The following is a 144,179-nucleotide window of genomic DNA, read 5'->3' on the forward strand; positions in this document are numbered from 1 at the left end:
TTCACATCATCACATGCCCTGAAACTCGATCTTCCACAGTCCAGTGAGCAGACTTCACAGTTTTTAGAGGCATTGGTTGATTGATCAATGGTGGGTAGATTGCACATAATTTGATTTTACACTCACGTGCCACCATTATAAAGCCTGTTGGCTATTTTCATGGCATTGTGCACTTTATTTAAGCCTTCTAAAGCCTCTTGGCTATTCCCATCATCATTTGCCACATAAGCCTTGTAATAGATTTGGTTATATATTGTAGTTCTATATTCACCGTCGGTTCAAATTTCAGTTGACACAAACAGTGTTTTGCAATTGATTCAAATAGTATTTTTCACAAGCACTTTGAGTACTATCTTGCACATTTCCATTTCTAGAATTCAACGTGCAAGTTGTGTGCATGTCATGAGTGGTGATCAACATCTTTAGATATGGAGACCTTGTCACAAATTTTGCTGGGAATATTCACCATGAGGAGATTGGGTAAATCTCCCTTATGCCATCAACTTCTCTTCAAGCTAACTTAGGGTTCGCATGCAGCCTAATAACATTTGTTATGAAATTTGTAGGCTTCTTTCTATAGCTTCTTGCCCTAGGCAAATCAATCTTACTTAGTTTCCAGCACTGGCATTCAAAATTCAATGTGCAGGTTGTATGCATGTCCTGTGTGGTGATCAGCCTCAGGACAGTCAGACATTGTCATAGATTTAAATGCGATTGCTTGCACTCTGATAAGCTCTTTGGACACATGACCTGGAGACTTTGAAGCTTCCATTGACAGACAAGAGATTACAAGATTATCTCCTTACTTGTACCTAGCTGGTAAGCAGGATAATGATGGACCTCAGGTCCATGGAAATTTTCAACCTGATGAGGACCTACGACAAGCTGCTCAAGAAAACAATCGCCCTCAAGAAAAGCAGCACGGCCAAGCCGAAGGTCAAGAAGAAGGCGGGATCTACTCCAGCTCTATATGTCACAGACTTGGGGGGAGAATCGGTTCCTGACCACGCTCCAATTCTATTATGCACAATTCCTGAGTGTATCTGGGATCTGAGTGTCAGACCCTAGACTTGGAGGACAGACGAGTCACATGCATTGAGGATATCAACATGGAAACGCCTACTTTGGCACTTTCCTGATTGTAACTTTGTAATTAAGAGATGGCAGTGTACTTTACCACAATAAAAAGACTCTTGTGTACGCTCACATAAAGGCCATAAGACTTAGTTGCAGTAAAAAGTAAAGAAACCGCATGAGCTCATGGGCTTGCACAATTCCTGAGTGTATCCAGGATCGGAGTGTCAGACCCTACTTGGAGGACAGATGAGTCACATGCATTGAGGATATAAACATGGAAATGCCTACTTTGGCACTTTCCTGATTGTAACTTTGTAATTGAGAGCTGCATTGTAGTTTACCAAAATAAAGAGACTCTTGTGTACGCTCACATAAAGGCCATAAGACTTAATTGCAGTAAAAAGTAAAGAAACCACATGAGCTCATGGGCTTGCATCTATGTTTTGTAATGTGATGTTGTAGAAAAAATTTTAACTAGCCTTATAGAATCAGTCCATGAAGTGTGAAAGGGACTTTACTATACAAGCTTCTTTGAACTATCAACATATGAGGCAAAGACAAAGCACAAAACTACAGCATAAAAACTTGAGAGAGAGGTTTCAAGTGAGATAGATTACTTTATTGCCACATTTAAACATCAATAAGTTACATGTAATCTCGGTCATGTGAGTCCTAGAATATACACATTTAATGTAAAAATGGGAACAATGATAACTCATGCTGTGAAACCTTTGCATTCAGTCAAACATTGCTTTTTGAAACAGACCCCAAAAAACGAACTCATATAGATACTGCAGAAGAAGGCCAATAAGGTGGATTCCTTTGAGCAAGGTACAAATAAAGCTGTCGTCGTACAAATAAAGCTGCTGACGACAGGTCACAATTTTATTTATTCTCAGAGGTAAACCCTGGGTTCAATTATATAAGTTCCGTGAGCCATAACACCAATGATATTAATAATGATACACGAGCATATTCCCTATGGTTTTTATGGTTGATCATCACAAAAAAACTTTCTCACCATATTTTAACATTATAAGGTCTGCTGGAAAGTAGAGTAATGTTTCGTTGGTGACTCTGATGCTCCTCAAAATCATGGATCAACTTCTACACCTCGAAACGGCAGGGGAACTGTTTTGACAGCTCTAAATTTTCCCACATTATTGAGATGTTCGTTCTCCAACCTGAACCAGTACTCAATAGATTTAAAAGATGATAATGTTACGAATATGAAGTTACACATTAACACGGAGGTGAACGTTTCATAATCCACAAGACTAACAACATTCTTGTGAAATTTCATTAACATTATACATTCTCCACTAAGTAAAATGAATAACAATTCCAAGAGAATTTATCGTTTAGAGGAACTATAGGAGACATATGATAAAGCATTGAAGAACAGATGGGGAGAACTTGCTTTGCAATGAGACTATAAATAATAGAAGTATAGTAAATCAGTAAAGCAGAGACAGGTTCAGGCATTGGAAGAACGGCTTTGCAATGGGTCAGATTGTTAGAAAGTGGACATTTCCAGCAACATGCAAATTGGTGGGTAGTACAACAATAAGACAAGTGGGCTTAATAGCAGGCCTTGCGGGCTGATCAATTTGGTGACATTGAGCTGGCATGCCAAGAAGCCAATAAACAGAAGGATTATCATTATGGAATAAGCACACAATGCCTTGTTTAGGGTCAAAGCATGAGAACCCAAACACCCTAAGAGGGCAAAACCATGTCATGTAAGAGAGCTAGAAAACTTTCAAGGTTGAGGCTGAAAGTTCCACTGGGAAGCTACTCCAATCCCCAAGCAAACAGTCCGGGAAGAACCCTGCAAGCTCCACCCAAATGCCATTGAGGTGGGCACAATATCTGTCCAAATATTGATCAATGTGTGTGAAGGGTGGACCTAGGAACCATCCGAATCGTTTGTACATCTGGGTGAGTGGGGTTCGTGGGGTGGCAGAGGTGATATGGAGAAGCAGCGAGGAACTACAACCGCAAGCCCTTAGATGGAGATAGGCTCTACAAGGGGGGTTGGGAGGGAGATGAAGGCACATGGTGGAGAAGAGAGAGAGAGAGGGCAGGCTAGGGAGAGAGATAATGACACTCAAACAAAGACATAATGAAATGGAAATGAAATGACTAAGCAATGAACAAATGAAAGTACTCACATGTAGACCAAAGAGCTTGTAGCTTGATACTCCATTGATTTGACACTAGATAAGTACAACTCTTATTAGAGCACACACACACATATGAACACCAATGCATATGGGATAACTCCTAATGTGGCACGTGGCATCCATAGGGCACACTAGGCTAGAACTCACACTAGAATACACCAAACTGACTCATCTTGACTCCATTTCCTAACCCCCCCCCATGGAGGAAAGGTGAGTGACTAGGAAATGGAACCAAGAACATGACAATGGCGGTCATCGAACTATGCAATGACTGTCTAGAACTAGACATGGCTCCCATGCTAACTTAGAGACAAGTGAACATGGCTCAGAGGCTAGTGAGCGTGGTATAGACTCAGAGGCTCAACTAGCATGGCTCATCATGCATGGATGTATGACCAACTCAGAGGTCTAGGAGACCAATGCACCAACATCATGAAACTCACATGCTAGGCCTGATAAATAGACCTATCAAAGCCAATACATGGCTCCCACAGTACATCCCCCTCTTGGCTCCAGGGACTAATTAGGGACATGGAGGCAAACACCATAAATATAAAAGCAATACATCATTTTAGGAGGATTATCCAAGGCAGAGAACCTTATTGACTCAACACACATCATTTATTCCATTCATTTTTGGAAACAACATAGGGTAGAGTACCCACAATAAAACATGCTTAGAAAATATATGGATCATCATCTCCATCGTCTTGTGGAGGGAAAGAGAGATGTCGGATTTCAGTAGTTAGAGCATGAACTTGTGTCGGGGGGTCGTCATCTTCATTGTCACTTGTGGCGGCTGCAACCCAACTGGCATGGTCCTTAGTTTGTTGTTTGGCAAGCTTCTGGTAGCATCTGTCCTCCATATGACCAAGCTTGTTACAAAAGGTGCACTTGAGAGGCTTGAATGGCTTTGACTTTCCATGAACTGGTGTAGGCCTGGGTTTAGGCCTGGGTTTCCATCTGCTAGTGGAGGCAAGAGTCTCTGTAAAGAAGAGATCCGAGAATCTTTGTTCTGGCGATCTTTTTCGAGAAGAAGAGTCACCATAGCATCAAAGGTAGTTGTGGCAAGCCTAAGTATTTCAAGAGTATGCTCAAACCGAGTAACTCCTTCCATACTTTTCATGAGGACAGCCATTTTGTCCTCATCGTCTAGGGGACACTTCAAGTTGGAAAGTTGTTGCACAAGAGATTGCATTTTTTATAAATGTGCACTCAAGGTATCACTATCCACCATTTTCAAATTATAAAATTGCAACTTCAAGAAAACCTTGGAGTTTGTGATTTTGTTACCGAAAAGATTCTCGAGATGCACCCATATCTCCTTGGCCGTTGATTTGAAGTCGATGTGATGAATCAAAGTATCATCGAGGAAAAGTCTGATGATAGTAATAGCTTTTGCGTTGTGTTGCTTCCATATCTTGAGTTGTTGAGGATCCGTTGTGGAAGCATCATCCTCAATAGCATCCCATACATTTTCTTTCATGAGGAGCAACTGAACCTTATTTTGCCAAGTAGGGAATCCTTCCCCCTTGATCTCCACGAGCAATGAGTTGGAGGAAAGAGACATCATCATGAGAGAGACGGAGAGGGAGATGGAGCAGCAAAAAATTGAGGATAGTTCAGCTCATTTGGAGGGGAGAGACAAAGAGCAGAAATGGCACGCATCCCGTAGGCAATGAGCAGCAATGGTAGGTTGTATGGGCTGGTACCGCGCAGCAAGCGAGGGCAGCAATTGTGAGAGCATTACAGAGGATTGGTGGGCAGATTGTACGGGCTGGAATAGTCCGTAAGGACTGTACGGACTGTGTACATCAGGCTATACGGCCTGATTTGCAGCTGACGGCAAGGCGAAGAAGCAGCTCTTGGCGAGGCATTTGGAGCTGAAGGGGTAGTTGATGGCGAGGAACCATGATGAGGCTAAAGGAACAACTGATGTAGCTCCAACAACTCTTGAAGGTGAGGCTAAGGCAAGGGAGACTCTACCTTGGAGGAGAGGGGAGCTTCCATTTGTGGGCTTCTCTCATCTTCTGGGTAGAGCAAGAAGAAGGGGAAAGTGAAAAGGAGGCTCTGATACCACATGAAGGCACATGGTGGAGAAGGGAGAGAGAGAGAGAGGGTAGGCTAGGGAGTGCACATTGGCCTACACTCTGCAACAAATTGGACTTGCAGGGCGCAAGAATAGAATAGAAACGGAAATGGGAAGGTGCATGCTTAAGGGAAAGTCTTTGCCCAATGAATTCTGGTTGGATGCCATTATGTGCGCCAACTATGTGCTCAGCCCAACACCCACTCGGGCATTGAAGGCCATGACTCCCTATGAATCATGAACAGGTCGTAAGCCTATCATTTCTTACATGCGGGTGTTTGGTCTCTTGGGTATGTGCATGTACCCTCTCAGTTGAGGCATAAACTTGATGATAAGGTTGTCAAATGCATCTTCATTGGCTACATCTCACAAAGAAAAGGTTACAAGTTGTTTCAGCCTAGCACAGGCAAGGTGATTGTTAGTAGGGACGTGGTTTTCGCTGAGCATGCCCCTTTATCTTGGCTGGACTATAAAACACAGCCTTTAGTGGAAGCCTCTGATGTGTTTGATTCTATTCCGCCTTTCACAAATACAAATGACATAGTGTAGAGCACCATGCCACATGCTAGCAGCTCCAATCCTCCTCCCTTTGCTCCTGATCAGCCTGATTTTCCACCGCCAGATCACCATGCTATCGAGCAAGCAATTCAAGAGGAGAGGGCTGTCATGAGACAGCAAAAATCAGTCCCTCGTTGGCTTTTTAATACCCTCAGGGACAGCAAGCATGCTGAGCCTTTGCCTACCCGCACTAGAGGTGCGCACAAACAGATGCAGGGCAATTTTTTGGCTGTAGCTTTGATTGCCACTGCCTGTAATGAGGAGCCTCTATGTCACAAAGATGCATTTGAAAGTCATGAATGGATGCAGGCCATGAGAGCTGAACTTGATTCCATTCAAGCAAATGGCACATGGGACTTGTGTGATTTGCCTGTAGGCAAGTGTGCCATTGGCACAAAGTGGGTTACAAATTGAAGCGCAAAGCTGATGGCAGTGTTGATCACTACAAAGCTTGCCTTGTTGCGAAAGGTTATGCCCAACAGCATGGTATTGACTTTGAAGAGACATTTGCTCCCACTTCATGCATCACGACCCTTCGTTGTGTCATTGCTCTTGCATCTCACAGGCATTGGGAGGTCCATCAGTTGCACATCAAGACTGCCTTCCGTCACCGAGATGAGTGGAAGAGGTCTATATTACTCAGCCTCCAGGATTTGAACTTCCAGGGTCTGAAACTAAGGTATGCCGGCTTAAAAAGGCTCTTTATGGATTGAAGCAGGCACCACAGGCATGGTATGCCAAGATACATTCCTTTTTGCTGTGCCTTGGGTTTCAGAACAGCCCTACAGAGGCTACTCTTTATCGGAAGAGTGAATCAGAATTTCTGATTTTGATTCTATATGTGGATGACATGCTTATCACTGGGCTAGACTTAAAGAAAATTGCAGATTTCAAGGCAGCTTTGCAAAAATCTTTTGCCATGACAGATTTGGGCCGGTTGCACTATTAGTTGGGCATCCAGTCTGCTTATGTTGAAGGGGGTATAATGATGAGTCAGTCCAAGTACATTGGACAGCTCTTAGACCGCTTCCAGTTTGAAGATTGCAAGCCAGTTTCTACTTGGATCCTGGCTTTCGTTTCTCCTCTAAGGATGGGAATGCACCATTTGATGCCACCCTTTATTGGTAGGCTGTAGGCTGCCTTATTTATTTATGTCATACCCGGCCTGATCTTCAGTATGCCGTGTCTTAATTGAGCAAATACATGCACATGCCTAGCACACAACAATTGGCAAGCAATGAAGTGGGTCTTCCGTTACTTGGAGGCCACACAAAGTTTGGGATTGTTCTATGGTGACAAGTCTCCCCTAGTCTTGCATGCTTTCATGGAAAGTGACCAGGTAGGTTGTTATGACATGAGAGTCCCCCACAGTGGCAACTGTGTCATGCTTGGAACTTCATGCATTTCATGGTTCAGCAAGAAGCAGCCTCCGGTTGCTACTTCCAGTTGTGAAGCTGAATACAGGGCAGCCTTCACAGCTACAGTAGTGTGTCTCTGGCTCCATAAGCTACTTGCAGATCTTGACATTATCCAGCTACCTTCTACTACCATCTACACTGACAACCAGAGTACTTTGGCTATTGCGAGAAACCCAGTGTTTCATGTGAGCACAAAGCACATTGAGGTTCATTATCATTATGTTCGAGAGCGACTGTCAGCTGGAGACATACAGTTGTCCTATGTTTCCACGGAGGACAACTTAGCAGATCTCTTCACCAAGGCTCTACCACGGCCCAAGTTTGAGGCTTTTCAACATGCCTTACACTTGGCACCATTTGTTATGTGATGTTGATTTTCTTGTACTGTCATAGGTTGCTATATCCATCTTGGACGAATATGTGCAACCATGATATAGTTTCCAGGTATACCTGAGATGTATCTAGGATACTTCAGCCATACCATGGAGGGGGGTTAGTTAGCACTTAGCCCTGGTATGGCCTTGTAGGCTAGTCTTAGGACTAAGAGACCCTTAGGTTAACTTCACTAGTAGTCGACCATATGGTTGACTTTGGGGCCATATAGGCCATCTCTTTGTACTCATTGTCCATTTGCAAGTACTTTGTGTTCCTTTAGCTTGTTGTTTTCTCCCTTGCACTCCACTCTCATTCCATTGCTTCCCACACCCAACAAGCATCCCTATGAGGAAAGAGTAAAAATGGCCATTTTATGTATTTCTCCTTATTTTTATGCCTCCCTTCTTTTAATAGATCCAAAACAAGCCTATCCAAGATGATGCCAGAAATAGTAATGACACTCGGCCTTCCATATGAGAGACCCAAATCTACAAAGCCACCTTTGTGAGGAGCTCCTTTGCATACAAAGCATTTGGAATCTTGATACTGGCAGAATGGGGTCTCCAGTGAGGCTTAGAAATTATCAAAACCACAAAAAATGCTCCAAGGTGAAAACCCCTAGTGAAATACAAACAGAGCCACCTTTAACTAATACCCAATCATCAACATACAATCTGTCAATCTGCACATGGGTGGGCATCAACCGTCTCTTGTTTGACCACAAGGACAGGAGCGAGCAGGGTAGAGTGTGAAAAGAGTCATTTGTCCAAGAATCTCTGATGTTGCTGAACTGGAAAGGAAAGCATCCCAAGGCTCTCTCAAGAGAATGAATACCACCTTGCCTTCCCCTATCTGCAAGCAAATCCACCATGTTGAAGTCACCTCCAGTAATCCATGAATTTTACATCAGCCATAATCACAGAAGGATCATGACATGGTTATGGCGAGGCAGGGAACTGACAACACTTGCTTTTGGCATGGCTACAAAGGCTTGGGTCTAGGCTTACACCTAAGCTTAAGCATTAATGAGGGGTGCAAAGGGGAACCAAATGTAGAGGGCACAAACTCTGCATCTCCAAAATCAGCTTGAGGTGCGAAAGAGTTCCTTTGGACCAAACACGGCGCCGAAGTTCATAAAATCCTTGCTTGCAAGAGAGCTACAGAGCCAAGGGCCACATCCTTTCCTCAAGAGGTGCTTGCTATGAAGAGGAAGGGGAATGCTATAAAGGAAAAGGAGGACCAGAATCCGAGCAAGGAGCTAAAGGAAAGCCATCATTGGGAGCAACCAAAACAAGGTCAAGAACAAGAGAAGGGGCATCTTGACCTGCAGATGGTGGAGAAGCCCCAACTCTAACTACAACCCAATAAGGGGCAGCAGGTGTAGGACGTGCATCTTGGCCATTTCTTTCATACTAAATAGAATTCTATTTCACAAGGGACCCCCTCCCCCCCCAAAAAAACAACAGCAGGTAGAGCACACTATGTAGGATCTTCAAGATTGGGCAGTGGTGGAATGCATTGTGGGCTTCACACCCATATGTCTCCAAGTCTGCGATTGAATCTAGGCAAGTTTGGCAATACAAAGGAAACACGTAGGCAGGAAAAGAGTGTAAGGTATGTGGCAGAAGGTCAGCATACGTACTTCGTAAACCCCCTCTAGGTGGTTATGCCTGCCAAGGAAGTCTTCTAGAGATTTTAAACCACCTCCTACGTTTTATTAAGGACAGTTAGGACCAAGGCTCTATTAGGATTACTCAACACCTTCTCTGTAAAAAGAATCTGATCTTTTACACCATAGACCCTTTTTGTTATAGCTGCAACTATGCCCTCAATTTGAGTAGGCAAATGGAAGTGGCAAGACCTGTAAAAATTCCAGTGACCTCTCCGGACAACCTCAAGAGAAGCGAAAATAAAGTCATTGATGCGGCGATCAACGTTGAACATCTTGAACTGTGTCACTGCTGACTGCAGCCATGCAAATCTGAGAACCAGATTCAGTACCTGCCACATGATCCCAGCTTCTTCAGAGAGAGGTAAACATCACTCGCTAAAAATTACTGTTACAAACTAAAACAAGATAGATTTCTTTGGCAGTTTATTCTCATTACATACAAACAAAACCTAGAATAATCCATAAATACTTCAATACATCAGCACAGTCCCCATAGGTCCTGTTTCTCACAGCCAGTATAATTTTCAAGTATTATTTCTTTTCCTGAGAAAATAAAATGTCATTAATGAGAGCACCCTAGCTATATGGAGACACCAAGGTTTAAAATACGGCTCCCCTAAGAAGGCTCAGAAACAAGAGAAGAGGTTTTCCCAGCTGCCGCCGGCTCTATGGGGTGGTTGGATTTACATCGTACCACACATTATCATTAGAGCATCTAAGTCTCTCCTTCTGTGGCAGGTATGATTTAGTGGTAAAAGCGTGATTCGCTTCATTTTCGAACAAGGTAGCTGAGAAATCTTTCAAATTGATTTCATTTCATATATGGTCGTGCACCTTTTTTGTTTCCTGAAGTCACTCTTAGAATTTCCTTTATTTTTCTGTCTCTTGAGTTTCAATATCTTTCACAGCATTTTGGATACTCCATGATTTCAAGAAAATAACTTAAACGGAAACTCATGATTTGAAAGAAATGTGAAGACTCCGATGCAAACATGTTTTTCACATAGCAGCATATACCTTGAAATTTTGGTGTACTAGACACTTCGACTTCCTATACATGGGGTGTATCAGTATGACATATTTCACCAATCTGGTATCATAGGCATTTCTAGCCTTTTGTGGACAGAAGTGGTCAAGAAGGGAACATCAGCCCCAAAAGAAGGAATTTATTTTTTATGCCTTGGAGGAGGAGAAAAGAAGAAATCATAAAGCATTGAATGTCCTTGTCAAAGGTGTAATAGTGGGCGACACTCCGATGGTAGATGCCAAGGCATTGATCACAAAGATGGGTGTCAACCTCACCTTTGAAGGTGTGAGATTCTGGACAGCAGGAGATAGGTTCACTTTCATGAGCATGAGGACAGCGTTGAAGGGTAAAAGGACATATCTAGATGATGATCTTTTGCTTTTGCAGCAAGAACATCGCAGAGAGAGGATGGTTCGAGTTATGGTAGCAAGGAAGGAAGGGAAATGGGCTGTATACAGAGATGGCGCCATACAACTGCAAAACTGAAATAAAACTGGCTCATGGCTGTACAACTCCAAAACTGAAATAAAACTGGCTCACAGCCATACAACTCCAAAATTCATTTATTTACATGAGAACTGTAGAATCCAAATGCACAGAGCTCGGAAAAAGAAATGCCGAAATGAAAGATCCAGGAGCTACTGCTTGCTGGATGAAGGTCAGGGAGCGGGAGGGGGAGGGGGTGGTGGGTGTGCTTATGTTCCGGGGGTGGTCTTTGGCTCCTCAACTATGTCCATGAGGTTGCGGATGTCCTCGTACTTGGATTTATATATGTGGTACCCAGACCTGTAATGATCACATCTAGATTTGAGTTCAGAATTATTTTTTTTTCCCAAAAAAGAGACTTCTATTAAGTAAGAAAGAAACCCGCTAGAGCAAGCTCTATGCGGAAATACACCATGCTAGGCATGTAATAAAAACACCTCAGAGGAATGAGGTAGAAAGAAATCAAGGCTGAGGCTGAAAATGCCATCTCAACCCTGTAGAAGTCTCAGCAAAGAAGGGAGAGTCTCTCCAATCTCTGAGAAAAGTAACTCTCCTGGAGGAGGCTGCTCGAGATGATCCCTGCATGGTCACCCAAATGGCCATCAGAGTATGTATCGTATCTGTCCAAGTACTGGCCAAGATCTGAGAAGGGTGAACCTGAGAACCCTCCAAAGCCTCAGTGCATCTGGCTCTCCAAATGTGCCATGCTCCAATGCTAGCTAGGATCTCCATGGAGAGTTGGAGTGAGCAGCCCTAAAAAGAGTGGCCGGAACATCCTCTAGAGAGCACGACTCCACAAGGTGTCGTTGGATGTGAAGAGCCCAAGAGGAGTCAAGTATCTCAAAAAATACCTGGGGCCCTGAAAGTGTAAGCCAAGCCACTGATCCACTGGTCATATAGAAAGGTAGGCGAACAAAAGTGCTGAAAAGTCTTGCAATCCCCTTCCATATGATTCTCGCCTGTCTGCAATCCCATAGGCAGTGCTGTATTGTCTCCAAAGCAGAAAGGCAGCGAGGGCAAGAGGGGTCAGCTCCGAACTTGGATCTCCAATGGTTCACTGCTATCCCACCATGAATAGAAAGCCAAAAGAAGAGAGTGATTTTTCTATTCCGGTGGGATTTCCAGAGCCTCTGCCAAAAAATTCTTTGCAAGTCAGCAGAAATCTGAAAGTTCTCCCAATGAGGAGCTCTGGTAGGCTTCCAACCCCTAGAGCTGAGCTGGAATTTCCTAGCATTACTGACCGTGTAATGAAAGAAGGGGATGCCCTTCTCTCGGTGCCCTTCATCTATCCATTCCCATTCCCCAGGGTCCCACTGCAAAAACTTAATTGGGACACCTCCATAGAACCACAGCCTCCATGAGCCAAGGGCGAGGAGAAGCGGGTTAGGATCCAAGTACCACTGTGAAAGAGAGCCATGCTCCATGTAGCCCACTATCCTGACTGGCTGAAACGGTACCTCCAACAAGATATCGTCTGTGGATCTGGACAGCCTGCCCCTCGAAAATACTAAGGCATCCTCATGTGGGTCAAGAAAAGCAATCACCTGTAAAGGAACTCCCAATCAATGCCCCCATCCAGGTGGAGCAAGTAATAGGCATGTCATCTGTGTCCACCCAATCCAAGGGCAAGTGCAGAATTTTCAGTTTGCAGCCCATGGAAGTCGTCCTGCAACTTGGAATATGAAACTTGGAGACGGTCCTTCTCCTCGAGAATCTGCTTCATCTGACTCTGCACCACCTCCACCTGTTGATCCACAGTATGCTTGTCCTCTGCCAGTGAGGTGTATTTGTCTTGTAGGGCTGCAAGCTCCCTCTGGATCTCAGCCTGCTAGGCTGAATGACTGTCCTCCAAAACTTTCTTGCTAGCTGCCCACTCTGCCTCCTTCGCTCCAAGACACTGCTGAAGCTCTCGTCCTGCTGAGCTTTCCACGCAGTCTCCCTTGCTTGTAGAGTTGTTCCCCACTCCGCTTCTTTCACCTGTAATGTTGTATCCCATTCTTTATGCATGGTTGCTACCTGCTTCTCATGTTCCAAGCGGAGGTGTTGCTTCTGTGATAGAAGCTTGTAAACTTGACCCGTAGTATTAAAGAGGGAGGCACCAATCTGAATGAAGTTGTCATCTATAATGCGCTGAGCCATATGAAGCGATCTTTTAGCCCATGCATACCTGTCCTGATAGGTCATTCGGTCAGCCATGTCAATGAGTTCGCCATATTCCTCGAAGGATGCTTTCATCCCTTCTTGCTTTGGGTCCTTGAGAGGTGCCACCGGAGCGAGTGTGTCGATGTCTAGGTAGCACCTCGGAGCTCGGGATGCTTTCTTGTTGGAAGCGAGCGTCTCTTGCAAGGGAAGTGTGAAAATTTGGTCCAAGTCCTCCTCCTCCATGCAAACAGGAGATTGCTTTCGCTTTATTGCATACAGAAGCCATTTGTGATCCTGGCTCTGTTCCTCTATCTGGGCCTCATGGGTGAATAGATCTCCTGAGTAGGATGCGAAGTATATATCCAACATATCATTCTGAGGCAGTGGAGGACAATCAGCTTGAAATGGTATCTTACCCCCAGCAAAAATAACCTCGCCAGGTCAAGTTTCCAGCGGGTCCTATTCAGCAGCCTCCATACTCGGATCAGGGGTCAGTCGTCGAGACACCTGGGGTGGTGTCTTTGCATCACCAGTGGCCCCCAAAGTAAGATTTAAGTTCAATAACCTGTGTCGCTTCGATGCCTCTCCACCATGAGATCCCAAGGCAAAGGTCCCTGCTGCCATAACTACTGTCGATGGACCATCCTGAGCTGTGGGGGCAATGTATGTATCTATGCACCCTACTGACACTAATGTGATGATCGGAGCGGGGATGGTCATGACTGCAGGGGAGGTAAGTGGTAATCTCATGCCATGGTGGATGAGACCTGAGGAGGGCAGAGGAGTGACCGGAAGAACATCATCAGAGAAATCAAAATCTGCCTCGAAGGGAATGGATGGAGAGGCAACTCCTGCATGAGCAACGGATGACAAAGCTCCAAAGGCTGGTCCAAGAGGGGATGGCTCAGAAACATGTCCTGCAAATGTGGGTGTAGCAAGAGTGGGAGTGGAGACGGAGGCGACAGAGACAAATGCAATAGAGACCGAAGATGATGGGGCTGAAGTAAGAGCTAGTGAAGCTGATCTCAAGTGGGGAACCATAGGGGCGGAAGGTGGACGGTGAGGAGAAGAGGAAGTATGTGAAGGTGGAGGGAAAAGTGCAGATGTTGCAGCCCGCCACTGGTGCAAGAGGTAGGTGAGGTGAGGTCCACAAATACATGTGTGTGTGCCTCTGCGTGTGCGATTTCGTACAGTGGCCCGGAATGTTGCATAAAAGAGGGATGCAAAATCATACTGAGTGATTGTGAAGAGAGCATTCAAAGCAGGACGAATACCTTTCGTGATGTAGTAATGCCCTAGTGCTGAATAGAATCGAGTGAAGAAGTAGTGAGTCATTCCAAAACTTTTGTGCAATCATATCCCCTTCGATTGGGTTTGCATTGTGAAAGGAATGAAAAGAGATGTGGTGAATCGTCAGAAAGAGGCTGAATAGGTAGAGCAGGGAGCTCATGTACTGTGAGACCAAATTGGGTGTGAGAAGCTGCCTAGAACCCATGAACTCAAAAGTGTCGGTGACGGAGTCATAAGACTTGATGAAGTCTGTACATAGTTCCACATCCACAGGAGGGAAGATGACCTTGTCGAATTCAGTTAGACAGAGGGTCTAGATCTCTGAAGATGTTAACACCGAGGATAGTTTGAGGTTTGGATCCAGAAGAGGTTTAAACATAACCCAAATGTGGGAGAGAGGAGGGGTGGTTTTCGAAGGGCTCTGTATCTCTGTTGGCCCACCCGACCCCTCTGAATGTGGTCTCTGTGCAGAGGGGGTGTAATCTAAGCCCCCATGGTCGGAAGAAAAGGCCCTGGAGCTATGAGAGTGGGAAAGAACCTCCCACTGCTGTCTTGATTGTGGTGGCTCTCCATCCAAGATGATAGTGATGTCCGGGCCAAGATGGGGATGCTGGGTTGCTGAAGGCATCACTGATGAAGTCGGCATTGATGATGGAGTGGGCAATGCTGATGAAGTGAGCCCTGCTGATGAAGAAGTCGGCACTGATGAAGGAGTCGGCACTGATGAAGGAGTCGGCATTGCTGATGAAGTCGGCCTTGCTGATGAAGTGGGAACTGTTGATGAAGTGGGCCCTGCTGGCTGATGAAGTGGGCCCTGCTGATGAAGTGGGTCCTGCTGTAGAGGCTATAGGCATGGATGAAGTCATCTGCACTACAGAGGCTGCCTGGGACGTCATGGCAGTATAGAAAGGGGTGAAGAGCTTATCTCTGGGCAACCGTGGCTGATGCTTGCGCTTCTTCTCGCGCATGAAGAAGGGACAAGCTGTGAAGTAGAAGCTGATGACGAAGCAGGAAGGTGAGTTGATGACGAAGTAGGAAAGGAAGGGGAGCTACAGGAAGGTGAGCTGATGATGAAGCAGGAAAGGAAGGGGAGCCAATGACGAAGCAAGAAGGTGAGTTGATGATGAAGCAGGAAGGTGAGCTGATGACGAAGCAGGAAAGGAAGGGGAGTTGATGACAAAGAAGGAAGGTGAGCTGAAGCAGGAAGGGGACTTGATGACAGAGCAAGAAGGGGAGCTATTGACGAAGCAAGAAGGGGACTTGACGAGGTGATAGCAAAAGGGGAAGCTGATGGCGAAGTTTGTTGACGGAGATTGGCAACCAGGTACAAGGAGACCTTGAATGCAGGAGAAGGGAGATGGAGTGGTGTAGGGGTGGCGCAGGCAACGGAGATGTGCAAGGAGGAGGTGAGCAGAGATGGCACAGGGTGGCGTAGATATTAGAAGGAGCAAGAATCAAAACTGGAGATAGCCAAGATGGCTACCTGGAACAGGACTAGAGATGGGGCAAGGATTTTGTGGAGAAGGAATTGAAGATGGCGCAGGGATTGCAAGGGATTGCTCCCACAGGGACTGCAGGGATTGTCTGAGGCCCAAGGCATAGTGAGTGGCACAGGGAGAGAAGGTAGCGCAGGAACTGGACGCAGGAGCCAGGTAGAGAAAGAAGATGGCGTAGATATTAGAAGGCGCACGGAGAGAAGGTAGCGCAGGGTGGCGTAGATATTAGAAGGAGCAAGAATCGGAACTGGAGATAGCCGAGATGGCTACCCGGAACAGGACTAGAGATGGGGCAAGGATTTCGTGGAGAAGGAACTGAAGATGGTGCAGGGATTGCTTCCACAGGGACTGCAGGGATTGTCTGAGGCCCAAGGCATAGTGAGTGACACAGGGAGAGAAGGTAGCGCAAGAACTGGACGCAGGAGTGGGGTAGAGAAAGAAGATGGCGCACGGTGTGGAGGTAGAGGAAGAAGATGGTGCAAGGTGTGGCAGGGTGTGGAGGTAGAGGAAGAAGATGGCGCAGGGTGTGGCGCAGTGAGGGGCTAGAGGGAGATGGCACAATCCGAAGGCTTGGAGAAAGATGGGAGAAAGATGGCGCAACCCCAGATGGCGTAGATCGTTGGGAGCAGATGGCAAGTGCAGAGAGAGTGTTGGCGCTAGGAGAAGATGGCAAGTTGTGGAGAGTTCAATGCAGCAAGCTGTTGTAGAGATTTCAATGAAGCAAGAAAGGAAACTTTATTGGAGAGATGCCTAAGAATAGCAGTTAAGCTATAAATAGTCTTTTGGAAGAAGAGCTATAAGTTCCACGTAGGTGCTACATGCATGCGAGATGGATGCTTGGAGTAGGGTGGCCAAGAGCTGCCAAAAATAGCCATGCCCTCACCAAAAATAGCTAGGTGGCAGGAAGCATGATGTCATGAGTTTTCAAAATCCAGCCAAGTTTAAATATATAAATGTGGGCAACTGCTGCTGCTCCCCGCTCCTCCTGCTCCCCTCCTCTCCCTGCTCGACTGCTGCTCTCCTCTCCCCGCCCTGCTGCTCCTGCTCCCCTCCTCGCTGCCCCCTCCCTTCCCTCCTGCTGCTCCTCCTCCCTGCTGCTACTCCTCTCCCCGCTCCTCCTGCTGCCTCTCTCCCCGCTCCCTGCTGCTCCTCCTGCTCCCTCCTCGCTGCCCCCTCCCTTCCCTCCTCGCTGCCCCCTCCTACCTGCCCTCTCCGCTCTGCCCCCTTCCCCCGCTCTGCCCCCTTCCCCCGCGCTGCAGCCTCCCCCCCCTGCGCTGCAGCCTGCTCCCTCCCCCCGTGCTGCAGCCTGCTGCTCCCCCCCCGCACCTGCTGCTGCTCCCCCCCCGCACCTGCTGCTGCTACCTCCCCGCTGCAGCCTGCTGCTCCCCCCCCCCCCGCTGCAACCTTTTCCCTCCTCTCCCCCCTGCTCTTCCTTGCTTCTCCCCCCTCTCCTCCCCTCCTCTCTCCTTCCCCTCTCCTCTACTCCTCTTCTCCCCCTCTCCTCCACTCCTCTCCTCTATCCTCCCCTGTTTCTTCTTCTCTCTCCCTTCTTCTTCACCCACTCCTTCATCTGCAATACCCCTATTCTCTTATAGGGGTCTCCTGGGTTTCAGGAAAGCGGACAGAGTTTTATTTTTTGTGTTTGAATCGGCCAACACACCTCAATTGACGAAGGGGTTCCCATTCAGTCAATCCTTCTCCGCTCACACTGGCCGCGAGAACTGTCACTTTTTCAAAAGACGAGCTACAGCAGTTGCAAAAGGATTTGGAGCATGAGTGTTTTACGACTCTCTTCGCACGCATTCATGGCTCACATCCCTCCAGGTCACAAGCTAGAGATTGGATGCTGTCGGCGCTTCCTTAGGACCTCGCCCCCCACCTCAAGGATGTTCGTTTGTTGGGACGGGGTTTCTTTCAGGTGTGCCTAGATTCCCCAGATGTCACGAGAGACCTGCTACAGGCCAGGTTTCTACTTCTAGGCTACAGGAGGATCTTTTTGTTTCCTTTTCAACTGGGATTTGACCCAGTTGAAGAGGACAAGTAGGGAGTTTTTGTTTTCATCAGATTCCCTGGTCTTCCCTCAGTTTATCACCGGCTTCTTTCAGTTATTGGCGAGAGATTTGGTGTGGTGGCAGAGATCCCCCCTCTCCCTGGCGAGCCCTCTTCGGCTGCTGAGGCGGTCAGGATGGACGGGGTACCCAGGGTTAGGGTCATTGTCCAGGACCCCAACATTTCAGATGACCACATCATGCTACAGCGACCCGACGGGTCTTTCTTCCGCCAGAGGTTTGAGGTTGCAGGTCGGCAGGACCAGTGCAGGATTTGCAGATCCTCGGGGCACTTCGCCAGAGATTGCCCAAAGAAGAAAAAGAGGCCCACAAAGCAACCAGCTCGTACTAGCTTACGACAGAGAGCTGGAGCAAGATCTACCGCTTCACAGACACGGCCTCAGACACGAGCTCCCCCCTCTCCTAGGGCTACTCGAGTCCCTTCGGCACCCCACGCCACCTCTGGCCCACGGTGGGTTCCGGTCGTGGCTAGGCCCTCTACTTTAGTTCACTCCTCCACCTCTTCGGAGGCTACCCCCTTAAAGCCTCAGGAGGAGACTACTGTTCAGGAGCCTTGTTCGACTCCACCCTTGGATCAGGCTCTGTACCTTCCTCAGCAACGCAGGTTGTTGGCACCTCGTCTGCACCACCTTTTGATCAGGATCCAGTACAGGTGCCTCCCTCTTTGGACAGAGGGAAGGGGGTTTTACATTCTCTTCCTGCTTCGGTAGGAATCCCTCGTACCCCCTCCACAGGACTGGCTCAGCGGAACTCATTTTTCGCTTTGGAGGACCTCTCTAGCCTCCCAGATGATGATCTTGTACCCTCTACTTTTGGAGAGCCAGTTATCGGCATCCCTATTGAGAGATCCTTCTCTCTCTCACCTGTGGATTTTCCTCCCCTTGGACCTCGTGTATATGGCAGGAGGTCGAGTAAGAGGTTTCTGTTTCTGCCACCAGGTCGAGTAAGGTATTCCAACCCACTTCCTCCCGCTGATGAGGATAGCCAGTTGGAATATACAGGGATTGGGCGGCATCCCTCATCGCCGTCGCAGACAGCTGATCAGGAATCAGCTCCATCTAGGTGTTTCCCTAGACATTCTTTTTCTTCAGGAACACAAATTGGATATCAGAGATTGCTCCAAGTCAGGTAAGCTGCTATCAGGCCGGACTTTTTGGCTTCCTGCCTTGGGAACCAGAGGAGGTACTTGCATTTCAGTTTCAGACTCTATTCTCCCTCTGGTCATTGGACACGGTACCATAACCCCCTCCAGGGCCCAGTGGGTTTTACTTCTGATTGACGGACGTAAGGTTGGTTTCCTCAACCTTTATGCTCCCAACAACAGAGGGGACCGTGTTTTGTTCTGGAAAGAGTTGCTCTCGTGGGCTGACATTGCGGATTGGTGGATTATTGGAGGTGATAAGAAAGGGGGCAGAGAAGGTGGTATCCACTCCCTTGAGAGAGCAGCCTGGGATGCCTTCTTGTTAAGGTTCAGTGGCAGAGATGTTTGGTCAGATGATGCATTTCTTGTTCAGCCTTAGTCACTTTTGTTTTCATGGTCGAACCATAGGGTGCAGATGCCTATCCATGCTTGGATTGACAAATTCTATGTGGGTGATTGGGCTCTTGATAGAGGGGGGACAGTTTGCATTGCACCCGGTGTTTCCACTTCAGACCATTTTCCGGTAATTTTGTCCATTTCAGAGCCTCATCTGGGAGGACTGTCTCACAGTATCAAGATCCCAGACGCCCTATACACGGATGAGACTCTCACAGAGGCAGTGTTGGAGATCTGGGTTTCTCATATGCAGGGGGGGTGGCCAGTCCTTCACATGTGGCCACAGCACTTGCCAGTATCAGCGACTTCTATCACTCCGTCGGTAGTGCTCGGCGAGGTGAGGTACTCAAGCGAGAGATCGGTATCCGCCGGCAGTTGGCAGCCCTACAGAGGGAGGAGCAAAAACGACCATCAGATGCTTGGATACAGGAGCGCCTTGCTGCGGCAAGGGCTCACTTGCAGACATTGCTTGATTAGAGAGCAAAGTATGCCTTCCATGCACGGGAGTCCTTTTGGATACAGATAGGAGGGAGAGTCAATAAACACTTTTTCTCTACACTTGGTCCCAGACATAGTAGAGAGAGTGTCAGGCAGCTTTTTGACTCTGACGGCGTTTTGCAGTCCCATCCGAAAATCGTAATGCATTTAGCGACAGCCTTGTATACCTCCCTACTTTCCGCAAATCCGAACTCACAGGCCACAGAGGTGGCTAGAGATGAAGTTTGGCAGAGTTTACCTGTGTTGGTCACCCCAGAGATGTTATGCTCACTTGATGCACGCTTTACCAACACAGAATTCAAGACTGCTCTCTCTGCCCTTCATAAGGGCAAATGCCCTGGTTCCGATGGTCTTACTCCTTTTTTTATAGCCTTTTGGGATATGATAGGTGATCATATTACTTCAGCCCTGCAGGGCATTTGGGACTCGGGTGAGATGCCTGACTCACTCACCAAGGGACTCATTCACCTTATCCCGAAAGGTGGCAACAGGAATTTTGTATGCCATTGGAGACCCATCACTCTTTTGGGCACTCTTTACAAAATCCTTGCCAAGGCGATCAGCATCCGACTACAGCCCCTTCTTCCAGACCTCATCCATGATACTCAGACAGGCTTTGTGCATGGCAGGAGCATTTTTTATAATATCTTTTCCTTTTGGGAAGCCACAGAGTGGGCTATGCAGAGTGGGCAGAGGCTAGCAGTTTTACTCTTGGACTTTGAGAAAGCCTATGACAGAGTAGATTGGGGTTTTCTTGAGGGCACTCTTCTACGGTTTGGATTTTCAGATGCTTGGATCAGAGGGGTGGCGTCCCTTTACAGGTCAGCCCACAGCCAGGTTTTGATTCGAGGGGTAAGGGGTGACAGGTTTCAGATTTCCAGATCAGTTCGTCAGGGATGCCCTTTAGCCCCCTTCCTCTTTCTTTTTGTGGCAGAAGCTATGAGTATCTTCCTTAGATCTTAGGCTGAGCTTTTTGGGCTGTGATTGCCCTTGAGACTTGAGCAGGAGCTTTTTGACTATGAGTTGGCTGATGACACTGCTATTTTTATTGAGGCCTCCTTGTAGCAGATGTTGCAGCAAGGGTGGCCTGGGAGACCATTATTCTCCCTACATGTGAAGGGGGCCTTAATGTCATTGACCCGGACTTGCAGTGTAGGGCATTGCTTTGTAAGGTGGTGGTGAGGGGACTCATGCCTGGGCAGGAAGCTTGGAAGGATTTCTTTTTTGGACGCATTTAGGCTTGCACACCAACCTTGGGAGATGATTGGGTGGACAGCCCTCGCTGGATTTTCACATCAGCCCCTCTCAGATCTCCTGCCTCTCCTCTTATGACTGCCATCCTGAAAGCTTGGGGGAGCTTCAGGAACACTCTTCAAAGGATTCCACCTTCTACCGTCGAAGAGATTGATAGGCAGCCGATCATTTGGAATGATATTATTCTTGACGAGCATGCCAGACCACTGGGCACTTCCCATTACATGCAGTGGTCTAAATGGGAGAGAGGCCCCGCCTACACAGTAGGCACTTGGAAATCTTTTATCAGGCTACCTGAGGATCAGAGACTGCAGTCCGTGAGTCACCTCAGAGGGGTAGCACGCAGGATTCAGTAGATAGATGCAGCCATCCCGGTGGAATGGACAGTTGAGTTGCCTATTACTTCCACCACTTGGATGGGGGCTTCTTCGAGGACATCAATTCCTTTACAGGTGATCGCTCTCCGAGGTCTCGGGGAAGACGCACTGGTCTTTGATGTTGGGGATGGAGGTTTACTTTCTACATCCAAGGATGGCATTCTTCTTGAGGTTGCCTTTCAGCCTGTCAGGATTGCTTGTTTTGTGGACCATGGAGCGGTCTTGCAGTGGTACTTAGACCCCGACCCTCTGCTTTTGGCCTTGGGATCCTGGAGGTTGTGGTTATATGGAGGTGCACCTATCAGGTGCTTGCAGTGGGACCCAGGAGAGTGGGAGTGGATAGATCATGGGCACCGAGAGAGGGGGATTCCCTTCTTTCGTTTCACGGTTGGTAATGCCAGGAGGTTTCAGCTGAACAGTAGTGGTTGGATTCCCTCCAGAGCCCCCCATTGGGAAAGCTTCTTCATCACCGCAGATTTGCGTAGAAATTTCTGGAGGAGGCTCTGGAAATCCCTCAGAAATAGACAGATCACTCTTTTCTTTTGGCTTTCTATTCATGGAGGGATTGCAGTAAACCTGTAGAGATCAAGGTTTGGGGCTGATCCCACTTGTCCTCGATGTCATTCTGCAGAGGAGTCAGTGCGACATTGCCTTTGGGATTGCAGTCAGGCGAGGACTGTGTTTGGAAAGGGGTTGCTCGGATACTCAGCATCTTTCACACTTTCCCTTTCTTCATGACTTGGGGCTCGGTCGCATGGTTATCTCTTACCGGGCCCCAGGTGTTTTATGAGGGTGAGCCTTCTTCTTGGGCACTCTCGGTCCGCCGGCAGGTGATAGAGCCTTGCTCTCTGCAGGATGTGCCACTTACTCCCTTCAGAGCTTCTCATGTTTCAGTGGACACCTCTTGGGAGATTTTGGCTAGCATTTCCTCTTAGCACATTTGGAGAGCCAGATGTACTGAGGCCTTGGATGGCACCCAGATACACCCATCACAGGTGTTCACGGGTATTTGGACTGACACGGTTCATATTTTGATAGCCATATGGGCTAGCATGCAGGGCCCCTCACGGGCAGCCTCTTCTAAAAGGACTATATTTCTTCAATTTTGGAGGGGTTCTCCCTTTTTTTGGAGGTTTCTACCGGATTGAGATGGCACTATCAGCCTCAATCCTTTCTTTTTGGCTCTTGAGCTTTTCGTGCATTGCATGATGTATCCCGTATGGAGCTTGCTCTAACGGTTTTTCTTTAATACTTATTAGAAGTTTCTTTTTGCAATATATATATATATATATATAAATGTACATGGCCCCACTCCAAAAGACAGAGAAAAGATGGAAGGATGGCATGGGGTGACAAGTGGTAACAGGGTGAACAAAGGGTGAATATGGGGTGACATAGGTATGAACTAGGGTGACAAGAGAGGGAACCAGGGTGACAGGGAGGTGAACATGGGTGAACAAAAGGGGTGACATAGAGGGTGAACATGGATGAACAAGGAGCGACATGGGAGTGAACATGGGTGGACTAGGAGTGATCATGAGGTGAACATGGGGATGAGCATGAGTGTACATAAGTGAACTAGGGGTGAACAAGGGGGAACCATGGGTGAACAGGGGCGACAGAGAGGTGAACAGGGGTGACAAAGAGGTGAACATGGGAGGGTGACATAGGAGTGAACATAGGTGAACTAGGGGTGAAAAGGGGTGAACTAGGGATGAACATATGGGTGAGCATAGGGGTGGAATAGAGGTGACAGAGAGGTGAACAGGGGTGACAAAGAGGTGAACATGGGAGGGTGACAAAGAGGTGAGGGAGGGTGACATAGGAGTGCACACAGGTGTACTAGGGGTGAACAGGGGTGAACAAGGTGACAGAGAGGTGAACATGGGAGGGTGACATAGGAGTGAACATAGGTGAACTAGGGGTGAACATGGGTGACCTAGAGGTGAACATGGGTGACAGAGAGGTGAACATGGAAAGGTGACATAGAAGTGAACATAGGTGAACTAGGGGTGAACAGGGGTGACCTAGAGGTGAACATGGGTGACAGAGAGGTGAACATGGGCAGGTGACATAGGAGTGAACATAGGTGAACTAGGGTGAACAAGGGTGACCTAGAGGTGAACATGGGTGACAAAGAGGTGAACATGGGAAGGTGACATAGGAGTGAACATAAGTGAACTAAGGGTGAACAGGGGTGACCTAGAGGTGAACATGGGTGACAGAGAGGTGAACATGGGTGATAGAGAGGTGAACATGGGAAGGTGACATAGGAGTGAACATAGGTGAACTAGAGGTGAACAGGGGTGACAGAGAGGTGAACATGGGTGACAGAGACGTGAACATGGGAAGGTGACATAGGAGTGAACATAGGTGAACTAGGGGTGAACAGGGGTGACCTAGAGGTGAACATAGGTGAACTAGGGGTGAACAGGGGTGAGCTAGAGGTGAACATGGGTGACAGAGAGGTGAACATGGGAAGGTGACATAGGAGTGAACATAGGTGAACTAGGGGTGACCTAGAGGTGAACATGGGTGACAGAGACGTGAACATGGCTGACAGAGAGGTAAACATGGGAAGGTGACATAGGAGTGAACATAGGTGAACTAGGGGTGAACAGGGTTGACCTAGAGGTGAACATGGGTGACAGAGAGGTGAACATGGAAAGGTGACATAGGAGTGAACATAGGTGAACGAGGGGTGAACAGGGGTGAGCTAGAGGTGAACATGGGTGACAACGAGGTGAACATGGAAAGGTGACATAGGAGTGAACATAGGTGAACTAGGGGTGAACAGGGGTGACAGAGAGGTGAACATGGGTGACAGAGAGATGAACATGGGAAGGTGACATAGGAGTGAACATAGGTGAACTAGGGGTGACCAGGGGTGACCTAGAGAGATGAACATGGGAAGGTGACATAGGAGTGAACATAGGTGAACTAGGGGTGAACAACGGTGACCTAGAGGTGAACATGGGTGACAGAGAGGTGAACATGGGAAGGTGACATAGGAGTGAACATAGGTAAACAGGGGTGACAGAGAGGTGAACATGGGTGACAGAGAGGTGAACATGGGAAGGTGACATAGGAGTAAACATAGGTGCACTAGGGGTGAACAGGGGTGACAGAGAGGTGAACATGGGAAGATGTCATAGGAGTGAACATAGGTGCACTAGGGGTGAACAGGGGTGACCTAGAGGTGAACATAGGTGACAGAGAGGTGAACATGGGGGGTGAACAGGGGTGACCTAGAGGTGAACATGGGTGACAGAGAGGTGAACATGGAAAGGTGACATAGGAGTGAACATAGGTGAACTAAGGGTGAACAAGGGTGGCAAAGAGGTGAACATGGGTGACAGAGAGATGAACATGGGAAGGTGACATAGGAGTGAACATAGGTGAAGTAGAGGTGACCTAGAGGTGAACATGGGTGACAGAGAGGTGAACATGGGAAGGTGACATAGAAGTCATAGGAGTGAACATAGGTGAACTAGGGGTGAAGAGGGGTGACCTAGAGGTGAACATGGGTGACAGAGAGGTGAACATGGGAAGGTGACATAGGAGTGAACACAGGTGAACTAGGGGTGAACAGGGGCGACAGAGAGGTGAACATGGGAAGGTGACATAGGAGTCATAGGAGTGAACATAGGTGAACTAGGGGTGAATAGGGGTGAACTAGAGGTGAACATGGGTGACAGAGAGGTGAACATGGGAAGATGACATAGGAGTGAACACAGGTGAACTAGGGGTGAACATGGGTGAACTAGGGGTGGACATTGGTGACAGAGAGGTGAACATGGGGTGAACATGGGTGAACAAGGGGGTGAACATGGGTGACCTAGAGGTGAACATGGTAGGGATGAACATGAGTGAACTGGAGGTGAATATGAGGTGAACATGGGTGAACAGGGGATGAACATGGGTGACAGAGGGGTGAAGAGGGATTAAGCAGAAGTGTGTTCCAGAGAAGGCAAGGGCTGTTTCCATCTTTCCAGAGAAGGAGAAAAAAAAGCTTAGTACTTATTGATCTCCCACCAAAAGAGCACAACTTGGCAGAGATTTGCCACCAAAGAGCACAACTCGGTAGAGAGTAGAACCTTGACAGTGTTAGGTTAAGAAATACATTTTTTTATTTTTCTTGAATGAAATAATAGGAATGTCAATCCTTATCCATAGAGAGAGAGTCAATGAGGATGATACTTCTTTACTCGTGAGCCATTTACGGGTGCTGGTAACTTCTTGCCCTCCAAGGTGGCCAAATAAACCCCTCCAGTGGGAATAATCCTTGTGATAAAGAAGGGCCCTGTCCAGCCACTGACAAATTTGGGTTTATGCTTCAGGAACTTACTGGAATATAACAAGACCAAGTTGCCAACTTGGAATTCCCTCTTCCTGAGATTTCTGTCATGCCATGCTTTCTGCCTCCGTTGCCATACTTCCTGAGCAAGGATTGCTTCACGGCGATGTTCATCCAAGGCTTCAAGATCCCATAATCGCTCAAGTGTGCATGCCTCCAAGTTATCATCCATCTCTGCCATGACCCTAGTAGTCTTCACATGGAACTCATAGGGCATAACCGCCTCTAGGCCGTAAACTAGTTGGAATGGTGAAAATCCAATGCTAGCCTTGTATGCTGTTCTGTAAGCAAAAAGAGTGGCTGGTAGTAGAATATCCCAATCTGCCAAGGAATGAAGGCATAACCGAGCCACAATATAAGACATGGTCCGATTGGAGCTCTCGGCCAAGCTCTCGGCCAAACCATTGGCTCGAGGGTAGTATGAACTAGAGGTCTTGTGAACAATTTGCAGTTGGGTGATGAGGTCAGTAATGACATCATTGAGAAAGTGGGTACCTCTGTCACTCATCAATTCTACAGGACATCCAAACCTAGAAATGATTTGATCATATAAGAATGAGGCCACAACTTGAGCAGTGCATGTCTTCGTGGCCTTCGCCTCCACCCATTTAGTGCCATAATTAGTAGCAATCAGAGCATACTTGTTCCCTCTTCAAGTTGCAGGAGAGATGGGTCCAACAAAATCCAATCCCCATCTATAGAAGGGTGGTAAAGGGCTGGATGGCTGAAGGGGAAGGTACTCGTGTCGGGTAGGCTTTGACCCACCTCTTTGACATGAGTTGTAGCAGCGCACATGAGCATAGTAGTCTTGGAATAGCTTTGGCCACCACAACCCAGAGTGCATTATCTTTCTAGCAGTGGCCTCTGGTGCCATATGACCTCCCCCCATTCCTGAGTGAGCCTCCTGAAGGATGGCTTGTGTTTCATGAGGGAGAACGCACCTCCTTAAAATGTGGTCCTTCCCTAGCTTGTACAATTGACCCGTGATCAGTTTGAAAGGAGCAGCCTGAACAATCTACCTCCGCTTTTGTGCTGGAGTTAGCCCTTTGGGGAACTCACCTGTAGACAACAAGTGTACAATGTTTGCATACCATGGTGGAAAGTAGTCTACAGCAAACAGGCAGTCATCTTTTGGTATTGTGACATCGACACAAAAGAGACCCGCATCTGGAAGGTCATCATCAACTCCTATTGCTGCTTCACCTGAAGAGATCCTTGACAAGTGGTCTGAAGGTTGATGCAATCGTCCTGCTCTCACTAGGATGTCAAAGTCATACTTTTGAAATAGAAGTATCCACCTGCTCAGTCTCCCCCCAAGCGTTGGTTTGTTCAGTAAGTATTTGAGAGCTTGATGATCAGTAATGATGACAAACTTACTACCTAAGAGATAGCACCGATACTTTGTCATGGCATAGACCATGCCCAAGCCCTCGTGCTATAGTTTCTTTCTGCTCCGTTGAGTTGTCTGCTCGCAAAGTTCACAGATAGGTCGAGTTTGTGCTCTTCATCTGGTTGGGCCAATATCGCGCCCATTGCCAGCCCACTTGCATCTACATGCACATGAAAAACGACATCCCATTGAGGTTGCCGCAAGATGGGTGCCTTTACTAGACGGTCCTTGAGGTTGTCAAACACCAATTGTTGAGGTGCCGACCAGTTGAAGGATTGCTCCTGGCGAAGGAGTTCCGTCAGTGCCATCGCTATGTCGGCATAGAACCTGATGAATCTTCTATAATAACCCACTTGTCCCAAAAAGGACTTGACTTCTCTGGGTGTGCGAGGAATAGGCAAGGTCAATATCACTTCCACCTTTGTTGGGTCCGTGGTCATTCCATCAACCGAGACAATGTGGCCAAGGAGAACCCCTCGCAAGGTGAGGAAGAAGCATTTGTCAGGATTCAAGCACAACCTAGCTTCTTTGCACTTATCAAAAACCCACCTCAACTTACTCATGTGATCAGTTTGAACAGCAGGTAAGAGGTGAGAAGCATTCTTACCATTGAACACAGAGAAGTCATACAAGAATACCTCAAGAAACTTTCTGATGTTCTCCTGGAAGAGTTTGGTGACAAGACGTTGAAACATTGCCGGTGCATTGCACAGACCAAAAGGCATCATCCGGTAAGCATAAGTTCCCCATTGGGTGACAAAGGTAGTCTTTGACTGATCTTGCTCTCGCACCCGAACCTGGTTGTACCCACTATATCCATCCATGAAGGAGTAGAGAGCATGACCAGCTACGGTTTCTAGCACCTTGTCAGTGAAGGGGAGAGGAAACCTATCCCGACGTGTGGCGGTATTCAAACTCCTATAGTCGACACAAACTCGGAGTTTGCCAGTCTCTCTTTTGGGCACCACTACAATGCAACTAAGCCATTCGGAGTAGTCGACAGGGTAGATCAACCCTGCTTGCTCCATCTTTTGAATATCAGCATGTACAGCCTTGCCATAGTTAGGATTCATGCAACATGGTCCCCTGATCACCGGGTCTACTTCCGGATACAGATCGATGCGATGTTCCATGAACTCAGCGGGTACTCCCTTTAAATCCTTATATGACCAGGAAAAGACATCGGTATACTCTTGAAAAAAATCAGACAACGCAGCAAGGAGATAATCGTGCTCCCAGACCCAACTGGCTACCTTGAGATGTCGTGGTTGGTCCTCTCTTCCAATATTAAGATACCTCCTGGCATGGTAACCTGAGGTATGCTTTCTGATGTGGAGTTGTTCGGTTCTTCTGCTCCCACTGCTGGGTGCGCAGGAGTATCATCCAGAGAAAAATTCCCCACTACTTCCATCCAAGACCTCGAAAAGGACGGGTGGGTGTCCTCTGGAAATGGTTGAGATGTAGAGGCAGCATTTGGGCCCATTCTCTTTTTGCTTTTTTGTGCTTGCTTGAGCATTCCTCTGTATGGTAGTCCATCCACCTCGTATGTAGTTTCAAGAACCTCCTGTGTCGTTGGGAGCTCAGATTCTGACAGGTATAAGTCGAGTAGAGCAAGGTCTGCGACATCTTCTTCTCCCTGTATGTTGTGGGCTTGCCTTGCATGTCTGAAGTTCCATACTCCAGTGCGAATGTGGATGGTTCCTTCAAGTTGTCCAGTCTCTTGGCCCCTCCTGGGTTGGTCAGGATGCACAATGGATTCAATAACCCTTCCAAGAGTCATTTTCGGCACCACCTGCTTTCGAGTGACATCGGTAAGTAGGTGGTCATCCTCTTCTTGTACAGATCCATGAGTGTCTTCTCCAATACCATCATTGTGCTCAGCCAGTACATCATCTATGTGGTCATCCTCTTCAGTACCATCATTGTGCTCAGCCATCTCATCATCTTCTTGTATAGCATCCTCTTCCTCTGTTGTGACCCCATGTTCTTTTTCATGGTATGAGGCATCCATGTCGTGTGCCTCCATTGCTTCCATTGATGCTTCATGGTCTTGTCTTTGAGTCACCCTGTTGACCTCTCCACCACTTTGTCTGGTACTTGTGGTCATCATCCGCTGATACATGTGGGGATTATTACAAAGACCAAAAGGCATCCGTTCATACATTAGGTCAGCCAAACCAAGTGGTGCAAAGGCTTCCTGGCTCACTTCTTGCGCATTCCGTGAAGTACCAAGATGGGCTTCAGGATCCTCTTCTGGACACAACTCCACCATATTGATGGGTAAGGATCCCAGGGCCCCCATCCAATCAAAGATGACAGCTTCTTCCTCATCTGGTCCAGCATGTTCCAACAAGTACGTCAAGCTCTCACCATCATCTCGTGCTGCTGTTGCATAGGTTTCATCTTGGAAGGGTGAGTCCTCCACATAGGCCAGCTCTTCTTTCCGTAGGGGCCAATCCCCAAGTCATCACTCCTCCTCCACCCCTTCTTCTTCTTCATAATCCTCTTCCCCAAGTTCCACAGATCGGTGACAAGCCCTTCCAAAAAACCATGTCTATTTCTAGGGATCTGGATCCCAAAGGCAATCGAACTTCATCACTTGACCAATCTTGAGTGGCCCTTGCTGAGCATAACCATGGTCTACCGAGAAGTAGAGGATAAGTATGCTCACCCTCCGTCATATCAAGTACGATAAAATTGGACATGAATGTAACTCCCCCAATCTTCATGTGAACACCTTTGACAGCCCCCATAGGCTTCACCTTGCGTTGATCCGCCATGCGCACTTGAAAATGTACGTCAGTTGTCAATTTCAAACCCAGTTGTTGTAGAGTACCTCTCGGCATGATGTTCACTGCTGCCCCACCATCCAAGAAAACATCTTTCAGCTCCACCCCATTGATTTCCACTGTGAGCTTGGGACTTTGTTCACACGTGAGGGCAGCATAGGCTGAGTAATTGTCTAGTTTTACTCCGTCTTGAATTGTTACCGTCTCTGGTGTGGGCCCGCCCTGAACAGATCCCCTTTGGCGACCTCCCGGCATGTGATTCAAGAATGCAATAGTCTGATGCTTGATATGTGGAGACAATTGATAGAGTTGTCGTAGGGTGATGTTGGGCCTAAAATCCATCAAGTCTTCCATCAAAGAATAAGGCTGGATAGTAGCAATAGCCTTTTGTGCCTTCATCCGCCGAGCTTCTGGCCGAGGGTCGAAGCTCACGTGAGGGAGAGAAGGTGCCTCTGGATTCTCGATCAATGTTTCCTGTGGCGACTCCCCCATCACCCATTTCCCCTTTTCTTGGGCACTACTGGGCTTCACCCCCATCTCCTTCTCTTTGTTCATTGTGCTTCCTGAGTGGAAAGTGGATGGGCTTGCTTGTGACTCCTCATGTTTTTGCCCTAAAGTTGTCACTTCGGTTGCAAACCTCACTATTCTGGACTTGCTGGAAGGAAACTGAGGTGTGATGCCTTCATATTCAGAACTAGATTGAAGATCTTTGGTGACACTTCTGACCACCTCCTGGTACCTTGAAGGCATAGATTGCTCAATTGGAGTTGAGGTGGTTTTAGAGCTATTGCCTTGTCACAGCTCCCAACACTGCACGAATCAAATGGGGTTTGTCACCCTCCCCCGCCACTACTACATCAACCATGTTGACTTGCGATGTTGATTCCCCTCTGCCATTGGAACAATCTCTGGTGTAGTGGTCATTTGTGTTGCATTGTGTACAAGAAGGTCCCCCGAACGGTTGTGTACAGTCATCTTGGTAGTGGCCGTACTCGCCACATCTATAGCACATGATGGGCCTACGGAAGTTGGTACCTTTGCCTCCACCTCCACGTCCGCCTTGGAACCCACCCCGTCGACCGCAGTTATAAGGGGATCCCCTGACATAGGTGGTTGATAATGTGCATAGTAGGGCAGAGGATAGAAGTATGTAGCCCCAATCTCACTGGGAGTAGGAGCTTGGAGCAAAGGAGAATTAGGAAGTAGTGGAGGTGGAATGGTAGGATGGGTAGGTGGTTCAGGTGCCTTCACAGGGGCTGAAGCTAGGGGTACTGGTGGGCCCGAAGTGATCGGTGCAGCTGACTGTAGCCACCAGTGGTTCCCCAGTTGGATACTCTGGTAGAAGCTTCCTCAACCCCTTAAGATACCTACACTCGGAGGCATCATGTCCATGAATTTCACAGAATGTGCAAAAGGAGGTCGGGGTGGGTACCTTACGCTTCGATGGACATTCCCAGTAGCCATGGTCAGAACCCTTGCAGTCGGTGCACTAGAGACCACTTCTTATCTAAGCTTCAAAGGGTGAAGGTCCATCCACCCTTGTTCTGTCTTTCAGACCTTCTTTGATTTCTTCTAACTCCTTCTTGAGTTGCTACCATGCTTGTGAGCCGTCTTCTCTGGGAAGTTGGGTGGGTGTTGAGGCGAAACTTAACTGGAACCGTTCCATCTTCACCGCTTCCCTCAGGATGTCTTGTAGTGAGGCATGCTCGGGGAGTTTGTCAACCAGCTTTATAGCAATGGTGGAGGGTAAAGCCTTCAAAAACCACCCCTTCATGATGGTGTCATTGGGTGGCACACGCATCTTCACGACCAAGACCCTCATCCTTGTGTACATCTCCGAGATTCTTTCGCTAGGCTTCATGGTATCAGTGGAAAACTCTTGGACAATCATGTGTTCAAATTTTTCCAACTTGAAAGTGCGTAAGAATTCCTCCCTTAGGTCTGTCCACGTCTGGAAGTGGTCAGGGGGAAATTGACTGTACCATACATCCGCGGCATCCTCCAATGACGAGGGGAAGATGTGAAGGAACGCATGCTCATTCTCCACACCTTTAGCTCTACATGTTGTGAGGAATTTCCTCACATGAGCTTCCGCATCCTTATGGAGGTGGCCTTTGAACTTTTGAGTCTTCACGTGGACCTTGTTGAGTAGCCCGAGAAGTCTAGCTCTGTCTGCAGGACTGAGAACGGCCATCCCACCCGAGAGGCTGAAGCAGATGCAAGAGTTGGAGGGAGTCCCGATGGAGCGGTAATGAGTGTGGGTGCTCTAGAGGAGGAGACTACACCGACAACACCTCCTATGGAGGACCACAATGGGAAACACTACTGATGTAGCCATAGAGGAAGTGTACACAGATGGTACTGCATACGCGGAGGGTCTCGGTGTTGCAGAGCGAAAGGGTGAGAACATAGAAGATGTGGGGGTTAAAGAGGATCGGAGAGCATTTGGGAAAGAGAGGGACGGAGTTGAAGTCATGGATGAGTAGGTAGTAGGAAAGGAAGGAGGTGGTGGAAAAGGCAGAACCGGTGTGGATTGAAAGGGGGATGAAACCATCATGGCAGGTAAAGGCATGGCCGGAGCAAAAGTACCCCCGAGTGGGATAGATGTGGAAGAAAGATTAGCTAGGATCCCGGAGCTATGCATAACAGATGAGGTGGCAGCTTGTCCAGCAAAGGTCAAGGCGAGAGCACATGGAGTCACCACTCCGGCAGAAGAGGTGGTTGATGAAGACATCATTGCAAGAGAAGGAGAGGGGCTGCCTTGACCTTGATGAGTCCCTGAGGAGCCCCCGTCCTTTGTACCCTCTTCTTTCACCTATTCTCCGCTTCTCTGGAGTCCGGATCTCTGACCACTAGGGTTCCTGTTGATCCAAGTCAATAAGAGTGTTGATGAAGTTACTTGCTCTGGCTACTACTCCAATGGGCTCACTTTGTGCTTGAGTTGAGGACTTCGCAAACTTACATCGCACGTAATGCTTCTTGTACCGAGTTTGGTCTGCCAGAAGTCTTTTCTCCACTCTCCTCAAGTACCTCCTAGTTCTCTCACTAGCTTGTTCGAATGTTTCAAAACTATTCGGCATAAGACCTCTCTCTAGGACCCTAGATCACCACTTCACTTATGCTATTCAACACCAGCAGTGTCCCACCGTGATCGCCATAAACTATCGGGGGGGGGGGGGGGCTTCCTAACACTTCCGGAAGGATTACCAGAGGCCTAGGGCCACTGGTGCAAGAAGCAAGTAAGACATGCCATAGGTGTCACTGATTGTGCATAGATGAGTACTAGTCGATGGTGTCAACTATGTGCAAGCAGTACAAGTGCAAAAGTGATGTGAGCAAGAAGAAGACTAAAATGGAACAACATCATAAAAGCCAACCCTCGACATGAACGGAGCAGAAATCCAGCCACATGACACAGGGTCCGTTGTACCAGGTGAAGGGAGAGGAGGGGAGGAGAATACAACGGGAAGAGATCTTAGAGAAGCGAGCAGAGATAGTGGGAAGTAGCATAGTTCATTAGAAATCTAGATGATTGATACACTAGGAGATGATACACTAGGAGAAGATACACACGAGGCGAGCTCTTGACTCTAGCCGCTCACTCCCTCACTCACCCCTCTCGCCTCTGCTACAATATCCCCCCTTTCCTCCGTTTCCCCCTCTTCACCTTCTCTCCTTTCCTCCTTCCTATTGGATGTCTTCCTGCATTCTTAGCTGTTCCACCGTTTATCAGCCACTTCGTCCTTGATGGCTTCTGTTGCTCCATGTGTACTCCTGTCTATTCCATGGGCTTCTGACACTAGTTGGTTGCGAGGGTTGGTGCACCACCTATACCTCTTAACTGTTGGACTACTTCCCATGTGCACCAACAAGTACCACCTGTGCACCTGTGCACTCTGCTGGACTGCTTCCCATGTGCACCAACAGGTGTACCCCTGTGCACTGTTGCGCCAATACTTCACTCTGATCAACTTTGACCATGGTCGGTTGAGGTTGAGGTTTGGTACTCTTCAGTCATGTATTGCTCCCATCATATCCAAGTCATGTCCAGTCATGTCTAAGTCAAGTCAAGTCAAGTCAAGTCCATGTCAAGTCATGTCCAAGTGATGTCAAGTGATGTCCAAGTGATGTCAAGTCATGTCTAAGTCAAGTCATGTCCAAGTCAAGTCATGTCCTGTTTGCTCCAGAGTGACCAAGATGTGAACACATGTGAACATGATGCGACTAGGTATGACCAAGGTCTAACAACCTTGGCATGTTGCTGAGGTGACCATGTGACCCAGGTGTGACTCTTGGTGGGAGTCCCTGACCGGAGACTCAGAGTACAACAAGGCCTCACGGGCCTATGGAACAAAGTACACAGAAAAGCGAACTCATACAAGCCTCAGTGGGCTGAAGCAAAGGGTACACTAGGACCCTTGCTGAGTATTAATCTATGCTAACAGAATCATAATCATAGAAAAAAGTCAACTACAACTGGAGATACAACTGGAGAGTGGGCCATATCAATCAATCTATCTAGGCGCTGGGATGAAACCGAAGCCTGGTACTGTGGTGGCTCTCTGGTTGGCTGAGAAGATAACACGTATCTGCGTCTATCGAGTTGTCTCACGCTGCAATGGAGGCGGTCTCCTCGCTCTCTGGACTCTCTCAGCTATGTCTAGAGTGACCCCTCGTCTCTGTCAGTGTTCCCTGAGGAAAGTTGTGATAGGTTGGACCTCAATAGAGTGTACTCTGGGGTCTCTCTGTCGCACATGTGGCCCCTACGCCCCTCTCTCAGTGGTACTGTGCCAGCTGCTCATCCAGACTGCTCTCATATCGGCTAGCTCCTCCTCCTCCACTGCACTGTGTTCGGGGGCTGACTCAAATGTATGGAAGTTTGTGCTGTGTCGCTGTGTCCGGTCACCCTCTATGTCCTGTAGTGGTCTGTGTGACCATCCCCTGCTGCTCTCTGATCTGTCGTAGAAGTATCTCCCTGTGTCGCCGCATCTCCATCAGAAAAATCCCAATACAAACATAGTCATGGAAATGGATTAGTCATGACAGAGAGTCAGTGAGAGAGGGCAGCCCTGCTTCACCCCAATGGTGCTCTCAACCCAATCCGATAGACCGCTTGGGGCACGGACCCTGCCTTTGACTGACTCATATAAGCTCTATTACACCCCAAATCAGCATCTCTGGGATTTGCATCTCCTGTAGTCTCCTGATTATGCAGGATCGTGGAACAGTGTCGAAGGCCTTTCGAAAGTCTACGAAGCATGTGTAGACTCTCTGATGTTTGGACCTCGCCTGCTCAATGATAGTCCTCAGAGTGAAAATGTGGTCTAGAGTAGAGTGCTGCCTCCTGAATCTTGCCTGCCCTAGTGCTCGTTGCCCCCGTGCCTCTGTATGACTATTGATTTCTCTCTCTAGTACCGATCCATAGATCTTGGCCAGTGTATGGCCAATCATGAGGGTGCCATGGTTCCCGGTGTCCATGGGGTCTCCTGCTTTGTGTATTAGTACGATAGTAGTGGTGCTCCATGCTGGTGGGAAGCCATGACACACTGCAAGGTTAAACATATGTGCAAGGATCGGAGGACCTCCTGCCCATGTGCGAAGTGCTTTGTCCGAAGGCCTTCGTGATCGTGTGCTTTCCGGTTGTGGAGCCGGCAAAGTGCAACCCGCACATTCTACGTAGTAAATAGATGACAAATAGTGGGCCTGGGCATGAGCACATGTCTGGTGGTGTCTGCCTTGGGACATCATATAAGGAGCATGCATAATTGTGCCACATGCCCGGATCAGTGATGGGGATGGGTGGCTTCCCCTTCGAGAGGAATCCCCACCCAATGGTTGGGTCACCTCCGCAAAAAATCTGATGATCTCATCCATCCCATGTGTGAGGAAGGCTCGTCTCTTGCGGCGTGTCAACCGCTGAAAGATCCTGTGTGCCTCATGTGATGTCAACTGACCCAAGGCTCGCTCCCATGTGAGGTGGGCTCGCATCTCTCTGCGCTCATCATCAAACCAAGGGTTTTGAGGCATCTTCCCATCTCGTACCCGTCAAGATCGGGTCATAGGAAAGGATCTGGTGGCAGCATCCTGTATCACTGTCACAAGGGTGGATGAGGCGTGGGCGAGGTCTAAATCAGCCTCCAATAAGGCCGGAATCTCTTTGGCTAAGTGACACACATACACTGGATCAAGGGCACAGTCAAAGTGTATCTGGGTACGGGTAGCGGTAGGAACTCTCCCTATGCCTGGTGTAGTAGCAAGAACATCGAAGGCTAGATATGAGTGGTCGGCTCCAAGTGGGAGGGGGGGCGGGTATGGTGAGGTCATGTATCCGTGAGACAAAAGCCAATGGGCCCAGTAGTTAGTCCACTGTGCTAGTGTGGGAAGCATGTGAATCCCTCATATGATGGCCATCTCTGAAGGCCATTGTAGATGATGAGGTCGTGGACAGCTCCCAATTCAAGCAGGTGTCGCCCGTATGCTGTCACATGTAAAGTATCTGCAGAAAGTCTTCGAATCCCAAGTTCTGCTGCATCTAACTCTGGCATCATGTGGGGGTCTCTCTCATATGTGAAGCCAACTCTTGCCTATCCCTCGTCCTTTGCATTGAAATCCCCCAGAAAGAGGGTGTCTCCCTGTCTGGAGAACTCTAAGATATCATCATGTATCGTCTCATAGGGACTGTGCCCCTCTGTAGTGACATCATGGGCATATGATGACGTGTGTGGAGGGAAATAGCATACTGCAATGAAGATCGGTCAGGCATCTAGTAGCTGCACTCGTATCCACATGTGACGTGCATGTTCCTCTCTCCGTACCACAAATATGAGTGGTCTTAAGCGTGTTTTGAAAAGGACAGCTACACCTCCAGAGCCTCGTACTCCACTATCTCTCCTCATTTCTCTCCTATGAGCAGACTCCCAAATGTACCCTATCATTGTGGGCAACCCTCTCTCTGGGCTCTCATGTGTCTCAGTGTAGAAGATGATGTCTCTACCTGTGTATGTCTCCGAGAAGCCACCTGGGTTGGACCAAAGTGTACCATTACAGTTCCATAGAAGCTTGGGCATTTCTCCGATCAAACTTCTTTACGAAAGCTACATAAGCTAGGTCAACAAGTATTGGCTACATAGCAAGTCTTTAGTATCTTCTTTCACCAGATGTACAAGAATATCATATCATCTCTCTCTCTCTCTCTCTCTCTCTCTCTCTCTCACTCACACACACACACACACTTTTTTAGTAAAATCTTATATTTTTGTGTGGGAAACCTCAAAAGAGGTAAAAACCCACAATAAGTACAAGAAAAAAATTTACAAGTAAAGCCTCAGAGAAAAAGTCATGAGGCAGCCAAGTAAAAAGTTACATATCAAGCTGGAGGAGAATCAAACACAGCATCCTCTAGCTTCAAATTATTGCTCTGTAAAAAATGATGTAGTGATGAAACTAAAAACCAGCTGTTTTTTGCCCTTGTGATTCTTCTTGATATAGGCTGGTACCCGAAATTTTTGAATCATAGGGTTAAAAACCTGTTGTCACACACACACACATCAATCCTAGCCAAGCTGTTTGATGAAACCTTTTCCACAGGCTTTCCCACTTCCTGAACCATGAACACCATCACAAAGTAGGGGATCCTAGTACAAGCGCAAGTTGCTGTGAAGCATAGCCAATGAACTGCATCCAAACTCCCCATCGTGCTCCCTCTCCCTCTCCTGCTCCTCTAGCTCCCCCTTCTCAGCCCTCTCCCCACCCAGGAGATCCTAGTACAAGAGCAAGTTGCTGTGAAGCATCGCCAACAAGCTACAGCCAAGCATGCAGTCATGCTCCCTCTCTCTCCCTCTCTCTCCCTCTCCTGCTCCTCTAGCTCCCCCTCTCGGCCCTCTCCCAGCCCCTAAGCCCCCTAACCTCCCTCCCTTCCTCAGCCCCTCACCCTGCCTCACCTTCCCACCTGCAATTCGTGGATGCTAATTTGAGACACCTGCTGCTCCCAAATGCGACTATCTTCAGCTAAAAATTGGGTAATATTTGCTGGTTTCCAAAGACTGAAAAATGTGTCAACAAGCTGCTTCTAAAGTCGCCTCTCTTTCCTTCATTTCACTTGCTACTTATCAAATGTTTGCTGCTCAAGTTCCAAGTTCAGGAAATCTGGAAATAGGTTCAAATTCCTCTTCAAACCTGCTCCATGAAAAATCTTGTCCAGGACCTACTGTTTAAAATCGTGATCCCCCCGCCCCCCCCCAAGACCCTGCACCTTAAATCTTCTTCGTTTTGCTGTTATTTTGTGCCAGGGAATCTGCAAGTCAACAAAGTCAAGGCACATGGTGGAGAAGGAGAGAGAGAGAGAGAATAGGCTAGGGAGAGGGATAATGATACTCAAAGAAAGACATAATGAAATGGAAATGAAATGACTAAGCAATGAACAAATGAAAGTACTCACATGTAGACCAAAGAGCTTGTAGCTTGATACTTGATTCATTTGACACTAGACAAGTACAGCTCTTATATAAGAGCACACACACACCTATGACCACCAATGCATATGGGATAACTCCCAATGTGACACGTGGCATCCATAGGACATACTAGACTAGAACTCACACTAGAACACACTAGAACACACCAAACTGACTCAACTTGGGTTCATACTCTAACACCCCCCCATGAAGGCAATCTGAGAGACTACTGGAATGGAACCAAGGATAGAACATGACAATGCCGTTATCTACTACTCTGTGCAATGTCTGAACTAGACATGGCTCTCATGCTAACTCAGAGCTTGAAGTTTGAGCATGGTTCAGAGGTCGAACTGAGCACTCACATGGCTTTACATCCCAAACTTGACTCAGAGGCTTATGTCTCAGCATGGATGCATGACCAACTCAGGGGTCTAGAAAAGCAATGCACCAACATCCAATAACTCATATACCAGGCCTGATATCTAGACCCTATCAATGCCAATACATGGTTCCCATGGTACATCCCCCTCTTGACTCCAGGGACTAACTAGGAGCATGGAGCCACACACCATAAATATAAAAGAAATACATCATTTTAGGAGGACTATCCAAGGCAGAGGACCTTTATTGACTCTTCAAACATTCATTTTAGAGTGACTACTCAAGGCAAAGAACCTTTATTACATAAGAGAAATACGAATACATATGGGTTGTCATCCTCAATGAGGGTGACATGGCCAATGAGTGCGTGGTTGAGATTTGAAATCTCCTCTGGTGTATCAGCAGAAACAAGACTAGCATGGTGTCGTTCTTGTTCTTTCTCCTCCTTGAAGCAGTATGCTTCAATATGACCCTTTCATTTGCAATATCTGCATATGATATTCTTATTGGCTTGCCATTTGCTCATAGAAATAAGAGCTTCTTCAGTGCCGAATGTAGGAGTAGATTCCTGTTCTCGCGGTCTTTCTCAATAAGAAGAGCAACCAAATCCTCAAATGTGGTAGCTACAAGTCGTAGAACCTCAATGGTTTGCTCAAATCGAGAAATACCTTGCATACTTTTGATTAGGTCAGCCATCTTGTCCTCATCATCTGGAGGGCACTTCAAACTTGACAATTGTTGAACAAGAGAGTGAAAGTTGGAGAGATGACCACCTAGCTCTTCATTTTCTTGCATTTTCAGCTCATAAAACTTTAATTTCAGAAAAACTTTGAAGTTATTAACCTTGTTACCAAATAGGCTCTCCAATCGGTGCTAGATCTCCTTAGCTTTGGATTTAAAGTCGATGTGATGAATGAGAGAATCTGCCAAGCATAGCCCAAGGAGAGCAATAGCTTTGCCATTTTGTTGCTTCCAAAATTAGAGTTGTTGATAATCCATTAGAATGGCATCAATTGCAATGACGTCCCATATTCCTTCCTTCATGAGAAGCAACCGCACCTTCGTTTGCCAAGTAGGAAAGCCTTGTCCCTTGAACTTCTCCACAAGCAAAGAGGTGGAGGAAAGAGACTTCATCATGAGAGAGATGGAGCAACAAAAAGTGAGGATAGTTCTGCTCATTTGGACGAGAAGAGGCAGAGAGCAGCAATGGCACACATCCCAAAGGCAACGAGCAGCAATGGCGGGCGTACGGGTAGGTTGTTCGGGCTGGCTGTACAACAGACTGTACGGCCTGATTTGCAGCTGCTGGTGAGGCTAAAGAAGCAGCTCTTGGCAAGGCATTTGGAGCTGAAGGGGTAGTGATGGCGAGGAACCATGGCGAGGCTAACGGAACAACTGATGTAGCTCCAACAGCTCCTGAAGGTGAGGCTAAGGGAAGGGAGGCTCTACCTTGGAGGAGAGGGAAGCTTCCATTTGCGGGCTTCTCTCATCTTCTAATTAGAGCAAGAAGAAGGGGAAAGTGGAAAGGAGCCTCTGATACCACATGAAGGCACATGGTGGAGAAGGAGAGAGAGAAAATACGCTAGGGAGAGAGATGATAATACTCAAAGAAAGACATAATGAAATGGAAATGAAATGACTAAGCAATGAACAAATGAAAGTACTCACATGTAGACCAAAGAGCTTGTAGCTTGATACTTGATTCATTTGACACTAGACAAGTATAGCTCTTATATTGAGCACACCACATATATGAACACCAATGCATATGGGATAACTCCCAATATGACACGTGGCATCCATAGGACACACTAGACTAGAACTCACACTGGAACACACTAGAACACACTAAACTGACTCAGCTTGGCTTCATATTCTAACAGTTTTTCCATCCTTGGTGAGGGCCATCTTTCCCTCCTACTTTGTGTTAGAATATGAAGCCAAGTTGAGTATGTTTGGTGTGTTCTAGTGTGTTCTAGTGTGAGTTCTAGTCTAGTGTGTCCTATGGATGCCACGTGTCATATTGGGAGCTATCCCATATGCATATGTGTTCATATGTGTGTGTGTACTCTTATATAAGAGCTGTACTTGTTTAGTGTCAAATTGATCAAGTATTAAGGTACAAGCTCTTTGGTCTACATGTGAGTACTCTCATTTTCGTTCATTGCTCTAGTCATTTAATTTCCATTTCATTATGTCTCCTTTTGAGTATCACTTACTCTCTCCCTAGCCTACCCTCGCTCTCTCCCTCTCTCCACCATGTGCCTTCATGTGGTATCAGAGCCTCCCTTCCTACCTTCCCCTTCTTCTTGCTCTACCTAGAGGATGAGAGAAGCCCACAAATGGAAGGTCCTATCTCCTCCATGATTGAGCTCCCTTCCACTCCTTAGCCTCATCTTTTGAGCTGACTTGGAGCTGATCAACCTCGCCATCAACTACCCCTTCTTCAGCCTGAAATGCCTCGCCAACGGCCTCTTCTTTGCCTCACCATTAACCGCCTTAGTAGCCTCGCTTCCAACTACTCCGGCCCACTGCAAACAGGCGGTACAGTCCGTACGGACTGATCCGTACTGCCTTGGGACTGCTATCTGCTCCTGCTGCGCCGCACCAAACTGCCGTACAGGCTATATGGACTGTTCCATACAGTAAAGATAGTTCCGGCATGCCCGTACTGATGTGACACACCCGCCATTGCTGGTTGCCCTTGGGACTGCCACCACCTCGATTGCAGTGCCACTTGCAGCCGCCCCTGCCCTCAATTTTTGAGCCATTTGCAGCTGCTTATAGCCTCGATTGCTACGTCATCTGATTCCGTCTTCATTCAGGCTCCCGTTGGTGGTCACGAAATTAATTTGAGCTGCCCACAATTTGCTTCTCCAACTAGGCATCTTTCTTGAGCGTCATTGAAACTTCCAACATGTAAATTTATTTGGGACTTTCTTCAAATTCATGTAAACTCATTCTAATTTTGTACACTCATTTAGGCATTTTGCCTTCTTTGGGCATAATTGCTCGAATTTGAGCCTCTCCTTGAACATTTGGTGACTCACCGATTGGCACATTGAGAGTCATAACGTGATCTCCCTTGGTAGCTGCTCCTATGGCCGTTATTGACACATCATTCGAGGGCATCCTCATCTAGTTCTTCACCGACATACCTCTTTACATCAGGATGTGCACACTCTTGTGCGGTAGCTACTTTGGGCTCATGGGTTCTTTGCCCTTGCTATGCATAAAATGAATTAAATCTTTTATATTTTTTTATATGTTTGAGTTAAAGGTTCTCTGCCTTGAGTAGTCCCTCTAAAATGAATGTTTGACGAGTCAATAAAGGTCCTCTGCCTTGTATTGTCCTCCTAAAATGATGTATTTCTTTTAGGGTGTGTGACTCCATGTTTCTAGTTAGTCCCTGGAGTCAAGAGGGGGATGTACTGTGTGAGCCATGTATTGGCATTGATAGGGACTAGTTATCACGTCTTCTAGACCTCTCAGTTGTTCATACATCCATGCTGAGACATGAGCCTTTGAGTCATGTTTGGGACGTAAAGCCATGTGAGTGCTCAGTCTGACCTTTGAACCATGCTCATACTTCAGCCTCTGAGTTAGCATGAGAGCCATGTCTAGTTCAGACATTGCACAGTTTAGTAGTCCTATCACTGTCATGTTCTGTCCTTGGTTCCATTCCAGTAGTCTGTCACCTTCATATGAAGCCAAGTTGAGTCAATTTGGTGTGTTCTAGTGTGAGTTTTAGTCTAGTGTGTCCTATGGATGCCACGTGTCATATTGGGAGTTATCCCATATGCATAGGTGTTCATATGTGTGTGTGTGCTCTTATATAAGAGCTGTACTTGTCTATGTCAAATCGATCAAGTATCAAGGTACAAGCTCTTTGGTCTACATGTGAGTACTCTCATTTTTGTTCATTGCTCTAGTCATTTTCATTATGTCTCCTTTTGAGTATCACTTCCTCTCTCCCTAGCCTACCCTCTCTCTCCCCTCTCTCCACCATGTGCCTTAAAAAACAATGGTGTAGACCAAGAATAAAAGGCTGCTGGAACACAAATCAGAGGGACAAATACCCTCAAGATCAGGATATGGAATGTGTATTGTCTATCTCTAAAAAGGACATTGACTTTGGACAACATGTTGCATGTGTCTCTAGCATTGAAAATATGAAAACATGAGGCTATTGAGGTCCTAGGTGTATGTGGTTCATAAAAACCTCAGTGTGGAACCAAAAGAAGTAAGGGAAAGGTGTTCATGACCTTGCACCTCCTCTACAAGAACAAAGGGAATGTCTCTAGGCAGATCCGTCTTTCCATTTGGGGATGACAATCAAGAGTACTTCAGACAACAGTTTGTGTTGCGGACGATGCTAAAATAGGTTCTAAACAAGATATTATAATTGGAAGGAAAGAATCTAAGCTCCTTACCATGGACATGGTGTACAATATGTTTGGAGGTACATCAAGTTCGGTGTTATTAGGGCTTGGCATTCCTGTCCTCTTGTTTTTCCACTCTTGGAAATCCCTCACATGGCTTATCCTTATCTTATCCTTATGACAAACGGTCCCTCTCTTGGTACTTCCCCTCGTGTATATTTGTAATTTAGAGTTGTGATGCATCAATTTTTTCCAAGAATTTGGCATTTGTCAAACTTGAAGCTATTTATGCAAGGAATGCTTTGAATAAGGAGAATACCTTAACCTGCAGGGACGGTCTGAAAGTACAACCATAATGCATGTTTTTTGTTTTGAAAAAAGAACTAACGCCTTCTAATCATTGCCATAAGGAGAATTTTTCATACCATAGAGACAAAGTACACTTTTTTATTTTCCAAAACAAGTTGGTCACGCAGCAGGAAATTCTTGGATTTGATGTGCAAAAGTCCCCAGTCAACAACTATATCCCAGTATAACTGATAGCATGTTGCTAGAGTCGAGGATATAACAAACATTGCCATCCACCATTTTGTCCTGTTGTTCTTGTAGCTTAAGCTCATCCCAGCAGCAATCATTGCCGAAAGGTATTTTGCACCATTTGCCAGGTGTACTTTGTCACGTTCATCAATCCACCTCCTAAGGCACTATTTCCAATGCAATTTGTTATAATAATAGAAAAACACAATGTGAAGGCAAGATGAAATATGCAACATGGTCCCTTATTTTACAGAATAACACTAATCTCATAACACATGAAATTAAATAAAATCAAAGGTTTTTTATCAAAGACACGAGATTTTAATACCTGCATCAGACGCCACCAATATGGAAGAAAGGAGAATAAGTATGAAAAGGCCTCAAAATTATGGTTATTACTGTTGCAAGAAACATCACTATGAATCTTTAAGTGACCCATAATGTAGTAGCACATGACATATTCTGCATTCCTGAACAAATACACCTGCAAAGAGGGATTTGGATGTATGTCAAATATTTATTTTTTACAAAATGCTTTATTCAGAGTGCAAAATTACATATAAAGAGAGATTATAGGATATGCTATGTTTCATACAAGGACATTTTCCTTTTGGGAGGGAAATGGGAGAAAAGAACATAGGGATATCAAACCTGGCTTGTGAGTTGATCTGCAAGAAAAAAATCAGCCATGACAACCTACAAGATCACAGCATGAGTACAATTATATCAGTCAGTGTTTGACACGATGATGTCACTATGCATGATAATTTCCCCAGTGTCTTATAAAAGCCCATTGGAACAAGCAAAGCATAAGTATACCTTGTACAAGGGTGAAAGAATGATGTGTTTCATTGAGCACAAGAAGAAATGGCGGCTTGATCGGTAGCATACATTGATAGGACACAAAAGAAGAAGTGCAAACACCTGTCCTTGCTCTCATACCACAAAAGATAACCATTTAGGCATATGATGTTATTAAAATTTCTGCTGTGTAAAGGCATGCAATATCCTATAATCATATTTCTTCTAATGTGACAACAAGCACAATATCTAGTGAAAAGGCCTGAGCATTAACGTTAATATGTGTATGTATGTTTTTGCGCTGGTAAACAAAACAAATTGTTTACACGTGCATCTTTGTTTGGGGATAAATTCTGAAAGATTACATGAAACTTGACTGGATAACTGAGCTTCTGGTTCTAATTGTATCTAAGTTTCCACAAATTTTGTTTCTCTAAAGTAAGAAATCATAGAAAGAACATCAAATTAGAACGCCACACCAAATTGACTACTTTGGTCCAACATCCGAATGCAATTTGTTCAACCATTAACAGGAAAAGTTGGGGTCAGTGTATACAAGGAATCAGGCATAATTCATTCTGACATTAAACCAGGATACTATAATCACATATTGAATCTATTCAGACCTCTTCAACATTTGTAACCTCCATCCCCCATTCCAAGCTAAGAAAAATTCAATTTTGCTGTTGGACTCGTGAATATGGCCATTAAAGAAAGAATGTATTTCCTTTAAGGTGTCTACCTTAATTGAACAGCTGCAAGTTTCCGTTCCTCAAGAAAGAGAAAGAAGAGTCATCTGAAGGTGTGAATCTATCACATCTTCACTTAGCCACATCAACAAAATCTGTTCTCCTCATTGGTGATGCAACCATTTCGTAGAGGCTGTAGAACATATGTTGGTGCTCCATCTAAAATGTAGTGAGATAGGATTTTCATCAACACATGGCAGAGAAATACTGTTCAAATATAGAAACAAATAGGGTTAGAGTTCTGGTTTAGAGAGGGATTATGGAGTGTATAAAAAAGGATGCCTTGGGGTGAAATGAATAAAAGAATTCCCTCAGCTTTAATCTTGCAATTATCTTTCCCGTTCCATCACCTAACCTCTACATTTGCTTATCCTCAGCTGGGGAGGGGCTCCCCCTCTCACCTTAACAAGAATCCAATCTCGAGTTGTTAAGTTAGCGAATCACCCTCCTTTCTCTTTAGGTTGCCATCTCCCTTCAAAGTATCTAGCTCCCTCATGCTGCACCTCCTGTCTGGTTGTGGCTGTTCTCTTTAAAAAAAGAAAGCTCTTTGCTTTAAGGTGACTTCTATATGTGGAGGCTTGTCTCTTCTTCATGGTCCCTTCGCTTCTTCTTCATCTACTTGCCTTTACTTTTACTTTGTATTGGTCCTATCCTACTATCAGGCTAAACTGTATGGCACTAATTTGAGGAGAAAATAAGTGATTGGGAAGAGGCTAGCAGCATAAGAACCCCATATCAAGACTATTTCAGACCATAGCATTCGTGGTAGGCAAAAGCACTCATTGTAGACCATTCTGGTAGGAATTTTTGTAGATTGCAGTAGAAAAGGCCTACATGGGGATTGAGGAGGAGAGACCCATGCGGCATGGAAGAAGATACCTTGCATATGATGGGTTGTGGAGAGGCCTCAGAGGAGTGGCCATGCATTGCATTTAAAGGAGCTTCATTTAGAGAATAAAGATCTTGACTTGGTCTTTACTCCTTGAGTTTATCCCATATTATTTTCCACGATTAATCCTTAGCTCTCGGCTTAGACATTGTTTAAGACCCTACATTGGGGATGGATTGCCCTCCTTCCCCAAGGCCTTACCCACTCTGGTAGTAGCTTAACACGACTACACTATAATAGGTTAGATTAGTTAGATTCTGCCCTATCCTCATCTTCCTCTACAATTCACTCACAATTGACCATTAGCTTCTCTCAAGCCCCCCTCTCTTGCACTGTCTACCTTATTTTCCTCCTCCACGCTTCCCCACATCCCAAGAAGACCCCCTCCTGCATTATGGGAAAAACTCACGCTATACAACATGGGGAGGAGAGAAGACAAAGAAATGCTTACCAAGGTTATGAATATGACTCTAGACGACGGGTTCCCCTCAGAATGGTAGCTTAGTAGGATTGTACCGATCCATGAAGGGGGAGATAGTAAGATGGCAAAGAATTATTGGACAATCACAGTGAGCAGTCTAATGGCAATGCTCTATGGCACTATACTTCAGCAAAAAATCAGCAAAAGGGCAGAGGAATAGGGATTCAGGGCACCATCCCAAGCATTTGATGGGTGATCACTTGGTCTCCATAAGGGCTGCAAGAGAAGGATCCAAACCTAAGAACGAAGTGGTCTACTGTTGCTTTGTAGATTTCAAGAAAGCCTTCGATACAGTACCACGTGAGAAGAAGCTACAAGTTCCTCAAGAACTCCAAGAGGCCACATACCAACTATATGAGAGAGTTCTAGAAGAGTTAGCACAGCCCTTAGTGGATGGATCAAGCGAAAAGTGAACAGCTGTCATAAGCCGTGATATAGGGGTTCAGCAAGGCTGTCCCCTCTCACCAGCCCCTTTCGGCCTCTTTATTGATGAGTTGGAAGAGTGGATGAGAGTACACAGCAAGGAGGGTGTACAAATTGTAGGATGCAAAGAGCAAGGAGAACCTACAAGCACACGAACGACGAAGGCTTGTCAGGAGCTCATCAAGGTCAAGACAGCCCCCTTATCCTCTTGCAACGATGTCTTCATCAACAACCACTTCTATGGGTGTGGTGACTCCTCCTGCATCGGACTCGACATCTGTTGTTCAAGCTAGACAAGCCGCTAGCTCATCTGTTATGCAGAACTCATGGTTCCTGTCAAGTCTTGCTTATACAGCCATCCCACCTGTGGGCACTCATTTTGGCCCAGTCATGTCCTTACCTTCTGTGAATGTTCTACCTCCTCTCTCATCTACTTCTATGCCGCCTTTTCCAATATCTCTCTCCTTCCCTACTACCTACCCATCCTTCGACTCCATCCCTCTCTCTTCCAACAGCTCTTGCATCTTCTCTAATCCCCACATCTTCTATGTTCTCATTGTTAGCTTCTGCCACACCGGGGCCTTCCGCATATGCAGTACCATTTGTATACACTCCTTCTATAGTAGTCACTTCACCATTGTGGTCCTTTACAGGAGGCGTTGTCTCATCAGCCTCACCACCGTATGTCACCGTGGCACCCACACTTTTGGTTCAATCCCTGGAATGGGTAGGGGTATCACATCTGCCAAGGTGGTTCTCAATCCTGCATATGCACTTGCTACTGCTGTAGAACAATATAAATCCAAGGCTACCCTGAAAGAAGTGAGATTCTGAGGAATGGCAGCCAAAATGCTAGTAGTGTCATCAGCAACAAGCTCACTATGCAAGAGCTCCTCATCCTGCAAAGGGAAGAGCACAAATGGCCTACAAATGCTTGAATTCTCATCTTGCAGAGGGAAGAGCACAAATGGCCTACAGATGCTTGGATTCAGGAGAACCTTGCTGCAGCAAGGGCTCATCAGTAGGTTTTGTTAGATCAAAGAGCTGAGTATGCCTTTCAGGCATGGGAATCATTTTGGATTCCAATGGGAGGAAGAGTCAATAAATTCTCTAGTCTTGGCCCGAGAGCCCGAGATATGGTGGAGAAATTGTTTCTCAGCTTCTTAACTTAGACGGGGTTTTGTAGTCAATTCTTGATGGAGAAATTGTTTCTCATCTTATTAACTTAGACAGGGTTTTGTAGTTAGTTCTTACACATAGCTACAGATTTTTATGCCTCCTTTCAAACATATCATGACCAATTTGCCAGATATAGAGTTTGGCAAGGGTATTCCAGAAACCAGACATGAGAGTATCACTTGATGCACCTTTCACCAATCTAGAATTTAGGATTGTACTTTTTGCCCTCCACAAGGGCAAGTGCCAGGGCTCAGATGGGTTCACACCCTCTTGGGGACCATGTTACCTCAGCCCTGCAGGGCATTTGGGACTCGGGTACTATGCTTGATTCACGTATAGAGGGTCTCATTCATCTTATCCCAAAGGGGGTTGTAGAAATTTGATCTCTCAATGGAGTCTAAACACTCTTTTGGGCACTTTTTATAAGATATTGGCCAAAGCTATCAGTCTGCATTTGCAGCCCTTTCTTGCAAATGTCATCCATGATATCCAAACGGGCTTTGTGCATGGCCTAAGCATTTTTGGCTGCTAACTACTATCTGAGGCAAATCTCCCGTCTGAGAATCTCATGTCTTTTGGTACTAGCGATAGTATGATAAAGATCACTAATACTCGAGAGGGTTGCTGGCACATGTGAAGAAGATTGCACTCCACCCTGCAAATGAGACACCCAAATGTGTTAAACATTCTCTGAGGCCCTCCTTTGCATACAAGGCATCGGGAATCCTAATACTGGCAGAGCGGTGCCTCAAATGATACTCAAAAATCATCATAACCACCAGAGAGAGATCTGAGGTTGAAACCATTGGTGTGAAGCATACCAAGCCACCTCTGTCTAGTGCTCAATCATCAACATAAAGTCTATCTATACATGCATGGGTGGGCACCTCCAATCTCCTGTTCAAGCACGCGAATAGAAGCGAATGAGGCAAAGTGTGAAAGGCATCATCAGTCCAAGCATCTCTAACACTAAATTGGAAAAGAAGCATCCCAAGCTGCTCTCTCCAGTGATTGAATGCCACCTTGTCTTCCTCCCTTTTAATTGAGGGCATATTGAAGTCACCTCCAATGATCCATGAGTCTGCAATAGGGGCCCAAGAGAGAAGTTCCTTCCACAAAAGGACACAATCCCCCCATTTATTGGGGGCATAAGGGTTGAAAAGACCAACCAGTCAACAATATGATCCAATGTGCTCTAGAGGGTGTAATTGTTGGTAAACTGAAAAGAAAGAGTAGAGTGGACACAAATTCAATGTAGGCACCTCTTACATGCTCACTAACATCACTGATGACTTTAGAGCTCCACAATCATCTCCTCAATCTGCTCCTAGATTCTCTCAATCATCCTATGTGGCTTACCACCACCTAACTGTGCCTCTAGCACTCACACATAGAAACCAAGGTGTGCCTGAGGCATACACCTTGATATATCCCAACAAACCCCCCCTCAAGGGAATGCCTCAGGCTATGTCAAGGATACAGCTAGCACAAGGTGTCTCATGCCATCTCATGGTGGTCATGGATCTATCAATGGCTAGGATCTCAAGCTAGCAAGGGTTCCCATGGGTGTAAGGTAAACAAAAGGGATACAAAAGACCTTCCAATGGTTATCTCCCCTGCATGTACATGCACACAATGTCTGCAGGAGGTACCATGGAGCAAAACACATACACATGGCCTACATCATAAGGTGACTAGAGGTGTTTACATGAGATGATTTAAAATGCATAATCTTCAAAGGATGCCTCATCTTGTGGAGGCACATCAACTGAAAGTAGATTGGCATTTTTTGTCTTTGAAGTTGCTTCCTTTTTGGCAACCATTATCTTGGCAATCTTTAACAAGGAAGCCATGTTGGCATTTTCTTCCTTTGTAGCATAACAAGACATTGCTTTATGTTTAGGCTTTTCACATATTTTGCATAAGCAAGCCATGAGAGGGTCTAACCCAGGTATTGGTCAGTGTCTTCTCTCTTACAAGGCTTAGAATAACAACTGAAATGCTTCAAAATATAAGCATTTAATGTAGCAAAGTCTTGTGACCAAATTTCAATAAATGATGCTTTTTCTTATATGCTTCACAGAGGTGGCTAAGATGAAAGCTTTCCAATCAAAACCAGGTATAGCAACTCGAAGCAAAGCTGAAGCCACAGTTGTACTGATGTTATTGAAAACTTCAAAAACTCAGAAATGCTAGAGTAGCATCTTATGTAGCATCACTTTCAAAAACTTGTCAAAATTGTCAAAAATCAAAGGACTGAACTTGGAGGGCTTGTATCTCACTCTTCAGAGCAAAGGAAAAGGGGGTTTCTGAGGCAAAAGAAAGCTTATATACCACAGAAGGTCCACTGAGGAGAAGGGGCGCAAAATCGCGTCAAGGCGCCATAGCTTGTCTCTCCATTTTCGACTGGTTTTTCTCTGTTTTCAGCTTGAATATGCAGCCATTGCTGCTCAGATTTCAGCACAGGATAGCTCTAGGTATGGAGAAGCTTTTTCAGAGGAATTAGAGAAGCATGGAGCATTCTCAGAGAAAACGCAGGAAGAAGGGTCGACGATCTGCGTGAAATGGTGACGAGTAGAGGCAGTGATTCTTCAATTCCTTGCAGCCAGGGGTTCGCCCCTTCGAGGTGTATCTCCAGCAGGAAGGGCGTGGAGAATGGCAGAGAAACGGGGGAGAACAGGCTTAAGCAAGTTTTGGGAAGAAGAGGAAGAGATGGTGAAGAAGAAGGTGGAGAAGAAGATGATGATGTGGCAGAAATGGGATCAAGGGGGATCAAATGGCTCTGATACCATGTTGGTAAACTGAAAAGAAAGAGTAGAGTGGACAAAAATTCAGAATACTTGCATATAGAATGAAGAAGAGTGAGGTCCTTATGTAGGCACCTCTTACATGCTCACTGACATCACTGATGACTTCAGAGCTCCACAATCATCTCCTCAATCTGCTCCTAGATTCTCTCAATCATCCTATGTGGCTTACCACCACCTAACTGTGCTTATGGGCACCTAACTGTGCCTCTAGCACTCACACATAGAAACCAAGGTGTGCCTGAGGCATACACCTTGATATATCCCAACAGTAATAATACCATGGTTGACCACAAGGGGAAGAAAGGAATTTGAAACCGATATGTAATTTGCTCCCCTAGTTCCAAAGCAAGTGACTAGAAGGTATGACCAAGAAGCATTTTACTTGACTTTGCACAATCTCTAGCATCCTGCTTGTGTTCCTAAATAAAAAGAATGTCAATAGATCCCCTAGTGACATCAAGATGAAGTTGATTATGAATAGGCTGCCTTCGGTAGCAATGTGGTACACCAGCAAGGCCCTGAATCTTCCAGCTAACAATCCTCATTAGCGGGAGAAATTAGGCTGGAAAACCTTACTAGATCTAGTGTTGGAAACAACTTCCTCTTGAGTAGAAGATCTTCTAGAGTAGTGGAGAGGAGGAAAACCCACAAAGGAAAGATCCTTCATACCTATGGAATATGTCGCCCTATCAATAGGAAAACCAAGAACTATGTCACCAATGGTAGAGGATACAAACTCTACCTCTCTAAAATCAGCCAAAGGAGAGGAGTTTCTCCAAGCTAAGCATGGTGCAGAAGTGTGCAAAATCCCTGCGTATTAAAAAACTTAAGAGGCAAGAGCCACATCCTTTCCTCATCAATGAAGGAAGGCTAAAGAGCTGAAGTGGAGGGGGGCTGCTTGGACGGAAGGCCAGGGCCTAAAGAGGATCTAAAGAAACATCAAGGATGAGCTCATCCAAGGCTAGGTCTAGGGCATTGTTGGCCGTGATCTAAATAGGTTGGTGGGCATCACTAGCCGTGACTAGAACTAGAAACCACTAGACCCGATTGAGCAAGGTCCAAGGCCCTCCTGAACTATAGGTGGTATAGGAACAACAACTCTAACTACAAATAAATGGGGGGCGGCACATGCAGGATGCACAGCAGGTACCGGATAGGTAGAAGGTACCAAAAGGTAACACTTTGTCAAGGACCAGGATGGGCTGCACCAAAAGATTTATTGGGCCTTTTCTTCTTATTTGGGAAATCTCTAGCAAATGTCCAAAGGTCTTGCATATCCGGCATTGATCCTATCTGCCCGCGATCTTGACTATCTTCCTAAAAAGAGATCCATCAGGATTTTGGAGTATGATATGGTCATAAAAAATATTAGGGTCTAGAACAATGACTCTAACTCTAGGAAACCCATCCAATCTAATTACCTCTAATGCAAAAGGGAGGGGAGAGATCTTAGTGACCAGCCCAAAGATAGCTCCAATCCTGGCTAGGAGTTGATGGTACACCTAAGGAGAACCTGAAAATCTGATGAAGAGTGAAGTCGTTTGTCTATCCTCCTCTATAAGATCGAATCTTAAATAGAAGGGCTTGAAGAAGATCTTCCTGGAACCAAGCACTAAAGGGCAAGCCTTGAGCACTATGCTCGCGGCTCCAGGAGAGTCAAAGGCCACCTGAAGTCCGAAGCTAATGGTACAAGCATCCCGTCCCTAGCGTGTGATTTGGAAGGGTGACACCCATGAATGCATGTGAATGGTGGTAGATCTCCCAAAATCCACATCCTTTTTTTACAAAATGTGGTAATTTATTCCATTAAAAACAAATAATACAAGAGGTGAGAGAATAAGAACTCTATCCTTGACCTTTACAATATGACATCGCAACTAGGCCGAGGACACGAGAAGAACAACGTCAAGTAGGAGAGGCACTAGTGAGAAGTAACAAGAGACAGTGGTGGGTGAAGGCAGTGTGTGCAAGAAAACAAGGCGAGAGGCTTGAAATCATGCCTTGAAATGTAGGCCATTGAAGGTACAACAGTGAAGCAATGCACGAGCACCTTTCATGCCCAAATCTTGCTCTGATACAAGTGTGGGCGCATTCCTAGGGAGGCTGAAAGGTGGCTGCCATGATTGAGAAAGAAAGAAAGAAAGAAAGATCTTAATGTCTTCAAGAGGCCTCAAGGACCAACGAGACAAAGTATATATAAAAAAGAGTAGCTACTATATCTTATCAGAGAGTTGAGATGTGCACATGGCATCTCAGCTTGAAGTTATTATAGCACTTGCCCATATCGATTTGAAAACCCTTATTGATGCTTGCCCATATCGATAGACAGCCCACTTGCCCACTTTACATGCCTCCTTCACTTTAGTGAGTTCAGTGTTCCTTTGCTTGAGCTATGTCGGAGTGAGCTTCTCCGACATCCAGATCCTTGTACCCTTCAGCTTGTGTTTATATGAGAATCTTAACTCTTGCTGCCCTCTCTCCGAAATTAAACTGCACTTGTGTTACTTTTGAGTGGTACAACCTATATCATTTTCATCTTATTCAGCCTGTGGTATTCCCTTTCTGAGGCATGTGATTTTTCCTTCTTCTATGTATCCCTCCTAGTAACCAAGGCAGCCACCTTTTAGTCCCCCAATGCGTAAGATCCTCTTATTTTGTAATATGGCTTCCTAGTCTTTTACTTCCACATAAAGATCCGCTCTATTTACTTTGTTGTTGGCATCAACATCCATCTCTTACTTGACTGATCTCACTTGATTGGTGATAATCTCCTTGACCGTAGGGACAAGCATTGGCACTGGTCGAGATGTACTGCATTTGTGTATAACCTCTACAATGATTTCATGCTTTCCATTACTTTCCATATTATGCAGCTTTCTTCCAACGGCTGCAAGCTGAAGCTTGAGCTCTCTTACTTCTTGCTGCAAATAGTAAATTCCCTCCTGTGGGTCTGAGATGATCCTCAGTTTGTATATCTTTGCATACGGGGTGGGTGTGGACAGGGCTGCAATGGCTGAGTACGAGGGCTTGCTTATTGGGGTCAAAGTGGCAAATGTCTTCATATTGGGAAACTCCATAGTGGCCTACGTAAATCTAAATGCCTCTCTATTGAAACTAGCCCCCCAAGTTGAGCGAGGGGTTTAGCCCAAGCTGGGATGGGGTGCTAATGCGACCTGTGAACTGTGAACTGAACTGAACGAACTAACTGTCTATGAAATGGATTGGGACCTGTAAACTAAACTAAGCAGAAGCTAAGCCAAAACTCCTTAGAACCTGAAAGCCTAGAGGAGAAAAAAGTTGACTGTGCGACGATTGCTAGAGTGAAGTCTACTAGAGGTGTGGAGACCTAGGACATGCTAGAGTGGAGCTTGCCTGCCTGCGATGCAAAACCTTCAAACTTTTTCTTCTTTGTCCTTTGCCTAACTGTCAGGGTTGAATTTAGATTGGATGCTGCAAAGCTTTAAACAGATCAGGTAGCTATCTGCATGAATCAAGCAATCAGAATGGAAATCCGTCAAGCAAGTCATTGAAGAGTAGCATTGACTTTCCTTTGCCCCAAAGTGAAGCTGCCCCATGGGCTTCTCCTGCCCACCCGCGGGCCTGCCTGCCCCCCTTGCGGTCTCCTACTCTGCTGCCTCATCCCGCTGCAGCCCCCCCTCCCGTGCTGCTCTCTTCCTCCTGCTGGCTGACTCTTCTCCTGCAGCAAGCCCCTCCCTTCCTCCTCCACTCCCGCCTCCTCCTCCTCTTCTCCTCCCCTCCTATACCTCTCCTCCATCCTCTCCTCCTATCCTCCTCTTCTACTCCCCTAATCCACCTCTCCTCCTCCTCTCCTCCACCTATCCTCCTCCTCTCCTCCTCCAAAAAAGAAAAAAAGGTTAAAAAAAGAGAGGAGGAATTTTGTCCTCTGCTTCAGCTTTCCCGTGCAGTAGGGATCTTTTGAATGGAGCTTTCAAGTGTGTGAATTGGCCCTTCCATTCTTGATTGGCGAATGGATCACCACTAACCCACTCTTCACCCACTCCCATTGGCCACAAGAACAGTCACATTCTCAAAAGACGAGTTGAGCAGCTCACGAAAGATGTAGAGCTCGAGAGCTCTACCACGCTTTATGCAAGCATCTATGGATCTTCTTCCACCAAGTTGCAAGCCAGAGATTGTATGCTTGCAGCTCACCCCTCAACTTAAAGATGTTCGCTTGTTGGGGAGAGGCTTTTTCTAGGTAGTCTTCGACATTCCAGAGATTGTGAGCACTTTGCTCAGAAAGGGGCCTCTACCATCACCAGATCAGACGACCGCTGTTCCGGAGGCCACTCCCTTGTAGACCACGAAGGGAATTCAATCTTGGGTAAAGTTGTGGAACAAAGAACTCTTCAGATGGAAGACATGGCATGAAATCAGAAGGGAATTTTCCCTCACTAACCAACATCAGGGACTGGTAATGGGGAGATTGACTTATGGAAGGGAGAAATTAGTTGGAAAGGAGGTTCTGTCCTTTGCTTACATAAAGAATTCAGTTGGGTAGGGTGCTCCTCATTACTGCCAATACCAACACCTACTACTGACATGGATGATTTATTTAGAATCCTCAATGCCAGATGGAATCTGAAAGATGATAGAGCTAAATGCTGTGCCAGGTCCCACAGAATTTGGGTTGGGAATGTGCCTGAGAAAATGTCTTGCCTTACTTGGCTTATTCTTCACAAAGTAGTGTGGTCTGATTTTAGAGGACTCGGAATTGGTAAGGGAGATAGCAAATGTATGAGATGCCTATACTCTATGGAGGATGTGTTTCACTTATTTGTTGCTTGCCCTCATGTCAGAAGAGTATGGAAGTGCATTCAGATTGAGTGTGGAGAACCTGTGAATTGGAAAGCTATCTTACTAGGTGATGTATGCAAAGTAAGGCATGAGCCTTGGTTCCAAAAAAGGGCTCATGCTCTTTGGTTCATATGGATCTCTATAAATAAATTTCAATTTAATCATAAAGATTTATGTACTGATGCTCTGTTTGCTTCATGGTGGGACAGGAGAAAAGACGACCTCACTTCTTCATTCATGCCTACAACCTTGAACACCAAAGGTTAAATGCAGACATTTCAAGACACAAACGACATTGTTTTATCTCAGATGAACATTCCAAGTTGCCTAATTTCTTGCAAAGGAGAACAACAACATTGGTCCTCCATCCAGACTCCCTCTTCTCCTCCTGGCCCTTCTTCACAATCTTTTGATGGCCCCCTCCAGGTTCTTTCTGATTTGGCTGGCTCCTCAGCCCAGGTTCCTTCTACTGCTGCTGCTATAGGTGCACAGAGCCCCTTTGCTCCCTTATCAACCTCTGTTGCTGCTACTTATACACAGTTCCCCTGAAATCCTGTTGGCCCCTCTCTTCATTCTCATGTGGTTAGCCTCTCCAGCCAATGCCCCTCTATGGATGTGGACACCTCAACTCAGCTACCTTTTGCCTCTTCTGGATCCTGTACTCAAGTTCCTTGTGCTGGATTCTCCACTCAGCTACTCTCTGCCCTTTCCCACCAGAATCAAGAGGCCTTGCGGGCCTATGAAACAAAGTACAAAACCAAACTAACTCATACAAGCCGCTATGGGCTGAAGCAAAGGGCTCACTAAGGCCTTGCTGAAAGCTCAAGTGGAAAACTAGTGAGCAAAATAGAAGAGTAGCAAAATACCCAAATCCGTGCCCAAATAAACAGTGAAATCTGCCACGGATCTCATAATATAAAGGGCATCTGCAAACAAAGTGCTCCTCAGTCTCCACCTCCCCCATAGTGCAACAAGGGCATATCCTAGTCTCTCGCCTGGGTCTATGTCCGGTAGCTGTACGACGCATCCTGCCGGCCTCAACGTCTAATCTGTGGGAAGATACCCTAAGCTGGCCCAAGGCAATCCTGAGTGAGTGCGACATATGAACGCCGATATATCTTGGGGATATGATGAAGCCATCCTTTGAAATCCTAAGAAAATGGTCACGATATGTGGCCATCTTCGTAGGAAGCTCCGTGGGATGAACCCAAGTGCGAAACGTGTGTAGCTGCAACAAATCTGCCCTGATAACCTAACTGAGCTCATGTCGAGTGAGAGGGAGGCGAGGGGCATCTATGCTGTATCGAAATGGTGGCAGCCTATCCATATCCAAGCCCAGCGAGGTGAGCCATGTGGAGAGTGTGTGGTACCAACAAAAAGTATGACCTCTCTCCGCTAACATCTGCGAGGATGTCAGTGCTAGCCACGGTAATCGTGCTCTGCCTGCTGCTGAGTCTCCGAGCGCCCTGATCCTATGCAAGTATGTAGCTGACTGAAATGCTGCATCTAGCACTAGGGGTGTAGCTCCGAACTTTGCGAACGTAATCTGATGCGGTACCGTGGGCTTCGCTCTGATCAATCTGGAGAACATGATGATCTGTAACCTCTCTACTCGTCTCCAATCTGCAACACTGAGATCTCCTGCCCAAAAGGGGCTAGCATACATGGTTGCAGGTCTCACCAGCGTATCAAAAAGTAAGGACTTCGTGTCGGGATGCTGAAAATGTGACTGTGCACACTGCCTCTCGAGAAGAGCCAAGGCGGCATACCCTCTACTGATCCTATCTCGTGCTGCATGCGTCATGGTGAAGACTGGACCTCTAAATGTGGCACCCAAATATGTATACTCCCTGACTAGCTCCACCTCCTGCCTATCAAATGTGAAAGAGAACTCGCCTCTCCTATAAACCTGGTATGACGTGTTGACGACCATGACTTTGGTCTTCTCAAGGTTTACAGAGAGAGAGATGCTCAATGATGGGCACAATGAGCTTATGGTTGGATGTATTTTCAGCAACTACAGTGGTGCCTCATTTTATAGGCAGAGGATCTCAGTGAAGAGAATCTCACTGACATCATAGAAGATGTCACACACAAATCAAACCTAATCCCAAAGGTCAAGTGACCCTTCATAACTCACACAAGACAAACCATAACCCTTTTCACGCTAACACTAAAACTAGAACCCTGTTCACACTTAAGACTCTATACTCTAAAATATCCCAATAGTTCTATATCTTTCGTGCCTAGCACTAGGCTAGTGTATTCTTGTTTCAGGTACTTGCAATCATTCGCACGTAGATCTTCTCTTAGGCTTTATTCATCTTTCTTTATGTTTTTCTTGAACAACTGCACCATAATTATGTGAAGTAACATGTTGTGTCACGTCAGCACACGTAGTTGTGAGTTCCACACACTCGTTACATCTCGCACCAATGGCCTTTGGCCTCAGGTAATACCTTCGAAAGACACCAGGCCCCTCCTCAAGTAGACTCCTAGGATCCACTGGTAATGATCTATTGGGTGAGAAGAAGACCTTATCACATATTTGGATGGAGATCATATATGCTCTCTGCAATTAGTAGGGCTGGTGATCTAGTGATTCACTGGCTGCAAGAGATGGCACTAAGAAGTTTCTCAAGGAGAATGATTATGTATCTTCTTCTCTCTGACGAGTATGGCACAAGATGATATATTCCTCCCTTGTTCCTGTGGATATACTTAGATCCAGGACAAGGATCCACCTTTTTTTGCCTTTATCAAGTTACATAAACATGTTGGTCCTGCTATAATTTTCTAACAGAAATAACCGGATATCTATACGGCGGAAAGTTATATTTGAAAATTAAAAATTTCATACTAGGGATGATAACTTATCCTTGTGGTACATTTCTTTAAGAATACACACAAAAGTGTTCTTGTTTTTTATAGTACACAGATTGTCCATGAAAAAATAAAAAACAAATGTCTAGCATTATTAGCACTTCTATATTATCATATCTCATACATGGCAAGATTTGGCTGCGTTTGAATTTGTGATGGTTACTCCCAAAAAGAAAGTTTGAGTAGAATTCCAACATACCAATACAATAAAAAGAGGTATGAGAGCAGTGTTGAAAGATGTGCTCAGAGCAGTATGTGCCATAAAGTGACCAAGTAGGCCCCCGGCAACAACTGTAGTTAAAGAAGTGGCTAATAGAAGTACTTCTCGATACTTAATCTCAGTATTTGTTGCAAATTCAAATATAAAGGCATAATTGATTCTCTTTTCTCGCCACATGAATACATTCCATCCATACATGTACAAATGCAATACTAACAAGGCCAACATGCTGCACCAACCAATCAGCAAAGAATCAAGGATTAGAAACGAACGGCATTACAAAGAACCAGTATTTCTTTTTGTAAATGCAACAACTCCTTTGGACCCAATCACATGCACAGGACTCGTTCCAACATTGCACAAACCATACATGCGGAACAAATCAATCCTATAATTGTTTGCATCCATCTCATATGCAAGCTGATTCAATGATGAGCATGCATATGTGTTAGCATCCATCCTATGTGTAAAACTGATGCACATTTCGCACTTCTAAAGAACAGATTCATGCCTGAATATTGGATAAATTGCATTTATGTACAACCTCCTCCCAGTGTCAATTCCATCATGGGTCTTATTAAAGCCATCCAAGTGGAGCAACACAAGAAAGGCTGCCAAGAAGGCAAAGGAGCATCCTGTAAACAGCCCTGTCAAAAACAAGTAATTAAGTCTCACTGTCAAAAACAAGTAATTAAGTCTCAATACTTCTGTCTAGAATCTATCCCAAATGTCAAAACATGTATCCAAACCTTTTAAATGCCTACCTAGTCTAGAGAAAACTTTAGACATTCATAAGCCATACACTGATAGGAGAGGAAAATCATCTTTGTATTACGGTCTCTCGATAAAGCATGTACAACTAACAAACCTCTCTTTCATATATAGTTTTAAGCCTTTCTAAGCAAGCTAAACCTCTAATTCTTCCACCCCTAAGTGTGCTCTAGACTTCCACCTCCCCCCCCAAAAAAAACTACCCATGCCGGAGAACTGCTACTGCTCCCCTCCTCTCCCTGCTCGACTGCTGCTCTCCTCTCTCCACCCTGCTGCTCCTCCTGCTCCCCTCCTCGCTGCCCCCTCCCTTCCCTCCTGCTGCTCCTCCTCCCTGCTGCTGCTCCTCTCCCCGCTCCTCCTGCTGCCTCTCTCCCCGCTCCCTGCTGCTCCTCCTGCTCCCTCCTCGCTGCCCCCTCTCTTCCCTCCTCGCTGCCCCCTCCTACCTGCCCTCTCCGCTCTGCCCCCTTCCCCCGCGCTGCAGCCTCCCCCCCGTGCTGCAGCCTGCTCCCCCCCCCGCGCCTGCTGCTGCAACCCCCGCGCTGCAGCCTGCTGCTCCCCCCCCGCACCTGCTGCTGCTCCCCCCCCGCTGCAGCCTGCTGCTCCCCCCCCGCACCTGCTGCTGCTACAACCCGGCTCCAGCCTTCTGCTCCCCCCGCCCGTCCCCCCCCGCTGCAACCTTTCCCCTCCTCTCCCCCTGCTCTTCCTTGCTTCTCCCCCCTCTCCTCCCCTCCTCTCTCCTTCCCCTCTCCTCTACTCCTCTTCTCCCCCTCTCCTCCACTCCTCCTCTCCTCTATCCTCCCCTCCTCCCCTGGTTTCTTCTTCTCTCTCCCTTCTTCTTCACCCACTCCTTCATCTGGAATACCCCTATTCTCTTATAGGGGTCTCCTGGGTTTCAGGAAAGCGGACGGAGTTTTTATTTTTTGTGTTTGAATCGGCCAACACACCTCGATTGACGAATGGGTTCCCATTCAGTCAATCCGTCTCCGCTCACACCGGCCGCAAGAACTGTCACTTTTTCAAAAGACGAGCTACAACAGTTGCAAAAGGATTTGGAGCATGAGTGTTCCACGACTCTCTTCGCACGCATTCATGGCTCACACCCCTCCAGGTCACAAGCTAGCGATTGGATGCTGTCGGCGCTTCCTCAAGACCTCGTCCCCCACCTCAAGGATGTTCGTTTGTTGGGACGGGGTTTCTTTCAAGTGTGCCTAGATTCCCCGGACGTCACGAGAGACCGGCTACAGGCCGGGTTTCTACTTCTAGGCTACAGGAGGATCTTTTTGTTTCCTTTTCAACTGGGATTTGACCCAGTTGAAGAGGACAAGCAGGGAGTTTCTGTTTTCATCAGATTCCCTGTCTTCCCTCAGTTTATCACCGGCTTCTTTCAGTTATTGGCGAGAGGTTTGGTGTGGTGGCAGAGATCCCCCCTCTCCCTGGTTAGCCCTCTTCGGCTCCTGAGGCGGTCAGGATGGACGGGGTACCCAGGGTTAGGGTCATTGTCCAGGACCCCAATATTTCAGATGACCACATCATGCTATAGTGACCCGACGGGTCTTTCTTCCACTAGAGATTTGAGGTTGCAGGACAGTAGGACCAGTGCAGGATTTGTAGATCCTCGGGGCACTTCGCCAGAGATTGCCCAAAGAAGAAAAAGAGGCCCACAAAGCAACCAGCTCATACTAGCTTACGACAGAGAGCTGGAGCAGGACCTACCGCTCCACAGACACGGCCTCAAACACGGGCTCCCCCCTCTCCTAGGGCTACTCGAGTCCCTTCGGCACCCCACGCCACCTCTGGCCCACGGTGGGTTCCAGTCGCGGCTAGGCGCTCTACTTTAGTTCACTCCTCCACCTCTTCGGAGGCTACCCCCTTGGAGCCTCAGGAGGAGACTATTGTTCAGGAGCCTTGTTTGACTCCACCCTTGGATCAGGCTGTACCTTCCTCAGCAGCGCAGGTTGTTGGCACCTCGTCTGCACCACCTTTTGATCAGGATCTAGTACAGGTGCCTCCCTCTTTGGACAAAGGGAAGGGGGTTTTACATTCTCTTCCTGCTTCGGTAGGAATCCTTTGTACCCCCTCCCCAGGATTGGCTCAGCGGAACTCATTTTTCGCTTTGGAGGACCTCTCTAGCCTCCCAGATGATGATTTTGTACCCTCTACTTTTGGAGAGCCAGTTATCGGCATCCCTATTGAGAGATCCTTCTCTCTCTCACCTGTGGATTTTCCTCCCCTTGGACCTCGTGTATATGGCAGGAGGTTTGCTCTGGTAGAGGTTTCTGTTTCCGCCACCAGGTCGGGTAAGGTATTCCAACCCACTTCCTACCGCCGATGACGATAGCCAGTTGGAATATACAGGGATTGGGCGGCATCCCTCATCGCCGTCGCAGACAACTAATCAGGAATCAGCTCCATCCAGGTGTTTCCCTAGACATTCTTTTTCTTCAGGAACACAAACTGGATATCAGAGATTGCTCCAAGTCAGGTAAGCTCCTATCAGGCTGGACTTTTTGGCTTCCTGCCTTGGGAACCAGAGGAGGTACTTGCATTTCAGTTTCAGACTCTATTCTCCCTCTGGTCATTGGACACGGTACCATAACCCCCTCCAGGGCCCAGTGGGTTTTACTTCTGATTGACGGACGTAAGGTTGGTTTCCTCAACCTTTATGCTCTGAACAACAGAGGGGACCGTGTTTCGTTCTGGAAAGAGTTGCTCTCGTGGGCTGACATTGCGGATTGGTGGATTATTGGAGGTGACTTCAACATGGTTGAGGCACCTTCTGATAAGAAAGGGGGCAGAGAAGGTGGTATCCACTCCCTTGAGAGAGCAGCCTGGGATGCCTTCTTGTTAAGGTTCAGTGGCAGAGATGTTTGGTCAGATGATGCATTTCTTGTTCAGTCTCAGTCACTTTTGTTTTCATAGTCGAACCATAGGGTGCAGATGCCTATCCATGCTCGGATTGACAGGTTCTATGTGGGTGATTGGGCTCTTGATAGAGGGGGGACAGTTTGCATTGCACCCGGTGTTTCCACTTTAGACCATTTTCCGGTAATTTTGTCCATTTCAGAGCCTCATCTGAGAGGACGGTCTCATAGTATCAAGATCCCAGACGCCTTATACACGGATGAGACTCTCACAGAGGCAGTGTTGGAGATTTGGGTTTCTCATATGCAGGGGGGGTGGCCGGTCCTTCACATGTGGCCACAGCACTTGCGAGTATCAGCGACTTCTGTCACTCCGTTGCTAGTGCTCGGCGAGGTGAGGTACTCAGGTGAGAGATCGGTATCCACCGGCAGTTGGCAGCCCTACAGAGGGAGGAGCAGAAACGACCATCAGATGCTTGGATACAGGAGCGCCTTGTTGCGGCAGGGCTCACTTGTAGACCTTGCTTGATCAGAGAGCAGAGTATGCCTTCCATGCATGGGAGTCCTTTTGGATACAGATGGGAGGGAGAGTCAATAAACACTTTTTCTCTACACTTGGTCCCAGACATGGTAGAGAGAGTGTCAGGCAGCTTTTTGACTCTGACGGCGTTTTTGCAGTCCCATTCGGAAATCGTCATGCATTTAGCGACAGCCTTGTATACCTCCCTACTTTCCGCAGATCCGAACTCACAGGCCAGAGAGGTGGCTAGAGATAAAGTTTGGCAGAGTTTACCTGTGTTGGTCATGTTGAGATATCAAGCTCTACCCCCGATACATCTCCTGGATGACTATCATTTATGTCACCGCCTATGTTAGTTGTACTCGTGGTGTAGTTAGACTACCACGTATGTTTTTGGTTTGGGTTCACATATGAACCACGTATTCTAGGTTTTGACATATAGGGTATTTCCCTCTTCTATTGTATTGTTGTTGTGTGCAAAAGTGAAGAAAGGCTTCACCCTCCAACCTTGTGTCCTCTCTCTTTTGTGTGTTGTGAAGAAAGCTGAACTTGAGTCTCCTATCTCTCTCCCTTATTCTTTACATGGTATCAGAGCCTTGTTCGTGGTAAGGAGCTCAAGAAAGCAAGCCAAGTTTGTGGTGTCCTGGTAAGAGGACCAGTGTAGCTTTCCTATTTCGAGTTTGGGAGCAAATCTCTGCAGGTAGCACAGCCAGAAGTGCAGGAGTGCACTGTTTCAGATTGAGAGGCCCTTCGCGGTGTGGCGAGAGCGCAGTATATGCTGCGGGACAGGGCGAAGCCCTTGGTGACGTTATTTTTTTGATTTGAGGCCGTTTCGGGGCCCATTTTGAAGGCGGAAGTTCTTCGCAGGGATTCAGAAAAAGGCCCTGTTTTTCGCTGTGCGACCACTGCGCGGCTAGTCGGTGGAAAGGTGCCACAGAAATTGCATCGTATGCCAGTGTGCAGAGATATTGGGAGTTGCAGATTCATGCCTGTTGCCTGTTGATGCAAAATCGTCACTAGGAAGTGACTGTGTGGTGAAATACCACTTTCGTCAGTGTTGCAGATCTGCCCCTGTGAGGCTTTTTGCAGAAGTTTTGCTATTTGCCCTTGTGAGGCATTTGCTGTGTTTACAGGTTGCTGTTGCAATTCGTGATCTGTAAAATGTCTGAGAATCTGTCTACCATTGTCAGTGAGAAGCTTGACAAGAACAACTTCCAAGCATGGAAGTTCAGGATGACAAACTTCCTTATGGGAAAGGGAGTTTGGGAGTACATCAGTGGTGAAACTGCAGAACCAGTGTTGGGTGCTGCTCCCACTCCTGCTGAATTGAAGGCCTTTAAAGAATGGCATGAAAAAGCCAGAAAATGCTTGTATTGGCTGTCTGTCAGCATTTCAGATTCTATGATTGTGCATATACAGGATGTAGAGACACCTAAGGAGGCATGGGATACATTGGTGAAGCTGTATAGCACAAATACCAAAGCACGAAAGATGCAGCTAAAGCAAGAGTTGCACAATGTGCAAAGGAAAAATATGAATATAAATGAGTATTCCTTGAAGGTGAAAGGCCTTGCAGATTCTCTTGCCTCCATTGGAGCACCTGTTGATGATGAGGACTTAGTGTCCGTGACCTTGAATGGTCTTGGGAAAGATTATGCACAGTTTCGGACATCCATTGGAGTACGTGAAACATTTCCTGATTTTCAGGAACTTATTGCTCTCTTGCCGAGTGAAGAGCAAAGGAATGGTGGTTCAGCCACCTCAACTTCTCAAGAGACTGCTTTCTACTCGAATACAGGTAGAGGCAGGGGTAGAGGAAGAGGCCGTTTTGGTGGCCGTGCAGGAAATCAGAACCAACAGCAACAAAAGAAAAACCAGTCCTATGGAGGAGGACGTGGTAGTTCTAGAGGCAGGGGGAGCCAAAGAGGCCGTGGTTCATGGCAAAGGAACCAGCAAGTAAATAGCAGCACAGAATGCTATTATTGTGGAAAGCCTGGACACAAGGAGAATACATGCTATAAAAAACAGAATGACATCAAAAGTGGGAAGTTGCAGCAAAGCAACTATGCATCATCAAGTGGGCATGGTGACGACAGAAATGAGCACCTTTTTGTGATGCAGCATATGGTTAACTCCATGTCAGGAGATGCTGCAGCTTGCAATGATGTTTGGTATGTTGATTCAGGTGCCTCTAACCACATGACCAGTCATGGTGAGTGGTTTCATGATGTTAGAAATTTGGATAAGCCAGGTTATGTTGAAACAGGTGATGATACTGCGCACCCAATTACGCAGGTTGGTAAAGTGCCATTGGCTATGCAGGATGGCAAAACAAAGTACTTGGCAGATGTACTTCATGTTCCAAAAATCACTAAGAACCTGGTTTCAGTTGGCCAGATGGTTGAGCAAGGTCTGCAGGTTAGATTTAATCCTGATGGATGCTTTGTTGAGGACTTGAAAAATAAGTGCCGCTTGGTTGCGAAAGGCAACAAAAATGGCAGAATGTTCACCTTGGATGCTGATATGCCTGAGGTGAAAGCTGCTATGTTTGCGCATGGGAGAGGTGTCATTGCAGATATTGAGATATGGCACAAGCGCATTGGGCACGTGAATATACAAAGGCTGAAATCTATGCAAACGAAAAACATTGTTGCAGGTTTGCCTAAATTCAGAGTTGAGGGAATGCAAAAGGTATGTGAAGCATGCCAAATGGGTAAGCAGGCCAGACATGCATTTCCCAAAAATGCTAAGGTGAGCAGAAGACCTTTGGAAGTGATCCATTCAGATGTTTGGACAACCAAAACTGCTTCTATTGGTGGATGCCATTATTATGTGACGTTTATTGATGACTACACTAGGAAGGTGTGGATTTATTTTATGAAGCACAAAAGTGAAGTGTTCAGCCATTTCAAGGCTTTTAAGGCCATGGTTGAAAAAGAGAAAGGTGTGCATATTAAAGTGCTAAGATCTGATGGAGGGGGAGAGTACTTTTCAGAAGAATTTTGTGAATATCTGAAAGAACAGGGAATTCAAAGGAAGTACTCATGCAGGTCTACCCCTCAGCAGAATGGGGTTGCAGAAAGGAAGAACAGGCATATTGCACAAGTAGGACGGGCGATCCTAAATGAGAAAAACATGCCTGATTATTTTTGGGCTGAAGCAGTAGCAACTGCAGTTTATATTATGAACAGAACCCCCACTGCAGCTGTCCATGGCATGACGCCTGAAGAAATGTATACAGGCCAAAAACCAGATATTTCTCACTTGAAGGTATTTGGTTGCATAGCTTATGTTCATGTTCCTGATGAGAAGAGAACAAAGCTGGATCCAAAGGCAGAAAAATGCATCTTTATTGGATATGCTCTGCACCAGAAAGGGTATCGCTGTTATAACCCTTCCACCCGCAAAATGCAAGTGAGCAGAGATGTTGTTTTTGATGAAATGAGCAGCTGGTATGCACCAACTGTTATGGTAGGAGATGCAGATGCAGGAAATGGGAATGCTGCAATAAATGCAGAGCAGCAATCTCAAGCCTTGAGTGGACCCAGAGAGTCCTCTACTAGTGGATCTAATGCATGGACAGGGAGATTGAGATCTAGTGAATCGTCACATGGCAGTCCTGATAGTGTTGTGCAGGTATCACATAAGGGAAAAGAAAAAGTGGACCATGCTCCAGTGTTTGATGTGTCTGCTGGTAGCTCTCATGTTGATGGAGAGTCAAGCGGCTCTGAAATGAGCCTTGATGAGGAACTTGGGATTCCTTCTGTTGTTACACCTGGTGCAAGGAAAAGCAGGCATGATTTAAAGACTCCTACAACTGATCCAGTTGTACGGAGGTCCACTCGTATTAAGTATCCAGTTGACAGGCTGAGATATGATGGGTATACAGCACATCACTATGCTGAAGAGATGGCTGCCTTGGATGCAAACCACACTTGGGATTTGATGCCTTTGCCTCATGATAAGAAGGCTATTGGCTGCAAGTGGGTTTACAAAGTAAAGCACAATGCTGATGGGTCTGTTAGCAGGTACAAGGCAAGATTGGTTGCCAAAGGTTTTGCGCAGACATATGGAATTGACTATGAGGAAACTTTCAGCCCAGTTGCAAGGATGGCAACCGTGAGAGCAGTAATTGCTATGGCTGCTGCAAAGGGATGGTCTTTGCATCAGATGGATGTGAAAAATGCCTTCTTGCATGGTGATTTGCAGGAAGAGGTTTATATGATGCAGCCAGAAGGTTATGAGGATAATTCACACCCCGATTTTGTATGCAGGTTGCGCAAAGCCTTGTATGGCTTAAAACAGGCGCCGAGGGCATGGTCAGACAAGATAGGGCAATATCTTGTCACTATTGGATTTCAGATTTCCAATTCAGATTTTTCACTTTATGTGAAAAGGACAAACAGAGGGATTGTGCTTATAGTCATCTATGTTGATGACTTGATTATTACAGGTGATAGTGATGCAGACATTAATGAAGTGAAGCTGCTGTTGAAGCAGAAATTTGAGATGAAGGATTTGGGAGAGCTGCGTTACTTCTTGGGCTTACTTCTTGGGCATTGAGGTTATTAGATCCCCGAGTGGGATATGGCTGTTGCAAAGGCAATACGGTTTGGACATGCTGTCCAAATATGGGATGACAGGCTGTAAGCCTATCTCTGTTCCATTGGAGCAGAATGTGAAGCTCAATGCAGAGACAGGTGAGCTTCTTGAAGATATTACTATGTACAGGCGCATAGTAGGTAGCTTGATTTACATGACTATAACCAGACCAGATTTAAGCTATGCTGTGGGGCTGGTAAGTCAGTTTATGCAGGCACCGAGGAAGCCACATTTGGATGCGGCTAGGCGCATACTGCGGTATGTGAAGTCCACATTGCATTATGGACTGTTTTATGAAGCTGGGTGTGCATTACAGGTACATGGATACACAGATGCTGACTGGGCTGGTAGTGTCTCAGACAGGAGATCTACTAGTGGTTTTACGTTTTCCCTTGGGAGTGGTGCCATCAGTTGGAGCAGTAAGAAGCAGCCAACAGTTGCCTTGTCGAGCACAGAGGCTGAGTACAGGGGTGCAGCAATGGCTGCATGTGAGGTAGCTTGGTTACGGAAGCTACTTGCAGATATGGGACAGTCAGTTCATGCAGCAGTTGTCATTCATTGTGACAACATTAGCAGCATCATGCTTGCTAATAACCCAGTTTATCATGCTAGAACGAAGCACATTGAGGTGCATTATCACTTTGTGAGAGAGAAGGTTCTAGCTGGTGAGATTGATCTTGTCTATGTCAGCACTGAGGAGCAGGTGGCTGATATCTTTACGAAGGCATTGGGTACCGAGAAGCTTCGCAGATTTAGGAGCTTGCTTGGTGTACGTGAGATGGATTTGAGCTTGAGGGGGAGTGTTGAGATATCAAGCTCTACCCCCGATACATCTCCTGGATGACTATCATTTATGTCACCGCCTATGTTAGTTGTACTCGTGGTGTAGTTAGACTACCACGTATGTTTTTGGTTTGGGTTCACATATGAACCACGTATTCTAGGTTTTGACATATAGGGTATTTCCCTCTTCTATTGTATTGTTGTTGTGTGCAAAAGTGAAGAAAGGCTTCACCCTCCAACCTTGTGTCCTCTCTCTTTTGTGTGTTGTGAAGAAAGCTGAACTTGAGTCTCCTATCTCTCTCCCTTATTCTTTACAGGTCACCCCAGAGATGTTATGCTCACTTGATGCACGCTTTACCAACACAAAATTCAAGACTGCTCTCTCTGCCCTTCATAAGGGCAAATGCCCTGGTTCTGATGGTCTTACTCCTTTTTTTATAGCCTTTTGGGATATGATAGGTGATCATATTACTTCAGCCCTGCAGGGCATTTGGGACTCGGGTGAGATGCTTGACTCACTCACCGAGGGACTCATTCACCTTATCCCGAAAGGTGGCAATAGGAATTTTGTATCCCATTGGAGACCCATCACTCTTTTGGGCACTCTTTACAAAATCCTTGCCAAGGCGATCAGCATCCGACTACAGCCCCTTCTTCCAGACCTCATCCATGATACTCAGACAGGCTTTGTGCATGGCAGGAGCATTTTTGATAATATCTTTTCCTTTTGGGAAGCCACAGAGTGGGCTATGCAGAGTGGGCAGAGGCTAGCAGTTTTACTCTTGGACTTCGAGAAAGCCTATGACAGAGTAGATTGGGGTTTTCTTGAGGGCACTCTTCTACGGTTTGAATTTTCAGATGCTTGGATCAGAGGGGTGGCGTCCCTTTACAGGTCAGCCCACAGCCAGGATTTGATTGGAGGGGTAAGGGGTGACAGGTTTCAGATTTCCAGATCAGTTCGTCAAGGATGCCCTTTAGCCCCCTTCCTCTTTCTTTTTGTGGCAGAAGCTATGAGTATCTTCCTTAGATCTTAGGCTGAGCTTTTTGGGCTGAGATTGCCCTTGAGACAGGAGCAGGAGCTTTTTGACTGTGAGTTGGCTGATCACACTGCTATTTTTATTGAGGCCTCCTTGGATCAGTGATGAGGACACTCCAGGCTGGGGAGTTGACATTGGTTTTTCCTGGATTCAGAGGGGTGTTCCTATTAGGTATTTGGGATGCCAGGTAGGATTGGACATCTCTCCAGCACAGCAGTTTGCCCCAGTACTAGAAAGTATGAGGAAAAAGCTCCTTTTCTGAAACTCGACCTTGCATCTAGAGTTGTGGTAGTGAACCAGGTTCTCTTGGCCACCTCCTGGTTTGTGTGTTCTTGCTGGTGCCGGATTGCATCACTCAGCTCATCAGACCAGTCATGAATTTTTTATGGAGTGGACTTGATGGCAGAGCAGATGTTGCAGCAAGGGTGGCCTGGGAGACCATTATTCTCCCTACATGTGAAGGGGGCCTTAATGTCATTGACCCGGACTTGCAGTGTAGGGCATTGCTTTGTAAGGTGGTGGTGAGGGGACTCATGCCTGGGCAGGAACCTTGGAAGGATTTTTTTTTTGGACGCATTCAGGCTTGCACACCAACCTTGGGAGATGATTGGGTGGACAGCCCTCGCTGGATTTTTTTTTTCCCCAAAAAAGAGACTTCTATTAAGTAAGAAAGAAACCCGCTAGAGCAAGCTCTGTGCGGAAATACACCATGCTAAGCATGTAATAAAAACACCTCAAAGGAACGAGGTAGAAAGAAACCAAGGCTGAGGCTGAAAATGCCATCTCAACCCTGTAGAAGTCTCAGCAAAGAAGGGAGAGTCTCTCCAATCTCTGAGAAAAGTAACTCTCCTGGAGGAGGCTGCTCGAGATGATCCTTGCATGGTCTCCCAAATGGGCATCAGAGTGTGTATCGTATCTGTCCAAGTATTGGCCAAGATCTGAGAAGGGTGAACCTGAGAACCCTCCAAAGCCTCAGTGCACCTGGCTCTCCAAATGTGCCATGCTGCAATGCCAGCTAGGATCTCCCATGGAGAGTCGACCGAGGAGTGAGCAGCCTTGAAAAGAGTGGCCGGAACATCCTCTAGAGAGCACGACTCCACAAGGTGTCGTCGGATGTGAAAAGCCCAAGAGGAGTCAAGTCTCTCAAAAAATACCTGGGGCCCTGAAAGGGTAAGCCAAGCCACTGATCCCCAGGTCATATAGAAAGGTAGGCGAACAAAAGTGCTGAAAAGTCTTGCAATCCCCTTCCATATGATTCTCGCCTGTCTGCAATCCCATAGGCAGTGCTGTATTGTCTCCAAAATAGAAAGGCAGCGAGGGCAAGAAGGGTCAGCTCCGAACTTGGACCTCCAATGGTTCACTGCTATCCCACCATGAATAAAAAGCCAAAAGAAGAGAGTGATTTTTCTATTCCGGTGGGATTTCCAGAGCCTCTGCCGAAAAATTCTCTGCAAGTCAGCAGAAATCTGAAAGTTTTCCCAATGAGGAGCTCTAGTAGGCTTCCAACCCTTAGAGCTGAGCTGGAATTTCCTAGCATTACTGACCGTGTAACAAAAGAAGGGGATGCCCTTCTCTCGGTGCCCTTCATCTATCCATTCCCATTCCCCAGGGTCCCACTGCAAAAACTTAATTGGGACACCTCCATAGAGCCACAACTTCCATGAGCCAAGGGCGAGGAGAAGCGGGTCAGGATCCAAGTACCACTGTGAAAGAGAGCCATGCTCCATGAAGCCCACTATCCTGACTGGCTGAAACAGTACCTCCAACAAGATATCGTCTGTGGATCTGGACAGCCTGCCCCCCGAAGAAACATCAAATACTAAGGCATCCTCATGTGGGTCAAGAAAAGCAATCACCTGTAAAGGAACTCCCAATCTGGAAAATGCCCCCATCCAGGTGGAGCAAGTAATAGGCATGTCATCTGTGTCCACCCAATCCAAGGGCAAGGCTGCATCAATCTGCTGGACTCTCCCTGCACTCCCTCTGAGATTAAGAACCATCTGGGCCTGTTGGTCTGCAGGAAGCTTCCTGAAGGCTTTCCATGCTCCCACTGTAGATGCAGGGCCTCTCTCCCATCTTGGCCACTGCATGTAAGGAGAAGCTCCAAGTGGTATGCCAAGCTCATCCAAAATCCTATCATTCCACATGATAGGCTGCCTTTCAATCTCGTCACGGGTGGATAGGGGAATCCTGCGAAGAGTACTCCTGAAGCTGGCCCATGCTTTCAGGATAGCAACCATAAGAGGGGAAGAGGGAGACCTGAGGTGGGCTGTGGTGAAAACCGATCTAGTACTGTGTGTCCAATCCTCTCCTGAAGTGGGCGTGCGAGACTGTATGCATCTGATAAAAAAATCCTTCCAAGGCTCTTGTCCTGGCATAAGCCCTTTCACAACGAACTTGCAGAGTAAAGCTCTGCACTGTGATCTAGGTCGATGATATTCAAACCCCCTTCTCTTGTAGGAAGAATCAAGGTCTCCCAAGCCACCCTGGCTGTAACATCAGTTGTGCCATCTAGACCACTCCATAAAAAGTTTCGTACAGGCCTCTTAAGCTGAGTGATACAATCCCTCGAGTGGCACCAACAAGAGCATACAAACCATGCTATGGCTAGAAGAACTTGGTTAACCACCACCACCCTGGAGGCCAAGTCAAGTTTGGCTAAGCTCCAGAAAAGGAGCTTTCTTCTGATGCTTTTCCAACACTGGAGCAAACTCTTGTGAGGGAGAGATGCCCACCCCAACCTGGCAGCCCAAATATCTGACGGAGAAGCCCCTCTATACCCAAGTGAAGCCAATATCATTACCCCAATCTGGGGTGTCATCCTCGCAAATCCAAAAACCACTGGATTTATGCCAATTAATGTGTGCACCTGCAGCCGTGCAAAACAAATCCAAGGCTGTCCGGAAGGAAGTGAGTGTCCTGAGGGAGGCATCCAAAAAAACAGCCGTGTCATCTGCCAACTCACTATCCAGGAGCTCTTCTTCCCTGCGGATAGGAAGCCTCAGCCCATAAATATCAGCTTGAGATCTAATGTAGATACTCATAGCTTCCGCCACAAACAGAAAAGAAACGGGGCAAGAGGACATCCCTGGCGGACGGATCTGGAAATCTGAAACCTGTCCCCTCTTACCCCCCCAATGAGCAACTGGCTATGGGCTGATCTGTAGAGAGAGGATACTCCTCTAATCCATGCATCTGAAAAACCAAATCGAGATAGAGTACCCTCTAAGAAATCCCAGTCTACTCTGTCGTAAGCTTTCTCAAAGTCCAAGAGTAGAATGGCCAATCTCTGGCGGCTCTGCATGGCCCATTCTGAGGCCTCCCAAAATGAGAAAATATTATAAAAAATACTTCTACCATGCACAAACCCTGTCTACGTGTCATGAATCAAATCTGGAAGAAAAACCTATAGCCGCAGACTGATGGCTTTCACCAGAATCTTGTAAAAAGTGCCCAAAAGAGTGATGGGTCTCCATTGAGACACAAGATTCCTATTACCCCCCTTTGGGATGAGATGAATGAGACCATCTGTGAGTGAGTCCGGCATCTCACCAGAGTCCCACACGCCCTACAGGGCTGATGTAATGTGATCACCAATCTGCTCCCAAAAAGTAATAAAAAAGGAGGGGGTAAGTCCATCTGAACCTGGGCACTTGCCCTTGTGAAGGGCAAGTAATGCAGTCTTGAATTCTGCATTGGTGAAAGGTGCATCCAGAGAAACATTCATCTCATCCTTCACCAATACAGGGATACACTGCCAAATAACCTCTCTGGCATCATCAATGGCCTGTGTGCCTGGATCTGCAGTAAGAAGGGATGCAAAAAAATCTGAAGCTACACGCATGACAGCATCAGGATTTGACTGTAACACCCCGTCTGAGTCAACAAGCTGCGAAACACTATCTCTACTATGTCTGGACCCATGAGTAGAGAAAAAGTGTTTGTTGACCCTGCCACCCATCTGAATCCAAAAGGATTCCCGTGCATGAAAGACATACTCTGCTCTCTGATCCAACAATGTCTGCAAATGAGCCCTTGCTGCAGCAAGGCGCTCCTGAATCCAAGCATCTGTGGGCCTCTTCTGCTCTTCCCTCTGAAGGGACGCTAACTGCTGGTGTATACCAATCTCACATCTGAGAATCTCACGTCTCCTAGAATCAGCGACTGAATGATAATAGTCACTAATTCCGGATAATACTGCAGCTACCTGAGATGGATGGACAGCTCCACCCTGTATGTGAGAAACCCAAATCTGTAAAATATCCTCCGTGAGGCTCTCCTCTGCATAAAAAGCATCCGGAATCCTGACACTGGCAGAGCGTCCTCTCCGATGAGGCTCAAGAATCTGCAACACCACTGGAAAGTGATCTGAGGTGGAAACCCCAAAAGAAATGCATACAGATCCTCCTTTGTCAAGTGCCCAATCGTCTACATAAAATCTGTCAATCCGTGCATAAATGGGCATGTGTATTCTCCTGTTCGACCAAGAGTACAGGAGTGACTATGGCATAATATGAAAGGCATCATCCAACCAAGTGTCTCTGCCACTGAACTGAAAGAGAAAGGCATCCCAGGCTGCCCTCTCCAAAGAATGAATTCCACCCTGTCTGCCTCCCTTTTTGTCTGAAGGCAACTCAACCATGTTGAAGTCGCCACCAATGATCCAAGAATCTGCAATGGGAGCCCAAGAGAGTAACTCCTTCCAAAAGGAGATCCACTACCCTCTGTTATTGGGAGCATAAAGATTGAGAAGACCAATCTTACGCCCTCCAATCAAAATAATGATCCATTGAGCTCTAGAAGGGGAGATAATACCATGAACAGCAATCAAGGGGAGAATAGAAAGAGAGACCGAAATGCAAGTACCTCCCCTTGTGCCCATAGCAGGCGACTAGAAGGTATGTCCTGAAAGCAGTTTGCCAGACTTAGAGCAATCACTGGCATCCAGCTTGTGTTCCTGGATAAAAAGGATATCAATAGCACCTCCAGTGACACCTGGATGAAGCTGGTTTCGGATCAGCTACCTACGGTGACGGTGTGGAACTCTGCCTAGGCCCTGTATGTTCCAGCTGACTATCCTCATCGACAAAAGGATGCTGGATGGAAAGGCTTACCCGACCTAGTAGAGGAGACCAGCTTCCCCTGGGCCGAAACACTCTTGCTGAGGGCAGGAAACTCAACAGATGAAAGGATCCCCACACCTTCTGAAAGGGAGGCTCTGTCAAAAGGAATCCCAATGACCGGGACCCCTAAGGTGGAGGGCACAAACTCCTCATCATCCATGAAAGTCGCCGAATCTGCCAGTGCCGAAAAAGAATTCCTGATAAGCAAGTTTGGCCGAGGAGTGCGAAGAAGACCTGCACTCGTGGAAGATGGAGGAGAAGGACCTGCCAGGCTTCTATCAGCAGAACTGGAGCTGGGGGTTGAGGCCTGCGGCTGGGGTGAAGAGGAATCAGGAGCCCTCATCTGCGCCTGCACTTTCTCGGTTGTCCTGACAGTGGCAGGAATAGCCTGCGGGGAAGAAGTACCTGTAGTCCCCTCGTGATCAGAAACCAAGGGGTCAGAGACCAAAGTGACTGGGGCTAGTGGATCTAAAGGCCCCTCCTGATGTGGAGCTGTAGTGTCTGGGACTACAGCAACATCCACCTCTGGAGTCTGGAAGGCGTCTGTCTGAACAGGATCAAAAGTCTCCTCCTGAGGTAAGGGAGCCTGATAGCTCTCCATCGTGGTACCGGGTGTGTTGCTGGCAATGGGCGCCCTGCTACCCCTGGTGGTCCTGGGGTGCACGAAGCAGGGCGCCCTGTTGCTCTTGGTGGTCCTGGAGTGCGTGGTACAGGGTGTTGGGGAGGTGCAGTCGTGGTAGTACGTGAAGGAGCCACACCAAAAGACTTCTTGGGTCTTTTTCTCTTCCTTGGGCAGTCTCTAGCAAAGTGCCCAAGGGTCCTGCAAATCCTGGCCTGGTCGTGTCTACCTGAAATCTCGACTCTCTGTCGAAAGAGAGAGCCGTCTGGACGCTGAAGCATAATGTGGTCATCTGAGATGTTAGGGTCAGAGACAATGACCCTAACACGAGGCACCCCGTCTGCACTGACTGCCTCTGCCAAGGAAGAAGGCATGCCAGGAAGGGAGGGGATCTCCGTGACCACTCTGAATGTGGCTCCGATAGTGGCAAGCAGTCGATGGTAGACCTGAGGAAGACCAGGAAACCTAATGAACAGTGATGTGACCTGCCTGTCCTCCTCGACCGGATCGAAGCCCAAGGTGTAGGGCAAAAGAAAGATCCTCCTCGAACCCAAAGCCAGTGGATTAGCTTTGAGAACAAGGGCTGTGGACTCGTGGGAGTCGAAAACCACTTGGAAGAATCCACGTCCCAAAAGTCGAATATCCCTAAGGTGAGGGGCGAGGTCTCCTGGTAACATCGCCAGCATCCAGTCTCTAGCCTGTGATCTGGAAGGGTGTGACCCAAAGATGCGGGCGAAAAGTGATGTGGAGCCCTCTAATTCCACATCTTTCTTGAGCTGCTGCAGCTCATCTTCTGAAAAAATGACGGTTCTCGCGGCTGGTGGAGGTGGACGGAGATTGGCTGAATGGGGATCCATTCGCCAATCGATGTGAAAAGGCCGATTCCAACACTAAAAAAGCTCCATCCGTGAAACTACTGCCCAGGACGCCCTGAACGCGGGCGCAGGAAGAAGGAGAAAGAGAGGGTAGGAGAGAGGGGAAGGGAAGGGAAAGAGAGGGGCAGGAAGAAGGAGAAAGAGAGGGGAGACGGAGGTAGGCTGTGGGGGAGGCGTGGGGAGCTGAGATAGGGAGGAAGGGGGTGGGGAAGGAGAGGGAGGAGGTTTTTTTTTTTTTTTAAACTCTTTTTTTTTTGGGTTTTTTTCCAGGGGGGGGGGGGGGGTCACCTTGGGCGGGAGAGCAGCGGAGGGGGGGGGGAGAGCGTGGGGGAGGGAGGGGGGCGGGTGAGGAGAAGGGGGCGGGGGGGCTGGCGGGGGAGAGGGAGGGTGGAGGAGAAGGGGGCAGCGGGGAGGGGGAGAGCAGTGGGGGGGAGAGGGAGGGCGAGGGGGGGGGCGGGGGGGGAGAAGGGGACGGGGGGGCTGGCGGGGAAGAAGGGGGCAGTGGGGAGGGGGGCAGCGGGAGAGGGGAGAGGAGAAAGGGGCAGCGGGGAGGGGGGAAGCGGGGGGGGGGGCTGGCGAGGGAGAGGGATGACAGGGGAGGGGACGGGGGAGGAGAAGGGGGGCGGGGGGGCTGACGGGTGGGGGAGAGGTTGGGCAGGGAGGGAGAGGTAGGGGGTAGCGGGGGGGGGGAGAGGGAGGGCGGAGAGGAGGAAGGGGAGAGGGAGGGTGAGGGAGGAGGGAGAGGGGGCTGGCGAGAGGGGAGGGAGAGGAGGAGCAGCGAGGGGGGGAGAGGGGGGGGCAGCGAGGGAGAGGGAGAGGGAGAGGGGGCTGGCTGAGAGAGGGAGAGGGAGAGGGAGAGGGGGCTGGCTGAGAGAGGGAGAGGGGAGGGCAGTAGCTCACGGGGAGGAGCAGCAGCTCAGGAGAGGGCTCAAAATGTTGCCCTCGCTGGATTTTCACATCAGCCCCTCTCAGATCTCCTGCCTCTCCTCTTATGACTGCCATCCTAAAAGCTTGGGGGAGCTTCAGGAACACTCTTCGAAGGATTCCACCTTCTACCGTCGAAGAGATTGATAGGCAGCCGATCATTTGGAATGATAGTATTCTTGAGGAGCATGCCAGACCACTGGGCACTTCCCATTACATGCAGTGGTCTAAATGGGAGAGAGGCCCCGCCTACACAGTAGGCACTTGGAAATCTTTTATCAGGCTACCTGAGGATCAGAGACTGCAGTCCGTGAATCACCTCAAAGGGGTAGCACGCAGGATTCAGCAGATAGATGCAGCCATCCCGGTGGAATGGACAGTTGAGTTGCCTATTACTTCCACCACTTGGATGGGGGCTTTTTTGAGGACATCAGTTCCTTTACAAGTGATCGCTCTCCGAGGTCTCGGGGAAGACGCACTGGTCTTTGATGTTGGGGATGGAGGTTTACTTTCTACATCCAAGGATGGCATTCTTCTTGAGGTTGCCTTTCAGCCTGTTAGGATTGCTGGTTTTGTGGACCATGGCGCGGGCTTGCAGTGGTACTTAGATCCCGGCCCTCTGCTTTTGGCCTTGGGATCCTGGAGGTTGTGGTTATATGGAGGTGCACCTATCAGGTGCTTGCAGTGGGACCCAGGAGAGTGGGAGTGGATAGATCATGGGCACCGAGAGAGGGGGATTCCCTTCTTTCGTTTCACGGTTGGTAATGCCAGGAGGTTTCAGCTGAAAAGTAGGGATTGGATTCCCTCCAGAGCCCCCCATTGGGAAAGCTTCTTCATCACCGCAGATTTGCGTAGAAATTTCTGGAGGAGGCTCTGGAAATCCCTCAGAAATAGAAAGATCACTCTTTTCTTTTGGCTTTCTATTCATGGAGGGATTGCAGTGAACCTGTGGAGATCAAGGTTTGGGGCTGATCCCACTTGTCCTCGATGTCATTCTGCAGAGGAGTCAGTGCGACATTGCCTTTGGGACTGCAGTCAAGCGAGGACTGTTTGGAAAGGGGTTGCTCGGATACTCAGCATCTTTCACACTTCCCCTTTCTTCATGACTTGGGGCTTGGTCGCATGGTTCTCTCTTACCGGGCCCCAGGTGTTTTATGAGGGTGAGCCTTCTTCTTGGGCACTCTCGGTCTGCCGGCAGGTGATAGAGCTCTGCTCTCCGCAGGATGTGCCACTTACTCCCTTCATAGCTTCTCATGTTTCAGTGGACACCTCTTGGGAGATTTTGGCTAGCATTTCCTCTTGGCACATTTGGAGAGCCAGATGTACTGAGGCCATGGATGGCACCCTGATACACCCATCACAGGTGTTCACAGGTATTTGTACTGACATGGTTCATACTTTGATAGCCATATGGGCTAGCATGCAGGGCCCCTCATGGGCAGCCTCTTCTAGAAGGACTATATTTCTTCGAGTTTGGAGGGGTTCTCCCTTTTTCTCGGAGGTTTCTACCGGATTGAGATGGCACTATCAGCCTCAATCCTTTCTTTTTGGCTCTTGAGCTTTTCGTGCATTGCATGATGTATCCCGTATGGAGCTTGCTCTAACGGTTTTTCTTTAATACTTAATAGAAGTCTCTTTTTGCAAAAAAAAAAAAAACTACCCATGCCAGCAGAGTGGATAGATACAGATGATACATAGGCAGCCATATCAGCAGAGTGGATAGATACAGATGATATGCTGATCATAGAGTCCACTTGGTTGGGAGCTTTCACGAGGACGGGTATTCCTTTACAGGTCATAGCCTTGCGGGATGCACTTGAGGAGACCCTGGTCTTTGATGTTCAATCGGGAGGCAAACTTCTCATATCTTCAAGTGATATTCTTTTGGGGGTTGCCTTCTAGCCTGTTAGGATTGCAGGTTACATGGAGTGGGGCACAGATTCATAGTGGTATCTTGATCTCGACCCTCTTCTCTTGGCACTTGGGTCTTGGAGACTCTAGTTGTATGGTGGTTCCCCCATTAGGTTCTTGCAGTGGGACCCTAGGGAATGCGAATGGATAGACTAAGGGCACCGAGAGAAGAGCATCCCCTTCTTTCGTTTTACAGTAAAAAATGCCAGGAGACTCCACCTTAGCAATAGAGGTTGGCGGCCTTCCAGAGCTCCACATTGGGATTCTTTTCGGATTCCTGCAGAGATGCAGAGGAACTTTTGGAGGAGGCTCTGAAAATCCCTCAAGAATAGAAAGATCAAGATCACTCTTTTCTTTTGGCTTTCTATTCATGGAGGGATTCCAGGAAACCTGTGGAGATCCACCAGGTTCGGGCTGACCCTACTTGTCCTTGATGCCACGTAGCAGTTGAGTCAGTTCAGTATTGCCTTTGGGAGTGCAGATAGGCGAGGATGATCTGGAAAGGTGTTGCTAGGATTCTTTGAATATTTCATAGAGCACCCTTCTTCATGACCTGGGGATCAATGGCATGGCTATCTCTCACTAGCCCTCAGGTGTTTTTCGAGGGACATGACTTAGATTCAGCCTTCATTATATACGATGACAATTTGTGGACTCATGTTCCCTTCAGGATGTTCCTTTCACTCCTTTCAGAGCTGCTCATGCCTCGATAGACACATCATGGGATATTTTAGCTAGCATTACAGCATGGCATATATGGAGGGCCAAATGTACGGAGGCGATGGAGGGTTCACAAGCTCATCCCTTCCAGTATATGGTCAATATATGGACTGATACTATACATACTCTGATGGCCATCTGGTCGAGTATGCAGGGATCCTCCAGAGCAGCTAGAGGGCTACCCTCTTCAGAGTTTGGAGAGGATCTCCCTTCTTCTCTGAGCCTTCTTCAAGGTTGAGGTGGCATTTTCAGCCTCCACCTTCGATTTTTGTTAGCTCTTTTTGAGCTGTTTATTTTCTTTTCATGCATGGCATGTTGTACTCGCACATTAGAGCTTGCTCTTGCAGTTTTCAATCATACTTAATGAAGTGATCTTTTTGGAAAAAAAAAAATTGCCCATGCTGGGTACAAAAATGAAATATAGCCTAAATGGCTCAACCTAGGGTGAAACAAAATCTATCCTTGCCAAAAATTACAACTGGACTAGGGCCTATCCTAAAAAGATGATCCAACAAGGAAGTAATTGGAACGACCAGTAATGCTAGCGGTGTCATACATGATACCCTACGACACAAGTACCTTTTAATCAGCTCAAGATGCCCTGTTCAGTGAGGAGGTACTGGGACATTTTGTCTTGTTCCTTGGATTCACAAAACATCTAAGAAAAGGAACAGAGGATAAAGCTCTCCATCACTTTCTTTCACAGATCCGATCTCCACTTCCTCATAAGCAAGTGGAAAAGAGCTCTTGGGAAAAGCAATGTGCTCCCATTGACAAACCAATGTCTTCTGATGGACATGCCAAACAAAGCGACAGGATGTCATCGCCTAAGACAGACTATATATAGAGGGAAAGGTCCCATGTGTGATGTGCCATCACGAATCTCTTATGCAGATGCAATCTAGAGAGGAAGCCTAACCCTCAAGGGACTCGTGAGTCAAAAAATGAGGCCAAGAGATTCCCTTCTTGCGAGTGCTAGATGGTGGTTCACCAAATGCTCTAGTGATGTCGATAGCAAGGGAAAAGTTCTTATGGAGGACTCGAACCCACAATGCACATACAAAACATGCTACGTCAACTGATCTGTTATTTGGAAAGATGAACCCTTACGGGATCTTTCTATCAAGGATACCTATTTTTCAAAGAAAAGACTTCTATTAAGTAAGAAAGAAACTCCAAGAACAAGGCTCACGGGAGGAATACATCATGCAAGGCATGATGCAATCCAAGAGCAAGGCTCAAGGGAGGAGTACATCATGAAGGCATGAGAAATAAGGCAAAATCAAGCTCCGGTGATGAGAGAGCTAGCAAAAATCTAAGGGTGAGGCTGGAAGTTCCACCTCAACACTGTGGAGGACTTTGAGAAGAACAGAGAGCCATTTAGCTACCTGAGGGAAACAGTCCTCCTAGTAGAGGTTTCCAGGGAAGACCCCTGCATGCTCCCCCCAAAGGCTTCCAAGGTGTGTACAATATTCGTCCAAATAATAGCCAATGTGCATTATGGGTCCCATTCTTCTAGTAATAGGCTAGGGACTGGATGCTTGCTGCCTTACCTTTAGACCATACCCCATGGATTTCTGATATACGATTACTAGGACGAGGTTTCTTCTAGGTGGCCTTTGACTCTCCTAGAGCCGCAACAATAGTACTCAATGCTAGCCCTTTAGTGCTTGATTCTAGGAAGATATTCTTCATGCAAAAAGAAAGAAAGAAAGTTTATGAAAGTCTTTGGAAGGCCGATGGGTCTATGAGACTGTGAAAATCCTGATACAACTCCCCAAGTGTGATCTGTGTATCGACCCTCTGTCTGAGCTGTCGGGTCACAGGCTCCAGGTCACGGTCATTTCGAGGCCTTGTCTCGTGGGGGTCCATGTGATCTAGCTGAAAGAACTCCGTGATAGAGCTCTGAGAGGGATCAGCCAAGGAAGAAGTCTGCTCCTGTCTCCGTGCTTAGAGTATCCTCTCGCAGTAGGGAGCAAAGAAGCCAAGGAGGAAGTATAAGACTCTATTGGTAGGGAGCAAGGAGAGTATGACTTGGTGGGGGATCTTTCAAGAAGGAATCCAGATATTACTTTTGGGCAGATGATTGGTCTATGTTCCAAGCTGAAGAGGTGGTGGCGTGTAGTGAATCCCGGTAAAAAGAATGCTCAAAAGGAAGCTAGAAAGGTAATGTCTATTTCTGAACTTCCTGACCTTTTCCCCTTGTGGAAGCATGGCACAAAGATCTCAGGCTTGGAGAGGCATATAATGATGGTGGTATTCAAATTTGTGTCATCACTCATTCTTGTGTTGAGAAGTTAGGCTTAATCAGAAGATGAGTTGCAATAGCTCAAGAAGAATGTACAGCTTGAAAGCTCTACCACTTTGATCGCACGCATCTATGGGTCTCACCCTTCCAGATCACAATGCTCATGGTGCTACCCCTAGACCTCACCACCCGACTCAAAGATGTTCGCTTTTACTAGGGCGAGATTTCTTCCAGGTTGTTTTTGATTCACCGGAAGCTGCGAGCGCTATGCTCAAAGCTGGGTACTTACACATGGGACATAGAAAGATTTTCTTTGACCCTTTCATGCTGGGCTTTGACCCTGTGGAGGAGGCCAAGCAAGGGCTTTCATTTTTTGTCCGATTTCCCGGTCTCCCCCATGTTTATCATCGTTTACTCCTGGTAATTGGGGAGTATTTTGGTATTGTCACTAAGATCCCCCCCCTCCCTAGTTTGCCCTTGATAGTTGCAGAGGCGATCAGGTCTAACAGGGTTTCTAGAGTTAGGGTACTTACGTTGGACCCTAATTTAATAGATGATTGTATCATGCGTCAGTATGGTTCTTTCTTTCGACAAAGAGTGGAGATCGGGGGAGACAGGACCAATACAGGATCTGCAAGACCATTGGGCATTTTGCCAGGGAGTGCCCTAAAAAGATGAAGAGGAGGCCCAAAAAGCTTTTTGGTACAACTCCTCCCCCTAGACCTCGATAGGGGGGTGATACAGTTCCAACACCCCCTCCTTGACCTTGACAGGGTGTTGGTACAGTTCTAGCACCTCCTCCATGACCTCGATAGTGTGTTGGTACAGCTCCTCCACTTCATAGCACTCTTCCTCGATAGAGTGCTTCCTCGGTACCGCCTCCACCCACTTCCATGGCACCTGTTGCCCCTCGATGGTTTCCGGTTCGTGTGCGGCCTAAACCCCCTCTAGATCAGGAGGTCGCCGTCCAAGATGCCATCCCCTCAGGAGCTTTGGATATTCCCGTTCTAGTTGCTCCCACTGATGTTGCACCTCATGCAACCCAGGACATTAGTGCTCCAGTTGCAGCCCTGGCTGCAGCTTCTCCCCTGACTCTGCAGTAACTCCTCTCCTTAGCCAGGCACTTGATGATATTTCTCCGGCTAGAGCGGCCCCCGCCGCAGTTTTCTAGGATCATGGCATTTCAGAGCAGCCCCTTCCTTCAGCTCCCCTCTTAGATAGAGGGAAAGGGGTTGTGTACACTGTTGATCCGCTTCCCTCTGTAGGGATACTTCGCACCCCTATGTCACATTTGGTTCACAGGAACTCTTTTGCAGCCCTGGCATATCTCACGGACTTCCCGGAGAAGGACTTTGTGCCATCTATTTTTTGTGAGACAATGGTTGGGGTTCTTGTTGACAGGGTGTCTTCCTCCTCAGGTGGACGAGTACTTTCCTCGGTGGATTTTTCGCCACTTGGCTCTCTTCCTTGCTCGTTGAGCAGGAGGTCTTTCCCCATTGAGGGGTTTGTTTCCCCCACTAGGTCAAGTAAGATGTTCCATGCTACATCCTCCTGTCGATGAGGATTGTTAGTTGGAATGTACAGAGCCTTGGTGGAGTCCCTCATTGCCGTTGTGGAGAGCTGATCCGCATCTTCATCCAGGTGTTACTGCTGGCTCCGTTGATGTCGTATTCATTCAGGAGCACAAGCTGGATGCCAGAGATTGCACAAAGTCAGGTAAATTACTTTCAAGTCACACATTTTGGTCACCTGCTTTGGGCACTAGCGGAGGTACATGCATCTTAGTTTCGGAATCTTTTTTTCCCTTCGTAGTTGGACATGGAGTTATCCTTCCCTCTAGAGCTCAATGGATTCTTCTTTTGATTGGGGGATGTAAGTTTGGATTCCTCAATCTCTACGACCCCAATAATAGAGGGGATCGTGTCCTGTTCTGGAAGAAGTTACTCTCGTGGGCCCCCATAATAGATTCTTGGGTCATTGGAGGGGACTTCAACATGGTGGAGTTACCCTTAGATTAAAAAGGAGGCAGAGAGGGCGGCATCCACTCTTCAGAGAGGGAAGCTTGGGATGCCTTTCTTTCTTTTCAGTTTCAGTGGTGGCAGAGATGTTTGGTTTGATGATGCCTTTCGCACCCAGCCACAGGCACTCCATTTTTTTTGGTCAAACAGGAGGCTACACATGCCTATCCATGTATGGATTGACCGGTTTTATGTTGATGATTGAGCCTTGGATAGAGGAGGATCAGTATGCATTGCCCCTTAGGTTTTCACTTTGGATCAGTTTCCGATGGTGTTGATGGTTTCCAAGCCGAACTTGAGAGGACGATCTGCCAGTATTAGGATTCCCGATGCCCTTTATGCAGAGGAGGACCTCACAGAGGTAGTTTTGCAGATCTGGGTTTCTCATATGCAGGGTGGAGTGCCCTCCCCTTCACATATGGTAGCAGCCCTCTATGATATTAGTGACTTTTACCATCTGGTTGATGGTACCAGGACGTGAGATTCTTAGACGAGAGATTGGTGTTTGCCAGCAGTTGGCAGCCTTGTAGAGGGAAGAGCAAAAGAGGCCCCATGATGCTTGGATTCATGAGCGCCTTGCTGTAGCAAGGGCTCATCAGCAGATTTTGTTGGATCAGAGAGCAGAGTATGCCTTTCATGCACGAGAGTCCTTATGGATCTAGATGGGAGGTAGAATCAATAAGCATTTCTTCTCTACTCATGGCCTCAAGCATAGTAGAGAGAGTGTTTCTCAGCTTATTGACTCAGATGGAGTTTTGCAGCCAAATCCAAATGCCATCATGCGCATAGCTACATATTTTTATGTCTCCCTTCTCTCAATAGATCTTGGTAGTAGCGAGGCCCCACATGATACCAAATAGGCCATATCGCAGTGTATTCCTATGTTGGTGAAACCAGATATGAAAGTCTCTCTTGATGCACCTTTCACCAACATAGAGTTCAAGTCTGCGCTTCTTACCCTCCATAAGGGAAAGTACCCGGGTTCAAACAGGCTTACACCCTCTTTTTTCCTGACCTTTTGGGATATGATTAAGGATCACATAACCTCAACCTTGTAGGGTGTTTGGGACTCTGGTGAGATGTTGACTCATTTACAAAGGGCTTCATACCTCTAATCCTAAAAGGGGGGTGCACAAATTTAGTGTCACAGTGGAGACCTATCACTTTATTGGGCACTTGCTATAAAATCCAAGCTAAAGCAATCAGCTTGTGTTTGCATCCCATACTTCCAAATCTTATCCATAATATGCAGATGGGATTTATTCATCGAAGAATCGTTTTGATAATATATTCTCATTTTGGGAAGCTTCTGAGTGGGCCATGTAGAGCAGACAAAAACTAGCCATTCTTCTCTTGGACTTTGAAAAAGCCTACGACAGGGTAGATTGGCATTTCTTAGAGGGCACCCTTCATCATTTTGGATTTTCAGATGCATGGATCAGAGGGGTTTCAGCCTTGTGCAAATCAGCCAACAGCCAAGTGCTTATTGGAGGGGTCAGGGGAGACAAATTTCAGATTTCCAGATCAGTCCATCAGGGATGCCCTCTTGCCCTGTTTCTTTTCCTTCTTGTGGTTGAGGCTATGAGCATTTTTCTAAGATCTCAAGCTACATTATTGGGCTCAGACTACCGCTTAAACAGGAGGAGGACCTCGTTGATTGTGAGCTAGCAGATGACACTACTATTTTCTTGGAGGCCTCCTCTCAGACTCTCACTTCTTTGAATTGTAGTAGGTGCTCACATTAATTAGCATAAATCCAATGGCTTTTGGATCAGTGATGATGACATTCCAAACTGGGAGCCTGATTTGGGCTCTACTGGGATGAGCCAAGGGAAAAAAAATTTATTCATTGCATCCAGACTCGCAGCCCCTCCTCACGTGGAGACTGGATGGACAGCATTAGACGGATTTTCACTTCAGCCCGTCTCAGATCTCCTTCCTCCCTGTTGATGGTCGCTATTGTGAAAGCTTGGGCCACCTTCAGAAATCCTTCAGAGAGTTCCTCCCTCCTCTCTCGAAGAGATTGACAGGTAGCCTATCATGTGGAATGACAATATGAGCATGGTCTTCAGCTTGGTTTGTCTGATTATATGCAGTGGTCCAGGTGGGAGAGAGGCCATGCCGCCTTGTTAGGTTCTTGGAAAGTCTTCAAGACGCTTCCAGAAGATCGTCAACAACAATTGGTCAGTCACCTCATAGAAACTGCAGGGAGGATTCTTCATATAGATGCAGCCTTACCCCATGATTAGGTGGATACTGATGACAGGCCTGTAGTTTGTTCACAGTGGATGGGGGCTTTTTCAACAAGGACAGGTATTCCTCTTCAGGTCATTGCTTTTTTGGGAGCACAGGAGAATGCCTTGGTCTTTGATGTACAATCAAGTGGTTGATGTACAATCAAGTGGCATGCTGTCTATTTCTTCAGATGAGATTCTATTTCATAGGCTATGTGGAACAAGGCAAGGACTTTGCCTGACATATAGATCTGAGCCCTCGTCTTTCTATCTCGGGTTCATGGAGCTTGTGCCTCATGAGATAATACCAATTAGGCTGTTGTAGCTCATCGACAGAAAATTTGTCAAATTTGCGAAGTCTTGGCGTACTCCAAAAGAACACATCTTCAGCCAAATAGAAACATATACAGCAGATTCGAATAGTATTTCCAGAAAACAAATGCACCTGAAGGAATCGATGAAGTATACAATAAATGTAGTCACGTTGAGTGTCTGCTTTGGGGGCTGGACAGAAACGCAGCAGTGGTCGCCTCAAGGAAGATGTAGACAAAGACAACAACAGGGAACTGCAGATCTGAACCGGTTTGCTAGTGCATCTCCAAGAACATGTAGCGCAGAAGATAGCGAGAATGATCTCCAAAAGTGCAGGGTATGAATGACAAGCGGATATTTCCTCCAGCACGTCGACAATATTTCCCAACTTCACGCAAGCGGACTCATTTCAACAGGAACTGTAGTTGTGGATGAAGATAGCGAGAGACATCGTGCGCAACTCTGAAGCACAACAGTCAGGTCTCCTTGTAGATAAACAAATGGTGGGGCAACTAGCATCGATCTCATTATACAGCTTTAAAGACACCTAAGAAATCGCCGCTCAGCCCCAAAATAATCAGCAACAATTAGAAATACGACCATAGCGGGCAGAGCTGGAAGGAAAATGGCGGGCATATGGTGCGCAGATCTGGAATAATATGGTGAGGGAAAAAATAGGGCAGAATCATGGGCAGATTTGGGCGCATATCTGGAGAGGAGATGGTGGGCAGAGTCTGAAGAAGTCGTGGGCAGAAATCCGGAAGGAATGAGAACACGAAGAGGAGACAAGCCATGACTAGCTTTGATACCAATTGTTGGAACCAGGACACTACAGCTAAGCTAGGAAGCAAGAACAGCTAAACTAAGACAAAGCTATGGAGGAAAGAACACAAAGACAAACATGATGAAAGAGCTAACTACTCAGCATAGACTCAAGTTCAGTTAGGTTACAAGATTGAGACTTAAACTCATGAAATGACTTGAGAGCTTGGTGGATTACTTTCCACATATACAGTGAAGTACAAGAGATACAAAGTCACCCAACTATATGGGATAATAGAAAGTCATCCAACTATATGGGATAATAGAAAAGTGCCACATGGCAACACACACACAAACTACTACAAAAGTGCCACATGGCAGTTCCTTGATATTCCCAACACATAGCATTGCTCCTTGCATAAAAGCTACAATATTCTAATGCCTACAAAACTGACAAAGGTGTTAATGTTGTCTAGAAACACTTTCGAATATTACCAAAGATTCCGGGAAAACTTTTCTAAACAATGTTGTTTAACCAGTTCTAAATTATTAATCAGAATTTACAGCTATTAAATTAAACAGTACCTAGAAACATGTTGTTCGACCAGCGCTATATCATTTATCAGAATTTACAGCTATTAAATGAAACAGTACCTAGAAAGAAAGTAACTTTGTGAGAGGCTTTTTGCTTCATTGGCCTTAAATATGTCATCGCCTTCTTGTGATCACCATTTGTGAAATGTTCAGTGAACTTGCTTTCAACTTCGTCCATCATCCTAATGACCTATTGAATTATATTTTGGAATCAATGAAAGCAATTGAATCCTTGAAAAGAGTTTATCATTCAAATATTGAATTTACTGCAAAATTTACCTCATTGCATCTAATTTAGAAGATGACATTAAAAATGGTCTTGGATTTAATCAAGTTGTTAACATGAAAGGGGTATGATGATTCCAAGAAGCTTACTTTATCAGATATGTGAAAGTAAGCTCTCTCCACAACTTTAATATATGTAAGAGAAGCATCCCTTCCAGTAACCTGCCAGTTTTAATGTGTAAAACAATGCACATTGTTGAAATTTTCCACCTCAAGTCTACAACTTTTAAACATTAAAGGTTGGAAGGTCCAGACGTAAGCTTAATTCAGCATATAAATATAGCTAAAATTATGAAACTTAACCTGCAAAATCACAGTAACCTACCCCTCACGGTCCAGACATGTAAGATATGACAAGAAAGGATCATAAATCCTTCTTTTAGAATAAGAAAAGGAGGCAAAAAAAAACATAACCTGCACGTGAAGAACATTCAATCTATCACTCATACAATGATCTAGGAAACCCGAGACCATATAGAGGCTGCTGAGAGGCAGGGACGCGTCAGAACAACAAGGGGGGGGAAAGGGTGGGACTGACTGCACTAGTGTCAATTGAAAGGGTGTAGGTATATCCATACAGTGCAATGCTGTGGAGATTTAATGCAAGAAGAGGAATGAAAGAGGGGTCCCTGGAGTTAGTGTTAGAAGCCCCATGGGGTCAGAGGCAGTAGGCATACAGAGGAAAGGGACCACCAAGGGGAAAGAAGCTGCATGAAAGGGGGGGATTGTACTGTGTGAGGGAGGTAACGAGTGCATGAGTGGAGGGTGTGGTGATGGGCTGCAAATGAACTGCTTTAGAAAGGGGCTGTTGAAGACGGTGATCATGCCACAGAAAGGGGCAAAGACTGCATGCAAGGGAGGGACTCATTGGGATGGCTACAAGGGCTGCATTCTAGTGAAGTTTCGTGAAAGTGCATCATGAGACTGCAGGAGGGGGAGGTTGAGTGTGTGTGAGAGCAAATTTTTCAATGGCTTTCTGCATAGGGATAATGCCAAGTAGATTGGCCTGTGAGGGGTGAGGGAAGAAGGTGAGGGCTATATAAGAGAGGGAGTACTCTTGTGATACAATTCAGGTGATTAGGAGGCCATCAGAAGGTTCCAATGAGAGGGTTAGGATGTCAAAGATTTTAACACAAAAGCCATCACTCTCCTTTTGAGATTGTGTTTTCCCATCTGAAAAGCTATAATACCAGAAAAACAATTCTCTTCCACATGTTCAATCTCTACCTCTCCCTGTCCATTCCAACTAGACCAGAAAAACAAGCTTCTTGGCTACTCAAAGTCTGCGGTCACCTCACGTGATGCCAGGAAAAGTCACATCAGCTCAAGTATGCTTTATGCCCATCACAGTAAGTCTGTCACAACCTCTCACAGCCTGATACCATTTTCTTCTTTTGTCGTTTTAGCATAATAATAATAATCAATTAATGCTTGAGAAAAACCAACAATACAAACCAGCTATCTGTGTGGCGCTGATTGTGGAAGAAAAATGAGAACGTGCTGGCAGTCTGGCATGGATTGGGGACTATACAACCAGCAGATGCCTCACTCCGTGGATGTGTAGTAAGCATCTGTAGGCCTAGCCTTGCAAAAATGCACCCCCTTTTGGCAGTCATCTGAGAACCCATCGTCCCTTGGTGCAACTGCTTACTGCTCATCACCAAACCGCAATGGGCAACCCAGATGTTCCAAGCAGGAATGTTGGACATCATCTCCCAAACACTATCCTCGGGTGAGGGTAAGGCCACTGGTGGGAAGGAGAAATCCAGAAGACCCTCTGTTCAAAAATCTAGTAGGCTGGCGAAACCATCTCAATTAAAAAGGCATGATCCTCCTTTGTCAGCCTGGCTGCCTAGTCCCAGGTGAAATCCCACCACATCCTCTGCGTCCGAGCAAAGATCTAGAGGGCTCCTTGCGAAATAATCTATGATGTGGGGCAGCTCCACAGGCAGCATGAAATTGTATCGAGGTCCCTATCTGTACATTGGTGGCACCTCCCATCCACTTGTATTTGCTCCGACCACGGGCTAATGGGCAATCCTCCATGGGGCACCATCCAGAAGAAATATGTAATCTTCCGTGGTGGAGGCTGGTCCAAAAATAGGACTAGAATTTGATAATGACCTAATGGGGCACCTACTAGTCTACCCAATGTCACTCTCTTGCAGACTCCATGCTCCAAAGGAACTAGCCGGGCCATTGTCCCACTACGCCCATCCAATGTGCATCCACTACCTTAACATACATCCGTCCAAATCACAGACCTCTGGATGCTAGAGAAGGGACCGGTACTCAAACTTCTCATGACAGCGGGGCTGGCTCGAATGACTCCACTCCTTCCATGTAAGGGGGACCTCAGAGAAGATCCACTGATGAGATTGTTGCCACTAAACTCCCACGCGGGGGTGTGTTCTTGAGACGACCTCGCCAAAGCAAGAGCTCCTAGTGCTCCAAACCTAGGGTGAGATCACACACTACAATCTTGCCTAGCAAGGGATTTGCTATGCTATGATTGGAACTAGCAGAAGTAAAAGCTCGACTTCACATATAGGAAGGGCCTGGTAAGCAGGCAGTAATTGATGAAGCTGTAAAATCTTGTAAGGACTCCTCCCCTACCCCACAGCTAGTCTCTACAGTCAAAGATCTTCTTCACATTGAAGTACAAACTGCTAAGAAGGAAGTGATTGTGGAAGTGGATACCAAAGCAAGTAAGTTTGATATTCAAGCAGAGATTAAAGAACACGAAGCTAGATGTGATAATGTGCTGAAGATTAGATAGGGGGACTTCCAAAAGATTGGTACAAAGAGGAGGACACTTATAGTGAAATATTGACAAAGATCAAAGCAAGCTTGCCCAACAATGAATGGACGGAGGCCCGCTTCTATTATGCACTACAAAGGTCAGGCAATCCTTACACTGAAGTCAAAAGATATGCGAATCAAGCTTCTTCGACAATCTTACAAGCTGAAGGGTACCAAAGTATGGATAGTTGAGGAGCTTACACAAGCTCAACTAAAAAATAAGGCAACTGAATTAACTAAAGTCAGGGCTGCCAGAAAGGATGGAAAATGGGCAGTTTACCGTGAAGGCGTAGCCCTAAGTTTAAATCAAAACCAAAAGACTCTTAGTCTTAAACTGATGTATGGCTGATTACACTTTCAGACTATTATGTAGGTACTCTAAATAAATGGAGGTTGCTTTTGTACTCCTTGGGAGCTGTCATGCGCCCTCCCTAAAGTAGTTGTACTAGAGGGTTTCTTGCTGTCCCATAGAACTTTTGGTCTCCAGTGGACGTTAATAGACTTTCTTTCTTTTTTTCTTTCTTGTTCAATGATGACAGGCCCTCCCTCCACCTACTATTCTAGGTACCATCTGACCCTACCCCAAGAAATTGTGCACCAAGCACCTGAGCAGCTTATGGCTATGGGGACTTGGTTGGCCATGAGGGCCCACTGTGCTAAAGAGAGTTTGGCCGATCTCCAATACAATAGCTTGTGCCGTACACTCTCTGGCATTGGGGCTATCTATTGCTGAGCTAAAATGTCGACACCCACCTATCAGCCTAAGTACCACACTGTCTGACCCCGCAAGATCTAGCGGACACCACGAGAGGCCTCAATCCAAGATCTCCTAGAGTCCTTGGTCGTCGATCCTGTACCATCTGGAACTGTAATGGTACCTTATGGTCAGAACCAGGGAACTTCTCGGAATCCTATACAGGTCACGACATAGTCTTTTACACAGACACATCAGAGCCCAAAGTGCCCACTACCAGCAGTCAGCGGGTATACATGGGAGTCTACCTACAGAGATGAGATGAGGGACACAGGAGGGGTTCGAGGATCAGGAGGAGTCGCAGTCCTTTACAAATCCACACTTTTGGGGACCATCTCAGTGGAGCAGAGAGATCCACACTCTGGATTTCTCTGGATTCAAATCCGACACATGGATAGCTGGGATTTGTTTATTGCAGTTTGCTACTTCCCCCCTGAGACCTCCCACTTTGCCAGAGAATTCGAGGAGAGGATGAGACATCCCCATTTGCTGCTCTTTATCAGTCCATCGTTGACTTCTCTAGACGCAGGGAAGTCCTCCTAGTTGGAGACTTCAACGTGAGAACAGGCGCTCGTCAAGCACCACTCCTCGACTTCAGGGATGATTCCACTCTACTGCCAGACATTGACCTTGAGGAGGTAGGTATGCTACGAGTTTCGGCTGACAGACGAGGACTGCTCACATCCTATGGGCAGGCCCTATTAGACCTCGGCAGGATGCATGATCTCATTATGTATAATAGTCTTGACATGGCCCGCATCAGGTGGCTTCACTTGCTTTCCACATGGGGGGAGGCTTTAGTGTTGTGGGATCCCCTACCTTCACATCTCGTATCTCTAATTTTATCGTAGCACCTCTCCCTCCAGGGACTGATCATACCTATCTTTTCTTTAGCATTTCTACCCCCCGCCGCACAGTACTTTCTACCTTGTTGAGCTCTTACTCCACTTACCATGATATACGCTTTAATCGCGATCACTCACCTATTTACTCTGGCTGTCTGTACATACTTCTCGCATACATTGACTTTATACCCTTACTAGAGGACCGTGCTGCCCTAGTCACTCGCTCACTACACGAGGTTGCTCTACACGTCTTTCCCCACACCACCCGCCCACCACCTCCTGGGACCATATGCTATAATAGCTGGTACGATGATAAGTGTAAGGCTTTATGCCGTCAGCTCAGAGTCGAAACAAAAAACAGCCTTCCGAGTGACTAGAGACGCTACGCGAGTACTGCCATCTGGTATGCAGGAAGAAACTTGACTTCGTGCGTTTGAACGAGGAGGAGCTACTAAACATTCTGTTTAGTAACAACTCTAAGGACTTCTGGCGGAGATTTCTAGAGGGATGGTCCCCCCCATCACTCATTGACACTCAGGTGTGGTCTGATTATGCGCGCACGCTCTATGATATCCCAAATTAGCTAGCCCCTAACCTATCACATATGCCACACCCCACATCCTGCACTCTCTTCACTTGGGGGGGGGTAAAGGATGCCGTAATGAAACTTCATAATGGCAGAGCGAAGGATCATGAGGGACTATGCGCTGAGTTCATTGCATATGGGATTAACCTCCTAGCCCCGATCTTAGCCAAGCTATTAAATGAAGCCGTTTGCTTGGGGTTTCCACGCACCTAGACCATCAACACTATCTCACCCATCCACAAGGTAGGGGATCCCATGAACCCGGAGAACTACATGACCATTATGATTGGACATTTCATGTCCAAGATTTATGCATCAATACTTGATTCTGAGGTCAGCAGATTTGCGGAGTGTCGAGGACTCAGAGCAGTGGGACAGGCCGATTTCAGGCGGTATCATGGGACCATGGACCACATTCTCGCGCTCAGATGTATCATCGAGGAGGCGAGGGCACGGAAGCAAAGGGTTTACTGTTGCTTTGTGGACTTCCGCAAGGCATTTGACACCGTTCTGAGAGCCTGCCTCATACGACACCTACGGGATCTGGTCAATACATCTTGAGTCGTCATGCGCGATGAGCATTTCACATTTGATGGGTCCCCTGTTGAGGTAGTTTCATCATACACCTATCTGGAGGTCGTCTTTTCCAGACCCATCTTCACCATGAGACCCGCGATGCAAGCGCGCCGATGCAAGCGCGCCTGAGAAAAGGATATGCTTCATTGGCTAGACTAGAGAGACAATGCTTCCGCTCTCACTTTCAGGATCCACGGACCAAAGGGTTGCTTTTTGACTCCTTGGTCCGCCCAGCAGGGATGTATGGCAGCCCATGCTGGGGGCTAGATTTGTCGGATATAGAGTGGGCCAGGGTGGAGTAGCTACAGGTTCTCACGTTATCACGGATGATCAGTGGTAAGCCATCCGTCCCTCTCAAGATCATTCAGGCAGAGTTTGGGTCACCCCCATTACAGCTAGATGCTGCATTTTAGGTCATTACATATCTGTACTGAGTCAGGGAGTATGGGGATTGCACATCCAGGCGTAGGAGGATACCATGGTTGGCACTGTCCTCTTCTATGGCACTTGCAGCAGGGGGAGATCAGAGGTGTTGGTATGCATGCACAGAGAGATGGTTTGCAGGACTAGGGCTCCACATGGACAGACTACCTCCTTTCCAGTATAGCATGGATGCTCCTTTCTCTCCCCTCCTATCATGCGACGTCAACCAGGTTATCCATGAGGATCTACTACAGCTACACACATTCCGGACTTGGTTGGGCCCGAGTGATCTTCCAGTGAAGTTGGGCTTCTACAGAGATCACTTCTTACATATCACAACAGAGGGTTTCATTGATCCACCAGGATACACGCAGATTCACCTACCCCACTCGCTGAGGATCTCCCTTGGGCAGTTCCGGGTCTCTTCACACAGACTTTGTATCAAGAGCAGCCGAGCAGAGTGGTTACCTAGGGAGAGGTGCATATGCACACTGTGTGACATGTAGGAGGTTGAGACAGAGGAGCATTTCATCTTCAGGTGTCCTGTTTACTATGAGATCTGAGGGTTTTTCTACTGCCTCTTCAGAGATAGTTATGGGATGTTGGCCCACGTCCTCTCCTACCCAGACCAGCGATGTTTGGCTGGTTTCATTCATGAGATGCTCAGACACCGCGATAGGATAATCCGAGCACGAAGATAGGAGCAGACTTCTCCCTCGACTGATACCTCTCAGAGCTCTATCACGGAGTTCTTTCAGCCAGATCACATAGACCCCCATGAGGCAAAACCTCGACATGACCGTGACCCGGAGCCTGTGACCCGATAGCTCAGACAGAGGGTTGACTCACAGATCATACTTGCAGACATCCCCTCCTTGTTTAGGGTGGAGCCCGATCGACGGGGGTCACAGTGGCCTTGGTTAGACGCAGAGCTACGACCAGGAGACGTACCAGGACTGCACCCTTGAGGGGGTGACAACGTTCTATTGCTGACCTCATGCCTCCACTTCCACAGCCTCATCCATCCTGATGTCCTGCTGCTGACGATGATGAGGATGATGGTTATGATGATGCCGACAATGATTCTAAGATTGATATATATAGTCGGGATATGCCTATGTTGTACTTAGGACTTAGTACTGTCATTTTGCATTTTTTTGCATCCTGCATTGGTGTGGATGCTCGTTTAGTAGCTCCACTACCACAACTCATTGTATCAGGTTTTTCACAGTCTCATAGACCCATCGGTCTTCCGAAGACTTTAATAAACTCTCTTTCTTTCTTTCTTTCTCCAACACTTCGCTTCCTCCCATCTCTAGTCTTTGAGTATGCTCTTCTCTCTCTTCGTCATTCCCCCTATCTCTATGCTCCATTTCCCTCTCTATGATCAACGTTGTTTTCTTTGTATGCAAGCACATTTGGATGCACTAGGGGATTTCTGTAGACATTCAAGAATTCAGGTCAACATAGCCAAGGCAAAAGTCATGGTGATTGGGTCTCACAATAAACAAATTGACGTCACTTTAAAAACTTAACCCATATAAATACGTAGGGCTGGAATTTGCTGACAACTACAAATGGAATGCATGTGTATAGAAAAGAATCCAGGGGGGGACTAAAAGCCCTGATAAGTTTGCAGAAGGCACACTTATGGAAATGGGAAATGAGAGAGTTTCTATACACTACGCCTGTACAAACAGTGATCCTCTATGGGTGTCCAGCATGGGCTCCCGCACTCTCTAGGACTTACTAGAAAAGAAAAGAAACTTTACATAAGAGATTTCTCATAGGCGAATCGGTGTTGAGGTTCAGACACCCTACCCCATCCTATTGGCTCAGATGGGTATGATACCTCTTGAAGGGGAGGCACTATGCCAATTCATGTCTTGTCTCAACAAAGTTGAGAAGATGGGTGCCAGCAGGAGACCTCACAAGCACTGGAAGCTACACAAACCACTAGATGGTACTGAGATGGGATGAAATGGATAAAATTATGGGGAACAACATCTGCTGCTGATATACCAAATGATTCATGTGAGATCAGGGAGATAGTAACATAGAAGATGGGAAAATGTTATGGCAAACTCGAAGGGGGAAAATGCAGTTCTGCAAACAGGAAATTAATCTGATGGACAGCTACAAGATGCACAAATACCTTGGGGAAGACATATCAATGTTTAAAAGGCAGCTACTATGAAAAATAAGAAGCAGTTCACATGACCTAAGTGGAGAAGGGAAGGTGGTCCTAACCTAGGGTACCAAGAGAAGAAAGAATATGAAGAATCTGCCCCACAGAAGAGGTGGAAAATGAGCAGCATGTACTTCTATGATGTTGGGCAATATCACACATCAGAGAAAGATATGGTGAAAATAGGGGCAACCTGAAAATTCTATTAGAGCAAGCAGCTACAAAGCTAGGAAGTTATCTGAAATAAGTTTTGGAACACCACAAGATAGTTGGACTAGCGCACAAGCTAGCTCAAAAAGTACTAGCTACATAGCAAGTTTACAATATTTTTCTTTCACCGGATATAAGAGATGACTATTTGTTGATAGCGATCACCAGTCCCATAGATCCTGAAGGGTCCCAATAGTACTTTAATACAATCCCATCATATCACATCACATCTCATCTCAAATTTTCTCTCTCTTAGATAGTTTTACAAACCTCTCTCTCTCTCTCTCTCTCCCCCTGACCATTCTCTCTTTGACACTTGGACAAGCCCGTACTCTCTTTGACACTTGGACAAGCCCATACTCTCTAACCCCCCTCACTTACTCTCCAACCCTTCCCTGCTCTACAGACAATTTCCTGCTCCCCCCGTTGTACTTCTCTTATTTCGCCCCATCCATGTTGCCATTCCCCCCTTCCTCTCTGCTGCCTTGCACAGCCCCCCCCCCTTCTCCTCTCTCATTTCCCACCTTCCCTGCTACACACAACCCATTATAGTGGCACCCGTCCGATAGAGAGCTACTACGAGGAGACTACAATGGGCCATGCAGCTTGATTGACGTCATCGCTATATCACGGTCTTATCCCTCCGCGGCACGACTCCCACTAGAGCCTCTATCCATTGAGACCCTCCTATCCTAGATGGATAAAGTCATCAATTACTCAAACCAGAGATGCACCCCACTATTCATACATGAGGTTACCCAACTCGCATCTAGACTCAAGAGGCCTACCACGAGACCTGGCCCCAGACAGTAGGAGATCTCATACTTCTTCACAAGAGAAGATGTAGATAGAAGAGATACCGCGATCGCGACCTTATATACACCTCTAGCGTGCACTCTCATGTCGATTTGATCTCATAGGCTTTTTGGGCCTACTGAAAAATTGTGCAAAATTCATAAAGAGGTGGAGTTTTTGTCATACTTGATAGAAGTCGCTTTTCTGAAGGGGAAAAAATATTTGGGCTGCCAGGTCAAGGTGGGTATCACTCCTTCACAGCAGTTTACTCCTGTGTTGGAGAGTATCAGGACAAAGCTCCTCTTTTGGAGTTCAGCTAGACTTGACCTTGCATCCACAATCGTAGTTGTTAAACAAGTACTATTGACCACGTCCTAGTTTATTTGTTGTTATTGGTGCCACTCTAGGGATTGCATCACCCAGCTCAAAAGGCTGATAAGGAATTTCTTGTGGAGTGGGCTTAACGGTTCTGCATGTACTAGAGCCAGAGTGGATTGGGAGATCTTGATTCTCCCCTCACAAGAAGGGGACCTCCATATTATCAATCCAAATCTACAATGTAGGGCCTTGCTTTGCAAGGTTGTGGTCAAGAGGTTGTTGCTAGGACAAGAGCTATTATGTTTTGCATGATGTACTCTTGCCATGAGCATTTGCTCTTGGGGTTATTTTCCTGCTTTATAGAAGCCTTTTCATTAGAAAAAAAAGGTTTATTTCAATAATAGTAAAATATCCCATGCACAGTAAAAACTTAATATACTATAAAAGAGATAATAATTCATAAATAGTGCTTCAAAAATGGACTTCAAAAGCAAATGCGTTACCTTATCATATTTTTTCAATATCTTTGCAAATGCTACCATGTTTAGAGAGCTGCATCATTGAACAAAGCTGTCATATTAGCCCTAGAAACTACTACGTAATCAAAATACTAATAAATCAATTGGGCATTCAATGTGAAATCATAAACATATTGCAAGAACATAAGATATACCAACTAGGCAATGAAAGTTGGCAGAAAGAGCACCATGATTAACATGTAGTCAATTTACAAATATTTATGCACATATATGAAATGATAAAAATGCAGTTTTTATTGAGAACAAATCAAAAGGATAATGCTTAAATGATTCCTTCGTAGGTCTCAAAGACATGGTAGAGTCTCCAAATTTGTCTATGAAAAATATCCTATCTTCGCTCTCTCTCTCTCATGGGACATGGTAGACCCATGGGACATACACGTCTTTGCAAGTAATGTTCTGGAACTGTAGAGGTTTCCCTTGGAATAAGGGAGGTAGTATTAATGCTTTCATACAAGGAGCAGATATAGTTTTTTTTGGGAGAAACATGGGAAAGAAAGATATGCCGAATCCCAGAAATACCAGGATATGTTGTGCACACAGTGTACCAAAAACAAATCGGAAAGAGAGGCCAAGGAGGAGTAGCATGCATGATCCAATATCACTTAGCAGAAAAAATCAGCATGTACACAGCTGATAAATACAAGAGGTCTATATGGCTGAAACTTGAATTTGGTGACTGCCCCCTCTTCCTTGCAGGATGCTGTATACCTCACCATTAATCCCCTTTCTATGCCCAGAATGGAATAGATTCAAGTGAGGCATTTGAATCACTATGCCTAGATGACTGATACGTAGCTCCTGCGAATGCCTCCCCCTCCCCCGCTCCCGTCTACCCCCCCCTCGCGCTGCGCGGCCCCTCCCCTCCCCCTCCTCCTTCGCCGTCGCCTCCCGCCGCGCCCCTCCGTCCCCCTCTCCTCCCTCTCCGCCCGCCGTCCCCCCCCCCCGCTCCGCTCCTCCCCTCTCCGCTCTCCGTTCTCTCCCCGCCTCCCCCCCCTCGCATTGCGCTACCACCCCCTCCTCCCCCCCTGCTGCGGCGCAACGCTGCCCCCCCCCTCCCCCTCCTTCCTCACCTCTCCTCCCAGCCCCCTCTCGTGCGGTGCTGCCACACCCCCTCCCTTTCCCCCCTCCTCTTCCCCGCCCTGCGCTGCGCTCCCCCCCCCCCCCCCCCTCTCTCCTTCTTCCTTCCCCTCCGCCACCCGGTCCCTCTTCACCACCTCTCCCCCCCCGCTTCCCCGTACCTCTCCATCCCTCCCTCTTTCCTCCCCCGCCTCCATACCACTCCCCCCCTCCTTCGTCTCTGCCGTTTCCTTCTCATTCCCCCGCCTTTGGAGCGTTCGCAGTTTGTCGGTGCGGTATGGCGGCCAAGAGCCCGGAACCAGTGGCCCAGACGGACCCCCCCCTCCATCAGCCTACCGCGTAACACTGACAGAGCATCAGGTCTCCTTGGTGAAGCAGGCCGCCACGGACTTCTCCCAGGCATCCGTTTATGGGAGAGCCATTGGCTACTCCCCTTCCCGAGCAAACATCAGGGACTGGCTGCAGTCCACCCTCTACCTTGAGGACAGCCACATTGAGGAAATTGCACTCATGGGACGTGGTATCTTCTGGCTCAAGCTCTCCTCAGCACAGGCTGTGAGCGATATGGTCAGGTGATCCCCTACTTATGTGGGTGGGAAGATCATCCTTATGGTCCCATGGTATAGGGGTTTCAGTGTAGCGGACTTCGATGCCCGCTTCCGCATTCCTCGCCATCCAGTTACCCTCATTTTCCCAGGCCTCGCAACTGAGCTCTCCCGATCATCAAGGACCTCGGGGCGCACTTTGGCTGGCCCATGCAGGACACCTTCGTTGATGCGGCGGCAGCCCAAGGGGTGCCACGTGTCAAAGTGGCAGTCCTAGATCCGCAGAGTATCCCCTCTAAGTTCGAGATCGAGACGGACACAGGTGTGGTGACGCAGTGCATTATGGTCACTGGTTTCCTAGATCAATGTCTGAGATGCGAGGGCTTCGGGCACCAGGCGCGCTCTTGCCCTCGCTTCACGAGGACAGAACCTCAGAAGGCCCCCATCCAGGCAACTCAGGATCCCCCCCGCCAGGCATTGACACCCCCTCCCGAAGGGGAAGGCTGGATTGAGGTCAAAAGAAAACGGAAAGGAAACAAAGCACGACCAAAAAAGCCTTCCCATCTACAGCAAGAGCCCCCCCCTGTGGTCACCAATCAGCAGCAGCCCTGTAAGGGGAAGGAGAAAGGGAAGGAGAAGATCAGCCAGCCTCCCCCTCTTCCTTCACCCCGTCCTCCCTCCCCTCCCCCCCCCTCCTCGGTCCCCCTACCTCCACCCCCTCCAAGATCTCCCCCAGCACCGGTGGTTTTCGCTCCCCTCTCTTCCTCGAGCACGATCCAGAGGGAACCCCCCTCTCCGCCTACGCCACCTGCAGCCCTGAAGCCAGCACAAACCTCCCCCGCGCCTATCCCTCCTGGCCCGGCGAAGGGGAGAGGCCCTTCCTCACAGAAGGCCAGCACCACTCCAGCTTGTTCAACAGCCAGCACCCCTCTCTCTGGTTCAGACTCCTCATCCTCATCCCCACACCCAAGGGCTGCTCCTAGAGCTCTACCTTTGGAGTTTTATCGAGCAGGACCTTGGGATTATTTGGATGCAGCGGGTATTGGCTCCTTCCCTGCATGCCTAGACATCAGCATCTTCTTCCTCCGTAAGGGGGTGGAGGGTAAGGTGTCCGTCCTTGCCCCCCACGATGGTCCTAGCTATTCCTTCACTATCACCAGTGACGGGAATGAGCAATGGACGAATGAAAATGTGTGGGAGACGATTCGAGATCAATCCCAGGAGCAGGTGCAGGACTGGATCGGTAGTAGAGCAGCGGAGCTTCTTCAGCAGCAGTGGAAGGAGGGTGACGTTCGTCTGAGATGGCGCCACAGCGCCAAACGATTCCGCCTTCTGGTCATTATTCGACCGCCTCTAGGGTGGGTCTACGCGGAAGGGCTCCGCCCGTGGAGGACCTCAGAGGTAGCGGGCTTCTATAGTATTTCCCTGGTAGAGGCGTCGAGCTGGTTAGAGAGAGCTTACCACCATGGGACGAAGGGCCTATCCCCTCTATTGAAGGTTTTAGAGGATGGGTCCGATGATCCGGCCTCTCCTTCGAAACCCTCACAGAAGCGCCTTCGTCTGCACACTGGACATCCTCCGACCACCTCGACATCGATTGCAAGCAGACAGCTGCTTGTGGCCCATCTCCCCTCTTCATGAGTATACGCATTATCTCTTGGAATGTCAATGGGTTCCACTCATCAGGAACCCGCGGCCCCAGGAAGATGGTGCTCAGACAGGAGCTCCAACCAGCCTTGGTGGGAAGGGTAGATGTGCTCCTATTGCAAGAACATAAGCTTTCGGCTTCTCAAATCAGTAATTGTGGGTAGGTCCTCACAGGACGCTCCCACACCTAGTGGGAACCTTCGATTGGCGAGCAGGGGAGGAGCGGGGGTGTCTGTACCTCCATCGACGCTTCTCTAGTTCAGCATGTGTGTGGTTTTGGCACCCTGATCCTAGGACGAGCACTTTGGGTGGGCTTGAATATTGAGGGATCCCGTATCGGCATCCTCAATATCTATGCCCCGACCAACCTCAGACGGAGAGCCGCTTTTTGGAGCTCTTTGATAGACTTATTGCCAGAGATGGATTCTTGGATTGTAGGAGGGGACTTCAATAACCTTGAGACCTTAGAGGATCAGCAGGGACGGGGCCCAGAGTTCCTCGGTATAGCTCAGGCGGAGGAGGCAGATTGGGACTCCTTCCTGTTCGCAGTGGGAGGTCGGGACAGCTGGAGGGAGCCTTCCTTTCGCAGATGGACAAGGAGTTTGGACTTCTCTTGGGGTTACAAGAGGGAGGGCCATGAGTCCTGAAGAACTCTCTGCACATCCTGTCGCCTTTCCTAGCCCAGAAGGACTTGGAAGCATGAAACGAGAACTCTGAGCATCGCTGGGTGATCTCCTCTAGCATGGCTCGGGCTCGAACCTCCTGTCGTCTGAGCTCCTCAGAGCCTGGAGAAGATTGCTGCATCCGTATCGAGGCGAGATCTCATCTGAGACCCCTCTCCTTCGCCCACCACTGCTGCCTGACCTGAATCGCCTCCTGCTGACAAATGAGACTAGACTCGACAAGCGCCTGAGCTACCTGTGCTGCCATATCTCCCATGGGGTCCCAATCCTGCTCCCACAGGTCCACTATCCTGCTGCGAACCGCTGCTCTGGAGTAGATGGAGTCTGGGATCCGGCATGAGCGTGGAGGTGAGGAGTGAGAGGCTGAGTTTAGGACTAGGATGACTGGGGCATGGTCAGAGAGTGTCGTCCCTGGAACCACACAACTCCGGTCTCTTAGAGCGCAGGATGGTAGTGTCAGGACAGATCCAGCCGAGGTCCGGGACTTGGCAACAGATTTCTATAGATCCCTGTTCCAGCAGGAGCCCCCAAGACCCTCATGGCCGCCGATGCAGGGAGGAGGTGTGGAATACACGGTTGCTCGTGCAGCCTAGCATGAGTGATTCCCTCCTCGCCCCTTTCACCATGGCAGAGATGCAGGATGCGGTGAGCGCTATTGATGGGCAAAAATGCCCAGGTGCGGATGGGATCTCTAGAGCTTTCTTCACCACCTTCTGGGAGCAGGTCCACCAGCCCTTGCTCGCAGCCTTCTAGCATATCTTCTCCAGTGGACAGATGCCAGAGAGCCTTGCGACAGGCTTGATTTGCCTCATCCCCAAAGGGGGGGACCGTCAGGAGATCAAACAGTGGCGCCCTATCACCCTCCTCCCGACTGCCTACAAAATCCTCGCCAAGATGATCAGTAGCCGCATCCGCCCCCTGCTACATGACTTGATCCATGACACCCAGAGTGGTTTTGTCCAAGATCGCAGCATTTTGGACAACATTTTCACTTTCTCAGAAGCGACGGAGTGGGCCCAGCACAGTGGCCAGCACCTTGCCATACTCCTTCTTGACTTTGAGAAGGCGTACGACACGGTAGACTGGTCCTTCTTGGAAGGTACACTCTCTCGGTTCGGTTTCTCGGACGAGTGGATCAGAGGTATTGCTAGCATCTACAGGTCGGCCTCCAGCCGGGTTATCATCAGCGGCAGGATGGGGGAGAGATTCACCCTCGAGCGCTCGGTGCGTCAGGGCTGCCCGCTTGCGCCCTACCTCTTCCTTATTTTGCGGAGGCCATGACTCACTTCCTACGAGCCCGTACCACTGGTCTTCGCGGGATGCACCTCCCTATTCGAGACGATGTAGAACTTCTTGACTCCGAGTATGCAGACGACACAGCCCTATATGTGCAGGATGATATCGAGTCACTGGAGCGAGTGAGGCTGTCCTTAGAGGTTTTCTGCCTAGCCGCTGGGGCGAAAATCAATTGGCATAAGTCAGTTGGTTTTCTTACGGATCCGGGAGCCAGCTCACAGTGGGGTATTTTCCTGGGGTTTCGCTGGATCCCTAGAGGACAGATGACACGTTACCTGGGATTCCAGGTAGGCCTAGACATCACGCCGGCTCAGCGGTTCTTATCGGTCCTAGCCTCCATACGACGGAAGCTAGCCTTCTGGAGCACGGCTCGGCTATCCTTGGCAGGCAGGGCCCTTGTGGTCAACCAGGTCCTTCTTGCCACCGCTTGGTACGTGGCCTCTTGCTGGTGTTTCTCGAGATCGTGTGTAGCCCAGCTGAGGAGACTGGTGCAGAACTTCCTTTGGTCTGGCTCAGATGGTTCCGGCACCACCAGAGCCCGGGTCGCCTGGCAGACGGTCATTCTCCCCCAGACAGAGGGCAGCCTTGGCATCATAGATCCAAAACTGTAGAGTCAGGCACTACTTGGCAAGTTAGTCATCCGCGGTCTGACCCCAGGAGGGCAGACGTGGAAGCTCTTGCTTGAGCATGGTCTCAGCGCGTGTACCCCCAAGAGAGGGGGTGATTGGCAGCCATCTATCCGGTGGATCTTCACTTCTGCCCCATTGACTCAGCCCCGTTCCCCCTTCCTCCGTAGCCTCGTCTCGGTCTGGAGGAAGTTGCAACACAGCCTCTCCCAGGTTCCCCCTAGCTGCCGAGAGGAGATAGACAGACAGCCCCTGATCTGGAGCAGCCAAGTGACAGATGATACAGGTCGCCACCTTGGAGAGAGATCCCATATCCCTTGGGCGCATGGGCCCGTGTGCTCGCTCCGGGTTTGGAGGGACGTCTACAGCCAGCTGAGCCCAAGCGAGCTGGCAGCAGCAGTAGGTACGGCACGTGGGATCCAGGCTCGGCGAGCGGAGATCGATGCTGCCATTCCTGCAGGTTGGAGGATTCCCATGATCACCAGACAACTCTTCCCGGGAGATGAGAGGTGGCTAGGGTAGTTCACACCCCGTGGCATTCCTTTGGTGGTTGCAGGCCTTTTCTCGGACTCCTTGATCCACTTCTTCTCCGTCGCTGATGATAGCCGCCTCCAGAGCAGAGAGGCCGTGATCGACCCCCAGCTTCCCTGGTAGTGCCTTCGCATCATAGGGCTGCAAGGGAAAACGCGGCATATAGACCCCCTGATTATGCAGGACCAGGACTGGAGACTCTGGATATGGGAGGGCCGTTCCTTGACAGAGGTGGAGTGGGACCCAGGGGAGTGGCGCTGGCCACCATTGGAGACCTCAGAGAACCCTACCCCCTTCTTCTCTTACAGTGCGCGTACTGGTAGGTATGCTCTTGGGGCTATCCAGCGTGGGCTACCTACACAGGCACATAGTTGGTATGCCCAAGGGATATCTCTGGTCTTTCTTCGCACATTCTGGAAGACTCTTTGGGCAAGCTGGCGGCCGAGGAAGATCTCTTACTTTCTTTGGATGGTGGCACACAAGGGGCTACCAGTTGGCAGCTGGCTGAGGCAGATGGGGCAGGAGGGGCACTGCCAGATGTGTTTTCAGAAGGAGTCGTCCCTGAAGCACTGCCTTTGGAGCTGCTCGCATGCTCAGACAGTTTGGAAGGGAGTCATGGGGATCTTAGCGAGCACCCGTCACTTGGGGAGCCGTTTGCTGGTGCAGCACCGAGATGGGACATCACTTGGCTTATGAGTTCTCTAGGCAGGATCCAGTCTTCTTCATCACACAGGCCACCTGGGCATACATGGACAGCTTCCCTTGGCATCTGATAGAGACAGATGCAGGAGCGATGACTCGGCACCCAGTTTGGGAGATCATAGGGAGCATTGCAGGCTGGCATATCTGGACTTCCAGATGCGCGCAGACCTTAGGAGATCAGGCTTCTTCTGCTACCCAGACCCTAGCAGACATTTGGAGCACGATCATTCACACGCTCAAGGGTCAGTGGGATCAGATTCAGGGGGAGTCCCGGGCAGGGAAGGAGAAGAGACGGCGCTTCCTTCGCGACTGGGACCACCGAGAGCTGTTCTTCTAGCACTCTGCTCAGAGTCTTCAGTGGCATTACTCCCCCCCACCATGGCTGTTTGTCCACTCTCCGATGATTATGCCCTGAGAGGCTTGTAATTAGTATTTTGGCTCCTCGGGCTGTATCCATTTTGTGATTGCAGCCCGCTTGCCTTTAGGCCCTCTTGTACTCTCGTTTTCAAGTAATATAACTAGCACTACTTTTTGCACAAAAAAAAAAGAATCACTATGCCTAGATATTGCAGAACTGAAAGAACTAGGCAAGGTAATATTCATGGGAGACCTCAATGCTAGAATTGGACAGTTGCAATTTCAACCTATCATGCATGAAATTGGACAAAGAAAATGCAATTGAAATAGATGCCTTATGGCACAGGACTTCAGAAGATGATACTATCAATGCACAAGGAAGAGCACTCCGGTGTATGATGAATGGACTGCACATGCCAGTTTTGAATGGGATGCAACTCTTTCCAAGGACTGACAAGATGACATGTTTCTCCACCAGCGAGGAGCACAATGTCCTAGACTATGCCTTGGCACATGTCAATGCTCTACATGACATAGAAACTTTCAAGATAGGAGAAAAATATCCTGAGTCAAACCATCTCCCAATATGGATGACTCTTGGTATCCACATTGAAACAGAAGAGCAAAAATTTGCAGCCAATTCAAGAGGCTTCCCAATAGATCAAGACAAGCAGAAAGAATACGCCATCACACTGGATGCAAAGCTGAATGCAATGGCAATCACACCTACATGGGAAGCCCTCAAAGAAGTTGTCCTCGACACCACAACACAGGTTTTTGGAGCAATTCCTCAAGATAGAATAATATGCATAAAGGGCTTCCATGTAAGAGGTTTGACTCTGATTTCATGCATCAACTACTACAGACACTTCAGGTCTTGTGCAATGAAAGTGGGCTGCAAGTTGATGCCACCAAAACCAAAATGATGGTAGTATGCACCACCCAACCTGAACATCCTCCTGTTATCAGCTTTGAGGGGCAGCCCATTGAATATGTCAATACCTTTAAATACTTGGGAATCGACATACCAGCCGACCACAGATGGTGGCAATGTGCACAAAGAAGGTTGGATACAGGTTGGGGAAAATACTATTAATTTGAAAATGACTGTAGGCACACTGACACCCGGAACTGGAAGATCCGGAATATGTTGTTCGATGCATATGTAGTTCAAACAGTGCTATACGGAGTAGAAGTATGGGGAGGCAGCATCTCTCCATCCACATGGAAAGAGATTGAAAAAATGCAGAAAGCATTCCTACGACAACATCTAGGAGTCAAGGTTACTACCCCTTACTCAGTGCTCCTATTGGAAACGGGTAGGAGGCCAATTGAGTTTCATGCACTGATCAGAGTGATGCAGTATCTAGTGGAGGTGCGACGAATGCCAATAGACAGATTACCACACAGAGCATGGACTTCAAGGTCTTCATGAAGCACTCGAGGAAGAACAACCATCGTGCATGTATAGTACCGCATATAGCAATCTCATCCACCAACTGCACTATAAGATGTAGTTGGCTTGTGAGAATAGAACGTGGAAATGTCTCCTCCACTAAACAAACCACCTCCACTGACATAACTCGAGCATTCTCAAGCGTGGTGGGATCTATTTCCTTTGAGCTCACATACCTAGAAATGAAAAAGTACAGCATATTAGCAATATGCATTCAAACTTGCATGGAGCATTGATACGCATCATATTTTGTATCATATAAAGTACCTCACAAGCTCGCCCATCTTGTAAATACAATCTTTCACGTCCTTCGATGCACTACGTGAAATGCTAGTAGGTAGTATGCACGTATGAAACTTCAAAAAAACCATAAAGCAAGATCATATATACAGGATGGGGGACAAACATAAGGAAATGGTTCAGCAGATGGAAAGTGGAATCATACTTGACTATGCCACCTGAAAAGGTCAATCTACAAGAATTCCAGTTGTCCTTACTATGCACCCTACAGGCTCAATGGTTGACAGCAGAAAAGAAGACAAAGTTAGAATACTACCAAGATCAAATAAACCCCCTATGCTGGTCCTCATTCATGACATCAGATGCCTCTGCTCAGCCATACATCAGCACTCCCATTCCTCTTGTCTAACACAGGAATATTGCCAGATTCTACACACGATCACACACCTTGGCAATAGAGAAAGGAGCTGGCTGAATTTGCCATGACACATCACACTCTGTAGATTCTGTGATTCACAGACAGTCGCGACAGAGGCACATGTAGCATTCCTAAGCTACAATTTCTTGGAAAAGTTTGCACAGCATGCTGCTTGGGCAAACAAAAGAGAACCAATCTCGATAGAAGTACCTCTCGAGCAAAAGGTATTCTTGATTTGATACATACAGATGTATGGGGTTATGCCCAAATGGTTCACTTTACTACCTCAGATATACACATATCAGGGATGACTACCAGCAGATACTGGTAGACACCACTCAACTCTCATTAGTTCTCACCATTGCCCCTCCAGCAACGTTGGGATCTTTTGTCACCCGTCTTTTTTCATACCGTCAAGAACTTGAAAATTCTTGACCCCTCCACATCGGAGGAGATTTTTGTACTAATGATTAGGTCCCATGGGTCATTTTTGGCCCCTCGAGGACGATAATAAATTATACTTCTACTTCTCTCTCTCTCTCTCTCTCTCTCTCTCTCTCTCTCTCTCTCTCTGTGTGACTTATGGTTGTAGCTCTTGGGAAGAAAGTAAAGGATATGGAGAACAATGACAAGCAAGAAATCATACACGAAATACTAAAGATACATAGGGAAGCAGCACCTGCACCACAGTTGGTAACCAAAGTCCAGGACATGGTTACCAGTCAGGTCAAGTCGATCAAAGAGGAAATCTTAGCAACAATGGATAATAAAATCAACAAAAGTGAAGTATATGGAGAGTACAAGAGCATGAAAAAGGGCTGCTAATGCTCGATGTCTATGCATTGGAGGACTACATGAAGATTGGCATGAAGCGAGCCTAGCAGAAAAAATTGATACTATCATAGCAGCAACCCCTCAGATTGAGTGGGATTTAAAGGATATAACCATTGTGGCTCCTATTGGGATACAAGCTAATAAAGCGGAACTCAATGATTGGAAGGTAAGAACCAAGACTCTTATGCAAACAAGTAAGTTGAGAGGTACCAAGGTATGGATATCACAGGATCTCACCCCAACTCAGCTCAAGATGAAGTCCATAAAACAAAACAAAGTGAAGGATGCTCGCAAAGAAGGAAAATGGGCTGTCTACAGAGATGGAAAAGCACTTATTAAAGACTTTAAATCCAAACCCAAGGACTCTCAGTCTTAAACTGATGTAATACATGCCAATTACAATGTAGCTACTCTATAATAACTTTGGCATAATAACTTTGGCAGTGGTATATGCACTTCCAAGAGACTCTCAGCCTATAACTGATGTTTGGTGTTTACCCTTTTGATGTGTGCGCTTTGTCCCGCGAGGGCTTTTGAAGACCTCTCTCTCTCTCTCTCTCTCTCTCTCTCTCTGCTCCAGCCCATCAACTCATAGCTCCAGCCCATCAGCTCCCGTAGCCCTCTCGTCGTTCAGCCCGTTAGCTCCCGCTAGCTACTGTCAGCTCCCGTCAGCCTTGTTCCTCCCTCTCCGTCCCTTTCATCCCTCATATCTCTTGCGAAAGCAAAGGGTAGCGAGGAGCGCCGCCAACAAAAGGAGGGCCGCCAATCAACAAGCTCCGCCAGTCAACAGAGCGCCGCTAGTTTGTGTAGGAACAAAGTGGAGACAGATTGTGAACACAAGTGAGCAAGAGTGCACACACAAGAAAGATCCAATAGAAATGTTAAAATGAAACAATACAAGTACTTGGTATATATAGTACCCAAGTACTACTGGTCACCCATAGGGTTGACTTTATGCCTACAACACCATATCTTTGTAATCTCTTACAAATCCCCCCCTCAAAGATATGGCTGAAAGTACCCTAGAAACATCTCAGGTGTACCCTGCAGTACCTAAAGTACCATGGTTGCACAAATTCATCCAGATGGATATGCAACCTATGGGAGTATATGAAAACAATGTCATTGTGAATCACTTCACAACCCCCCTTGACATTGTGAGAATGTCTCTAATCCCCAAGCCATGTCGATGTCGTAAGAAAAGATCTGTTGACAGGGCTTTGGTGAAGATATCCGCCACATTGTCCTCAGATGAACAATAGATGAGATCAGTGAAGCCATCAGAAATACAATCCCGTACATAATGATAATGATTTTCAATGTGTTTCATGCGAGCATGAAAGACAAGATTGTTGGCTATGGCAATGCAACTCTGGCTGTCACAGAAGATAGAGTTTGCTTCGCCATCCTGTGCATGATGCAAGTCATGTAAAAGCTTCCTTAACCACATTAACTCCGTAGTGGCTGAATTTGCAGCTTTGTACTCTGCTTCATTGGAGGAAAGAGAGACTTGCTCTTGCTTCTTACTGAGCCATGAGATACAGGTTGAACCCAATGAGAAGCAATAGCCAGTAGTGGACCGTCTGTCGTCAATGTCCCCTGACCAATCTGAGTCGGTGAAACCACTCAGCTTTAGATCACAATCTGAAGCATAATGCAAGCCAAGAGAGAGAATGCCATGGACATATCTGAGAACCCTCTTTGCTGCATTCCAATGTGCGATCGTGGGACAATGCATGAACTGGCTCAAAAGCCCTGTGGCGTAGGCAATATCAGGCCATGTGGAGCATAAATATATCAAACTGCCAACCAACTGCCTGTACAAAGTGCCATCAAACTTTTCAGCAGTATCATGCTTACTCAACTTGAGTCCCTTTTCCAATGGAGTAGCCACAGGCTTAGAGTTCTCCATTTTAAATTTCTGCAACAACCCCTTCGAATACTTTGTCTATGACATAGAGATCCCATCATGGGTCTACCAAAACTCAATGCCAAAACAATAGTGCAATAGGCCCAAATCTGTCATGTTAAAGTTGTGACATAAAGCGGACTGCACTGCTGTAATTTGCTGCAAATCACTCCCAGTAAGTATAATGTCATCCACATATAGTACCAACATGACCAATTCTGATTTTTGCTGCAGAACATACAGATTTGGCTATGTATGAGTGTTTACGAAGCCCTGGGACAGCAAAAACTGATGTATCTTCTGATACCATGCACGAGGTGCTTGCTTCAGCCCATATAGAGCCTTCCTGAGCTTGCATACCTTGTGCTCTTGTCCCTTTACCTCAAAACCTTGGGGCTGATGTACATAGACCTCCTTTTTGAGATCTCCATTGAGGAGAGGGGTCTTGACATCCATCTAGTACACTGACCAACCATAAAATGCAGCAAGAGAGATGACAGAACGAATGGTGGTCATCTTGGCCACTGGAGCAAATGTCTCCTCATAATCTATCCCCTCCTCTTGTGCATACCCCTTAGCAACCAAATGGGCTTTGTTTTTCTTAACTGTGCCATCTAAATGGTATTTCACCTTATAAATCCATTTCGTGCCAACCACATTTTTCCCAATGGGCACATCAACCAAGTCCCATGTGGCATTCTTCTCAATGGATTTAATCTCAGCTTCCATAGCTTTCTGCCATGCCGGATTATGCTGAGCATCCTTGAAGCTCTGAGGCTCATTTTCAGCTTCCATCACTGAGGTCATCAAAGCAAAATTGACCTTTTTCTGATTTTTCTGAGTGCTGGCCCTGGTTTTCCCCAAAGTAGGCTGATCCTTAGCATCTTGAATGGTCAACCTTGCCCAACGTGGAATAGATTTCTCTGCTATACCACTCGAAGCTGCATCAACATCTTTAGTGGCCTCACAACGTTGATAATGCCTCCAAACATGAGGCTGTCTATTCTCATTAATTGGCTGCAAATCTGAAACATTTAAGGGAGAGCCATCCTCAACATGCGGCAAGCCATTTGAACTATGAGAAGTAGACGGGGAAGCATCAGGAGACTCCGTCTCATCATCCTCGAACTCGATGATGTCCAAAGAGGTGTCATCGTATGGTGGAAAGTCTGCACTAGCGGGCTGCATGCACTCATTCTCAGCAAAGAGAACATCTCTGCTGATTATTACCTTCCTAGTAGCGGGATTATAAAGCCTAAATCCCTTGCTTTCAGTGCTATACCCCACGAAAATGCATTTGACACTCTTGTCATCAAGCTTTGTTTGATGTTCATCTGGAACCAAAGCATATGCCACTGAGCCAAAAACTCTGAAATGACTAACCTTTGTCTTAAAGCCATACAAAGCTTCAAATGGAGTCACATTAACCAAAGCTTTGGTAGGGCATCTATTCTGAATATAAGTGGCTGTCACAACTGCTTCTCCCCAAAAAGCCTTTGAGACTCTCTTGAATTTCAGCATGCATCTCGTCATTTCCATGAGAGTATGATTCTTCCTTTCAGGGAGTGGATTCTGCTATGGTGTGTAAGGGCATGTCAAGTGATGTTTAATCCCATGCTGCTTCAAAAATCCCTGGAATGCATGTGACATGTACTCTCCCCCTCTATCTGAGTTGAGTGTTCCAATTCTAGAATTGGTTTGGTTCTCAGCCATAGCTTTGAAATCCTGAAACCAATAGAACACCTCAGATTTTTCCTTCATGAGAAAAAGCCATGTGAACCTGGAGAAGTCATCTATAAAGGTCACAAAGTACCTTGCTCCTCTATGCATAGGAATAGTCTGTTAGAATTATTGTTATAATTTAGCAGCGACCAATGTAATGTAATAAGTAGGTTAGGGGCACTTTTCCCTCACTTAGAGGGTTTTTTCCTAACCAAGTTAGTTCACTAACTACAGTTAGTGAAGGATAAGGTTTTATCACTTAGACAAAACTTAGACAAAACCTATCACTCTCTTCAGTTGTAACACTCATCTATTGCAACTATCGTTTTCAGCTCTCTCTCTCCTGCTCCTGCTCTCACACTTTGCTCTCTCCCTTCCACTCACATTTGGTATCAGAGCAAGTCGATCACCTACACTTGCTAAGATCCTTCAGTCTGCTCGCTAGTCACTCTTCATTTCAAGCTTGGAAGAGTCCAACCCGTACGCGTATCTTCAGAGGCAACCTGCGCATCAGTCCGTACAGCCATTCTAGGCTATTCTGTAAGTCCATACATCCAACTGCCTTGTGCCGTACTGCATTTGCTACATCGTACACCTGCAGTACCATTTGTCCATACAACTGCAACACCATTCGTCCATACAACTGCAGCGCATGTTCCGTACTATTCACGTACACTGCAGGCGTCCATACAATAGCAGGCACCCTGTACAGAAGCTGTGTCCAAACATCTCCGTACCATTCCGTCGTATGGTGTACGTATAAAGCTCACGCAGGCAGTTCGTACAGCATACAAACTTCAGTACATGCAAGCAGCATTCGTACATCGTACAACGTACGACGACCGTACTACTCTATCGTACGGCAACCATACACTTGCCATCTACGCAGCTCACGTTCTGCGTCCGTACATACGTACAGATCTGAAGCGACGCCCATACACTGCTCCGTCCGTACTCTTTACTGCAGAGTAGCGCCGTTCGTACAAGTCGCCATCCGTACTAGCTCGTCAGGTCCGTACATTTTGTACTGTCAGGTCCGTACAGTCTAACTGTACATTCCGTACAGTTCCGTACTTTTGTACGGACTGTGTCATTCGAGGCAAAAATTTCCTATGCAGGCCATTTTGTGGGCAGATTTGGACACATTTTCTGTATTGGGAATTTTGTCACATTTGGGGCTTTTGCATTTGTTGCAGAAATTGCAAAAATTTGGGGCTTTTGCAATCACACTGCAATTTTGCAGTGAAATTTGGGGCTTTTGTAGGCAGAGAGCAATTTGTGCAACATTTGGGGCTTTCAGACCATTTGCCCCTTTCTCGTTGCAATTTCAAGCCACAAATTGGGGCTTTTGTGTTGGGAGAGCAATTTTGCAGGTTTCAGTTCACACTGCCTTTTTGTGAGTGTTTTAAAGCACTTTTGGCAGGTTTTGGGAGAGATTGGATGCTCTCGCAGATTTCTGACAGAGACATTACAGAGTTTTGAGTTGCATTTTTAGCCAGTGTTTGGCTGTATTTTTTGGGAATTGTGCACTCCATTCCCAGCAAGGGAATTCAGATTTGCATTTGCTGTATTTTCTTTCTCAGACATGGCCCATCAAAATCAGAATGATTCCCAGTTCAGTGGTCTCTCACAAGAGGATAAGCTGGGTGGTACTAACTACTCCCTCTGAAGTTTTATGGTATGCAATATTCTGATTTCTCGTAATTTGTGGGACTTTGTAAATGGGGATGAGATCCGGCCAGCAAATGTGGCACCTAATACCCCTCACCAGTAAGGAGGAGGCAGAGGTCGTGCACAGGGTACAGCTGCAGCACAAGTTGTTGGTGCAGTTATACCTAACACTCCAGAGCAAAAGAGATGGGATTCACGTGATGTTTTAGCTTTATCATGTATTTCTCTTTCAGTTCAAAGATTCATCATTCCGCATATCCGGTCGTGTAAGACCTCAATATTTTGGAAAGCATGTATGCAGCTCGGAATGATGCCAGGGTGTTTTTTTTGAAAAGAGAATTGTCTGATACACATATGGAAGAGGGTGACTCCATGTCAGTGCACCTCACAAAGCTACAGGATTTACGAGAGCAATTGCTGAATATAGATGAGATCATTCCTAATTCAGAAATGATCACCGCTACTCTGAATTCTCTTCCTGAGTCTTATCTTAGCTTTCATACCTCGCTGAATTTGTCATTGAGGGGGGGTGCAAATCCTCTCAATTTTCACGAGTTGATAGGACTTCTGTTGCAGGAAGAGCAGACCAAGAAAAACATGGCTTCACGAGCAGGTGAACATGCCATGCTTTCAAAATTCAAGCCTAAAGTAAAGGGACAGGCAAAGACATCAGCAAATCAGCCTTCCAGTGGTTCAGGACAACCTTCTCAAAAGGCTAAGGGTGATGCAGGTAAACCCAAGAAGAAGGGAATATGTCATTACTGCAAAAAGCCAGGTCACTACATTGGAGAATGCAAGAAAAGGCTTGCAAAAGAAAAGAAAAACAGCTCCGGTATGGCTGTTTCAAATTCAGCCCCTCATGCATCTGACAATGAGGAAGCTACAGCCAACTTTGTGGAGCACGACTATGCCTTCTTGTCTTGCATTTCAGACTCTCAGTTGGCTGCTCCGGATAGTACATCCACTTGCAATCATGACTCTTATGCTTTTCTGACATGCAGTTATGATTCTTCCAAGGATGCATCAGCTTTTAGTGTCAATGAGACACAAAATACATGGTATTTTGATAGCGGTGCCTCAAAGCATATCACTTCCAGGAAGTGTCTTTTCACATCTCTGCATCCACCACCCGTTGGTAAAAAGGTCACATGTGCCAACAACTCCTCCTATTCAGTTCGCGGTACAGGAGAAGTTGAACTTACAGCCATTGATGGCTTAACATTCAAAATTTCTGATGTCTTGTATGTGCCTGGTATCACAAAAAATCTACTTTCAGTATCCACTCTTAACAGAGCTAGATTTCAGGTCATTTTTGAAGATGACAAGTGTGCAGTCCATGACAGAGAGAATGACTATGCCTTGAGATTGTCTGGCACTTTGTTATGTGGTCTTTTTCAGCTTGACATGTATGAGAAAAGACCAGCACATGCTCTTGCAGTTTGCACTCCTACTGCTGCTATGCAGAATGCGGAGTTATGGCATGCCAGATATGGACACATACATTATGGCAGCTTGATGACGCTTCAAAAACATGCCATGGTTGATGCATTGCCTCCTCTTGAAACACCTCCTCCACATGCCTGTGAAGGGTGCATTCTTGGTAAAATGCACAGATTTCCTTTTAAGAAGGATGGATTAGTAAAAGCTGTTCGAAAATTACAGCTTATCCATAGTGATGTCTGTGGTCCTATGAGGACTCCATCATTGGGTGGTCATCTTTACTTTGTCACTTTTATAGATGACTACTCCAACTACACTTGGGTTTATGGGCTGAAACGCAAATAAGAAGTGTTAATGGTTTTCAAACACTTTGCAGCCATGGTTGAGAATGAATCAGGACTCAAGATACAGACATTACGTACAGATAGAGGAGGGAAGTATTTGTCTGCAGATTTTGATGCTTTTTTGAAAGACAAGGGCATTGTACATCAGCTTACAGTGAGGCTAACTCCTCAGCAAAATGGCAAAGCTGAGAGAAAAAATCGTACTCTTATGGAGATGGATAGATGCATGCTAAAAAGCAAAAAATTGCCTCACAAATTTTGGCTTGAAGATCTCATGTGTGCCAATTATGTCTTACCACCTCCACAAGCTATGGAAGAGGTTGTTCAGCAAGAAATTGCAGATATACATGCAGCAAAAACAGTCCCAAATTGGCTGTTACAAACTCTCAGGGAGAGTAAAATTGATGCTCCATTACCTGGCAGAACTCGGAGTGCAGTAAGGCATGGGGGAGGTGCTCTTTCAGTTGAATCAGCTTATGCAGGTACTCTTCTTGATGAGGAGGAGCCTGAGACGTTTGAAGAGGCACAGGATAATGTGCATTGGATGAATGCCATGCACGATGAGTTGCAGTCCATTCAGAAAAATCAGACATGGGAAGTTGTCGATTTGCCACCAGGTAAACATGCCATAGGTACACGGTGGGTTTTCAAAGTTAAAAGAAAGCCAGATGGGACCATTGATAGGTACAAGGCAAGGCTGGTCGCAAAAGGATATGCTCAGAAAAAGGGCATAGACTATGAGGAGACTTTTGCTCCTACATCCAGAATGACAACCATCTGAGTCAGTTATCGCCATGGCTGCAAATTTTCAATGGAATGTTCATCAGTTGGACATAAAAACAGCCTTCCTTAATGGAGACTTGTTGGAAGAGGTTTATGTCAAACAACCTCCAGGCTTTGAAATTTCAGGAAATGCACTTCAGGTATGCAAGCTGAATAAAGCTTTGTATGGGCTGAAACAAGCCCATGCCAAAATTCATGCCTTTCTGACCAGCAAGGGGCTGCACAATAGTCCAACTGAGAGCACCCTCTACATCAAGAAGGATGGGGGGGATATTTTAGTCATCATTCTTTATGTAGATGACTTACTGCTCACAGGGTCAAATGAAGATAATATTGCAGATTTTAAAGCTGAATTGCAGACCACTTTTGACATGTCAGATTTGGGGCTGCTACACTTTTATTTGGGGATCCAGTTCACTCAAGAGAAAAGTGGCATCGTTATGTCTCAATCCAAGTATGTGCAGAAACTCTTGGACAGATTCAACATGCAGGATTGTAAGCCCATAGCTACTCCCATGGAGCCGGGGCCGATGCTTACAATGCATGATGCAGGTGAATCAATTGATGTCACACTCTACAGTCAGGCTATTGGATGCCTCATTTATCTCTGCAATATACGACCTGATATTCAGTTTGCAATTTCTCAGGTGAGCAGATATATGCACAGCCCAAAGACTATGCATTGGCAGGCTGTAAAACGCATCTTCCGTTATTTGCAAGGTACCAAGTCTTTTGGCTTGATGTTTCCCAGGGGGGGTGACTTGCAGATGCATGCCTACAGTGACTCAGATTGGGCTGGAGACTATGATACTAGGCAGTCCATAAGTGGCAATTGTTTCTTTTTGGGCAAAGCTTGTATTTCTTGGTTAAGCAAGAAACAATCTACAGTGGCTACCTCTTCATGTGAAGCTGAGTACAGGGCAGCTTTCACAGGGACAGTTGAATGTGTTTGGCTGCGTCATTTATTTGCTGATCTTCATCTTTCATTGGAGGGTTCTCTCCAATTCTCACTGATAGTCAGAGTGCTATTGCAGTGGCAAAGAATCCTGTGTTTCATGCTCGCACGAAGCGCATTGAGGTTCACTATCACTACGTCAGAGAGAAGTTGCATGCAGGAGAGATCAATATGATCTATGTGTCAACACATGACAATGTTGCAAACATTTTCACCAAAGCACTTCCACGTGAAAAGTTTGAGGCATTTCGCAGTGCCTTGAACTTATCTCCTTTTACGAGAGAGAGAGAGAGAGAGAGAGAGAGAGAGAGAGAGAGAGGTATTGACATACAAAGAGAAAATGTTACTTGGAGGGAAGACAAGTTTCTAGGGGGACTCTTAGAGGGAAGGAACACATCACAGTCTAGCAAATGTACTTGCACGCGCAGTCTAGTAACATGTAGTTGAAGGTGGACATCATTAATCCTAGAGAAACTTGCCTGAAACTTCTGAGCAATCCCAGCCCTCGGTAAAACTCCACAAAGGCAGTGCGTAGCATTTTCTCTGCATATCGTATCTTTTTCTTGTCCATGTTACTGCTCTGTCTCGATGAGGATGCCGCATTCCTTGTTTGTTTTAGCACATCATCCCAAAGCATTTGAATGACTGAGGAAATTGTCGACCCTGGAGTAGATTTGGGTATGTTGAACTCAATGCGGACTGATGCTGTAGTTGCATTCGCTTTCTCTGTAACCCTTGGTTGGGAGAAATCACCTTGCTCCATCGCAGTACTGATCTCGCTTTGAGCTGTTGCATCGTTGAATATCCCTTCAATAAAGTTTGAGCTGCATGGTATGCCAAGCCCGTCAAACTCTGTGTTACTCAATTCTGGCACCACAAACAAGATTCACAATTAAAATTAGAATTCATATAGCAGATGCATGTGTGCGCATGCACATCTCTCAAAAGTGTTTCATGAACTGATCAACAAATTAGAAGGAAAATAGTACATAAAGGACTTTATGTCCAAAAAATTTACACAAGCGCATAATTGTATGTACGGTGCATGCGCACACGCACAAGCCCCGCCCGCCGCCCACCATACACCAACCCCGTTCGGCCGTTTTCTTTCAATGATGCTAAAGGAAACAGAGTACGAGAGCCCAATAGCTCATTTCCTGATGCTTTAATTTCCCTTAGATTGCATTTTGAGCTGCAGGGAAAAGGAGATATGCAAATTGAGGTTCTGATTTTGGCACATCCTTTTAAAAATGCCCATTAAAAAGATGTCAGACTCTTCGTTTGAAGGTGTCTCCTCACATATCTTTAGGTCTAATCAGTCTGTAGCTCCATCTTTTCTCAATCGACCTTAGTGTTTATATACCTGGCTGTAAAATTTGCCCATTTGGTGGCCAACTGGAAGAAATAACTGACTAATTCCATCCGTTATAAAGCCAACTCTGTCACTTGGCAAAATCAGAGCTGCTAACTGAGTTTGGCCATGACTGCTCAATAGAAGTCCTTGCAAAGGTGGATCGCCTTTCAATTTTGTATACAGGTGTCTTTAGCCATTAACGGAGTAAAACCTACGGAATAAAACCTACCTTCGCAAAGCACTGTGCGTACAATCGATATGGACAAAACAAATGCACACTTTACGTATCATAAATGACTGTAGGAAAGAGGTAAATTTCAATGAGAAACCGGCTATCGAAGTTTTATACCGTCTTTTGACAAAATGTCATTTATATTAGCTGAATAATCTTGGTTCTCTTTTAGAACGCTTCTCAAAATGATAAGCTTCTCCAACTGCGTTTTTATCTCTTCTCCCCTTTCGAAGTATTCTCCTTCTTTCCTCCTGTAGAACTGATTTACTTTATTGAGCTGCTCATCGAGCCTTGCAAAGAAAGCTTTCTCAACATCCGCCTCTGCAATCGGCTCCAGCAATTCCGTCTCATAAAAATCTTCTGGATGGTTTCGCTGGTGTACCTGCAGTCAACCGTTAAAAGAACCATTACGAAAATGCGTAACGGTCCTTGGAAAGACGACATGCAAAACTTGAGGCAATGCACCGCCGAGGTTGTCAAAGCCGAAAACCAGCAGCCGACAGCCAGAACTAAACAACATATCCTCAAATTGCAAATGAAGGACAAATTGGCCAAGTCGCACCAAGTCACGACGCGTGGAATTGATTTAGACTGTAAAGTCAGGATCGCCTTTGGCATTAACAAGAACAGAACCGGCTGGCCTTATAGCTCACCAGGATCACATCTTTCCGTACGCTCCTCCTCCGTGTAAGCTGATTGAAAGTACGAGAGGATATTGAAGGCCTGGGACTAATTACGGATCGCCGTGGTTGCAATCTTATCTGTTTCAAGTCCTTCTTCAGTTGCCAGTAATCGCAGAATGCACTTTTCCATTCCGGCACAAGTTGAGTTTCAAGCTGCTTTGAAAATTTTACCATCTGGAACCTGAGATGGAGCAGTTAAAGAATATACCACTGTCTAGACGATCACGAGCAGGCGGAAATTTTCCTAGTTAGAATTTTTAGAGTAGTCAGGATCGGAACTTCGGAAGGAACCGCGGAGCAAGCATGGGCCTTATTGATGTTGCGGAGAAGAAATCCACGATCAACAGATCAATGAACGGTCAAGGAGGAAGGAGAATGAACCAACGTATCGACGCGGCATATTACGCAAAGGTGTAATATCCTTATCAATGCGGAAAGCGGGGGGCTATCTGGAAGAATTCCGATATCCCTAGCAGCTGAACGATTGTGCAACAGAGATCATTCGCAGAAACGGGAGGGATTTGTGCGGCGAAATGCGGATGAAATCAATTGAAATGCACGAGCCACGTCTGTAATTGTTCTTGAGTCCGCAGCCAGAGATGGATGTGTGCGAGCTGCGGTGGTTCAACGGTGTGCCAACGATTCGATCGACGGGCTTGGAAGGCAAACAGCAAAAAATTGACGTGAATAAGGCAAGGAATGGGAAGAAAACGTGGCGAGATGATGCGGTTCGATTGTGTCGATGCGTGAGATCGCTGGGTGCTGGCGACGATTGAGGTTGGAGCTACTGCTGAAAATCCGTGCTCATCAACAATCGATGTGCTCCCTTTTCTGTTGTGCGGCAAAAGGTGGCGAATTGGACGGATCTGTGATGATCCTCCGTGACCTCAAGGTGGCCATGAAGGAGAAGACTTCCTCTTTTTCTTCCCCTATTCTTTTTAGTTTTATATTGTGATTACAATTACATCACCTTTTATACACTCTCCTTGCCACCCCCTTGCCTTCCTTGCTCTACCACCTCCTCCCCACACATTCATTCTAGCAAAAAACTTCTTTCCCAACCACTCACATTATGGGCAACCTCCCCGTCTGCCCGTCACAAACATACACATTTGCCAGTTTTTACACTAACATGTCACCATATGCACAGCAAAATCTAGTCGGTTTTTCCCAAATTTCGCCGGTGCAAAATACACTATAGGACGGGTTTTTTTCCTAGCATTGCACGACAGCGGCGGCCCCACGCCTGCTGGGCTACCAGAGATTCTTTATTTTCAACACTGCCATGATTCTTTATTTTCAGCACCGCAATGCTCTAGTCCAGCAGCTCCGTTTCCATAATGCCCAGCCGCTCTCATTGGTCCATGGACCTTGTCCGTCTCACGGCTGCCTAAAAGAACCTGCTCGATCATTGTCGAGCCATCATTCATCACAGTCTGCAACCGCACAAGCCTTCATGGAGACGTGCCTTTGGAAATGTTAGCAGAGTGCATCCGAATGCTGGAGTTCCAACATTGGCAAGAGCACAGGGAGGTGCTCTAACCCCCACAATGTAATGGGGAACGGTGGCTTTATGGCCTGAAGCCATTAGGCTATCAGTCAATCTTCAACAAGAAACAGTCGTGCAACGCCAACTCACACATTTTGGGCATATGCCCACCTGAGCTAAGCTGCTCCCATTCAAATCATGTTCGGCCTCCAAGGAGTAGGCCATGAGCGGTTGGCCCCTTATAGTCGACCATGACCAAAATTATTCCCCAACGTGAGGTGGAGGATGGTAGTTCATCTAACAGCTTGCAAAATAGGTGCAAACTTAGATCGTGAGCCATTAACATGTACAATGATTTGAGCATTGAGAAGAGGCAAACAAAATAGTGGGTGTAACCATGTGAAGCTATATTTCTTGTGTGGAAACCAATTCGATTGGACCGTAGAGATGAATCCTCCACTACACTTGCACCTTTAATGTTATTATCATGAACACAGATAAAGTAGACTCGAGTCCAAAAAGGGCATAAGTGCATGTACTTTTGCAATAAATTGGTAATTATAGGAGGGAGGCCATATTAGATCGAATCTATATTGCTCAAAACTTGTTGAGCAATGTTTGTTCTTACTCTTCACAAGTTCCCTCCACTCTTAGCTTGTCAGACCGTAATCCTATCTCACTCATCAAAATGGGCAAAAAGTTCTCCTTCCTGATTTAAGGCACATCCTAAACTTTGGAGGCCCGTAGAGCAGGTATCCGCGCTTCCAGGCCCAGCCAGTCTTGCGATAGAACTATTCAGGAATATGCCAAGGTTGCTTGGATTGAAATTTTTGTTGAGGATAGACCTCTTGCAATCTCCTGGAACGAGGCAATGGACAAAGCTCAAAGAATTTTGAAACAAGCAAGGAAAGATAGGGCAAAAATTAGAGCTTAGAGGATGGATAAACTAAAATAACACATCATAAGTCTTGAAGATTATTCTAGACAAGGAAACTGAGATGCACAAGAGGAGCTTATAAAAGTTAAAAGGAAGTTGAGATGCTAGGAATAGATCAAACTTAATGCAGCTCAAGTCTGCTGTCTTAGAGAGTGGTGGGCTGGCAAAATTAATAGACCCACCAAAGATACACTTAAATTAATAAGAAGGAAAAGAGTGAATGAGGAGATTCCTCTCTAGAGGAAAGGGGATAGCTCCACAATTAACAGTTCAAAAGAGAATATCCAATTGATCTACCTCCATTTTAGAAATTACTCTCCACTTCCATGTCTCCTAATGCAGCAGTCCAACAGGTGAGGAAAATATGCAAGGAGGCCAGGGAGCACACTGTACACAGATTTGCAGTTAGGAGAAGATGGACTCCCCTTGGAGTTCTACAAAACTTTATGGGAAGTTGTTGGTCCTTTCTGCTATAGGTGTGCAATGAAATCCTCAAAGATATGTGAAGTTGAGACCGTTAGGCTAAAGCATCCCAGTGGTTGAAACTGTGACAGTGTCCTAAACCATCCCGGTGGTTGAAATTGTGACTGTCCTAAACGTGTCCTAAACCAACCTGGTGGTTGACTGTCCTAAACCATCCCAATGATTGAAATTGTGCCTGTCCATATTTGATAATGTATTAGAGATTAATTTATGATCAATTATAATGGCTTCAAGTATGAGGTTTCCAATATCTTTTTCCTACTCATCCAAGGAATATGGTACACATTGTTATATGAGAGCTTCAAATATGGGATTGCTAAGGATTAGGGAAACTCTTTTAAATTGATTGAATTACCATAATCCTCAAAAGAGAGTATGGTAGGGAGGTATTTATAGGAGTTTCTAAAGTGTTCATTGTTTGTTCATATATAGATGATGTTCTCTAAAATGAGGGTTATAATGAAAAATAAGTAAGTATATGGTTCCATAAATGAGAAATTAAGAAAGAATTGTATATTCCTTTGAGAAATATACAAGCATGGTTGGTGTCAAAAATTATCGCTCGGACTTTTTTGCTTGTAGGTTTTTGCTCGAAAACTGTGCACATCCCTCCAAAAGTACAAGAGGACTTGAAACTGATGAAAAGCAAAAGACAAGGGAAGGGAAAGCAAAAGAAAATGAGTGTCTCCTTGTGACTCAAAGTCAACACCTTTTGTCTTTACAATTGGGGAGAAATGGATCAAACGATATGAACAAAAAAGAGCAAAAAGAGAGGCAGATAGAAAAGCATGCCAAAGGGCCAATAGAGGTAAGAAGTATCCCCCAAAGTTAGCAGAAAGCATGCTAAATGCACCATTGATTGGCTAGGAGACACTCTTGAAGATGCCACTCAAAGAGGGGAAATTGTTACAGATACGAGGAGGAATTTGCATGAGGTTGTCATCTAAAGGTATATAATCATGTTGCTTTTATTTACATCCATTTATAAACTTTTTGTATATATTAGCAAGGAGAATCCATTACCTTTATAGTATTATTCATTCAATGCAATATGGGCGTATGGTAATCACGACACAGGAGAAAATTGATGTAAGGTGCAACACATTTGACCGAGGAGTCATGGCCAACTTTTTGCACGACAGTAGAGCGAGAGCAAGGGATACAAATCTCATTGTAGACGAAATGAATTATGTTGGAATCATACAAGATATTTTGTGCGTGAATTTTAGAAATTTTCAAGTATTTATATTTGATGTGAAATGGTTCAAAGTCATCTGTAGAGGTGCTCAAGCTACAGTCAGAAAGGATCCCAGTGGGTTTTTTGCCATTGACTCAAAAAAAATTTGGGATGACCTTACTGACACATTTGTGCTACCCACGCATTGCGAGCAAGTAAGCATTTTTCTTATATGGATATTATTTTTCCTTCCACTTCAGTAAATCTTGCATGAACATATCATGGATTTTTGTCTACAACTTCCAACTAGAAAAGAAACCAACATTACTTGCCAAGACTAAACACATTCAAATGCATTGTCACTTCATTTCTAATTAAGAAAGTCCTTAATGAATAGATTGACCTAGTTTATTGTATGACACAAGGCTAGGTTGCGTATACCTTCAACAAACCACTACTATTAACTTAAGAGGGGGAGATGATGGATAAGTTGTACAAATTTGTACACACTATAAAGGCTTTCTATGTATAGTCACTTTGCCCATCACATACTACACTGATCATTTCATCATTTTCTTTTTCTTTTTTTGGAAAAAGAAAATTGATTTACATTATTCACATATCATTTGTACGATGTTATAATCTGCATGCTAAGCATAGCAAAAGCTTTCATGAAGAAAGCAGCATTATAGATTATAGAGTCAAAACAAAGTCTATGTAATAGCATATCGAAGGATAGCAGTAGTCATTCCTCTTCCTCTTTGATTTTCGGAGTGTGCCTTGGGTGACTCATCACCCTTAATAGTAGTAGATCTTTTGGCAGCACGAGACTTGGAGCAGGTATCTTAAATGTAGGAGTAGATGGAGGAGGAGCCTCCAAAAAGGAGCAGCACTGTCATTGCCAACAGTCTTAGATACAGATATCCCTCTGCTAACAATGCAAAGATGAGGATCATCAGGGTACTTAACAACACCTATGTGAGGTCCATCTTGGAATTTGCCTGCATGGGTCTCTAGTTCCACATTCAGCTAGGTGTGGGATTTGTTGTACACAACAATGGATTTCTCGAGTCATGCTCATTCCTACCCCACCATTCCAAGAACAAAACATCAATAAGAATAATCACATTATTAAATTGGTATTTGTTTACCAATTCAAGTGTTCACCCATGAGCAAGGTAGTTGTTTTCCAAACTTTCCTTGCATGTGGTCAGGCATCAACAATGAAAGACATCTTCTTTGATCCATGGGAATCTCTTGCATTGACCATCACCTTTTCATATCTTCAAGCTTTTGGCATTAGACCACACATCCATGTGCAAAATAAGTCATAGTAGGGTATACATTTTTTAGGAATGACCTTGGCCAAAATGTGAATAAAGCTATCCCTCCATTTGTCCACAAAGCTTCCATCTCTTGTTTACAATGATGGAAAGACGTTGCATGCTAGGTGGAGGTGTTTCGATTTCTAGATCATTCCAAAGTTGCTCCCAATCATCCGGATCTCATGATTGGAGGAATAAGAGCTAGTTCAACCTCCCCAAAAGATGGATCAACTCGATATGGATGGTCCATAGGAAGAAACCACCTATGCTTCTCATATACCATCTTTGAAAGATTTTTTGAGTACCTGTACAAACTATCTCCACAAAGGGGACATGCGTTGTTTTTGGAGACTTGAAGATCTATTAAAATTATGGGACAAAACATCTTGCATATTATTCAAGGCATATGCCTTATATTTTGTTGGAGGGGGACATAAATTTTTTATATTTTTCCCTTCCATATTTGAACTTTTTAAAGGAAATACATTCATATTATATATTGACCTTGTCCCCCCATACCCTGAATTACATATTGAGTTGGTGCCCCAGGATCATAATAGCTATGCAAACTAGAAGCTCGATATGGTATTGAAATGTCTTGCAACTCAAGAGGTTGTGGGACATCATCACTGGAACAAAAAAGATACCTAAGCCTTCACATACGAGTTTGACAACTCCGCTTGCCCTTGATCACCTTCAAGAGCTAACAAATTAATGATCCAATTGGGGTGAGAAATCATGGCATGCAGTGGACATCATAAATTGTAAAATATTACATGATACCCATTCATCGAGGCCAGATATCTATCATGGTTGTATGGAAGGTTCTTGAGAATTGGTTCAATGCCAACAACATGTCTAGGATCATGTTATTGGAAAATTAGTTGAATACATCTACCAAGCTACATACTGAGGTAGTGCTACACTACCTAGTTAGATTTAAAGGATGTCGTACATCAATTAATGTCAATTAATGAAGAGATCAAGCTAGAGTGACTATTACATATTGTCCTCAACAACAGATTAGGAAAGAGCTACAGCCAATACCTATCTATAATGGTCATAAGAGGAGATGCATCTTGCTTTATGCCAAGTCACTCGACTTACACTTCCATGGATACACCAATACTGATTTGGGTAGGAAGTGTAGGTGACAAAATATCCACCAATGGATATAGCTTCAATCTTGGCTACATGGCTTTGTCATGAAAAAGCTCTTGAGAGTTGTGGTGCCATGAGCACATGTAGAGCAAAGGTATGAGTAAAGGGCAAGCTGCCACATGGCATGGAGGAGATATCCCACATGTGAGCAAGCATATGGATGTAGGTACCCTCACCTATAAAAGGGAGGTTCATTTGAAGTAATATCAATCAAGCACTTTGACCTATCTTAAGATTCTCTTTATGAGTCCAAGCTAATCTATCTTGGAACCTAATTGACTTGAGTTATAGATCATGATCACTCTTAGGATTCATCCACCTTAGATTAGTGTTGTCATTAGAGTAGATTAGAGTCCATAGGAGAGCTCGATCCATGCGCTTTCACATGGTATTAGAGCTTAGGTCCTAGCTCTCTTAGATTAGATGTAGATTTCTTGATTGAGAGATTGAGAGCTTCTCAAGTGTTCTTGTGAGAGTTCACTTCTGTAGAGAATTTCTGTTCATTGTAAGAGATTTCCATCCATTTCTGTTCATTGAGAGAGAGAGTTTCTATTCTTTGATCGAGAGGTTGAGAGAGAGTGCTTTCATTCATGTTGTTCAAGAGAGAAAGAGTTTACTCTTTCATTGAGAGAGGATAGGTATGTGTGAGAGAGAAGAACTGCTCTACTCCTATTGTTGAAGAAAGGCTCAAGCACGAACTACATCAAAGGTTGGGTCTCATCACACGAATCTATCTCAGAAGCCTGTACAACTTTGACAAGCCTCAGCAAGCTCCAACAAACACCTCAGCCGCTCCATTGAACAACAGCAAAGCAAGAAACATCGCACAACTCCAGCAATCAACAATGTCTCTAGCAACTTGCAGCCTATGACCTTCTAAATCACAGTGTGCTACCTTTTTGGTTCAAACATGCCGCCCTTTCTAGATCCAAGCTATGCAACCATCCCGTGCTTCAGCTACTACAAGCATCATCCCAGTATGCATCCACCTCACAAGTGCTCTTGGTTGCATGCTACGCAACAGACTCCTTTCCCAGTCTCCACGGACTGCCAATAGATGCCAGTAGCCCCCACAGCGCACCGCTTCAAGCCTGAGAGACCTTGCAACGTCCGACTGCTCCAGTCTCGAACTGTCAACCAACCTTGAACGGCTGTGCTCCCACAAGGAGCTCTCAGTAGTGCATCTACACCAGCCCGGTTTTGTGGCACTCCTTGCTATGTGGCTGCGCAACAAAACTGTAGGTTCCCCCGTCAGCGCAGCTCCGTTAACATCAGGGATCTCCGTCAGTGTAGCTCGCAGCTCTTGAGCTCCTTCATCGCCGTCGCCGTCGTCACATAAGCCTCAAAGATCTTCTTTCTTCCTTCTCCAACGCTTACCTTAGGCCACGTGGCAGTACCTTGATAGGACACGTGGTAGAAAAGGTTGGTTGTGGGTAAGTTAACCTTGGTTAAGTTTATAGTTGGGTTCAATTTAGTTGGACCATGGTTAAGTTTTCTTAACCTTGGGTTAACCTATTTGGGCAAGAAGAATGCCACCTAAGCTCATAGTAACCCTTGCTAAGCACAGTATGGAATTTTGCATGTGAATCCCTGTGCCACATTAGCAAAGGCCTTCTCTTCTTCACAAAATCTTTGACAAGGCGTAACTTGCAATCCAAGAGGAATTTGCACACGCTCCAAAAAGAAAAAATAATCAGTTTTTTGAGCTCTACGTGCTTGTCAACTCAGATTTTTTGTATGCAATTAGACACTGCCAAATTTCATACCTGGTCTACACAAATGAGGTATCTCCTGATGCATCAAAAGCTTTGGAAAATTGTAAAAGAAGACATACCCACAATACAAAATGATGCGTGGAAGGAAAAAGACGAAGCAACACTATCACTCATTGGATTGCACTTGGGTCCAAACATAATTCATCATATAGACTCCAAGGATCATGCCAAGGATGCATGGGATGAGTTGAACATAGTGTTTGGTGCAAAAGCCAAAAACCAAGAAATCCATCTTAAGATTGATTTCTATGGTATGCACATGGGCTTCAATGAATCCATGGCACAATTTGTCAACAAAATCAAATGCATTATGACCCAACTAGAAGGCATAAATGCAAAAGTAGGGGAGAAAGATGCACTTGCAATTCTCCTTAAAAGCATGCCTGCAGAGTACAGTGCACTGACAACCACTTTGAAGAATTTGCCAGATCCAAAGTTTGAGGAATGTGTATCCCCTCTTCTTGAAAAAGAAAGAGAGTTGAAGGCATCGACATCTACATGCAACAGCTATAATGAAGAACAAGCACTATTCAGTAAAACATCAACGAAGTGCTACCATTGCGGAAGGATGGGTCACTATCAAAGTGACTGTAGACTGAAGAATAAACCAAAGTGTCACCATTGCAAGAAGCTGGGACACAAGGAAGAAGATTCCAGATTGAAGAACCAGCAGGTCAACTACACAACATCATCATCAAGCCATGAGCCAAAATGTGACATCAATGGAATGTATTGAGAAACAAAAACCTTGCCAACCTTGCCTATATTTTGTAAATCAAACCTAACCACCTGAGAGTAGCCATGTAAGCACCCAGGGGAGGATTTAATCTTGTAACTCACACCTGACCACCTTGCAGTAGCCAAAGGATCATGGCACCAAGGGGAGGTGTTGAGAGTTGTGGTGCCATGAACACATGTAGAGCAACGGTATCAGTAAAGGGCAAGCTGCCACATGGCATGGAGAAGATATCCCACATGTGAGCAAGCATATGGATGTAAGTACCCTCACCTATAAAAGGGAGGTTCATTTGAAGTAATATCAATCAAGCACTTTGACCTATCTCAAGATTCTCTTTATGAGTCCAAGCTAATTTATCTTGGAACCTAATTGACTTGAGTTATAGATCATGATCACTCTTAGGATTCATCCACCTTAGATTAGTGTTGTCATTAGAGTAGAATAGGGTCCATAGGAGAGCTCGATCCATGCGTTTTCACAAAAGCAAGAAGAAACCAATAGTGGCCTTGTCTTCCATTAAAGTAGAGTATACTTGTGAAGCAATTGAGTTTTGACAAATTCTCTCGGGGGGGTCTTTGAGTAATGTGTGACTCTCACTTGAATTTAATAATATATTTAATTTCATTTTTTCTCATATTTTCACTCCAGAAGGGTGTTGTAAAAAGGTTTTTGGTGAAAACATTATTGTTTGAATAGGAAATGGGTGCATTTTATTAATGAAAAATTTGTAGATAACTTGCAGATTAGGGGTTTTACAAATAGGCCTTAAGCACACATAGTATATAGGATTCATACATAGTGACCCCCTCGAGCAAATTCTTTTAGAGATTGGGATCCTTTCTGAAGGCCCTACAATGCTCTATTCACTACAAGGATTGGCCCCATTTTCGATGCTTACATCGATGCAAATCACATTGGAATATTTTCATCATATGGGAAATAGAAAGAGTTATGAGGCCCTAAGCGTCCATATTACTGTCCATATTACTGTCGATAAGAAAGCATCGATATTAGCCTCCATATTATCATTGTTGATAAAGCATTTTTTGATGCTAATATGGATGGTAATATCGACTTTGGGAACAATTTATTGACACTAATATCGACGCTGTCATGGAAACCTGAAGCTGTTTTGATGTAAATATTGACACTTTTTTGTAGGGGCAAATTATTTTAAGGGCTTTTAGCCCTAATCTGCCCTTTTATAAAAAGTTTGTATTATAGTCTACTGGCCATTTCATATGTTTACATTCACTTTGAGTGTAAGAGTTTCTAAATTCTCTTTCGATTTGAGTACAAAATCTCATGTTCTCTGTGAGTACAAAATTATATTCTCTTGCACTTTCCATATCCAACTACTCTACCCTACTGATATGTACATCATATTTACTCTAGCCTAGTCATTGTGGCTATCTTCATCATTGGTCACTTCCTCCCTGTCACTCTGGGCATCCTCTTCGTTGCTCCCACCCTCCTCCTTGTCATCGTTCTCTCTGCCTCTTGCCTCTCCAGCTTTGGCATCCTCTTGGCGAGCTTGTTGCAAGTACTCATCTCCATCTTCCTGTTCAAGAAACACATGTGTCAAAGGTTAGTATATATGTAATAGTTTTTAAAATTGAGCATTTGAAGAGAAATGGGTGTAGTAACTTCTTACATTTAAAAAGGGAACAAATTCCCTGCTCGCTTCAAGATAGTCGAACAAGGCTTTTGTACCATAGTCATATGCATATGAGTATCCTCATTTGTGCACTGTCTGCCCCTTTTCATTTCCTAACATTAAAAGCATTTATGTTAATTTAATGATTTACCCCAAGCATTCCCAAACTACATGAAAAAAGAAGTGAAAGAATAGGTACTTACAAAAAAAAGAAAAAATCGAGCTTTCCCACCCGAGCCCAAGTGCGATTGGCCCACTTTACTCTTCCTTGCAACATCTGCTTACCTTTGCTGGTCATACTTCTTTGGAGTCTTTAGTTCTTTCTTTATAATCTTTCAATCGTCATCATGGACCATGGCAGGCTTCAAATCCTTTGCCTTTGCCTCTCTGCGGATTTGGTCTTTCTGCGATTTCAAAACGGCAGCCATCTTGTTCAACATCCACCTGAAGTCAAACTCCAAGTTCTCACTCGGGACTGGAAACTCCTTCCTCAGTGTCTTCAAAATGTAATATTTTTTGTTGGGGGGCTGGTGTCAAAAATCCATGACCACCTTCTTGAATTCACTTGAGGAGAGACCCTGCATGCAGTTAATTACACGCTTACCTCTCTCATCCATAACTATTTCATACTCCCTATTACCTGAATAGGGGAGGGTGGTGGATATTTGGGAGTCTGTTTGAGAACCCTCAGTGGCACTCACTGTACCCAAGCCTGGACGTTTGCAATGATGCCTCTTGCTCTCTCTCTCTCTCTCTCCCTAGTACCTCCCTGAGTGGTGCCTTGGGAGATCTCAACAGAATTTGGTGGACCCAACAAGCTAGTAGTTGGCTAACAAAAATCATCATATTTAGGTCATTGAATTTCATCTCTAAGGGCCAGCTATCAAGTGTCTCCACAGATGGCTCTCCATCGACAACGTGCTGCAACACGACCTGTACTGAGGTGACCTCCTACAGCATCTCTTGGCGGCTCCATGCACACAGGCTAGCTCTAGCTTTCGAACCTTCAACAGCCTTCAACAGCCTTCCATGCAACCAACGCCTTCAAGTGTCCAACCTTCAAGCAACACACTCCAAAGCTCCAAAGTAGGCCTTCAACGAACATCAGTGGCAGCTACTCCCAACGCCATCTACAGCTTCAAAGCTCTCTCTAGCCTTAGCCAGGACAATGAGGAGGATCATATAATTCACCAGAGGGGGAGGATCACCAAATAGCAACAACAAAAGGAGAAGGTGAGAAGGTCGCGTACTACGAAATCCTTCTTGGCGGCGAAGGGCGCAATCAATCAACTGAAGAAGAGCACCAGTAAGAGGAGGGCAAGGAGGAAGAAGAAGACGCTCCAGTGAATCCCTTCATTGACTATCGGTTGTAGCCTCCATCGTCGCCTCGCTTCCAGCAGCAGCGCAATTTCTTCAAAGTCCTTTCTTGAAACCTAAGGTTCTCGAGGGAAAAAAAAAAGGCCACGTGGCAGGATAAGATTTAACTATGGTTAAGTTTAGTCTTATTGTGGTCAATGGTCAATGGCCAAGTAACTCAAAACCATGGTTAGGGTTAGGGTTAGTTAAAAGTGCCTAATCACTAAGTGCCACCTAAGCATAGAGGCCCTTGCTAAGCACAGTGTGAATGCAGCATGTGAACCCCTCTCGAACCCCTATGCCACATCATCATCAAAGACCATCTCTTCTTCAATTAAAACTTGGAGAAGCCGTAACTTCCAATCCAGGACGCATGGACCTTACTGATGTTGAATGAACAGTCACGGAGGAAAGAGAATGGACCAACGTATCAAGGCTGCCACGTATCAATGCGGCATTACGCAAAGGTGTAATTTCCTTATGCGCGGAAAGCGGGGGGCTGGAAGAATTCCGATATCGCTAGCAGCTGAACAATTCTGCAACAAATCATTCGCAGAAACGTCGGCAAAATGTGGATACGGTGTGCCAACAATTCGACCACCTTGGAAGGCAAACAAATGGACGTCAATATTGCAAAGGGTAGGAATAAACATGGCGAGATGATGCGGTTTGTCTGGTTGAGAATGAAGCAGGTCGTGAAACTGCTGTTGATGGCGGGTGCAAGAAGGGCCAATATTGCTAGAGGGGGATGCAAGTTACAACAACGTGCTCGCGACAAGAGCTTCGAGCTGCTGAAAACCCGTGCTCATGAACAGTCTATGTGCGCCCTTTTCTGTTGTGAGGCAAAAGGTGGCAAAATGGACGAATCTTGTGATGATCCGTGACCTCAAGGTGGCCCTGGCCCTGGGTTAGAAGACTTCCCCTTTTTTCGCCTACAAGTCCACTTTTTTCGCCTATTCTTTATAGTAGTTTTGTTGGTGATTACACGTCGCAAGTCAACTGGTACCCACGCCTTGCCTTCCTTTCTACTAGCGCCTCCCCCCACCACATGCTAGTAGGACACCTAGATTACACATCCCCACGACTCTTAGACTCCTAGAGATTCTTTATTAGCACTGCCTGTTAGGGGTAGAGCTCTAGCATAGAGGAACATACTTTTTTTGGAGCCCTTGGAAATCGGAACAACAAGCACTTATAGGCAGCCACTTGGTTGAATATCTTTTTCAAGAGTTAGTGCGCTGGGCACGTGTGCCTCTTTATTTTCAGCAGTGCAATGCTAGTCCAGCAGCTTCGTTTCAAAAATGCCCAACAGCTCTGATTGCTTAAAAAAACATGCTGAATCATTGACAGGCCATCATATGGACCAAAACCGTCTCATGATTGCCCTGCTAAATCATTGTCAAGCCATCATTAATCATAGTCTACAAATGTTTGGTGAATGAGAGAAAGAGGGGTTTTGGATTGCCAAGAGTGAAGTTAGGGAGTTTCTATGTGGAGTAAATATAGATGAGTGAGGGAGGGAATGATTTTGACTAATGTGGCCATAACTTGACCTCCTTGCTACCCTGATATGGAGCCAATGGAGAGGCACAATCTCCCCCTTTGATCCATCCTCGTTGCCCTGGGACTTACTCTCATGAGGGACCCAATCCAACTTAATAAATAAGATTTATTGATGCTCTCATGAGAGGAGCACCCATACACATTCTCTTGCACTTGTACTTTTGAGATGGAGCCATTTACGGTCACTTTTTGTGCTTGGACCCACATGAGATATGCAATGCAAGTTTTCATAGTTGCATTTGAAGTAATGGATGTGTTATATATAGTTGTGCTTTTTATGCCTATTAAAGTGATGCATCACGATGATGATGCTATAATTTCTTTTGATCATAAGGATTTACATTAGAAGGGGTAATGACGCTTGCCTAGTGAGATGATTATATGTTGGTGTTGAGATATGGTGCCATGAGCACATAATTAGAGGCTAAGGTATGATGTAGGAATCTATTAAAGTAGCCACCCTGAGGACATCCACAAGGAGAGATGTGGATCAAAGGATCCCACAAGTGTTGACTATTCTAAAGGCTCTCTCTATATAAGAAGCCTTCTTGTATTGTTGAAATACATATACACTCAAGATTCTGCTTATGAGTCCAAGCTAATCTATCTTGGAACCTAATTGACTTGCGGTACATGTCATGAGCACTGTCTTCATCATGTTTCCACATAGGTTCCATCCACCTTAGAGCACTCCATAGATCCTGAGGCATGCATGTTTTAACATGGTATCAGAACTTAGGTCTAGACTCCTAGATTAGTTGTAGGCATGCCTTAGGAGCACATGTTTTCTTCTAGGTTAGTTTTAGTTTTAGAGATTCTTGTAAAGTTCATTGAGAGTGTTCTCTAAGTTCTTTGAACTTCTTGAAAAATCAGCATCATTGCATCAAATTGGAGCTTTAAAATGAAGAAGAAGCCATGCAAATAGCCGGCAGCCCAAGCTTCTAACAGCAAAAGAGGCAACCCAAGCAACAAAATGACATGAACTCCAACGATAGCAAACTAGTGATGACGGCTAGTCAAGCTACAACCTAAGGCAAAGGTAAGGTGAATCCCTCAAAGGCTCAGCACGACTAACAAGCACTCCAAGAGTACAAGGCAATAAGATTCATAGGTACTACATGCAATGCTAGCGCATCTACAAGAAAAAGAACGACTCGGTAGCAACAGCTCAGCAACAACTTTTACGTGGACCAGCCAAAGGTTCAAAGTCGCAGACAAATCTCAGATGCGAACTAGACAACAAATAGCAAGCACACTCGCATTAGCGGGAGAGCTAGACTAGGCACAGCAAGCAAGTGCTGCAAAAGACATCCAGAATTTTGAGGCAAAGTTAGAGAGCATACATCAAGAGATTTATAAGGTTCTCTCTCTACACGCCATCTTTCTTGGAGTGGTCCTTGCAGCGTGGTACGATTCGTTAGAATGAAATACAATGCCACATGGATCTCTATCAGCATTTCTCTACTGGTTCTTCGAGCTTTGCTGAGTGTGATTGCCATGAAATTTCATCAAAAAGCTATCGTAAAGAGGCGCAAGCGAAGGCCAAGGCCACTGATGACCTCCAACAGCTCTCAACCAAAGGTGGACATAGCGGCGTTGAAGAGTTCCTAAGCTGACTCCAAGGCATAGGAGACCCAAGAAGCCTAGCTCACACAAGCAATAAGGAGTGACCAGACGACTACAGATAGCAAACAGAGGCTCAAGCAACTCTATAGGCAAGACAACAGTTGAAAAACCCGATTGTTGGCAAGCAAGACGGAGATCAATGGGATGGCAAGACTACAGCCACGATTGGGTAGCAATGCATCTACAATGGACTTCATCAAAACGACAACAGGATAAGATGATTCTGCATGAGTGATTGACTCGTGTTCTCTAGATAAGGCTAGGGAGTAGTTAGGTTTGGTCCATGGTTAGAGTTTGTCCACGTGGCATATAGGACCCAGGTCTCTAGACAAGTCAACCCACAATAGCCATGGTTAGATTATGGGGTTAGTTAATTATGCCACCTCAGCACCTAAGCACATAGCCCCTGCAAAGCACAGTTTTGTAAGTAACATATGAATACATGTGCCACATCATTAGGCCACATCATCTTCATAAAACTTTGAAAAGTCGTAACTTCCAATCTAGGAAGAATTTGCATGTGCTCCAAAAAGGAAAAGTGATCATCTTTCTGAGCTCTACACTATTGTCAAGTTAGAATCATTGTTAGCAATCAGTCACTACCATTGAAGCAAAATGAAGCTCATAGTAAGACCTTGCGACAAATGTTAAAGCAACGCATGAATGCAAAAAGCATGCCAAAAGCACAAGTACATGAGATGACAATAGCCCAAAACATGGAATCCACACATAAAGCGTTAAGGCACATGTATTAAGAAGCAAAAGCCTTGCCACCTTTAGCCCACACATTTGTAAATCAAACTTGACCACCTGAGAGTAGCTATGAAAGCACCTAGAGGAGGATTTGATCTTGTAACTCACATCTGACCACCTTGCAGTAGCCAAAGGATCATGGCACCAAGGGGAGGTGTTGAGATATGGTGCCATGAGCACATAATTAGAGGCTAAAGTATGGTGTAAGAATGTATTAAAGTAGCCACCCTAGGATGTGGACCACATGATGTGAGGATCTAGATCGAGGACATCCATAAGGAGAGATGTGGATCAAAGGATCCCATAAGCGTTGACTATTCTAAAGGCTCTCTCTATATAAGAAGCCTTCTTGTATTGTTGAAATACATATACATTCAAGATTTTGTTTATGAGTCCAAGCTAATTTATCTTGGAACCTAATTGACTTGAGGTACATGTCATGAGCACTCTCTTCATCATGTTTCCACATAGGTTCCATCCATCTTAGAGCACTCCATAGATCTTGAGGCACGCATGTTTTAACAGTTGGTGGTGGTGTTTTCCATTGGGGTTTTCTACATGTAATAGTGGAGTATTAGTGTTAGTGTTTCCCAATAGGTGGAATTTTGTAATATGCATAGCTAGGGTGCGGTCAATGTCGCCGTGCATTATTTTCTCATGCTGTTGAAGTGCTTGGATAAGTATGCCTTGGACGTTCCATTCTACACCAGAGTATGGCCAATTAATGGTGCGATCCTCACGCAAAGTGTGTATGATAGCCTCCCATCTATGACATCATGGAACTGCATAGAACTTGGGATGGGTTCTGAGACATGGAGGTACACTCAGGTACTCTAAGTTTCAAGAAGATTACATCAAAGAGCTTGGGGCAGTGCCAATCAGGTAGGGATCCAATTTACTGACCCAAGCTTCACTAATTTGATGCTGACGAAGGTTGGTAGTGAAGTTGTCTAGGGTCCATCCACCTTGAGTTTTCCTATCAGGATGTTTGCTCCAGAAATCCTTGATGGGCTTATTGGGAAGTGGTATCACATCAAAATCATACCCATCATTGGAATTTGGCATGGGAGTGCGAATTGGATTATTTGGATCTTGATATTCAAAATCAAATATTGGGTAATTTTCTACTGATGGCAACATAAGTAGTGTCGGAGGTGATGGTGAGGTAGGGAGAGAATCTGGGGACATGGGGGAGAAATATGGAAGAGTGCTAGTTGTGGGAGGGGAATCAGAGGGGAGGGAGGGAAGAACTGGGAAAATGGTTTGATCAGCTTGGTAATCCTTAAGGGTAGGATTAGCAAGGGAAGGGAAGAAGTTAGGTGTGAGGGGCTGGTAAGTCTGTGGCTATTGGGTTAGTTGAAAGTGGTGAGAGGCATGAGCAAAGACACGATGAAGGGAGTAGATGTTAGGCTAGAGCTCAAGTAAGGTTAAGAGGGTGGTAGCAACAAGGGTAAGTGAGGTTATGAGATTGGCATAGAGAGTGGTTAGATATGGGAAGCTAGATGTGAGATAGGCCATGTCATCCTCCAACACTTCTTTTTGTTGGTGTGATGGAATCATCAGCTGCAAGGGTGGGATGTTGGTTATGTCATGCCCTATAGATAATAGGGATGGCTTTTGTAGCAATGGAACAAACCATCAATAACCATGAGGGGAGGACTACCCATGAGGCATACATATGCAATGAAAGCATCCATCCTGAGTGCTATAAACACGGCATATGTAGATAGGCAGAAGATATTGTTTTCATCTTTGGACACATATTGGCAAATTATGCGCAGAGCTTTGGCCCCTATGGAATGTTCCCATTTAATGTTTGGATGAGCTGATATGATCCTAAGTTGGAGCTGCTTCCATTGGATAAGCACTCGTGCTTTTAGGTGATCTTCCGCTTGTAGAGCGGCCACAAGCTCTTAGTACACCACCGTTGTGCATTGTAATTGGACTTCATTGGTGGTGTCTTCCATTGCCTCATTATTTTGCACTAGCAATTGGAGTTCAAAAGCTTTGAGATGACCATCTTTTGGGATTTCATGTCATTCATTTTTTCCTTATGGTAGATGGATGTATATGCCTCCTTAAGCTTTTTCATTTGCAAGGTGACGTATACTTGTTGAGGCATGACTTCAATGGTGGGGAAGAGGATGGAGGCTAGATGTGGAAGAAGAAGAATTGGAAGGGATGGTCACCTTCAATGCTCTCCGAAGTCTTTCTCGATGTAACAAGATTGTTGAGGGTGAATGGACGATGGGTGGATGGCTAGGTTATTGTTGTGAGAAGGGCTCAAAATAACTCACCGATGAGGATGGGAGTAGGGGTGGTGGTTGATGGAGAGGGAGTAGGGTCTCAAAATGGGGAAGAGGATGGAGGCTAGATGTGGAAGAAGAAGAATGAGGGAGTGGAGTGGGTTTTCATAGGAATGGGTCTGGAAGAAGAAGAATGAGGGAGTGGAGTGGGTTTTTATAGGAATGGGTTAGGGTTAAACCCTAAACTCTACCCGTGCCATAACTTTTCATGGTTAGCTCACATCGATCTTCTATTAAAATGTGAAATGTTTGAAATTGTGATCTCTACACATTGGTGTCAATGGTGTCCATTACATAGCCTGATTTGTTCTTCAAGTGGCTTCTTTTTAAGAAATAAAAATTTTCTTAAGGTAGTAACCCAAGGTTGATACTAGAGTTTTTAAACTCTCCTTGCCCTTGAGAGCTACATTCATGAAATTTTGTGGTAGTTTGTTTTTTACTACACACACACACATATAGAGAGAGAGAGAGAGTTATGTCCTCACTCTTACCATGTGATTTTTTAGGAATCGTAGACCAATCCAATCCTTGTCATTACCATCCACAATCGATTGTCTCTTACTAGAGTGAATGTGTTTCACCAACAATTATTTTTTCCATACAATTTGTTATCCGGAATTGCTGATTGGACCTGAGACGAGAACAAGTGGAATATTGTCTTTGATAAATTGGAGCATTTTTTCCTTCAATGGCAAGATCATATATGTGATGGAGGTATTTCCATTGGGTTCTGACGATGCATTGGCCATGGGTGAAACTAACTAGCTACACCTCACATCACCGTCCAAATATCTAAACATGTTGTTCAAAATGAAGTAGAATTTTCATGGCTTTTGAAACCAAAAGGTAGACTCTTCCACACTAAATTCACCACTTAATCAATTGGAGAAGAAGAACACAAATCACACCACAAAAGCAACACCAGACTGGGTACAATCTCCCCCCCCTATAGATGAGTGGCTCACATTTCCTCATCTAGTGTATTTATGATATTTCATAAGAGCACAAGGAGCCAAAGTTATCCCTCTCGTCGAAAATAAGGGATTTTCTTTACATAGCCTCTTTGGGCCCAAAATTGAATTATGTCCTCTCCACAATATATTGCTCAAACTTGCAATATTAAAGAAATACAAAATTGGCCCATGGCCATAAAAGATGCATTGTGCGACACCTCGATCGGTACCCTCACACTAACTCCAATCCTTGCTGGGAGTTCCATCACCTGTACTCAAGCCGCCAATTACATTAGTTATTAACAATCGATTGAATGAATCAACCGATCCCAACATAACCACACTCAAAGTACAATAATCAAGCACAACACCAATAACACTAGCGACATCAGTATTAACATGGAATCACCCACAATACCGACCATCTAGCATGGCAAAAAAACAAGCTAGTCAAGTGTCCCCAACTAACCACATAAAGTATCCACTAGAACCCCCGCCGCGTCCGATCCGCTCCTATGGAGTACTTTGCCATAGTCACAATAATAATGTCCAAAACAATATATACCAGAAATATAATTTTTGTAACATCCCTCTTGCTTGGATTGCAATTGACCTCAGTTGCGTGTTTGATTATAGGAACTGATGAGGTCTAGAAAAGTTTGAAAGAACCGCTCAGGCATCCATTGAGCATCATCTCTCGGATGATTCTTAAATTTGAGCAAATATATATTTAGTATAGACATTTCGTTTTCGGGTCGAGGTTTGTTGATGATCAATAATGCATTTAGGTTCTAGTATTTCTTCTTCATTAACAATCAATGGAGCCTCTTCATAAATAGGATGTATAGGTAGAGGTCCTTTGAAGAGATTTAAGAGGTTGATATGAAAAGCATTATGTATTTTCCGATTATTAGGTAATTCAAGCCTATAAGCTAGATCATTGATTTTCTAAATCACCTTGAAAGGTCCATAAAAATGAGGGTACATCTTGATTACTAGCCATTTCTCAATGTTCTTCAATCTTCTTTTCTCAATCCGAAGAAGTACATAATCACCTTCTTTCAAAAGCATGTGTTTATGTTTCTTATTATCTTATTTGGTGTACTTCTCTTGAGCGATTACAATGGCTTCTCGAACCTCTTTGAGAATATTTTGATAGTCATGGGTAAATGCATCTGCTGCCTCCAATCTATGGGTCAATGGTGTGATAGGAATAGGTAAAAACTTCCCATACCTGATATCAAACAATGCTCTTCCAATTGCAGAATGAGGAGTACTATTATAAGCAAACTGTAAGTGGTGAAGATATTTGTGCCCAGTCTTTAGTTGACTTCCCACATAAGCTCTTAACATGTCCAAAATATTACTATTTGTGACTTCAGTTTGTCCATTCAATTCTGGATGAAAAGATGATGAGAAATCTGACATAGTGCCTAGATTATGAAATAATGCAGTCCAAAAATTACTGCAAAACTTTGAATCTTAATCAGACTCTTAATCAGACACTATAATCTTTGGCAAGCCATGATGAACAAAGATATGCTTGATGAATATATGTGCAGCTTGCTGAGCTATTAAAGTCTTCTTGGATGGGATGAAATAGGCTTGCTTACTAAAGCAATCTACTATTGTCCATATCATATCATTTTGATCCATTGTAGTAGGAAAACCTATTATGAAATCCATGCATATTTGTTCCTAGTGTTGCATAGGAATAGGCAAAGGCATTAGCAATCCAGGAGTCTTTCCTTTGTAACTCTTGATCTTCTAACAAGTGATGCATTCGGCTATCAACTTAGCCACATCTTTTCTTATAGTAGACCAATGAAATTCTCTTGCTATCACTTGTAAAGTAACAGTCACTCCCCTATGTCCCATATATGATGCTTGGTGCATTTCTTCCATTACAATTCGTCTAAAGGGTCGAGTGATGCATAATTTCTTTTGATAAAAGAGGTATCCATCATTGCATGAATAGTCCAACATAGGATTGCAATTATTATTCTCTAATTTGTTCCATATATCAGAAAATTATAGATCCTCTTGGTAAGAATTCTCCATACCTTCGAAAGGTTGGATCTCTATAACAGTGATGTGATTAATACCTGGCTTTTTTCTAAGAGCATCAACAACTACATTTTCTTTTCTAGGCTGATACTAAATCATGGGCTGAAAACTCTATATAAATGATGCCCACTTGATGTGCCTATCGGATATTAGTGGCTAAGTCAACAAATGCTTGATACTCTACTGATCAGTTTTGATAAGATACTCAGCTCCCATCAAATAATGTTTCCACATTCGAAAGGCATGCACAACAGTGGTTAATTCTTTATCATTTGTACTATAATTGCATTCTGTTGGTTTTAATTTTCATCTCTCATATGCTATAGGATGTCCATCTTGCATAAGCACGGCTCCAATTCCATATCCACTAGCATCGGTTACAACTACAAAGAATGGTCTAGATAAATTGGGTTCTTTCAAAGCTGTAAAAGATTTATCTTGACGCTCGATCCATAAGAAATGCTTAGCTTTTCTAAGAAGGTCTATCAATGGATGTGCAATGAATGCAAAATTCTTGACAAACTTCCTATAAAAGCTACAAAATCCCAAGAATGATCTTAATTCGTGTATATCTTGGGGTTAAGGCCATGTGACTATGCATTCAATCTTCTTTGGATCTACTCGAATCCCATCGGCGGATACTATGTGACCCAAATACTCTATTTGATCTTGAAAGAATCTATTCTTTTCAGGATTTATATACAATAGATTTTCTATTGATTTTATTTCAAGAGTGAAAAGACCAATTTTAGATGTTCCTTATGCTCCTAAATGTCTTTGCTAAACAACAAAATATCCTCGAAGAAAACTAGCACACAATCTTGATGTTTAAGAAAGATTCGATTCATCGTTCTACTGAAAGTAGCTGGAGCTTTATCGAAATGGTCCGGTTCTCCCATTTATAAAAAAGACGACTGTCTGTGCGTTGTCTGTGCAAGTGTTTTTTTCAAATTAATAGTAAACGCTTGGATAAGCCTTTGTCTTCATCTTGCTCCTCACCCTCACCCTCACCCTTATACTCTACCTTTTCAAATTTTAGCGGATCCATCAGTCTTGTGGTCTAGCCTGTCCTGCTGTTCATTTTCCAATTGAGAGGTATTACAGAAAAGTGATTTAGAAATTGCAGTCTTGTAGTCTAGCCTGTCTTGCTGATCATTTTCCGAAATTGATTTGTGAAACTGCATTGATAATTGTAGTCTTTGTGTGTGTCTCTCTTTTTTTTTAGGGGGGGGGGGGCGGGGGGGTATGTAGCATGCACGCAAGGAGGTGGGGGTGTGCGCATGCCTCGGATCGACTAATTTTGAACGCTTGAATGGGCTCAACATGTTCTCAAGATGGATTCGAAGATTGGATACTGTTTAAATATTCCAAAGTTAGCCTTTTGCAATCAGAGAGGCCATGTTGAGTTCAATGTTATGCCCTTTGGCTTCGTTGGGACGCTAGCAGCGCATCGCATGATGCTGTAAATCTTTAAACCTCTCATTGGTAAATCAGTATGACTGGCATGGTTTTGGGATATGATGAATTGCGGGGACTATCTACTAGAGTTTGGGTATGACTAGCATGGAGCACGAGAAGAGACAAAGTCTCTAGCTGAGTCGGGGCGTATTTTGTCTCAAGATAGGTGGGAGCCAGCTCTCAAATCTCTCTCTCTTTCTCTTACACCAAGAGTTCACTCTTAGATACTCTTTGTCACATATCTCTCAGGTAGCACCTTACAAATCCCTCATGGATGGAGGCTGAAACTTAGGGCATCTCTCTCATCATAGGCCCATTTCAGGAGCTTTTTTAACTAGAATGTAGGAAAGTGCTTGATGTAAAGATCTACAACAATAGGCAAGAGGAAGCGTGAGCGGAAGGCAACCTAAGCTTTGATACCATGATAAAGTAGGAGGGAGGGGAGGAGAGATTAGAGATGGTGGAGAGAGGGTATAGCAGACAGAAGTGACTTACTATTCTCTAGTATTAGTTGAAAAGAATGAATACATACACCTTTCCCAACCATTTAGTTTAGGATTAGGGAAAAGGTTGGATCCTATTTGCACTTCTACCACTCTTGGAGTGTTTGTGCAAAGGGATGTTCATAGTATGCAAGAGTAGACTACCTTTGCTTCCATCATCGAGGTCACCTCAATCCAAACATTACTCATTGGAACAAAACCTTATGTGTATGAGGTATATTAAATGTTAAAACCGCCTTTTTGAATGGAAATATCACGTCTTAGTCAGCAACAACACATCAAGATTTTTATGGAGAGCTTCAACATGAATGGCAATTCTCCTTATCCCAACAAACAATCAAGTATGGGGATGTGCCTAACCACCAACGCTGAAAGGGCCGACATTGCACAACATCCCCTATTTGCATGTGTTGGGTTTCCTTATGTCCACTAAAGTGGAAGCTTGTTTCCAAAGATATATTTTAACATTTGAAATTCAAAGAGCCATAAACTTAAAATAATTAACAATAGTTTTCTTACCCCAAAAAACGCTCCAAAATACACAGTTCAAAACATGAAATAGAGATCGGGATATAGAAATAGCGACATTGCATGGGGTGTGTGAGGATCGCCCCTGTCAGAGTTAAGCCCATGAGATATTTGTGTATTCCAATAATGCTTGTGGTTTTTAACATAATGATATTCCAGAACTCTGCACAGAAAAAATAGAAAGCCTAAGAGAGCCTAATAAAATTTTATCTCCTTTAACAAATGAGAGGAATTCGATAGTAATATGCCAAAATGTCTTGGAGAAGTAAGGAAAGTTGTAGAACTATCAATCACTGAACCTCAGACTTTGTTACACTTGGTGAACAGGCTGCTGCTGTTGTTCAAGATCGACATTGAAGATATTAAGGGTGAAAGCAGCAAACAGTGGGGAGCATTTTAATTTTGGGGAGGGCAGGGTACTTAGAAAGAGAGAGTCAGAGATCTTGTGTGTGCCACTGTACAACTGTCAGTAATGGTGAACAGG

The 144,179-nt window shown here is 46.0% G+C and overlaps 1 protein-coding gene across 1 annotated transcript; it reads right to left on the reverse strand.

Annotated features, from left to right (window-relative positions):
* Nucleotides 1–2,075: 2,075 nt before the first annotated feature.
* Nucleotides 2,076–120,013, reverse strand: LOC147899571 (phosphate transporter PHO1-like). The gene is made up of 14 exons (XM_087377751.1): nucleotides 119,810–120,013; nucleotides 119,274–119,538; nucleotides 118,050–118,437; nucleotides 98,296–98,344; nucleotides 88,386–88,457; nucleotides 88,071–88,200; nucleotides 59,641–59,743; nucleotides 59,076–59,325; nucleotides 44,663–44,767; nucleotides 44,495–44,539; nucleotides 44,172–44,327; nucleotides 43,732–44,010; nucleotides 9,565–9,704; nucleotides 2,076–2,261 (listed from the first exon to the last, which is right to left on the reverse strand). The coding sequence occupies exons 1-14, from the start codon at nucleotides 120,011–120,013 to the stop codon at nucleotides 2,171–2,173; spliced, it is 2,277 nt and encodes a 758-aa protein (XP_087233877.1). The 3' UTR covers nucleotides 2,076–2,170.
* Between the last annotated feature and the right edge of the window lie 24,166 nt (nucleotides 120,014–144,179).

Source organism: Dipteris shenzhenensis, chromosome 8, assembly GCF_047967505.1.
Source record: "Dipteris shenzhenensis isolate YYH24624 ecotype China chromosome 8, Dip_SZ_1.0, whole genome shotgun sequence".
NCBI lineage: Eukaryota > Viridiplantae > Streptophyta > Polypodiopsida > Gleicheniales > Dipteridaceae > Dipteris > Dipteris shenzhenensis.

Bases quoted from the DNA above. Each gene is read 5' to 3' on its own strand.
- LOC147899571 (XM_087377751.1), bottom strand. From the start codon at position 120,013: ATGGTAAAATTTTCAAAGCAGCTTGAAACTCAACTTGTGCCGGAATGG. The intron at 44,768-59,075 runs GTATGTTGGAAT...GAGCAAGGACAG, and splicing joins TACCTCTTTTTATTGTATTG to GTGTTTGCACTTCTTCTTTT. The intron at 9,705-43,731 runs GTATGAAAAATT...ATCATGTGGCAG, and splicing joins AAGTGTACTTTGTCTCTATG to GTACTGAATCTGGTTCTCAG.